This window comes from Lissotriton vulgaris, chromosome 7 (assembly GCF_964263255.1).
Source record: "Lissotriton vulgaris chromosome 7, aLisVul1.2, whole genome shotgun sequence".
NCBI classification, from domain to species: domain Eukaryota; kingdom Metazoa; phylum Chordata; class Amphibia; order Caudata; family Salamandridae; genus Lissotriton; species Lissotriton vulgaris.
Genome location: NC_141695.1, coordinates 937006914 through 937151092, shown reverse-complemented (window position 1 = coordinate 937151092; position 144179 = coordinate 937006914). Strand labels below are relative to the sequence as shown.

At 45.1% G+C, this 144179-nt stretch overlaps 2 protein-coding genes and 8 pseudogenes across 6 annotated transcripts; all 10 read left to right on the top strand.

Annotated features, from left to right (window-relative positions):
* Positions 1-25335: 25335 nt before the first annotated feature.
* LOC147702732 (protocadherin gamma-A6 pseudogene) lies at positions 25336-30873 on the top strand (annotated as a pseudogene). The gene has a single exon (XR_015297369.1). The product of XR_015297369.1 is annotated as a protocadherin gamma-A6 pseudogene (transcript).
* A 3690-nt stretch (positions 30874-34563) lies between these two features.
* On the top strand, positions 34564-45490 carry LOC147702731 (protocadherin gamma-A11 pseudogene; annotated as a pseudogene). Its single transcript, XR_015297368.1, has 2 exons — positions 34564-37248; positions 45410-45490. The product of XR_015297368.1 is annotated as a protocadherin gamma-A11 pseudogene (transcript).
* A 518-nt stretch (positions 45491-46008) lies between these two features.
* Positions 46009-48345, top strand: LOC147702730 (protocadherin gamma-A12 pseudogene; annotated as a pseudogene).
* A 20605-nt stretch (positions 48346-68950) lies between these two features.
* Positions 68951-75113, top strand: LOC147702729 (protocadherin gamma-A11 pseudogene; annotated as a pseudogene).
* Positions 75114-78837: 3724 nt separating this feature from the next.
* LOC147702728 (protocadherin gamma-A11 pseudogene) lies at positions 78838-81390 on the top strand (annotated as a pseudogene).
* A 9401-nt stretch (positions 81391-90791) lies between these two features.
* LOC147702727 (protocadherin gamma-A11 pseudogene) lies at positions 90792-93068 on the top strand (annotated as a pseudogene).
* Positions 93069-104332: 11264 nt separating this feature from the next.
* Positions 104333-111486, top strand: LOC147702726 (protocadherin gamma-A1 pseudogene; annotated as a pseudogene). The gene has a single exon (XR_015297367.1). The product of XR_015297367.1 is annotated as a protocadherin gamma-A1 pseudogene (transcript).
* A 2991-nt stretch (positions 111487-114477) lies between these two features.
* LOC147702725 (protocadherin gamma-A12-like) lies at positions 114478-119427 on the top strand. The gene is made up of 2 exons (XM_086929440.1): positions 114478-116559; positions 119413-119427. Exons 1-2 carry the CDS (start codon positions 114478-114480, stop codon positions 119425-119427), a joined length of 2097 nt encoding a protein of 698 aa, XP_086785566.1.
* An 8320-nt stretch (positions 119428-127747) lies between these two features.
* On the top strand, positions 127748-130335 carry LOC147702724 (protocadherin gamma-B5 pseudogene; annotated as a pseudogene). Its single transcript, XR_015297366.1, has one exon. The product of XR_015297366.1 is annotated as a protocadherin gamma-B5 pseudogene (transcript).
* A 9013-nt stretch (positions 130336-139348) lies between these two features.
* On the top strand, positions 139349-141658 carry LOC147702723 (protocadherin gamma-A11-like). The gene has a single exon (XM_086929439.1). The coding sequence runs from the start codon at positions 139349-139351 to the stop codon at positions 141656-141658; it is 2310 nt and encodes a 769-aa protein (XP_086785565.1).
* Positions 141659-144179: the final 2521 nt, after the last annotated feature.

The following is a 144179-nucleotide window of genomic DNA, read 5'->3' as shown; positions in this document are numbered from 1 at the left end:
TTGACTTAGCACTGATTGTCACGATCTGAAACTCCTCTCATGAGCAGGAAGGATCTGGCCCCACTCTGTAACACCGGCTTCTTTTTAGGTCTACACCCAGACAGTTTTTCAGGAACTCAGGTGTGCCTGGAGAATCCTACACAGGGGCATATCTACTATAGTACGAGAGTTTTGTTACTTGCCAGATCTGAGCCCACAGTCAAGCGGCCGCCTGCATTACCTTTTAACTTGGTTTTGCTCCGTTTGTAATTTTCCACATACTATTTAAACAAACTTCTTTGTTTTCTTACCTGCAGCTCTTTACTTTTTAACCACGTTTGCACATTCTGTCCCTTTTTTCTCTTTTTTAAGTAGATAATATACTTTCTTCTGTTTCTTTCTTCTTTCTCTTTTATTTGCCATTCTAAGTGTCTGCTTTTAGGTAGAAGGAGAACCCTGCAAACAATAAAACCAATAAATAGAACTAGCTTTTTATTATGTATTATAAAATCACATATCTTAACCATTCAATTTCTTATATAAATACCTATGGCCTACCTTAAGAAATAATTATATATATTAGAACAGTAATTTAAGGCCTAACAAAGGCATTTAAATACCTAGTTGACATAGCAGTAAAACTGCACACATAAATTCTGCACTAGCAGCCCCAAGATACGTTTAAAGGCCTAGATGTCTGCATCAATGACTTGTTCATGTCAGTTCCTAATTACATAAATAAATGAGTATCTCAGTGCCTATGTGAGTGTGATCGGATATATAATTAGGTATGTTGGTATATGTCTACCTCTTTTAGTTTTTCTATGTGAGTTTGGGTTTTACAACTGCGTGTGCAACTTACTGCATTACTGCTGAATGCAAAAGAGCTGAATATATGTGTGACTGCATGTTTAGGTTCCTCAGTCACTGTTTGACTGGGTGTTTTAGTTGCTCTATACTTTTACTTGCACTAGGTTTGTGAGTTATAGTATGGGTAGGAGACTGAAACTATAATTTGAGATATGGGAGTGCAAGTAAGCACATCACTCAAGAAAACCTGATCAACATGTCTTATTTTATAAGCTGATAGGCTGTTGGTTGGCTAGAGGGTAGGCGGCTATCTCAGGAGTGACTTACATGTAGCGGAAGAGGAGTTTGAGGCTTAGCAACCTGTTTTAAATGTTGTCTCGGCAGGGAAACTGCACACACAAGCACTGTACTAACAACCCCAAGACATATTTAAAGGCCTAGTTCTCTGTAAGGATGACTTGCTAGTGGCAGTCTTTCAGGACATACCTAAATAAGTGTCTCAGTGCCTATGCGAGTGTGATTGGATATAGAAGTAGGCATGTTGGTATATGTCTGCCTCTTAGTTACTCTATGGATCTCTAAATGTGTATGTAAGGAGCTGCACAGATTGCTTACTGGACTTGTGAGTGAGCTTTGGGGTATTAAACTGGTTTCAACTCCCTGCATTACTGCTGAATACAAAAGATCTGAATGTGTGTGTGAGAGTGAATGTTTAAGTGTTTTTGTCACTGTGTGACTGGGTGCATTAGTGGGTCTATTCCTTTGCACCTGGCTTTGTGAGTTGTGGTATGGGTAGTAGAGTGGAGATATGGGTCTGCAAGTGTGAACATACCTCAATTCGGCTTTTATGGACATGCCTTGCCTTTTAATCTGATATGTGCTTGTCTTATAGCCTACCCACACTCAGGAGTGACTAATAAGTAGTAGAAGGGGAGTTTAAGCCTTAGCAACATGTTCTGAATGTAAACTTGGCCTAGCAGGAAACTGCGCACACAGGTTCTGCACTATCAGTCCTGAGATATGTTTAAAAACCCAGTTGTGGGGGCGTGGCCAAGATGGCGGAGTGAGCGGACGTGCTTTGTCGAGCTCCCGCCGCCGGCCGCTATTTTTCAGCATTCCTACAGCAATTGTCCCGGCCCGGGCACTTCCCTGGCGGTCCTGAGGTCAGCGTCGCCATGGGGGTGTGCAGGACAGTAGCGCTGCCGGTTCCCGGCGTGGAGCCCCGACTGACCCGGCCGGAGTTTTGGCGGCTCCGGCGGCCTGAGGAGAGCGGTGCAGGGAATCGAGGCCGCAGTGGGCGGAGCCCGAACGCCGACTCGAGTGCTCCTGAACTCGGCGGTTGCAGCGACGGCAAGCCCGGCCCGCGCTGCTGAGCGCGAGGCCCCCGTGGTCCCTGGTCGGGGGTTTCTGCGGGCTTGCTGCACCACCTTGCCGCCCAACGGAGCACCCTAACGGCTGCGGACAGTAGCGGTGCCAACCGGAGGGGCATGCGGAGGAGCCCTGAGAGCGGAGGTGAGGAGCGGGTGTGAACGGGCCCCCCCCCCCCCCCCCCCCCGGGCCCAGCGGACCTACCCTTCAGCGTGGGATCATCGGGGGGCTGAGGAATCCGAACGGACCCCCCGCCACGAGCAGGAGCACCTGTGGCGTGGTGAGGCTGTCGACGGGAGCGGCTGGAGGTCGCAACACACCTGGATTGGGCCTGGCCTCGTGGCCCTCCTTTGCCACCGGCCGCCGCTGGCAGCACTGCCCCCATCAGCTAACAGGACAGCGAGACGGTGGGGCCGGTGGGGGCTGTAGTGGCCTATCGGCCTGAGGGACAGCTAGGTGATCCACGGGGGCCCTCGCACATGGTGTGGGCCTAGGGAGGCCTTCTGCTCTGTCCGCATCAGCGGCGCTGCCTCCGGTGCAACCAACGCAGACAGCTACGAACCCAGCAAACTCGGCCCGCACAGGGGTGAGCAAGGCCCCTTGCGACGTCTGGACGTGGCCTCTGCAGGCCTGCCGCACTCCCTCACCCCCTGGACAGCGCAGCCCTGAGAGCCGCGGGCGCCCTCTTGGACAGCAGCCCACCCTGCCTGGGCCTGGCCTTGCGTCCCCTCCCTCCCTCGCCGCCGGCTCCGGCGACCCTGCCCCCATCACACAGCCCCCGCTGAGCACTGCTGCGGCTTCGGGGTGGAGGACCCGACGGGGGGCAGCGACGACACATCGGTCTACGGGGAGGCGGCCAGCTTGGAGATATAAAGTGACGCAGCCCCGAGGTCCCGGCCCTGTGGGACCTCCCGCTCCAACGGCCTCGCTGGTGGTCGCCTGGGTCCCCTAGGGGCGATTTACCGCATTGGGCCTGGAACCCGCCCGAGCGCGGCACCCACGCGCCACACAGGAAGCACTGGTCGGCCCGAGCCCGGAGGGACGGCACACCCGCGAGACCTAGAGGCCTGTCCGCGGCTAGCAGAGGAGGCGATCGACGGACGCGGCTGGGGGTCCTGGGGGGGGCATGTCTGGTGGGAGGCCCAAGAAGGACCGCACCATAAAGGATCTTTTCACCCCCACTGCCATGGGGAAGCGGAATGGCCCCGCGGTGTCCAGCCCCCGGGGAGACGCAGAGAAGAAAACGGTGGCCACATCGCCCTCCGGAGGGTCGGACCCCGAGGGCCCGGTCACACGGTCTTTCCTGGAGTCCCTGTTCACCGGTCTGAGGGAGGACATCCACGCCTTAAAGAAGGAGCTCCAGGACGAGATCAAGGAGGTCCGCCGCGACACCGATGGCATAGGGGAGAGAGTGGCAGACCTGGAGACGAAAAGCGACGCACGAGACACCTAAATAGAGGCCCTACGGCAGGAACTAGCCCGCATACATGACCAACAGGTGGATCTCCAGACACACACCGAGGACCTGGAGAACCGCTCCCGGCGGCATAACATCAGGATCAGGGGTGTGAAACTGTCACCAGACACGGAGGACCTTTTTCAGTTTACGCAGGGTCTCTTCAACCACGTTCTGGGCCGGCCGGCGGACACCCCCTTGCGACTGGACAGGGCCCACCGGACGGGTCCGCCTAGAGCCGACGCAGCCCACCCAGCAGACATCCTGGTGTGTGTGCAGGACTTCAGGACAAAGGAGGAGATCCTGAGCAAGGCGCGCCAGTTGGCGCGGATCACCTATGGTGACCACTCCCCGACTTTGTACCAGGACCTAGCCGCGATTACCCTGGAGAAACGGCGCATCTTTCGACCAGTGACGGCGGAACTGAGAAAACGCAACATCTCCTACAGCTGGGGTCACCCCTTCTGTCTGGTGTTTCGGCTTGGCAATGCACTTCATCAGCCGCGTTCCCTCAGGGACGCCTGCCACTTACTGGGCCTAGACGAGCCGGTGGTCGACGACGGATCACCGGGTGAGGGGGCCTCCAACGAGGCAGCCCCGGGACGCTGGCAACAACAACGGCGCCGACGCAGGCCGAGGCGGCCCGCAGCTACTGAGATAGAGGAGGGTCAGCGGGCTGCTGTGGAGACCGTGGCACAGGGCCTGGTGCAGGCGAACAATGGCTGACCGCTGGGGGAACGACACACTAGTTCCACAGAACATGGTTGGGCCGGGCTAGTCTAGACCGGCGGCGGGGGCAAGAGCAGAGTGCTTTTTGGCCTTCCCCGATGGAGACACTGACTCTTCGCCTACAGTGGAGGGCTAGGGGTGGGCCGACCCGCTCGCATTGTCGCCACTGCTCCCATTCTACGGACTTACTTTACCACGGGTCCAGTGGCCTCTTGACTGGACCTGGGACTATGTTGGACCAAGTTTCTTTCACAGTTGGGGAGGAGGGTTGGGGGGTGAAGCAGGAAGGGGGTATTGGGCAGGAGGGGGTTGCAACAGGGGAGAGGGGGATCCGGGAGGGGGGAGTTGCTCCAGTTGGGGTGGGGATGGGGGGGGCAGTTGGGGTTGGGATTGGGGGGGAGTTGGGGAAAGAGGGGGAGGGTCGGGGGGCTCTCCTTGTCCAGGGGATTCCACCACCACGGACGGAGTCGGTAGGACTCCCAGCGCAGTGTCTTCCACGGTCCATCAGCCCGCGACCACCGCCTCCGGGTGGGGATTGGCATCTTCCCTATTACCTCAGACATGACACGACACCTAACAGTGCTCTCGCTTAATGTGCGGGGTCTCAACAGTCCGAACAAGCGCAAGGCGATACTGTCCTTCCTCGAGCGTTCCAGGGCGGACATCTGCCTCCTCCAAGAAACACACCTTGTCCGCAGCGACCAGCACAGACTCAAATCGCGCGCCTTTCCCTGGCAGTTCTTCTCCTCATCCCTGAAGAAAGCAGCCGGGGTAGCAATTCTAGTAGCTAAATCATTCGAGGGGAGGGTCCTCCAGAAAGAAGCTGAAATTAAAGGGCGGCTTCTACTTTATAGCTTCCAGATTGCAGGCCATACTTTGCTTGTGGGTTCAGTCTATGGCCCGAATGAGGGGCAGGAAAGATTCTTACATACGGCGCTAGAGGCCGCAAGATCTGTCGGCAGCATTCGACACCGTGTCACACAACATCCTTATTGACCGGTTGTCGAACGTAGGAGTTAAGAACAGAGCCCTTGATTGGATAAGGAGTTTTCTAACTGAGCGCACCCAGACTGTCACCATGGGTGCTCACCGCTCAGCAGAGGTGGAGATTTCAAAAGGGGTGCCACAGGGCTCCTGCTTGAGCCCAACACTCTTCAACATCTATATGGCTTCCCTGGCAAGAGTGATGCGAAGATTTGGTTTCATCCCCGTATCCTACGCGGATGACACGCAGCTCCTCTTCCCTTTTGAAACTCTCACCACGGAAATAAAAAACTCCTTTTCTGCTGGTATGAAGGCCGTTGCACAGTGGATGTCCACTAACTATCTGCAGTGCAACGTTAGCAAAACAGAACTTATGCTATTTGGCGAAGCCAAGCTTCTATGGGCTCCGGATTGGTGGCCTTCTGACCTTGGTGTGGTCCCAGAACCCAAACAGGTCGTGAAAAACCTGGGGATCCGCCTCGATCAGGATTTGTCTTTAAAGCAACACACTAACACTGTTGCAGGTTCATGTTTTCATGTCATCAGCATGCTACGAAAAATCTTCCCTCTGTTGCCTGACACGTTTAGGAAGACCTTAGTGCAAACCCTTGTTCTAAGTCGTATCGACTACTGTAATGGCCTGCTCCTATCTGCCAACGAGGGAGTGTTGGCCAGACTTCAGGTAGTCCAGAACACTGCGGCGCGCCTAGTTCTGAATGCTCCACCAAGAACAGCATCCAAACCTCTTTTACAACAACTTCATTGGCTGTCCATACGACAACGAGTAAAATTTAAAATTTGTTGTATAATACATAAAAACATAAATGGACAAGGCCCTACCTACCTGCAACAGAAATTCATTCCCTACATCCCGTCTAGGCCACTTAGATCCAGCACAAGCCATCAATTGGTGGTTCCTCGTGTCAAGAAGACCAGACACGGAGGCAGAGCACTGTCCGTAGCAGGACCCAATCTATGGAATCGACTCCCCTTAAATCTCAGACTCTGCACCTCTCACATACAGTTTAGAAAACTCCTCAAAACTGTGTTATTTAAAAATGAGATCTAATCCGTATTAGTGTTCCTCTCTGTATTTGTTGACTGGCCCAAAAGCGCAGAGATACTCCTGATGGAGTCGATTCCAGCGCTATATAAGCTTGTAAATAAATAAATAAATAAACGTCCACCACACACACACACTTATTACTAGGTGGAGACCTCAACATTGTATTTCATAACACGGCAGACTGCTCAGGCCAGAGATCCGGGCAAGTAGGGGCACTCACGGCTGCAGGAAATGCACACATAGCAGACTTGGGCCTCATAGATTTATGGCGACACACCCACCCCCAGACAACGGCCTATACGTATTACTCGGCGCGCACAAGACGTATGCGAGGCTAGATTATTTTCTGTGCTCCTCTCAACTGGCGCTGCAGGTCAAGGAGGTGGAGATAATGCCAGCCGCGCTATCGGATCACTCCCCAGTGGTAGCGACATTTCGTGTAGGGGCCATGCCAGCTCCACAACGACACTGGAGGCTGCGGGATGGCCTCTTGCAGCTGCCCGACACCCAAACGCAGCTCAAAACCGCGATTGACCACTTTTTGGAACACAACGCCAACGGCGACACCACGAAGGCCACTCAGTGGGCAGCCCTCAAAGCGGTCCTACGCGGGGAACTTATCTCTATAGCTGCCACCAACAACAGAGAAAGGGCTCTAAAGCGTGCCGAGCTTACCCAACGGGTGGCGGAACTGGAACAAATGCACCAACGCACAGGGGCGGCACGGGCATGGCGCCAATTATGCGCCGAGCGGAAAATGTTGGCAGCTTTGGATCAGGACGTGGCGGAATACGCCGCTATGCGCCTAAAGCACGTCTATTACACCGGAGGCGACCGCTGCGGGAAGCTTCTGGCGAGCAGACTACGGGCGCAAACCCAACGACAGCAGGTGCGCTTTCTCCTGTCAGCTAGTGGCGGCCAGATTACGGAGGACGCGGCGATAGCAGCGGCCTTCGGCAACTTCTATGCGGCGCTATACGACGCGGACCACCTGGACCCGGCTGCCGGACCGACCTATTTGCAGGGTGCGGAGCTCCCCGCCCTCACCCAAGCCCAGGCAGACTTTCTGGAGCGGCCCATAGGCCTGGAGGAAGTCATCTCTGCTATTGCCCGCCTCAAAGTGGGGAAATCCCCGGGACCCGACGGCTATACTGCGGCCTTCTACAAGACCTTTTGTCAGCAGCTTGCCCCCCTCTTGCGCGACCTGTTTAACACCTTCGACACGCCTGGTGCCATACACCCGGACCTTCTGGAGGCGTCTATCTCTGTAATTCCCAAACCGGGCCGTGACCCGGCGACGTGCTGCTCATACAGGCCCATCTCGCTGCTGAATGTAGACTTGAAACTCTACACTGGCATACTAGCAGGCCGCATTGCACCATACATGCAGCAGCTGATAGACCCTGACCAAGCGGGCTTTATCCCCCAACGGCAGACCAGCGACAACACCAGGCGAGTGTTGCACCTCATTGAAGCCGGGTCGCGCACTAAACCGGGCTGCATGCTCCTCACCATCGATGCGGAGAAAGCATTCGACAGAGTGCATTGGCCCTACCTCGACCAGGTTCTTCGCCACTTCGGGTTTGGGGAGAAACTCCGCCATCGCATCTTCAATTGCTACCGCCGGCCCAACGCCACTGTAAGGGTGAACGGACATAATTCCCCGAGATTCGATATTGGCAGAGGCACGCGCCAGGGCTGCCCACTATCGCCGCTCCTCTTCCCACTGTACATGGAACCGATGGCTCAGAGGGTGCGGCAACATGCGCTCATATCCGGCATTAAATTTGGTGCCGACACGCACAAAATCAGCCTATACGCTGACGACGTTTTGCTGTCCCTCACTGATCCGATGCAATCCCTACGTGCTCTCTTTGTGGAGCTTCACACCTTTGCCCTGGCCTCGGGTTTTAAAATCAATGAAGCGAAATCCGAAGCCCTGAACATCTCCCTGCGCCCGGACGTGGTGGCCGAGATTAAGTCCGAATTCAAAATACAGTGTCGGACGCAGCCGTCCCTTACCTGGGCGTCCGCCTGGCCCCTACTGTCCGGGGCACTGCGCGAGTCAACTATGAGGCGCTCACAATCAAACTCCGGGAGCAGCTCCGGCGATGGAAGCCGCTTACATTGTCGTGGCTAGGCAGAATTGCCGCAGTCAAAATGACACTGCTACCGCAGATCTTATATCTGTTCCAGACGCTCCCCTTGAATCCCCCGGCTGGCTGGCTTCAGCAGACCCAATCGGAGCTGTCGCGATTCATTTGGAACGGCCGTCGACCGAGGTTTAAGCATACCCTCGCCACTCTGCCCCCGGCGAACGGGGGGGTCGGTGTGCCCGACCTCACCCTGTACTTCCAGGCGGCGCAACTGCGCACCTTCGTGGAGTGGTTTCAACTGGAGTCCGGCAAGCACTGGCTCTTCCAGGACCAGGCGGTGGCAGGTCGTACCCTTCAAGGCGTGCCTTTCCTGCCACGCCGACACCGGCCCCCTAACCTGTACGCCTCTGAAATCACAAGCACCGCCCTGAGAGTGTGGGATAGAGTGGCCGTGGCCAAGGGACTGACCACCTTTCCCTCGCCTATGACCCCCATTTTCGAAAATCCTGACTTCACGCCAGGCTTGGACGTCGGAGCGTTTACGACATGGCGGACGGCGCCCTGTAGGGCGGCGGGCCACATGTTCGACCTCAAGGGGATCCTCCCGTTCCAGCAGGTCAAGGCGGACTACGGTGTGGCCGAATCGGAACGCCTACAGTACCTGCAGGTGCGGCATTGGGTGCTCCACCCCTCGATCCAGCCTGGGGCCCAACGACACCTCACGCCTTATGAAAGGTGGTTGCTGACACGCACCTCGGATAAAAAATTGATTTCGGACCTCTATCAACAACTGCTCCTCACTCAGGCACACACATACAACGCGGGACAGGCCAGATGGGAAAGGGATCTGGGGCGGCAGCTTACAAGGAAAGAATGGGAGGGGGTGTACCACAGGGCCAGACATTCAGCACACCACACCGGGCTCACGAGACACTAACTAAAGTAGCCACATACTGGTACCACACCCCTGAGAGGTTACACCACTGGGATGCCCGAGTAAGCGATAGATGCTGGAGGGGGTGCGGGGAACTAGGGACACTGGAACACTTGCTATGGAGCTGCGAGGCGCTTCGCCCCTATTGGAACCCTATCCTGGACCTCATAGACGCACATCTAGATACACAGCTGCTGCGCTTCCCAGCATACATTATTCTAGGCCTCCCGAACTCCCTCATGTATCCTCTGAAGTCCTGGAGGGGGCGGCTTATCGCAATTGCGCTGGGGGCAGCGGTCCAAAACATTGTGGCCCATTGGAGAGCAATCCAGGCTCCGCAACAACTGGGGTGGCTCCACCGGCTCTGGGCGATCCTGGGAATGGAGAAATTGTCACTGGCAGCGGCAGGGAGGGGGGCGGAATTTGCGGAGCTCTGGCGACCATTCCTCGCCCTACTTACGGGGGAATTTCGTGAGGTGAGCTGCCCACGCTACCTGCGTCTGCTGCGCCTTTCGGAAACACCTCTCCCAGAACCCAAGACACGCTCCCACAAGCGTACAGGCCCGACGAGCGCAGTACCACCTGACCGTTAATGGAAGACAGTAGCCAACTGATTATTCCCGGAATTGGACAAGGAGAGGGGAGGGTAAGGGTGGGAAGGGTAGGGGGGTTGTTTATAGTTCTTTGTTTTCTCTCAGGTTGCACTAGTACTACATAGCTTGCACCACTGTTGCACCTCTTATGACGCGGCCGGCACGGTTGGGTTGTAGGCGGCTTGCTGTGTTAACGAACAATATGCCCCGCTGGCCATGTCATGGGTATCAGTGTGGTCTTTGACTTTGGCTTCCCCGGAGTGGTGCCGGCCCCTATAATTTCTCGGAGGTGCATATTGTTTGCCTGTGCTCAATAAAAGATTTAATACATAAAAACCCAGTTGTCTGGATGGATGGATGACTTGTTAGTATTAGTTCTTCTCTACATTCCTAAAGGGTGTCTCAGTGCCTATGCGAGTGTGATTGGTAATGTAAGTAGATGTATGTCTGCCTCTCTTAGTTTCTCTATGGATCTCTAAATGTGTATGTAAAGTGCTGCATGGATTGCTTACTTGCTGTGTGAATGGGTTGTGGGGCATTTAGCTGTGTGTACAAGAATACAAAAGAGCTGAATGTGTGTGTGTGACTGAATGTTTACATGCTTCTGTCACTGTGTGAGTGGGTGCATTTGTGGGTCTATTCTTTTACTCCTGGCTTTGCGAGTTGTAGTATGGGTAGGAGAGTTTATCTATAACAGGAGCTATGGGTTTTCAAGGGTGCACGTAACTCAATCAGACTTGAAACAACATGTCTTCTCTTTTAAGGTGATAAGATGTGCCTACAGCCTATCCCAGAAGCGACTTATATGTATTAGTGGAGGAGTTTAAGGCTCAGCAACATGTTTTGAATGTCAACTCAACATAGTAGGGAAACGGATATGTAACTAATATTAAAACTTTTTTAATTTCACTACCATTTATAACCCACGCTCTCTCATTTTCTCTCTCTCTATATATATATATATATATATATATATATATATATATATATATATATATATATATATATGAACAAACCAATCTTCGAACAAACCACACTCCAGTGGACATGAAGACACGGACCCAATGGTTGCAGGCAAGGAGATTTTATTACAAACCTCTCCGGTTACGCGTTTCGAGCAGCTTGTGCTCTTGGTCACACACCGCGCACCTGGTCAGCAGCAAATTTATACAGTTTTTTTCTCTATTAGTGATGCTCCACCCAATCACGTGAGTTGCAAAGGTGTAAACATAGAAAAAACACGTATCTCATTGTACATATACGTGAACACCTCTAAACTATATTTCAGAGTTGATAATAATATGTTTGAAAAATTATATCTGCATGAATGCATTTACAATGTCATATAAAACCATAGCCATGTATACAACATACTAAATATGTACATGTCACTTCTATATACAGATGTATCCATGTAGTTTTTGACTTCATCTCTAGAAAAATATAAATATATTTTATCTATATACATTATACCTTAATCTTAAGTTATACAAAAATATATATGTAAAAAAATATACATATTCCTACTCCTATACATATATATACATATTTATATCACACAAAAATACACACTAATTATCTATTTACAATATCTATGTCTTATCCAACTTGCATGGCATGATATTGGACAAAAGGACACATATCTGTATCTAATTCCCTAAATTGTATAGTTACATGTGCTAATGGTTTATCAACGCTGAAATTAAATAACCCACTGGTGAAAATTTCATATTGTGATCTATATTAAAAATATAACAAAAGTGCACCCTAGTGAAAATAAAAACACAATATTGGTGGACAAAAAATCATTGGTCCCCAAATTATTCAAAGTGGATAAAGAGATACTATAGATTTGAAGGCAAAATATAACAAGGTCCAGGTGATACATGAATCCATTATGGACTCTCATGTGGTGCCAGCCCGGCGCCATCTGGTATCAGTTGTTATGTTCAGAAAGACCTTGAGAAGAAAAATACAAAAAGAACCCATTGAGAAATTTCGGATAGGTAAGATTACAACAAATGATGTAAGTCTTCAGTGGTGTTCAGTCCATTAGGATATTTACTGTCTAGTTCTATAATGTATTCGGTTTCTTTTCTACGCAGCAGCTTTTCTCTGTCGCCTCCTCGGCCGAGGGGCGCGACCACATCAATAACATAATATGATAGATTGGACAAATCATTGTTATGAGTGGACTTAAAATGGCGTGCTACTGGATACATTTTGTCACTGTTGACAATAGCTCGCAAGTGTTGCAGAATCCTGGCGTGCACCTGTAGTTTGGTACTGCCAACATATCGTAGGCCACAGGTGCACGTCAGGACATAAATTGCAAACTCGCTGTGACAATTGAAAGTACCTCGGATGGCCTTTTTCTTGGAGCTGAAGGGTGTAAAATAGTGAGAGGTATTGACCCCAAATTTACATGCCCTACAGGAGGAACATTTAAAGAAACCTTTTTGTTTTAGCCAATCGCTACCATTTCCTAGTTCCGGGCTATTCCTGACTAGACTGTTATGCATACTGGGAGCTTTTCTGTACGTAATGGTAGGTGTATTGGGGATAATATCACCCAGGACACTATCCGTACGCAAAATGGACCAGTGTTTCTTCATAATGGACCTTATTTGTTTCTCTTATATATATATATATAATCAGTATCCCTATTAACATACCTGTGACAATGGTTTGCTAATCCACTAATTTTAACACACTATCCCTTCAAATGTCTTCTCACTGAAAAGAAGTACCACTTTCTGTAAAAAAGAACCATTAATGTAATGTCTCTCTTTTTCCATTGATACTGATGTAGTAAGCAAATCAAAATGTTTTGTTCATTTTTTTTCTTATTCCAGGTTTCTTGCTCAGTTTTTTTAACCCTTTGTTAGTTTTCTGATAAGAAGTCACATTTTGTAGAGCCTATGGGTGGATTCGCAACTCTGTTGCGATGCCCATTGCAGTCCTGCATGTAACTTTGCAGTGGGGTTATGAATCTATACGGGAGGCCGTTAAAATATTTACAGTCATACTGCTATCATTTCTCAACTACATTTCAGATCAAATGCCAGTACTGAGTTTGGAAATTTGTATTTCACAATCTATACCATCTCTAAACAACTCTGGTTTGTAATTTCAAAGTACAATGTCCTTGGAGCCCTTCCCCCACACTCCTTTACCTATGTTGCCATTGTAACCTTCTTTAAACACACTACTGTACCACTATGTCAAAAGTTCTCACCACTTTCTAGCAGGAGCAGACCAGCATCAAGTTCAACTGAAGCAGGTGTGGCTGACTGTTTGAAACTGTAACCATGTCCATATTGGCGCAAAATGTCTTAAATGTATCCATAGACCATCACAGATCTACTTACTTAATCTATTAAATCGTCCCCCATTTTTAGCTAAGTCCTTTTCTTAAACCAGGTCCACTTCTACATTTTAACAACCTTTCATTCCACCAACTGGCACATTCAGCTGCAGCCTTCTTCTGTGTGCTTCACAGCTATGTCTTTTGTGCCAGAGAGTGTACTAGAAATCGTGGTATTGAGAGAGATTGGGGTTTCCCTAGTGTGTACATTGTGTGAATTGACCAGAGAGGGTTACATTGACAGTAATTGCTGCCTTTGGTTGAGCGCAGAGCAGATTGCCAACATCCAGACCTCTTAATTGTGCAATGTAGTGGCAATGGCCTGGGCACTTTTACTGAGGTAGGATTGGAAATCACAATGAAAGATGCTTTTGGCCAATTATGGCACTTTTCCCTCGTACTGCCTTGGTGTACGCCAGCATTTTTCACAGACAGAAATGGAAACGGTCAGGTGAATTTTGTCCACATATAGACGAAGCCAGGAAGAATGTTAATAAAACTCTTTTTGTATTCCTTAGAGAGACCACATGGGCTCCATCTACAACAACAACTTGCTCTTTGACATGGAGAATATATATATATATATATATATATATATATATATATATATATATATATATATATATATATATATATATATATACATAAAGTCGAACTTTTTGACACTTCCTCTCCGTCAAAAAACACACGAACACCTTTTTCTTTTGAAGAAACGCTTTAATGTAAGTTTCTGGCAATAAACTCTACGCGTTTCAGGAGCTCACCTCCCTTGTGACAGTATTGTGTTTACGATAGGGTTTTAAACAGACATGTGACATTACAGTGCATGAACATAAAAAGCAGACTACCGCTGCAAAATTAAATAAAAATGTGAAGATACTGATGGTAGTGCCGAGTAAAGACCTGACAGTGCTTTTAAGTTTATATATTTATCTTTGGGGCTTCTTGACCTAAATAATAACATTTGCATATACATATTCTATGCTTCATTCTCCCCTAGGATGAAATGTTTAGCATAAATCATATTTTGTATATTTGCTCCTTTACTTGACCTTGTGGCAGATTTTCATTAAGTGCCATAGAGATATTTTGCCCTAGTGGGCTTATATCCATACCCTCTTCAGATGTATGATTCCTTCATTATTTAACAATTGCTTTTCTATACTCTTGTAACCAAACTCATAATTGCAATAATATTCCTATATTTTTTATAGTGTACAATTCTGCCACCTCTTTGATTGGTTTCAGTTTTTTTGAACCATAGAGAATCATTTTGCCCCAGTGGGCATACATTTTGTTCTTCTGGGCAACAAATTATCATTTCCACGCGGTCAGTTTCAAGTCCCCATTTTCACTCCTTTCGTCCTCTTAATACTCGGCTGACATGTATTCCAATTCATTCCTTTTCCATTCTTCATTAGTATCTATGAAAATACATAGACAAAAATTATATTAACCACATATATTCCAGCTTCACCCTGTGAATTTAAAAAAACAATCATGGTTATTATGCTGGTCTGAGACAAACAAACTCATTTTTCTGTCCTATAGACTGGAGTGGGTCAGACACTGGGATTGCATATTCAAAGTGACATAACATAATATTACTTAATGCTACGTTAGGTCATATCGCCATTACTCATAACTACAGAAATGTCATCTCTGTGTTCGTTACAAATCGACTTCTCACATCTCCAATGTTTCATGTTATTAAACATAACGTTCACAGTTAACAGTTCTGGACTCAAATTCCTATATCTGTATTCATCAGTTCTTAGCCTAGATGAGTTTCCAATTCCTCATCGCAATTATGTCCAATCGGTACTGTTGTTTGATATTTAATAATCAGCCTGGATTCTAGTCTCCGTAGTTTTTGGATCTTATTTCCCCCTCTATCATCATGTTTAACCATGTCTAACACACAGAATCTCAGTAAGTTTGTATTCTGGTTATGTTCTGTTTGAAAATGCCTTGCAATAGGGTAAGCCTTATCACAGTTCTTAATGGCCCTTAGATGCTCCAAAATCCTGATTTTGGCTTTGTGTATCGTGCTGCCGATATAGGCCTTGTCACAAGGACAGAACAAAGCATAAACTGCAAACTCCATGTTGCATGATGTATGATCTTGTATCACAAAGGGTTCTGTGTGTGGTGAGAGTTTAACTTCCTTACAATTTCTGCTATGCTTGCACGCTTTGCAGTTTCTGCAAGGAAAAAATCCTTGTATCCCCATTGGTTTTTCTTTTACTGGAATTATAGCACTACATAGTTCATCCTTTAAGGACTTCGATTTTTTGAAAGTTATCTGTGGATATGATTCTACATATCCTGCAATCTCAGGATCTGTTTGCAATACAGGCCAAAATTTCTTTAAACCTCGTTTAATCATAAACGCTTGGCTGCTGTATGTCGTGATGAAGCGCGTTTTTAGATTCTCATTATCTTCCAATGTTTTGTCCTTTTCCCTTAGCAGACTTTCCCTGCTTCTTTCATCCACGATCCTTTTGGCCCTGTTGATTATTTTTTCAGTGTATCCTCTCGCTCTAAATCTTTCAATCATTATATTTTCTTCTTCCTTAAAGCTTGCAAGTGTGCTGCAGTTCCTTTTCGCTCTTAATAGTTCTCCTATTGGAATGCTCTGTATTAATGAGCTCTAATGGCAACTGCGTGCATGTAGCCGACTATTTCCTGCCGTTGTATTTCTGTATAAGGTGCTTTCTAGTCTGTTGTTTTCCACCTTTAGTCTTAAATCAAGGAAATCTAGACTTTTCTCTGCCCATTGGCTGGTGAATTTTAAATTGAAATCATTGGAGTTAAGCTCCTCCACAAAGTTTTTTGCTTCTATCTCTGAGCCTGACCAAACCAAAAAAATGTCATCGATGTATCTGACCCATTTGATGACACTCTTCTTATACACCGATGACCTGTATACCACTTCCTCTTCCCAGTACCCCATGAAGAGACCAGCAAAGCTCGGCGCAAAACAAGTCCCCATGGAAGTACCGAGGATCTGTCTATAGATTTTAGAATCGAAGAGGAAGTAGTTTTGGGTCAGACACAGTTCATTTATCTTTAGAAGCATTTGTGTGTGGCAGAGATAAGAAATGTTTGCACGCCGAAAGCCCTGGGCACTTTTACTGAGGTAGGATTGGAAATCACAATGAAAGATGCTTTTGGCCAATTATTGGCACTTTTCCCTCGTACTGCCTTGGTGTACGCCATCATTTTTCACAGACAGAAATGGAAACGGTCAGATGAATTTTGTCCACATATAGACGAAGCCAGGAAGAATGTTAATAAAACTCTTTTTGTATTCCTTAGAGAGACCACATAGGCTCCATCTACAACAACAACTTGCTCTTTGACATGGAGAATATATATATATATATATATATATATATATATATATATATTCCAGTTGAAGGCATCCGCCGAAACGCGTTGACTGTCCTCTTATTTTGCACTAATGGTGTTGAAAATAAAATAAAAATACCTCAAAGACATTGGACCCATTTTAATACCATGCCCACTGGGGCGAGGAAAACTGTGTCATTATCATTGACTCTCATTGCTACGCCCACTGGGGCGAGGAGGACATTTAGGTGTTTGAGGTCCTGAATCGCCCACTGGGGCGCGATGTCTGTTTTGCATTCCAATAATGAAATTACTATTGCTGGATATTCTTTTATTCCAAAGACGTTTGCATGCTTGAATCGCCCACTGGGGCGCTATGCTTGCTTTGCATTGAAATGTAATTGATACTGCTGGATATTCTTTGATTTTAAGATTTCTAGTTGTGGTTCTTTACAACCCTTTTGTGTGTCATAATGTTATTTTGCTGGCTTCTATAACATGCTAAGATGGCTGACACACTTACTGCTATTTTGGTTGAATCTGCACAACAGTCCTTTTTCTATGTGTTTCACTTGTTTGTGGATTTAAATGGATGTGTTTGTGGCGAGACGGTAAGCGTGATCAAGGCTTAACCGCCGAAACGCGTTGTTGTTGCCAATAAATCTTTACTATATTTGCACAGAGAAAGTGTCCGGGCTATCAATTCGTACTGAACTGATTTTTGAAAGCTGTAATTGGGATTGCTGGTGCCCAGCTCGGACCGCCCGCTGACAGCACTCGTGAAAAGAATATATATATATATATATATATATATATATATATATATATATATATATATATATATATATATATATATATATATATATATATATATATATATATATATATATATATATATATATATATATTCATTCCAGTTGAAGGCATCTCAAATTTGAAGAAAACGTCTGGATTCTGTCTGTGGAGAATCTGGGCTGCTGACAGGAGCCTGGCTGGGTTCTTTTTTTGAGAAAATATATATATATATATCCACATCCACAAAAAGGTTGCCCCACGAAAGGAAAGCGCCTCCAGCAGCTAAATGAAAACAGTCATTTATTGAGCATAACTTGCACGCTGGCAGCAGCAGAATGACCACATCAACAAATAGTCCTGGCCAGGCGCGTTTCGGGAACTGCGTTCCCTTCTTCAATGGCTTATGATGCATGAAAAACAAAGACAGCATTCTTTCGCACACTTTTCAATTCTGAGACCCCACCCATATGGGCATAACCAATGGTCCTGTGAATAGTTTTGTATGTGTCTAAGTGTGTGTTAGTGGGTGCATACATTTCTCAGTGGGTCTGTGAGTACATGCATTAGTTTCTGAGTTGGAGTTTGACTGGATGCATGAGTGTCTCAGTGGATCTTAGAGTGGGTGATTGAGGATCTGATGGGATAAGTGAGTGAGTGCCTGAGTGGGTCTATGAGTGGGTGCATGAGTCTCTGAGGGGATCCGTGACTGGATGCATAAGCTTCTCAGTGGATGAGTGCATGGGTGGGTGACTCTGAGTGGGTCTCTGAGTGTCTTGATCTTTTGAGTTGGTGCATAGGTTTATGAGTGGGTGACTCAATGGGTGTGTCACTGATTGGGTCTATGAGTGGGTGCCTGGGTCTATGAGTGGGTGCCTGGGTCTCAGAGTGGGTGCATAAGTTTCTGAGTGGGCGAGTGATTGATGGGTTGTAAAAGTGGGTGCATGGGCCTGGGAGTGGATGTGTGAGTAGATGTGAGTATCTCAGTGGATCTGTGAGTGGGTACATAAGTGCATGCATATGGGCCTGAATGGGTCTGTAAGTGGGTGATTAAGCATCTGAGTGGGTGCATGAGTGTCTGAGTGAGTCTGTGAGAGCATGCAAGTGAGTGTGTGATTGTAAATATATACATGTATATTTTGTGTTTGTTTTTGGGGCAAGGTTTGTGAATCTGCCTGAATTTTACACAGGGGCTGTGCTGAGCGTCGTGACTGGTCAGGTCTGTGACTCCAACAACGTGAGGGGAAAACCAGTTTGTGTCATTTTGAATCTCATAAGGGGTCTCACAGACACCCCTACAATGCACCCATGGGCTCAGAGTATCTCTACCCTGACCCCTTTTATACTATTGTGCTGCAAATGTCATCCTCCGGACACAGTCCTTATTTAGAAAGTGACAGACTCAACTTTCCAAACAGGTTGCGGCCAGCCAATCACAGCTCTGCTCTTGGCGCATGGGTTCGCGAAGCTCCGCATAGGCTTTGCGAAGAATCCGCTTCCCTAGATATACACATTTAGATTTTTTTTAACTCTAAAACTACTGAATTGATTTGCACCAAATAACAGAGAGCATACTTTCTGGACTAAAGCTACCTTTCTCTCAAATCTGGTGTAAATCCATCTAGCAGTTCTGGCTGTAGGCGAGTCTAAAACCCCTATCTGAACTAACATGGGAAATGCACTTTTTTCTCCCTTCTTCTTCTCGGTTACTGCTTCATGAATTACCCCAAACTTTCTGTTCACAAGACGATTCATTGGGCAGCTTTTTGGGGAAATTTCGTTAAGATTCATCAAATGGCACCAAAGATAATGACAAGTAAAAAAAACGTTTTTTCCTAGGAAAACTACATCCTAACTATAACTACCTACTGCTGACCGCCAGTAGTGTATGTATGTGTGTGTGTATATATATATATATATATATATATATATATATATATATATATATATTCTAGGTTCAGCACTCGCGGGCGGGTGCTTGTTCCATGTAGGAACAGCGTGATGTGTAATCTCACAGCTTCAAAAGAATTCAGGAACTTGCGAGGGGTACAGGACAAAACTTTAATGCCCCTGAGACACGTTTGAGCACTGACTGCCTTTTGTCGCCGGCATTGCATTATGGGTTTACCTTACTTTAAATTAGTCGTTTTTGACTGCCATCTGTAAACATCTATCAACCTGCGTACGCAGTGCTTTCAATGCTCATTAACATTAATCATGTAATAGAATATTTGTAGATATGATGTACATTTATAACAGGATGACAGCTCTTTCCATGATCACGATTAAGAAAATTATATATATTTTTTATGTAAGTTGTTATCGATTCCAAGATGGCGCCAAAGTGACATTAGACCCATACATGCTGTTATTAGCAACTAGCGAGCCCATTGAGGGCGATGTGGCCTATTTAACAGAATTTTGTAAGAAAGCTGATGCCGCTGAGAAATATATTAATTGCATAACTGAATGTATACAGACATAACATGAAATTAACAATATGTTGCCATCTTCATTAATGTTAATGATCGTTGAAAGCACTGTGTATGCAGGTTGATAGATGTTTAAAGATGGCGCCCAAAAAACGACTAATTTCAAGCAATGTAAACCCATAGTCCATCAACTATGTCAATTAACGCTGCCGCTGTGATTACGAGATAAAAGTAAGCATAATGCAATACCGGCTGACATTGATTAAGGCAGTCAGTGCCGAAACGTGTCTGAGCGTCCTGCAGGGGCAATTAAGTTTTGTCCTGTACCCCTCACGTGTGCTGGGATTCTTTTGAAGCTGTGATATATATATATATATATATATATATATATATTATATATATTATACCATTTGTAACACTTATGAGAGTTGTGCATGCAGCGGTGGCAAAGGGGAACTATGGTTACCATGAGGTGTGTTTCAGGAAAATAAGACTTTAAGGCTGGTAATATATCTCCGTGCCTATCTGCAGGGGTAGGCCATTAGCCATTTCTTGAATATCATATAAGTCATTTTTTCGGATGGAGTCCAAATCATGTCAGGTGGGGAGTAATTACTGAGTTTAGATACATGTACTGCCAACAACACATGACAGTCAGCCTGGTCTGCACCTTCAATGCTTCCATGTTGGCGGTGGTTCTAGTCATGGATTTTACTTGTATTTAGAATAACCATGGGCAAAGCACTTCGCTACGCTCGAGTAGTTTGCGCAACTTCGTGCTACGCTAACTGCACGTAGCACAGTGCAAACATGCGTAGCGTAGCATAGTGCAGCAGTCATTTTTTTGCTTGCTCGCGGTCCTCAATGTCAAGTTGGTGACCGCAAGCAAGCAAAATGACATCCTCACAAGACTTTTTCCTTGTTCGCGATCAGCAACATCAAGTTGCCGATCGCGAGCAAGGAAAATAAACCTCCCGGTGAGATTCCCAATGCGGGGAGGTCAGGTTTCTCATTGCGAGTGGTCGCGACCCCTCGCGATATGAAACTACCAATCCGCTTTGAGAAAGCTGCTGCTCGAGTACAAATCTACTCGAGCAGCAGAAAAGAACAGCTTGCACTGTGCAAGATGCTGTTTTCAATGATTGCACAGTGCCAGATGCTACTTCGCAGTTCGCGTAGCTCGCGAACTGCACTTCGCGTAGCTACGCGTAGCGCTACTTCGCGAACTACACCCACCCGTAATTTAGATGCTGTTGGGCAGTCAGTATTCAAGCTCAATAACCGATGTAGTGTGAAACACCCCCCCATAAGTGGCTTCTAACCTGGTGCCTGCCATTTGCATTCACTACAAGACATGTACTTAGTATTCCGCGTGCAGAGACAAGATGCACACAATATTTGACTGAAAAAAATAAGTAACTCGGTGGCTGATCATGGATTGAAACAGGAGACTATTTATCTCAGTAATTTCAGCCTTGAAAAGATTGAAGAGTGAACTCAACATAGAAGAGGGCGCCACGGAAGGCATTTCATTGAAACGCAGACATAGGCACGGCACCAGTCGGGGATAGACCCAGGTACGTGGCGTCCACCCACTATTTTCAAAGGGGGGACGCTGTCCCCCCTGGCAATAAGTTGGGCCCCATAGAAAAATGTTTAACCTCTCCCAGTATAAGACACCAGGACGCATTCAGCAGCGCCTGCATGTTGTTTTTTTCCATTTCCAGCAGCAACTGCAGGCAGCGAGGGGGCTTTTTTTCACCTACAGCTGGGCCGAAGTTAGTGGTTCATCAGGCCTCCTTTTAAAAAATATATATATATATTTTTACTGCAGGCAGCCTGGAGCCTCACACTTAAATGCAAATGCCACAGGGGAAACAAAGGAACACAGCTTGCTATCTCTTTACAGGTATTTAAGAGAGGCATATGTCACATCCACCTTTCAAAGGGACACAGTGACGTAGGCAGTATTAGAGTTGAAGTAGGCTTCAGTGCGTAGCAAGTAACAGAGACCCCATCCAACACATAGGACACTGGCAACTGGCAACTGACAAGTTCCACATTGTTCCTTAACAAACTGGGGTTCCGCATTCTATGCATAGTCATAGGGAAGAATACTTAGCAACATTCTTCTAAGAAGCAAGACAGTAAGACACTACATCATGTTTTTGCCTTTGTTCTGTCCCTGTATATAAGGTCAGACACCTTAAGACTGTCAGATGGAGTGGTCTCTCCCAGAATTTACACAAATAATTTAAATAGCACTATTTTATTTATTTTATAGCGCTATGTCGTGACGTCATGTGCTAGGTTATGGCACGCCTCATGATTTCACTTGCATAGTGTCTAACTTTGTCAGTCTCCCCACTTCTTTTTATAGGAATTGTGCCTCATGATGTCACTTGCATAGTGTCTAACTTAGTCAGTCCCCCCACTTATTTTTATAGGAATTGTGCCCTGGACATGGTCAAGTCCAAGGTGGCAGCTGCTTTTGTTTTAAGATGTTGTTTATTTTAGGGACACACGCTTGAACCAACATTCCCCTCTAGCTACCATTATGGGGGTACATTACATAAAAACCGTATTAGACCAATCACATCTCTCGGAAGTGCACCATTTCATAAATAAAAGCACTCCTAGGTATGGCCCTTGTGCACATTTTCATTAATAAAGTTTTCTTCAAATAAGGTGAACGTAATTTGCAGCTAGAAAAAAGTGTGAAATGGGCTCGAAGATCATTTGAGATTCTGACATCGGAATGTGATTTCAAAATGTTAAAGGTGCATGTTATAAAGTAAAGTGCTTATCGCTGATACCATCTAATTAAGTGTGACCTTTGACGTCTATATCCTCCTATCCGTTCTGTCTGTTGAAAGTCAAGGTGTAGTGCCTTAAAGCATTGTCTGTGCAGAACAGTGTGCTGCTGTGGACGTCCTGTGCTAACCTGTAGTGTGCAGGTGGTAGGGCCGGTTCTAAGATTTGCCAGGCCCTGGGCCAAAAGGTAATGTGCGAGGCCCCTCTAATTTACATAAGTGACCCCTTGCATGGAGACAATTCAGAGACACTGCGAGAGGCCCATAGTCCAGCATTTTAGCACCCCACAGTTTTAACTAACAGGCCACAAGCAATCCTCACACCTACAACCCGATAGGTGTGAGAATGGCTTGTGAGCTAATAGTTAAAACTGTGAGGGCGCTAAAATGCTGGACAATGGGCATCCCGCAGGGTCTCTGAATGGTTTCCTAGCAATTGGGACAAGAGAAAGCGTCTCCATCCCATAGGCCTCCAGACACCATCCCTGAGAGGCCCGGGTAGGGGGTCCCTCCCATTGATCCTGATTGCAAGGAGACACTTTTCTTTTAGTGTTCCAACAGGGAAACAACAGGTCATGCATCAGTGCGGGCCCCATGCTGGTGGGCTGAGTGCGAGGCCCTGGGCAGCTGCCCACGCTGCCCATGCCTAGCGCCGGCCCTGGCAGGCGGCACCAGGACCAGTTCACTTCCCTTATACTGGTCGACTTTATAGTGACATTAATGCCACCGTTTCCTCTATATATGAAGTAGTGCTTATTAATTGTACAGGACTCACTCCTGTGCCTTGGGCGTCTCGCTTGCTTAAAGCAGGGGCCGTACCATAGTGGGCTTGGCCGGCGCAGCATCCAGGGCCTGTTTTACGCACCAGCAGTGAGTAGAGTGAAGCAATGTAACCCGCATTTGTCAGAGTGAGTTTCTTATTTTGAAATAGTACAGCTATTAAAAAGTGAGCAAGGCTTGCCTCGTTCTGCTTTGGATGGCTCTGTCCTAAAATAACGCACTAATTAAGAGTTTCAGGGTAAATTAATTCACTTTATGCACTGAATGGGCATAAAAGGCGCGCAGCCTTGTGCTTTATTCGCCAGATTTTAGGGACCTGTTGTGGAGGCGGACAACGCTGTTATCCATCTATCAGGGGTAGCTTATAATTCAATGGTGAAGTTAAACCATCACTCTTGTCTCTGCCTAGCTCCTCCGGTGAATAATACGCACACGACCCCCCCACCCCTACACATCACCTCCGGAGTGTGGTTCCAAGGGGTCACTTGGTCTCATATTCTCAATGAACTCCATGTGACATTAAAAATTAGGCCGCTGCTCTGATTGGAGGCTGCATCAGCCGTCGCTGGTTAGTTTGAAGACTTTGCAAGAGTGAGCAAATCAGTGGTTACTATCTGCAATAATGTTACCTAGATCGTAATGTTCTACCTTGCTCATCGCTGGCATGGAAATTAATGTGTTTGATTGTATCTTACACCATGTCAGCTGCTGAACTCCCCAGGATTGTACGCCAGCCATATCCCACTGGGGGGCACTTTGTGCTAGATGCAGTCAGGGGCAGTTAGTCGCCTCTGCAGTGGGCTTTTTCCCATGCGCCCCCACCTGCATGGAGAGTATCCTTCGCCATCCCGCTGCCTACCCTCGGGCTCAGCTGCCACAAGTCCTGCTGGGATGAAGATTAATCTTCCCTGTTAGTTGATGTCAAACCAGCAGTGGAAGAAGTAGAGCGAATACGAATACGTAGGGCTCCGTTGAAAACTCTTCATCCCTGCTCCAAACTTGGTTGATTTTCACCGGTGATCTTGAGCAGAAGTAGACCGATTCTTGATGTTGGCAAACGCAATGCATAGCCCGGTCCACAGTACTTAATTCATGATTCAATTAATGGCTGTCGCTAGGAAACACACTTCATCTGTGGATACGCTGTGCACTATCGTGCACCGCTCTGACTGCCCATAATGGAAGGGGGTTAAAATGGTATATTCAGCAGAAATGTCTTGTAGTGCGGGCCACGAAATCATAAAATCTACTGCTAGAAACATGAAAAGCAGTCGTCTGGTCGTACCTTCGGCTCTTAATAATATATTTTCGTTACAAAGCTATAAGTGTGATTTCAATTTAAGAACTGCTTAGGTAGGTTAACATTCAGATACGTGCCCAGGTGCTCAGGTCACGAAGTTCTGAATACACCTGGAACTTTAATCTCCTATGTTATGTGATGGGGCTCTACCTACTGTCTCTGCATCTCGAATGTAGAAGACGTCAACCAAATAAAGGGAAAGTAGAAACACACTTGTAGGGAAGGAACACATAAGCAGCAACACTGCTCTGTTACGAGAAATGCTGCAGTTACCGATCAGGACACTCAGCGCCGCTGTGCACCCACCACAGAAAACACAGGAATTTAACCACGTGGTGAAATTACAGTTTTTCCCGACGGAAGGGATCTTCGCTGGCCGCCTCGAGCATTGCAGACTCTCTCCTGCAGTGAAGTCTACAACTGGACGTTCATTCCAGACCGTACTTTGCTGCATTTAGTTCGAGGGACGTACTGTGCCTACAATGGCCCGAAAACTGAGGCGCTGTTACTCCGGGGCTCAGTCTTCGAGGCGCTGTTACTCCGGGGCTCAGGCATCGAGGCGCTGTTACTCCGGGGCTCAGGCACCGATGCGCTGTTACTCCTGTGCTCAGGCATCGAGGCGCTGTTACCCCGGGGCCCAGGCATCGAGGCGCTGTTCCTCCGGGGCTCCTCTGCTGCTTCTTGTTGCTCTGCTGTCAGTCTGTGGAGCCGCTTCCGGGCAGCTGCGTTATTCCATTCCCGAGGAGATGAGGAAAGGCGCTTTTGTTGGGAATGTGGCTTTCGATCTCGGGATGAATATAAAGGATTTTTTTGAAGAAGGAGCGCGCATCGATTACAGAGGTAGGAAGCAGTATTTTGCCCTTAATGCAAACAATGGACGTTTATATGTCAATGAAAGAATTGACAGAGAAACCATTTGTGGTAGCCTACCCCAGTGTCTGTTAAATGTAGAGATTATTTCCAAGAACATTATGAAGGTTTATGCAGTCGAAGTGGATATTGAAGATATTAATGACAATTCCCCCACGTTTACTGGTGAGCATGTGGTATTACAGGTGCTTGAAATCATTGCACCTGGAATGCGTTTTATGCTGCCCGAGGCACATGACGCAGACGTTGGTATTTATTCTCTTCAGAACTATCAGCTCAGTGACAATAAATATTTTATTCTGGATGTAAATAATAGAAGCGATGGCACAAAGTATGCAGAACTCGTTCTTGAGAAATCACTGGACCGTGAGGAACAGGAAGTTCACAGCTTGATCCTCACAGCCACGGACGGAGGGAATCCGGTCAGATCAGGCACCATGCGGATACAGGTCAATGTGCAGGATGTGAATGACAATGCTCCAGTTTTCAATCAGACTGTCTATAGGATCAGTGTGCAGGAAAACACAGCCAAGGGGACTGTTGTCGGCAGCGTCAGGGCAGTTGATATTGACATGGGATCAAACTCAGAAGTAACATATTCCTTCAACCAAATGAAGGACAGCATTGTTCAAAAATTCAGACTGAATTCTCATACTGGGGAAATATCTTTGATAGAAAATCTGGATTTTGAAGAGTCTGAATTCTATGAATTTGAAATCAGAGGAAGTGATGGGAGTCTATCATCACGATGCAAAGTTTTGATCGAAGTCATTAACATTAATGATAATAGTCCAGATATTTTGATATCATCTGTGCTCAACCAAGTACCAGAAAACAGTCTGATGGGTACAGTCATTGCTCTTCTTCAGATATTCGATAGGGATTCAGGCGAACATGGCAAGGTCACTGGCTTTCTACAGTCTCAGCTTCCATTTAAGTTGCATAAATCAGTCGGAAGTTACTACAGTTTGGTAACTGATGGTGGTTTGGACAGGGAAGAGGTTCCAAATTACAATATAACCATCACAGCCACAGACAGTGGAACTCCCCCATTGTCAAAAACCAAAACAATAAACCTGCTTGTTACAGATGAAAATGATAACGCACCGGTATTTGAGCATGTGTCATACAGAGCCTACATAAAGGAAAATATTGCCCAAGGTACTTCTATTTTTGGAGCCAAAGCAACAGATTTAGATCGGGACAAGAATGCCAAGATCAGTTACTCTATCCTCAATGGCCACATTGGAAATGCTCCACTCTCTTCTTACATTTCTATTAACTCTGATTCTGGTGTCATTTATGCACTTCAATCCTTCGACTTTGAAGTGGTCAGAGAATTTGAGATCCAATTAAAGGCTGAAGATGGCGGTTCTCCAGCTCTGATGAGTAATGTCTCTGTGACATTCTGTATACTGGATGAGAATGACAACACTCCTGAAATATTATATCCATCAACCCCCACAGATGGCTCCTCTGGTTTGGAGGTGGCGCCTCGCTCTTCTGAACCAGGTTATCTGATCACTAAGATAGTCGCTGTTGATTCTGATTCTGGTCAGAATTCCTGGCTCTCCTACCAGCTGCTCAGGTCCACAGACCAGGGACTGTTTACCGTAGGTGTCCACAGTGGAGAGATCAGGACAGCTCGCCCCATTATGGAAAAAGATGCAATAAAACAATTCCTGGTGGTGTTAGTGAAGGACAACGGGCAGACCCCTCTCTCTTCTTCAGTTACAGTCACCATATTGCTGGCAGACAGTATGCCAGAAATGCTTCAAGATATGAGCAATCCTTTATCGCCCATAGAAATAGAGTCAAACCTTACACTTTATTTGGTTATCGCTGTTGCTGTTGTTTCCTTTTTGTTCCTTTTCCTGATCATTCTTCTTTTGGCCATCAGGCTTCACCACTGGAGGAAATCCCAGCTCTGCAAGTCATTAGAGGTTAACTTCAATTCAATTCCTGCCTGTCAGTTTGTTGGCATTGATGGAGTCAGAGCTTTCCTTCAGACCTATTCTCATGATGCCTATTTAACAGCAGACTCTGGTACAAGTCAACTTAAGTTCCCACTTTCAAACGATTCAAATATATTTTCAGAAAATAAGAAATTTCAGGCACAAGAACCGCTTCTCATTGATGAGTTCTTAAGTATTGGCAAAGAGGACCAGCCGTTCATTCAAGTAAGTTTACTTATTTTGCATTATAAGCTATTGCACTATTAAAATTAATAATGTACTGGATAATTTATGGTGTTCCTTTTGGGTAGCAGATGACCATAGCCCAATATAAATTAGATTTCAAAGTTTATTAAACTAAATATGACCAATTAGAAATGAAAATAGTAAACACATATACTTTCTATATGCATTAACCATTAGCTGAACAAATTAAATTATTATCTGGCAGTGCTGTCACACCGCAATTCTGTGTCAATGCTTCATCAGTAGTTACAGTGCAGTATGATAAATCCCCTATTACTGTTGTCCGAATGGTTACTTGTTTTTATTAAAGTTGCTGTTTTTTTCCGTCCCTTGTGGAATGAGGAATTTACTCAAAGATTTACTTTTTCTGCATTTCTACTCCGGTTTCTTTATTTTGGAAGCTGTTTATCCAAATATCCACTGTAACAGTGCCAATATGGGGACTTGCATGCTACCTTTGATTAAATGCTTCTGATTAGTAGGTGATAACCAATTAAACCAAAAATAGTTGTTTTTATGCTACGTGTGTTGATGCAAAGTGGGGTGACTTTACTTTCATTAATGTGCCCAGTTTAGTACATTTATTTGTTTTTATGTATTTCGTTTAAAAGAAGATTTAATAGTTGTTTGAGGTGGATCAGAAAGTTTTATGTACTGTGTCTGAAATCCGGCGTTGCTCCACTTGATGCCTCTTATTGTCAAACATGGTGCCTTTTTCAGTTTACAAAGTTCACCACAGCATGGATTCAAATTTAAAGGGTTTATAGTAAAGATGGGGGGAGCTTCTGAAAGCTTGAGCCAGCCTGAGACTGGCTCTGGCTCCACTCAAGGGCCTGTTGGAACCTCGAGCCCTTAAGGAGCCAATATTTCAGGTGGCTTGTGCCAGCCACCCTCCCTCTACCCGGTACGTAGCATTTCGAGGCTCAGTATTCTGTTATTCTGGGCTAATAGCTTCATCCCTCTGTGTCTGTAAACAATGAATTTGTGTTTGTGTAAAGTAACTGATGTTCATGAAAATGCTCTATTTTGTTTGCATTCAATGTGTGCTATTTAAAAGCTGCAGAGAAATGCACAAAGAGGTGAAAATAAAGCCTTAACTTAAGGAAAGGCAAAGATACTCATTTACTGGCTGATTTTAAAAAAAAAAACCTGGGCAAATCTCTGCTTCCCTTCTTAGATTGAGTGATTTTAGGCAGATATGTTATTTCGCCAACACTCTTTTCTCTTCCTTATTGCTCGTGAAAACACTTTACAGTTTGTGTCTTCCAAATACCAGTTTTACAAAAACCTAATGTGTTTGATTTAATAGACTATAACGTTCTGTGTAATAATCTAGGCCATGTACAGATTTTACAAGGCAACTGCCTTGCCTCCTAGTTCTCTAATGGGTCATGCTTAAAAACTATCACTTTTAATAAGTACTTCTCAGTGAATTGTTATAATGCCAAAGCTACCATGTGTTATAGAAATACACCTTTTTGAATTTTGAAGAGACTTTATCATATATTACGTGGTTTGTTGTATGGTTTACTTAACATAGATTGTCTGGACTTGGCTAAAGTACGGGCTCTATGTGCTGAGCCAGACCCTTGGCTCATCTCTCCCTGCTACTTTGTTGGCTCACCCACTTCTAGTTTATGGTTGTGGTTATGACTAGAATGGGAGCCTATGCACGGCCTGCCACATCCAGAGGCATACAGGAAGTACTGGTACCTGTGCTATTTTCCATTCTCCGTGAGGTGTGTCTCGACAGATACAATATTCAGTAGCTGAAAAATTGAAAAGGGAATATGATATTGGAAACAGAGCAAAGGATTTATGGTTATACAGCCGGCTTTTTTCTGGCAAGAAACTTTGCATTTCCTCTGCTGCTGAGAGGGATTATTTGTCTTTAAATCCTGAAACTGAGAGATGTCACGTGATTGTTAAAATAAACAGAGAGAAAAAAGTGGGGAAATCAACCAGCTGTTAACCTCAATTTCGAAGTTGTTATGTAAAATCCACTGAATATTTTTTTACATAGAAGTTTTTATTCAGGAACTTTATGAAAAACCTTGATTTTCATAAGGACGTCAATTGATGTAGAAATAGTTGATGCCTCCTTGCTAGGAACTCACAATGCTTTATGCAATGCTGGGGATCATCATGTTGCCCTGCAGGGCTATTAGCTGAGCCCAACTTCATCTTATCTTAGAAGATAAAGTGAACAGTGATGGCTACAATTGTGCAGTTTTCGGTGCTGTGGACGGTCTTAGACCTTCAAAATGAATGTCAGCACTACTTGACTCAAACTTCCTCTAATGGCGGGTGATCAAAGGAGGTCCAATACATTGGACGGTAATATTAATATTCTCAATACCAATGACAATTTATCAATATTCAGTCAGAGGTTTACAAAACCAGCATTAGTGAATGACCAGCAAATAACTCAGTGGTGCTTCTGGTGAAAGGCACAGATAAAGATGAAGGGTCAAATTTAAAAGAACCTTTTTCAACCACATATCTGTCAATTACCATAATAAATGTGCTTTTAATAATTAAGAGTACCCCAAATTGTGAGAAGATTCATTCATACAAATTCGTAGTGGAGAGGAAGATGAAGGAGGGCATGTTGCATAATCTCGTCTGCCTGTAGAAGTTACTGATGAGAACAATAATGCTCCAGAAGTAACTTTCTGATCTGTTTTCAGTCCAATCCGAAAGAACTCCTCCGTGTACATTAATAGCTTTAGATGGGCGATCGCTCCTTCTCTAAGTCAGCTGGGGTTCTCTGGAATGACCTCTCACTTGACTTACGCCTGACAGATGATTATCTGCTTTTTAGAAAGAAGCTAAAAACGTTCCTTTTCCCCAGTTACTAAACCAATTAGTCATTAGAATAACCCACGCCCTTCTCTTAACGCAGTGTATGCGGTCCTAGCGCCATGATGTCCTCTGAGATAAATGTCACGCTTTAAAAATACAAATACAAAAATTCCATTTTAATGATAAAGATTCATAAGAAAATGATGAAGTTGTATGGCATGTTCAAGAAAGTCTAACATATATTACTTTCATCACCTGGAAAGCTCTGCAGAAATGTGACTCAAACACTCTTGGACAGGGAAGCTCTCGGAATAGAATGTCGCAGGCCGAGCCACAGACAGAGGATCTCCTCCTCTAGTGTCATAGATACAACATAAAAGATAACCCTCCCTTTTTATTAGTCTTCTTTCCAGATGTTTGCTCCATAGAACAGCGCCACTTATGCTTCCATTTACTGTCTAAAGGCACCTGATCTAGATGTGGAGCTGAACCCCAGTGTCACTTGTTTTGCACGAGATAATCACTTGGAGGACTCCCCTCTGACTTCCTGTATCTCCATTAACTCCCCTTCTGTGGTGATGTATGTCCAAAGGTCCCATGACTATGAACAGCTTGGGAGTTTCACTTCCAGGTGGTGGCCGTGAACTCTGGGTCTCCTCCTCGCATCAGAAGTGTCACTGTGAGGGAGTATGTAAGGGGTCTGAGGATGATCCTCCTCAGATGCTCTACACTGCTCCGACCTGGCGGCTCTGTGTTGTTCGAGATGGTTCCTCCAAAATGATTGAGTCTGCTCTTCTCTCATTGATCCAAGATTCACAACAACCTACCAATAACGGGACTCTGCCTCAGTCCTGTCCTTATCAGGTCCCTGAAACCCTGGATCCTTAGACGAATGAGTTCGCTTCTCTCAAGTCAGGCCCTCGGTACCCACGAAAAGTCTGCTTCCTGCAAATGCTTCTAGGATGGGACAGGATTCGTTCAGAGGAACAATTGAAAACTGAAGCTTGGTTCAGGGGAGAGATGGTCCAAGCTGTAGTTCATATTATTCACCACTTTGCTATGTAGGAAGGTGGGATGTACCTAATGGTTTATAAGAAATCGCTTACAGTGGGCTTTATCGATGGAAGTTCTCGCACAGTTCTTCAAGACTCACGATTTGAAGTGTCAACCAGAAATATGTAGTTTGTGTGTGTGTGTGTACATAATGTATTCCTGAATACGTTTTAACGGGTTGCAATCTAGTTATGAAAGGCAAGTTCAGTCCCTTCTCTTATGTTTATTTGAAACTTGATCCATATCATTAAACCAGTGTTGAGCTGTCTCTCGTGCATATTTTGTAAAAAAACAAAACACAAAAGTCCGTTAAACATACAAACATTCTAGCAGGTTGTCTTTGAGTGTTTTCTTTTTTAATAAAGCTCTTCTTTTCAATATTTTAATGATGCCTCAGGTCAGTTTCCTGTCTGGAATCGGGTAGCTTGTGCTCCCTGAGACTGGTATTTGTAACTACCGTGTCAAATCTTTGTTGGGAAGGAGCACTAATGCTGGAGCAGAAAACCCATTGCACACTTTCCAATGCACGAAGTTCTTCTACTTGAATTTCCAATCAGAATTCTGCGTCAGACTCTCAAACGCTGTGCAAAATGCACAGTGACCTCGCCAAACAATCACATCTTGGAGATATTTGGCCTACGCTGAAATCTAAGACACATAATGTCTGCTTCGCAGCCATCAGTCACAGCGCTCACTGCTTCATGAAGTGTGTGAGACTAGCCCCATGTTCTCACCCAGAAGGAAAAACCTGTATTGTCTTTATAGAATAGTATGTCAATCCTGCCAGCGATAATCTGAGGGTGTTCAGTGCTTCGACGTGCACGTTGTACTCTGTCCACTACAGTGAGAAGGACGTCTGTGTTTTAATAATAAAGAGCTTTTTAAACTGACAGTCATTTTTTTTGTTATTTAGTTAGTGGAAATGCTGAGCTATTGCACCATGGGTGGTGTCACCAAGCCCTGGTTATTTTACATATTATATAAATGCTTTTTAATGCGTGACACTTATGACAGTTGAATGTGCAGAGGGTGCGTGCAACGGTGGTAGAGGTTTGTGTATTGTAACGTGTTTCGGTTGCTCCACAATGTGTGTATATCAGGCACGTGATACCTAAGGACTGGCAATAGATCTTGGCGCCTATCTGCAGGGGTGGGCCTATGTCCATGCCTTCAATATTAAAACATGTCTGTCTGTTCGGATAGAGTACGAATCCTGTTGGGTTGAGGAGGAATCGGAGTGTAGATACATGTACTGTCAACACGTCAGTCACCCTGGTGTGCGCGTTCAACCTCCATCATTGATGTTGTTCTAGTCGTGTGTTTTACTTGCACTGGATGCTGTTGGGCAGTCAGTATTCACTCTCAGTGACTGTTGTAGTGTGAAACAACCCCCTTAGCTGCTTACTAACATGGTGCCCGCCGTTGACCTCGCTGCGGGATGTGTGCCTAGTATTCCACGTGCAGAGAGACTGTATGTGAACAATGGCGCCTCCCCTGAATTATAGGCACGCGCTCCTCTCGCGGCACTTCAGCATTGCTGCGCCAATGCTTCCGCTGTTCCCTGATTCTCAATGGACTCCGTATGACTTTCTAAACGATCCCGCCGCTCTGATTGGAGGCTGATCAGCTAGAAGCCCTTGCAAGAGTGAGCAAACCAGTAGCTACTGTCGGCAGTAAACTTACCCAGAAGGTAACGTTCTACCCTAAGCACCGCCGGTATGGAAATGAATGTTTCCTCTTCTCTAACACTGCAAAAGCTGCTGAATCCCTCAGTGATGCACGCCAGCCATATCCCACTGGGGGACTCCGGGTGAAGGATGCAGTCATTCTCAGGGAGAGAGCATCCTTCCGCCACCCTGCTGCCATGAGGAGTAACCCCCTGTGTGGCCAGGCCTTGGTGTGCCCTGGTCGCTCTGGTCACCTGTGCCCCTGGTGAGAAGAGAACAGGTGTGTAGTTGTTACAATAGCTTTAAAGTCGCACGTTTTTCTGGGCCTAGATGTTGGGCCACTTAGTTCGGTCTCGTCTCCCCTCCACTCTCTGGAGGCAGAGCTGACAATCTGAAAAGCCGATGCTAGAAATCAGTGCAAAGATGGAGGCGACAGACAGTAATCTACCCTGTCCGCTGATGGCAAACCGGTGTCAGAAGAAGAGCGCAGGTGTATGGGGTTCACTTGAAAGCTCAGTGTCTCTGTTCTCAACTTGGTCAGTTTCCACCGGTGATCCTCAGCAGGAGCAGATAGTTTCTTTCCGTAGGCAAATGCAATGCATAGCCCTATCCACAAACTCATGATGTAATGAATTGGCCGTCGCTGGGAAACACTATTCGAGAATACGCCGTGCACTCTCCTGCAACAATCGGAGTGTGCATAATGGAAAAAGGTATTACTCCCTCCACAGAAGTCCTAAATAGATTGGGAACTTGAATCCCCTGTGTAATGAGCTGCTGGCTCCGTGTCTCCCGTTCCTGTTTCTCGGGTGTGGGGGCTTCAGCCAATGGAAGTGAATGTCGAAACACCTCTGTGGCAACAGTTAAGCAGCAGCCCTGATCTGTATGAAAAATGCTGCAGTTACTGATTGTGACACTGAGCGCCGCTGTTCACCCACCACAGAAAACACAGATCATTCAACCACGTGGGTAGAACACAGCATTGCCAGACAGAAAATAAAATCGCTGCTCGTCTCAGTGCACTGCAGACTCTCCGTGGGTGAAGTCTGTCCTTGGGCGCTCTTTTCAGACGTTAATTTGCTGCAGGTAATTAGAGAGACTTCCTGTGCCTGGAATGGAGCAAACACAGAGGCACTGTTACTTCGGGGCTACCAGACTCTGTTCCTACAGGTCGCAGACACCGAGACGCTGCTACCCCGGGGCTCGGACACAGAGGCGCTGTTACTCCGGGGATCAGTCATCGAGGCGCTGTTACTCCGGGGTTCCGGCATCGAGGCGCTGTGACTCCGGGGCTCAGGCATCGAGGCGCTGTTACTCCGGGGCTCAGGCATCGAGGCGCTGTTACTCCGGGGCGCAGTCATCGAGGCGCTGTTACCCCGGGGCCCAGGCATCGAGGCGCTGTTCCTCCGGGGCTCCTCTGCTGCTTCTTGTTGCTCTGCTGTCAGTCTGTGGAGCCGCTTCCGGGCAGCTGCGTTATTCCATTCCCGAGGAGATGAGGAAAGGCGCTTTTGTTGGGAATGTGGCTTTGGATCTGGGGATGGATACAAAGGAGTTATCTGAGGGAGGAGCCCGGATCGAATCCCGAGGTAGGAAGCAGTATTTTGCTCTTAATTTAAAAAAAGGACATTTAAATATTAACGAAAGGATTGACAGAGAAATCTTATGTAGACAAGTTTCTCAGTGTCGATTAAATGTAGAAATTATTTCCAAAAACATTATGAAAGCGTATGAGATCGAAGTGGAAATTCAAGATATTAATGACAACACCCCCACTTTTCCTGATGATCAGATAATATTGCAAGTTCTTGAAATTACTGCCCCCGGCACCCGATTTGTGCTGCCCGAGGCGCACGATGCAGATGTGGGCGTGTACTCTCTGCAGAACTATCAACTCAGTGAAAATAAACACTTCACGCTGGATGTAAAAAGCAGTACAGATAGCACAAAGTATGCAGAGCTGGTCCTGGAGAAACCACTGGACCGGGAGGAGCAGGAAGTTCACAGCTTGATCCTCACAGCCACGGACGGAGGGGATCCGGTCAGATCAGGCACCATGCGGATACAGATCAATGTGCAGGACTTCAATGACAATGCACCCGTTTTCAATCAGACTGTTTATAAGATCAGTGTGCTGGAAAACGTGCCCAAGGGGACTGTTGTGGGCAGCGTGAAAGCTGTTGATATTGACCAGGGAACCAACGCAGAAATAACATATTCCTTTAGCAAAATCGAAGAAAATATTGTACAGAAATTCGGGCTGGATTCTAACACAGGAGAAATATCTTTGATTGAAAATTTGGATTTCGAGGAGTCAGAAGTTTATGAGTTTGAAGTTAGAGGGAGTGATGGGATTCTATCTTCACGCTGCAAAGTTTTGCTACAAGTCATTAACGTGAATGATAATAGCCCGGAGATATTAACGTCATCTGTGCTGAATCAGGTACCAGAAAACAGCCCGCTGGGTACAGTCATTGCTGTTTTAGAGGTATACGATAGGGATTCAGGAGAGCATGGAAAAGTCACTTGCTTTCTGCCACCCCATCTGCCCTTTCAGTTGAATAAATCAATTGGAAGTTATTATAGTTTGGTAACTAGTGGTGTTTTAGACAGGGAGCGTGTTCCACAATATAACATAACAATTACAGCCACAGACAGTGGAATGCCACCACTTTCTAAAACCAAAACCATAAACCTTGAGATTACAGATGAAAACGACAACCCACCAGTATTTAATCAGTTGTCATATAGCTCCTTCATAATGGAAAATACTCCTAAAGGCACTTCCATTTTTAGAGCGAAGGCAACAGATGTTGATTGGGAGAAGAATGGTAAGATCAGTTACTCCATTGTTGATGGACACATTGGAGGTACACCATTATCTTCTTACATATCTATTAATTCCGAATCTGGAGTCATCTATGCTCTTCTTTCTTTTGACTTTGAGCTGTTCACCGAATTTCAAATCCAAGTGAAGGCTCAAGATGGCGGTTCTCCTACTCTTATGAGTAATTCCACTGTGATATTTTATATACTGGATCAGAATGACAATACCCCAGAAATATTATACCCATCAGCCCCCACAGATGGCTCCTCTGGGGTGGAAATGGCACCGCGCTCATCCGAACCTGGTTATTTGATAACTAAGGTGGTCGCTGTAGATGCTGATTCGGGACAGAATTCCTGGCTCTCCTACCAGCTGCTGAGGTCCACAGACCAGGGACTGTTTACTGTAGGTCCTCACACTGGTGAAATCAGGACAGCTCGTCCCATTATGGAAAAAGATACCATAAAACAATTCCTGGTGGTCCTAGTGAAGGACAATGGGCAGACTCCTCTTTCTTCTTCTGTTACAGTGACTATAGTGTTGGCAGACGGTATCCCGGAAATGCTTCATGATATAAGTAATCCTTCAACTCCTGCAGACTTTGAGTCAAACCTCACACTGTATCTGGTGACCGCTGTTGCTGTTGTTTCCTTCTTGTTCCTTTTCCTCATAATTATTCTTTTGGCCATCAGGATTCACCACTGGAGGGAATCTCAGCTCTGTGTGCCATCCGGTGTTAACTTCAACTCACTTCCTGCCTCTCAGTTTGTAGGCATTGATGGTGTCAGAGCTTTTCTGCAGACCTATTCTGGTGACGTGTGTTTAACAGCAGAATCTGGGAAAAGTCAGTTCAAGTTCCAAAGTTCAAACAGGACAAATACTCTTTCTGAAAACCAAAATTCTGAACCTGGAGGACCTCCACTCCTGACTGAAGATTTTTTGAGTATCGGCAAAGAAGACCAGCTATTTGTTCAGGTAAGTTCACTTTATCTGCATTTTATTTGAATGCACGTTATATTGGCTTTTCTGCAATGTCAGCTGTGAATACTAGTCACTAAAAGTACGCTTCATTCACTGTTTGTCGACTGTAATATGCTACAGTGGCAGAGAACAAAAACTGGTAAATCATGAAATGTTCAACTTAAAATATGCATTATTTAGAAATGGCCTTTAATTATAGAACTCTTCCACTAAATCCAAGGAAGCAGAAGAGATAAAGGGTTTGGAACCACCCATTCACATTTTCCAGTGTCAGGAAGAAGGTCACCTTCCTGATACCTGCTATGCTATAGTATCTAGTCCCTGCTTTTTTCTGCGTGTTGCCTCAATATTCTTATTCACCAGTTTAGTTCAAAATGGACCTCTGCCAATGGCCTCCTCTTTAGTGGTACCTGTGGTTTGTGGGTAAAGTGAGGTTACTTTTCTCAAACCAGGTCAAGAACTTTCGGCAAATGATTCCTGTATTGGGAATGGGCGTATTGGAGAAAATACTAGAAATTATTCTAAATAGGATGTGAAAACCAAGAAAACTATAAAGAACTATTCTTAATCAATACTGCAAGTACTACACGTTTTGATTCAAAGTTAGAATGTTTTATTTTACTCTGCGCAATTGCACTAGTCTTGTTTTCTTTATATTCCTTTAGTTTAAATGATGGTTTGATGATTGTTTAAGGTGGATCAGAAAGCCTTCTGCAGTGTGTCTATAATCTCGTGAGGTGCTACTTGATGCCTCTGTTGTCCAACACATGAGAATATCATGAAATCTCATTGCAAGCACCTTTTTCAATTTACAAAAAAACAACACTTCACAGATCCACTAGAAACCGTTTTATGGGCGTGTTTTTACTGGAATATTGAAAATCTCTACTTTTCTGACAATAACTAAACACACATGCAGCCCTGATTATGTCTCTGTGGGAGCCCCTCTAGGCCTACCTCATGGTGAGGCAGATGGCACAAACTGGTCTTCACCCCATTTCTTCAGTTCTGTGAGGCGGGGTCTGGCCAGGTAAAATATTTAGTAGCTAATGAAATGTAAAGAGGATCTGTTGTTGAAACTAAGCATTTTTTCTTCTTCTGACAATTATTTTTCTTTAACTCCTGAGACTGTGAGCTGTCACATGGACGGTAGGACATACGGAGAGGAAACTTGGAGTATCAACCAGCTGTTTCCTCATCTTGGAAGTTGTTGTGGAAACTGCACTGAATGTTCTCCACATAGATTTTTTTTTCAGGAAATTTATGACACATCCCTGATTTTCACAAAGACGTCGGTGGATTTAGAAACAATTGATGCCTTCTTGCCTGGAACTCGCAGTCATCTGTGTAGTGCTGGCCTCATCGTAATTCCCTGAAGGACTTTAACCTGTTTTCAAACCTACATTTTGTATTGGAATAAAAAATGAGCAGTGATGATAGCAAATGGCAGATGTGGTACTGAGTCCTAGTCCTTGAAAAAGAAAGTCAACTTTATATGACTCTCAGTACCTCTGATAGGGTTTATCCATGAGGTCTAATCCATCGAACATTACTATTTTCAATCCCTATAATATGCTAGTGATTATTCAGAGGTCTTCAGAGCCAGCATTAGTAAAGGATCAGCAAATAACTCGGTGGTGCTTTAGGTGAAAGGCACAGAAAAAAAATGAAGGGTCAAATTAAAAATAACCTACTGTTCCAACCGTTTATCTATTGGGTACTTATAGAAGTTACAGATGAGAATGAGAATGTTCCCGGTGTAAATTTGATACCTTTAATCGGTTTTATTCTTCACGAACCACGAGAATAAATGACGAAGTTGGATATCATATTTGAGAAAATCTAACTTTCCTATTACTTAAATCATCTCTGAAAAAACGTAACAAGCTTGTGGGTCAAAGCATTCTGGACAGAGAAACTCAGAATACAATATCACAGTAACAGCCACAAAGGACGTCCTGCTCTAGAGCCAAGCAGGACTATGGATTACATCTGTCTGACATTAGACATAAGCCTCACATATTTATTAGCATTATTTCCAGATGTTTGCTCCAGAGAACAGCGCCTCTTATGGTTCCATGTATTGATCTAGGCCTGGAGATAAACACCAGGCTCACTTGTTTTGCACGAGGCAATCCCTTGGATGACACACCTCAGACTGAATGTATTTCCATTGTCTCACATTCTTGGGTGAGATATCTCCAAAGGTGCCATGACTATGGACAGCTCTGGGAGTTTCACTTCCAGGTGGAGGATCTGCTCCTCCTTTCAGCAGTAACGTCACTGTGAGGGAGTTTGTTGTGCATTAGAATGATAACTCTCCTCAGATCCTCTTCCCTGCTCAGACTTGGGGGTTCCTCCAAAATTCTAGAGTCTGCTCTTTGTCATCACATTGATCCAAAATTCACAGCAGCCTGCCAGTCACGGGACTCTGCCTCTGCCCTCTGCCCTCATGAGGTCCCTGTAGCCCTGCAAATGCTTCTGGGATCTGAAACGATTTGGTCGGAGGAACAAAAATAAACTGGAGCTTGACTCAGTGGAGGGATGGTCCTAGTTGTAGTTCATATTATTCACCACTTTGCTATGTAGGAAGGTGGGATGTACCTAATGGTTTAAAAGAAATCACTTACAGTGGGCTTTTTCGATGGAAGTTCTCGCACGGTACTTCAAGACTCACGATTTGAAGCGTCAACCATAAATATATAGTTTGTGTGTGTGTTGGAGATGGGGTGTTCAACATGTTAATTTGAAACTTGATCCATATCTTTAAACTAGTGTTGAGCTGAGTCTAATGTGCATATTTTGTAATAAATAAAACCTCCTTTAAACGTCCTTTAAACATGCAAACATTCTAGTAGGTTGTCTATGAGTATTATCTTGTAGGCACTTCTATTAAAGATCTTAATGGTGCCTCAGTTCAGTTTCATGTCTGCAATCGTGTGGTTTGTGCTCTTTGAGACTGGTATTGCTAACCACCAGGTCAAATCATTGTTGGGAAGCAGCACCAGTTTTACAACAGAGAACTCCAGCTCCTTCCAAGAGCGTCGACAACTGTAGCAGCTTTTGTAAGCACAGGCCGGGTTCTCCGATGTCCCGATCGGTAATCAGGGATAAAATACGGCCATTGATTGCAAATCCGCAGTAAAGTAATAAAGGAGGTTGTGACTGATCCTCTGTGAATCCTGATTCCACTGTAAACGTTTACCATGCACGAGGTGCTTCTACTTGAATTTACAATCAGAATTCTACGCTATACTTTCAAAAACTGTGCAAACGGCACAGTGACCTCGGCAAACAAGCGCATCTTGGAGATCGGTGGCCTATGCGGAAATCTAAAACACAGAATGTCTGCTCCCCGGCTATTAGTCCCAGCGCTCCCTGCTGCGCAGTGTGTGACTCTAGCCCATGTTCTCATCCAGAAGGAAAACCCTGATTGATTGTCTCATAGAATAGTATGTTATTCCTCCCGGCGATAATGTGAGGATATTCAGTGCGTCGATGCTTTTGTTTATATTTAGTTAGTATATGTGCTGAACTACTGCATCATGGATGGTGTCACCAAGCCCTGGTTAGATTATATATATTACACATAATTTGTATAATGTGTGACATGAATGACCGTTAATCTGCAGAGGGTGCGCGCAGCTTGGCAGGGGCAAATGCGGTTTGGAGAGATGGAGTTTGAACGTTCGTCGGTTGCTTCACAATGTGTGGGCCAGGGAGGTGATTCCGAAGGACTGATAATAGAGCTCGCTGCCTGTCTGCACGGGTGGGCCTTTACCCATCTCCTGAATATTTTAAAAAGTCTGTTTTTTCGAATGGAGTCCAAACCCTATAGGGTTGAGCAGTAACCACAGCGTGAAGATACATGTACTGTCAGCAAAACATGGCAGTCGGTATGGTGTGCGCGTTCGATCCGTGCATTACGGCGGTTGTTGTAGTCATGTATTTTACTTGTACTAGACAGTGCTTTGCATGGGCCGGTACTGTCCGGTATGGAGTACCTACCCTTTTTAGGTCTCGCCTGTCGATGCGCATGCGCATCGAGCAAGCGAGACTATAGGGGCTCATCTACTCTTTATCTAACTTGCAAGGAATCGTGGCGATTCCTTGCAGTGCACGCGAAATTTAAGCTCAATGCGCATGCGCATTGAGCTTAAATGCGCGTGCACATGCCCCCAGCCGCCTACTCTCTCTCACAGCCTCCCCCAGCTCCGCCCCCTCACTACTTGATTGCACGGCCGCTAGGCCGTGCCCCCCTACTCTCCTCCCCCCTCCTCCTCTCCTCCCCTGCCTGCCTGCCGCATTTCTCCTCCCCCTCTCGCCCCTCCGTCACACACCCTCTCCCCCCCCTCCCCGCCAACACCGCCTCGCGAGCTCGTCATTCCAAACCCGCCCTCCCCCGCCTGACCCCAGCGCATTTCTCCTCCCCCTCATTGCTCCTTCTCAACGTTAATAGCTGCTCTGCTCAACCTCGTTAACTGATAAAAATGTTTGGAGAAAGTGCCTGGTGGCCATGGCTTGTCCTTCGCTGGCTTTGTGACTGCAGTGTGGCTAAGCGCTTCAGAGCTTCCCTTCTCCCACGTCCTCTCAGAAATGCCTACTCTCCTCCCCCCTCCTCCTCTCCTCCCCTGCCTGCCTGCCGCATTTCGCATCCCCCTCCCCTCTCTCCCCTCCGTCTCGTTTCACACACACCCTCTCCCCCGCTCCGCCCCCTCCCCGCCAACACCGCCTCGCGAGCTCGTCATTCCAAACCCGCCCTCCCCCGCCTGACCCCAGCGCATTTCTCCTCCCCCTCATTGCTCCTTCTCAACGTTAATAGCTGCTCTGCTCAACCTCGTTAACTGATAAAAATGTTTGGAGAAAGTGCCTGGTGGCCATGGCTTGTCCTTCGCTGGCTTTGTGACTGCAGTGTGGCTAAGCGCTTCAGAGCTTCCCTTCTCCCACGTCCTCTCAGAAATGCGTGTTTATAGAGAGCAGTGTGTTTGATTATGGCCAATAAACACCTACTGGCAGCTTAGATTTGCCTCGTTTTTTTTATGTCCCTTAAATTTTGCAGAAGAATTGCATGTCGGTCTCTGAGTACACAGAGCCAAGCCCCGGCTGATCTGATAAGAGGCACGGTTTACTGTTTTCTCAGTGGGTGAATGCATCACTTGTTTTTATGGGGACTTGAAGGGAAGCTTGGTTGACTTAGGAATTTCGTTTGAGCCAATGGTTTAGTTTTGCAACAACTCCTCCGCTGTACCAACAGCTTTGCTTTCGATTTCGCTACGGCATTTGTCAAATTGCAGTAGTAGTGCTCCGTGACTCCTCATAAAACACTTAGCGTTTTTTTTTTACTTTCCGTTTCCACTATCGCATTTCTTAATCTGCATTTTTAGTTGTTTTTGCTCCGCTAAAGCAACTGCTTTGCTTTGGCCATGTTTTACATTCAATTTTCGCTATCGCATTTATCTGCCCACATTATTAGTGTTTTTTGTTCCAAAGTAGCAACTGCTTTGCTTTTGGTGTGTTTTTTATTCGTTTTTCCTTACCCCATTTCTCAACCCGCCTTATTAGTGTCCTATTGCTAATGTCTCAAATGTTTCTGCTGGCAAAAATAGTGTTCCAATTGCACTTTTTTGGGGTAATCTATTCTTTTACTGCTAATCGCATAATGTTTATAAATGTAAAATATTTTTCGCGTAGAGCTATCATGTGATTTCCTCTGCACACAAAGTTTTTTTTAAAACTAAGTTTGTGTCTGTCCTAACATCCGTTTCCTTGTAGCCACAGATTAAAAATTAACAACACTTATTTTCATTCTGTGCTTCTCTTTTACAATACAAACTCATCATTGCACCCTTGCTGCTTGTTAAACTTCTTTGGCTGCGTCCGATTCTTGCTCCAGGCAAGAATCGGACGCAGCCAAAGAATCGGGCGGTCCTATAAATCAGTCACTAGATCCAAGCACACACCTTCAATATTCTGGCACATTGAAGGCACAGGGACTGACCACGGGCAAGATTAACCCATAAAGCAAAACAGTGATAGGCGTCCTGGCCAGAGTGAACCAATTTAAAAAAAAAAAAAAAACGAGAAGCTGGTATTGAGCAGACCACACATAAGTAGATGGTGCAAACTAGTTGGCTTTTGTCTGGCAGCTAGCTGCACGTTTAACTAATTCACCTACCACCATTTGCAGGACAGACAAAATATATTAGTATTTATATGGGAAGTAAATCATCAGCACCAGGCATACCCAGCCTCCGGCCAGAGCCCAGGCCCACCCCCCAGCCTCCGGCAGGCCCAGCACCCAGCCACGCCAGCCCCCGCACCCAGCCTCGTCCCAGTGATTTAGTCCTTACTCCCAAAGGATGAAACCATTCTTATTATTTTATAAGGTGGGTTGTGCCGGCCCTTCTATAATTAGCTGTTTCTTGCCCACTATTCATGCCCAGCCCACAAAACCGGGGAACTAGCTGTAGAAACCTGATGAGAGCTGTTAGAACTCCTGGTAGCTGACTCACCCTCACCCTCACTCGCCCTCAACCCCTCACTCACCCTCACTCACCCTCACCCCCTCAAACTCACCCTCAACCCCTCACCCACCCTCACCCTCACTCACCCTGACCATCACTCACCCTCAACCCCTCACTCACCCTCAACCCCTCACTCACCCTCAACCCCTCACTCACCCTCAACCCCTCACTCACCCTCACTCTCACTCATCCTCACTCACCCTCACCCTCACTCACCCTCAACCCCTCACCCTCACTCACCCAAAACCCCTCACCCTCACTCACCCAAAACACCTCACCCTCACTCACCCTCACTCACCCTCAACCCCTCACTCACCCTCAACCCCTCACTCACCCTCAACCCCTCACTCACCCTCACTCTCACTCATCCTCACTCACCCTCACCCTCACTCACCCTCAACCCCTCACCCTCAACCCCTCACCCTCAACCCCTCACCCTCAACCCCTCACTCTCACTCACCCTCACTCACCCTCACTCATCCTCACTCATCCTCACTCATCCTCACTCATCCTCACTCATCCTCACTCATCCTCACTCACCCTCACTCACCCTCACCCTCACTCACCCTCACCCTCACTCACCCTCACTCACCCTCAACCCCTCACCCTCACACAGTGCAATAGGTCTCGGAGCATTTGAGTTAGAGCTTTTAGAAATGTTTACGGCTTTTTTTTTTAATTCTTTAGCATTGGCTACAGGAAACAAAAAAGCTAAAGATTTACAAAAAAACCCATAAACAATTCTAAAAGCACTAACTCTAATGCTGCGAGACCTATTGCATTTCTAATGCTTGTTTATTTTCAGGAGGGGAGTACCGGCACTTCTCAAGAGAAATGCAATACCTTTGATTGGAGAGTACCGGCACTTCTCAGAAACAAACACGTACTCTGTTAGTCAGAGTACCTGCACTTTTATTTTTCAGTCAATGGCTGATGTAGTGTGAAACAGCGCCCTTAATTGGTTACTTTCACGGTGCAGAGAGACCGGATGTGAACAACGGCGCTTCCAGTGAAGTATACACATGCGCTCCTTTCACTGCACTTCAGCATTGCTGCGCCAATGCATCCGCTGTTCCCTGATTCTCAGTGGGCTCCGAATGACTTTAAAAACGAGGCCGCTGCTCTGATTGGAGGCTGCTTCAGCTGGCGTTTGTCATAGCTTTAAGACTTTTCAAGAGCGAGCAAATCACGGTCTACTATCGGCAGTACAGTTACACAGAACGTAAAGTTCTACGCTACCGACCGTCGGACTGAAAATGAATGTGTTTCTCCCCTGTCTCTAATGGCAAACCGGTGGCGGAAGAAGTAAGCGAGGGTTTGTGGGGCTCAGTTGAAAGCTCAGCGTCCTTCCTTCCACCTAGGTCCGTTTTCAGCGGTGATCCTCAGCAGAAGCACATAGTTTATTGATCTAGGCAAATACAATGCATAGCCCTATCCACTAACTCGCGATGTAATGAATAGCCTACGCTAAGAAATACACTTCATTATTGGATGCGCTGTGCACTCTCGCGCAACCCTGACTGTCCATAATGGAAAGAGGTGTTACTTAATCCACGGAAGTCCTAAATAGATTGGGAACTTCAATCTCCTGTGTAATGAGATGGTTCCGTGTCTCCCGTTTCTGCTTCTAGGGTGTGGGGGCTTCAGTAAATGAAAGTAAAAATAGAAACCAGTTTGTGGAAACAGTTGAGCAGCAGCCCTGCTCTGTGTGAGAAATGCTGCAGTTGCGGATTATGGCACTGAGCGCCGCTGTGCACCCACCACAGAAAACACACTAAGAGATCATTCAACCACGTGGGTAGAACAAAGCATTGCCAGACAGAAAAAAAATCGCTGGTCGTCTCAGTGCGCTGCAGACTCTCCGTGGGTGAAGTCTGTCACTGGGCGCTCTTTTCAGACTTTAATTTGCTGCAGGTAATTAGAGGGACTTCCTGTGCCTGGAATGGAGCAAACACAGAGGCACTGTTACTTCGGGGCTACCAGTCTCTGTTACTCCGGGGCTCAAACATCGAGGGACTGTTACTCCGGGGCTCAGAGATCAAGGCGATGTTACTCCGTCGCTCAGGCACCGAGGCGCTGTTACTCCGGGGCTCAGAGATCGAGGCGCTGTTACTCCGGGGCTCAGGCTTCGAGGCGCTGTCACTCCGGGGCTCCTCTGCTGCTTCTTGTTGCTCTGCTGACAGTCTGTGGAGCCGCTTCCGGGCAGCTGCGTTATTCCATTCCCGAGGAGATGAGGAAAGGCGCTTTTGTTGGAAATGTGGCTCTGGATCTGGGGATGGATGCAACGGAGCTATCAGAGGGAGGAGCCCATATCGAAGCCAGAGGTAGGAAGCAGTACTTTGTTCTTAATTTGAAAAAAGGACATTTAAATATCAACGAAAGGATTGACAGAGAAAGCTTGTGTAGACATGTCGCTCGGTGTCTATTAAATATAGAAATTATTTCGAAGAACATTATGAAAGTGTATGAAATAGAAGTTGAGATTCAGGATGTTAATGACAATTCCCCCACGTTTACTGATGATCAAATATTACAAGTCCTTGAAAACACTGTCCCCGGCACCCGATTTGTGCTTCCCGAGGCGCACGATGCAGATGTGGGCGTGTACTCTCTGCAGAACTATCGACTCAGTGAAAATAAACACTTCACGCTGGACATAAAAAGCAGTCCTGATGGCACGAAGTATGCAGAGCTGGTCCTGGAGAAACCACTGGACCGGGAGGAACAGGAACTTCACAGCTTGATCCTCACAGCCACGGACGGAGGGGATCCGGTCAGATCAGGCACCATGAGGATACAGATCAATGTGCAGGATGTTAACGACAATGCGCCAGTTTTTAATCAGACTGCTTACAAGATCAGTGTGCTGGAAAATGTACCCAAAGGGACTGTTGTGGGCAGCGTGAAAGCTTTTGATATTGACCAGGGAACCAACGCAGAAATAACATATTTCTTTAGCAAAATAGAGGAAAATATTGTACAAAAATTCGGGCTGGATTCTAAAACTGGAGAAATATCTTTGATTGAAAATTTGGATTTTGAGGAGTCAGAAGTTTATGAGTTTGAAGTCCGAGGGAGTGATGGGATTCTATCTTCGCGCTGCAAAGTTTTGCTACAAGTCATTAACGTGAACGATAATAGCCCAGAGATATTAATGTCATCTGTGCTTAAGCAGGTACCAGAAAACAGCCCGCTGGGTACAGTCATTGCGGTTTTAGAGGTATACGATAGGGATTCAGGAGAGCATGGAAAAGTCACTTGCTTTCTGCCACCCCATCTGCCCTTTCAATTGAATAAATCAATTGGAAGTTATTTTAGTTTGGTAACTAGTGGTGTTTTAGACAGGGAGCGTGTTCCAGAATACAACATAACAATTACAGCCACAGACAACGGAACGCCACCACTTTCTAAAACCAAAACCATAAACCTTCAGATAACAGATGAAAACGACAACCCACCAGTATTTAATCAGTTGTCATATACCGCCTTTATAATGGAAAACACACCTAAAGGCACTTCTATTTTTAGAGCTAAGGCAACAGATGTAGATTGGGAGAAGAATGGTAAGATCAGTTACTCCATTATTGATGGACACATTGGAGGAACACCCTTATCTTCTTACATATCTATTAATTCTGAATCTGGAGTCATCTATGCTCTTCTTTCTTTTGACTTTGAGCAGTTCACAGAATTTCAAATCCAAGTGAAAGCTCAAGATGGTGGTTCTCCTACTCTTATGAGTAATTCCACTGTGACATTTTTTATACTTGATCAGAATGACAACACTCCTGAAATATTGTACCCATCGACCCCCATAGATGGGTCCTCTGGTGTGGAAATGGCGCCTCGCTCCTCTGAACCGGGTTATCTGATAACAAAGGTGGTCGCAGTTGATGCTGATTCAGGACAGAATTCCTGGCTCTCCTACCAGTTGCTGAGGTCCACAGATCAGGGACTGTTTACTGTAGGTCCTCACACTGGAGAAATCAGGACAGCTCGTCCCATTATGGAAAAAGATGCAGTAAAACAGTTCCTGGTGGTCCTAGTGAAGGACAATGGGCAGGCTCCTCTTTCTTCTTCAGTTACAGTCACTATAGTTTTGGCAGACAGTATGCCAGAAATGCTTCATGATTTAAGTAACCCTTCAGCTCCCTCAGACATGGAGTCAAACCTCACACTGTATTTGGTGATCGCTGTTGCTGTTGTTTCGTTCTTGTTCCTTTTCCTCATCATTCTTCTTTTGGCCATCAGGATTCACCGTTGGAGGGAATCTCAGCTCTGTGAGTCATCCGGGATTAACTTCAACTCACTTCCTGCCTCTCAGTTTGTGGGCATAGATGGTGTCAGAGCTTTTCTGCAGACCTATTCTCGTGACGTGTGTTTACCAACAGAATCTGGGAAAAGTCAGTTCAAGTTTCAAAGTTCAAGCAGGACAAATACTCTTTCTGAAAACCAAAATTCTGAAACTGGAGGGCCTCCACTCCGGATTGAAGATTTTTTAAGTATAGGCAAAGAGGACCAGCTATTTCTTCAGGTGAGCTCACGTTATCTGCATTTTATAACATAGGCTTTTTTGCAACATCAGCTGTTTAATTGTCACCAAAAGTACACATAATTCACTGTTTGTCGACTGCAATATGTTACAGTGGCAGAGGACAAAAACTAGTAAAATTATAGCATGTTCAACGTAAAATATGCAATATTTAGAAATTGCTAGAATTGTTCAGCCTTTGACTTCAGAGCTCTTCCACTAACTCCAAGGAAGAAGAAAGAGACAAATTGTTTGGAGCCACCCATTCAAATTTTCCATTGTTAGGAAGAAGGGCGACTCCCTGATATCTGCTATGTTTGAGTAGCTAATTCCTGTTTTTTTCTACGTTTTGCCTCAATATTCTCATCCATCAGTTTAGTTAAAAATTGAACTCTGCCACTGGCCTCCTCTTTAGAGGTCCCTGTGGTCGTGGTTTATGGGTATAGTGAGGTTACTTTTCTCAAACCAAATCAAGAACTTTAGGCAAATGATTCCTGTATTGGGAATTGGTGTATTGTAGAAACTACTAGAAATGCTTCTAAATAGGATGTGAAAACCAAGAAAACTAAAAAGAACTATTTTTAATCACTACTGCAAGTATTAAGCGTTTTGATGCCAAGTTAGGATGTTTTATTTTACTCTGTGCCCAATTGCGCTAGTCTTGTTTTGTTTATATTCCTTTCGTTTAAATGATGATTTGATGGTTTTTTTTCAGGTGATCAGAAAGCCTTATACAGCGCATCTGAAATTCTTGTGAGGCGCCACTTGATGCCTCTGTTGTCAAACATATGAGAGAATATCATGAAATCTCATTAGAAGCACAGTTTTCAATTTACAAAAAATCAATACTGCACAGATCCACTTGAAAGGGTTTTATTGTCGTGTATTTACTGGAATATTGAAAATCTCATATTTTCTGACAATAAATACACACATGCAGCCCTGATTGTGTCTAAGTGGGACCCCTACATGCCTGCCGCATCGAGAAGCTTATGGCAAATACTGGTCTTCGTCCAATTTCTTTAGTTCTGTGAGGCGGTGTCTGGCCAGATAAATTATTTATTAGTTGAAGAATTGTAAATGGGATCTGTTGTTGGAAACCTAGCAATGGATAAAGTAGACATTTTCTGACAGCAAAACTAAGCATTGTCTCTGCTGTAAGAATGATTGTTTTTTCCTGAAACTGGGAGCTGTCCAGTGAGTGGCAGGATGTAAGGAGAGGAAGCATGCAGAGATTCAACTAGCTGTTTCCTCTTCTTCGATGTTGTTGTGGAAAGTTCACTGAATATTTTCCACATAGAAGTTTTTATTAAAGAAATGAATGACATCCCTGATTTTCACAAAGACGTCAATGGATTTAGAAACGGTGGATGCCTCCTTGCTCGGAACTCACAGTGCGCCAGGTGCTGCTGCGGTCGTCATAATGCCCTGCAGGGCTATAAGCTGTGTTCAAACCGACACTTTGTCTTAGGATAAAAAGTGAGCAGTGATGAGTACAAATGTGCAGATGTTGTGCTGGAAACAGTTCTAGTCCTTGAAAAAGAAAGTCACATCTGTTTGATTCTCACTCCCTCTGATGGGGGTGATCCAAGGAGGTCTAATGCATCGACCATTACTATTTTCTATCCCAATAATAATTTCCCAGTGATTAGTCAGAGTCCTACAGAGCCATCACTAATGAAGGATCAGCAAATATCTCTGTGTTGCTTCAGGTCAAAGGCACAGAAAAAGATGACGGGTCAAATTAAAAATAACATGCTGTTTCGACCACATATTTGTTGGGTACTTCTAGAAGTTACAGATCAGAAGGATAATGTTCCCGAAGTAACTTTCAGAAATATCTTCAGTCGCCTTCCAGAGGACTCTTCCCTGAGTATATTGTTAACTTTAATCAGATTTATTGGTAACGAATCACGAGAATAAAGGATGAAGTTGGATATCTTATTCAAGAAAATCGAACTTTCATATTAATTTCATCATCTGAAAAACGTGACTTCCTGTATTTCCAGTAACTCCCATTCTAGGGTGATCTATGTCCAAAGCTCCCATGACTATGAGAATCTCAGAGAGTTGCAACTTCCAGGTGAAGGATCTGCTCTTCCTCTCAGCAGTAAAGCCACTGTGAGGGAGTTTGTTATGCATCAGAAAGATAATCCTCCTCAGATCCTTTACCCTGCTCACAACTGATGTTTTTGTGTTGTGCGAGATTTTACCCTGAAACTGTTTAAGTCTGCGCTTTCTTCCCATATTGGTCCAAGATTCACGTCAGCCTTCCTATAGTGGGACTCTGCCTCATCCCTGCACTTATGAGGATCCTGGAGCTCTGGATTCTGTAAACAATGATTTTGTTTTTCTCAAGTCAGGCACAGGGGTACCCACAAAAATTCTGCTTCCTGCAAATATTTCTGGGAATTGAAATGGTTCAATTGGAGGAACAATTGAAAACGTAAGATTGAATCAAGAGAGAGATTCTCCTAGTTATGATTAAAATTCTTCTTCAGTGTGCTTAGCGATGTAGGAACATGCGTGATATGTAATGGTCCATACAAGTTCACTCACACGCTGTGGACTTTGTGACAGTTAATCAATGAAAGTTTGTTGCAGGGATTCTGCTTAGGCACGGAACTATGCTTGGGACCATAGACCCTTAGTAGGCAGGGACTAGGTCATCCTACCACCTTAGTACCCATGTGCCCAGGACTGTCTAGCTATAGTGTCTCACTTGCCCTCCTACTCACTCAAAGAGGAACAAGTGATTCGACAACCTAGAACACAACACTCCAGATTCACTCCAAAATCGCGGTTTCAGGACACACATTTTCACTCTCACACTCGTGCTAATACACAATAATTTCTGACAGAGACACGAGGAAAGTTTAAAATGCTTATTTTAAGCTTTTGTGCTCTAGGTTGCAGTATATGTGCCACAATACGTAAGAAAATGCCTAACAAAAATATGGTCTGCATAGTAAGTAGTCCATAAATCAAAAAAGAAGCTGTCATTATATAGGGCAGGGTAGCCTAACCCACCTCCCATTCTACGGAAGCACAGTAATTATAAATTAGATGATCTCCAAGTGTTGGCAGTAGACCACAAATCTTAGAATGCACAGATGAAAGTTCTGCATCTCAAATGCAGTCACGATCTCTTCCCTCGAAAGATGCCTCTTCAAGTATATTGTTGCCTATCTGTGCATACCTATATAGCAAAGTACATGCATACCTACATAGCAAAGTATGTGTCCCCAAACAACAGCTGCATTTGCGTGTTTTGTGTAAGTGCTAGGGCCTCACCAGAACAGAATAACAAGGGACACTGTTGTTTCAACTTGTCTATGGTGTTCAGACTAAATCCCAGGAAAGAATAGAATGCGAAAACAACAGCAGGTTCTGTGTCAAAGTACAGTGTGGCACAAAGCAAAATATTTTTGTATAGTAATGTGTGCAAAGCAGAGAACTGCCTGCAACATGCTCATGCTAGCATAGGGAAAATGACAGTGGGCCTGCATAGGACATATGACAAGTTTCTGTGTAATTCATCACTTGTTATAATGACTCAAAGAGTCGAGCATAAAGAAGTTGTGTGTGTGCGGGGGTAATGTACAGAACTGTATTCCTAGCTTTGCTGTTGTCTGTTTTAGTTTAGTTGTGAAAGGCAAGTTCGGTCCCTTCACTTTTCATGTTAATTTGAAACCTGATGCAAATCATTAAACCAGTGTTGAACACGCTAAGATTAATTGGCATAGTCTGTAAAAACAAATTAATTCAATCATTCTTTTAAGTTGTCTATGAGTCTTTACTTGAAAGCACGTCTATTAAAGATCTTAATGTTACTGCTGTTCAGGTTCACGTCTGACATTGTGTGGTTTGTACTCTCTGAGACTGATATTGGTAACTATCTGGTCAAATCATAGTTGGGAAGGAACAATATTATTAGAGCAGAAATCTTCAGCTCCTCTACAAAAGTGTCTGTAGCTGCATTTGTAAACACAGGCCGGATTCTCCAGATGTCCCTATCCATAAATTTGGATAAAATAATTTAAATCATTTCATATCACCATTAAAATTCTAGGCAAAGTTTTGACTATTGTTCGGAGAATCCCAATTCCACTGCTAACTATAGAATGCACATGGCTCCTCTACTTGAATTCCAATCAGAATTCTGCATTAGACTCTCAAAAACTGTTCATAATTAGGGATGGGTGGATGTTGCAGAGCTTCCCTCTGTGGGGTTACGTAAAAGCTCTGCTATATTCTGAGGAGTTCTGGAAGGAGTGGAGTTCGGTACGTCTCACTGCTCATGCTAATTTTTAGCATCGGGAAGAGCTTGTCCTGTGCTGTAAAATCAGCGGAAACTGGTCCACCACTTGTGCCAGAGAGTGCTGCTTTTTTCTACCACAACAGTAGATTTCCTACTTGAGTGGAAGCTTTCTCGGTGCAGTGGCAGCTTTTTCAATGCGAGAGATAGTGACCTGCCGTGACCACGCGTGTAAAAAAATCTTGAAGGTAGGCAGATTTTCATGCAAGAAAAAACTCTGCCACTTAATGGTTGATGAAGTATTTATGAAACTCCATACTTCAAGCGGAGTGGGCAAAACTATGCCAGAGGAGCAGAGTTTACCACCCACCCCTATTCAAAATGAACAGTGACCCTAGCAGACAATTACATCATGGAGATCAGTGGCCTAAGCTGAAATCTGAAAGACATAACTTCTGCTTCCCAGGCGTCAATCATAGAGGTCACTGCTGAAGGAATTGTGTAACACTAGCCACGTGTTCTCATCCAAATGGATGAAACACTGATAAATTATCTCAATAAAAGATTGGCAATCCTGCAAGCGATAATATGATGATATTTGGTGGTTGTATGTGTATGTTGTATGATATCCACTGTGGTTAGAGGAACTGCCTTTCTTTTTTGTATAAATAGCTGTTCATACCTTTAGCCATTTTTTCTGTATTTAATTAGTATACATGTTGTGTAGTTTCACCATGGACGGTGTCACCAATCCCTGGTTAGTTCACATACATATATATTTTTTATGTGTGACATTGACTTTGTGTGCAGAGGCTACATGCAGTAGTGGCACAGCGAGTGTGTGTTTGTGACGTTCTTAAATTGTGTGGTTCAAGGAAGTGATACTTCTCATTGTGTGGGTCAGGAAAGTGAAAGTTCACATTGTGTGGGTTAGAAAAGTGATAGTTCGCAATGTGTGCGTCAGGAAGATGATACATAAGAACTGATAATAGATCTCGGTTTCAATCGGCAGGGTTGGGTGGAGGACCTTTAGCCTTGTACTGAATATAAAATGAAAGTCTGTGTTTTGGGATGGAGTTTGAGCCATGTCGTATTACGAGTTCGTCGGGGTCCGGTTCCGAGGAACTTTGAAGGTTCAAAGCGGGTTGTGAGCGCGGAGGGCGATGTGCCAGGTGCGCTCCAATCCTCCTCCCAAGACCCATGGTGCTAGTAGCGCCCCCTTTTTAAAGTGCTGAGATACCCCTGATTTTGTTTTTTTTTCTTTAGAATGAGCCACCCGCTCTTCTAATTTTAAGCACTTATCGCTTTTTAACTGTATTCTGCCCTACCTGAAGCTCATGCTTGAATTTTCTATCGACCCCTGTGTCGTGTCCATTATTTCATCCCCAGCAACCGAGTAGGCGCTGTTGGGACACCGCCATTTTTGTGCAGGGCAAGCATAGCAGGGCTTAGCCCCTCCCCGCCCTCTCGTCACATCAACTACAAAAGTCGTTTTGCTTCACACTGCCCAACTGATTGCTAGTGTGGGTGTGTGTGCGATTTGCTGTCCTGTAGGGGAAAAGCCGGGACTAGTGTGTGTGAAAGTGCATTTAGGAGCGCTTTCGGGAAATATTTTAAAAGTGCATTTATTTTTCTTTTGACGCTTTTTAACTGTATTCTGCCCTACCTGAAGCTCATGCTTGAATTTTCTATCGACCCCTGTGTCGTGTCCATTATTTCATCCCCAGCAACCGAGTAGGCGCTGTTGGGACACCGCCATTTTTGTGCAGGGCAAGCATAGCAGGGCTTAGCCCCTCCCCGCCCTCTCGTCACATCAACTACAAAAGTCGTTTTGCTTCACACTGCCCAACTGATTGCTAGTGTGGGTGTGTGTGCGATTTGCTGTCCTGTAGGGGAAAAGCCGGGACTAGTGTGTGTGAAAGTGCATTTAGGAGCGCTTTCGGGAAATATTTTAAAAGTGCATTTATTTTTCTTTTGACGCTTTTTAACTGTATTCTGCCCTACCTGAAGCTCATGCTTGAATTTTCTATCGACCCCTGTGTCGTGTCCATTATTTCATCCCCAGCAACCGAGTAGGCGCTGTTGGGACACCGCCATTTTTGTGCAGGGCAAGCATAGCAGGGCTTAGCCCCTCCCCGCCCTCTCGTCACATCAACTACAAAATGGTGCCCTCCCCAGGTAGCGCAGCGTACGGGCGCAGCGGCGGCGCCGAAGGTGCACCTAAGGTAAGCCTGTCTGCGCCCGTCCGCGACCCGGAGGCGCCTGGTCCTGCAGAGAACCATGCCCACCCGGGAGACTTTACGGAAGGGGTAATTACTTACGATCGAGCCACCTTACACAGGCTCAGGGATACTACGAGAAATATATGTGTGTACCCTGCCTGCGATCCTGATACTGTTAGTCATGTTTGTAAGGATTGTGGGTGGTCATCTACCACTACCTCTCTTTCTCAGGACACCTCTGGCCCCAATAATATCGCGGATAGTTTTCTTGCGAAGGCCTATGTTCGCCCATGTATGCTTCTAAATACCCGATCACTGGGCAAGCATGCCCTTGACCTTTTTAATTTACTCTCTGCGCAAAATCCTTCATGTCTTTTTCTCACGGAGACCTGGCTGGGTGACTCCTCTAGCCCTGATATAGCTACTGCCCTTCCCTCTAACTATTATATTGTAAGGAAAGATCGGGAGTCAGGTAGAGGAGGAGGAGTGGCTATAGTGGTGGACAAGCGCTTCGCCTGCTCTGTGTTGGAAACTGACCCTATTAGTGGGACCGAATCACTTGGCTTCTGTTTATCTTTTTCACCACATCACTCTTGTGCCGGTATTCTCATCTACCGCCCACCCGGCAATCTTGGCTCTTTTTGTGACGAACTTCATCAGGTTTTGTCCACACTGGCAGTGAAATATAAGCATCTTTTCCTTCTCGGTGATTTTAATATCCATATGGATGAACCTGAGTCAGCCGATGCCATAAAATTAAGTGATGTCACCGGCACATTTGACCTGCTTCCCTACTTTTCTGTGGCTACTCATAACAGAGGTCATCTGTTAGATCAAGTCTTCTCCTCCAGGCCCATTCAGTCCTACCCTCCTCTTCCCGTGATCTGGTCTGACCATTGTCTGTTAAACTTTGATATCTTGGGTCCCGTTAAATCCATCACGACAGAGAATAGCCTTCAATCTATGGCTTTCCGCCCTTTCCATCGTGTCACTACTGACATGTTGGAACAGTCTTTGGTAGTCCACCCTTGCCAACAGTCTGGCAATCTTGAGCTGGATCTTATTAGTTTTCAGTCTTGGCTCGTGCAACGTTTTGAGGAACTAGCTCCCATTCCTGCTAGAACCAAAACAGTCCAACGGACTTCAGCTCCTTGGTTCACGGCCGAACTTCGTGAAATCAGGAAGGACTGTAAGAAAGCCGAGCGATTATGGCGTAAAAACTACGAAATTCCTCTGAAAAGAAGTTTTAAAAATCTTACAAAAAATTACCACAAAGCCATCATAAAGGAGAAGAAGTCTTTCTTTGCCAAAAGAATTGACTCTGCCAACAACATCAGTAAGGAAATCTTTACTATTGTTAGGGAATTCACTTCACCTCTTGCCCTTTGCCCTAAATTCTCTCCTTCTGAGTCTTGGGTTAACCAGCTGGCTAGCTTCTTCTTCAATAAAATTCTTACTATTCAGGCGTCTTTTCCTCCGATCGCTCCTGTCTTAGACCTTGGCTCTCCTATCTCTGTGACGACTGCCCCACAAGTAGACAATATCCTCGCTGTTTTTCCGCCATTATCCCCCCAGACCTCGCTCATTCTTTTACAAAAATTGAAATCTGGCTCTCCCTCTGACCCATGCCCAGCAAAAATTCTGTCCAAAATGGCCCACGTCCTCAATCCTCTGATCAATCCTCTTCTTAATGCTTCCTTTACATCAGGTGTGGTTCCTGGGGCCTGGAAAATGGCTCATGTCATCCCTCTTTTAAAGAAAGCTAATCTGAATCCCTTGGTGCACTCCAATTATAGGCCAATATCTTTGCTCCCTGCATTAGCCAAGCTTGCAGAAAAACATGTACATTCCATCTTGTCTAATTTTTTAGAAGAGCATAATATTCTGCACCAGACACAGTCAGGCTTTCGGTCTAACCTTAGCACAGAAACAGCTTTGCTAGAGGTTACCGAATCTATAAAGGAAGTGACGGATCAAGGCGGGAAGGCAATGCTGGTATTACTCGATCTCTCAGCGGCCTTTGACACCGTCCCTCACAACCGGCTCCTATTAAGACTCCAGGAGATCGGGATTAGAGGGACGGTGTTCAATTGGTTTAAGTCCTTCCTGTCTGAGCGCCAACAACTGGTCTGGTCGCCACCTCATGCAGCAGTGGTTCCTTCACTTGAAGTGGGAGTGCCACAGGGATCAGTATTGAGCCCCACCCTCTTTAATATTTATCTTTCCCCTCTGGCTGCACTGGTGGAGTCTTATGGCGCCCGTATTGTATCGTATGCTGACGATACGCAGCTACTGTTCACCTGTGATAAACATTCTGATTTTGCAGGTGATTCCATCAAAAGCTGCCTGGAGGCGGTCTTCGCCTGGTTTCAGGAGAATCAGCTTAAATGCAATTCAGACAAGTCTGAAATCATTTTTTTGGGCTGTTCTCCTGCCTCTCAATGGAAATCCTGGTGGCCGGCAGACATGCACCCTCCTTCGTCACCTACTGAGGTTGCTAAGAACCTGGGCGTGAAAATTGACAAGGGTCTCACTTTTAAACCTCAGATCCTCACCTTAGTTGGCCAATGTTTTGGGCTACTACGCACGCTTAGGAAATTCCTTCCTCTACTGTCGCATTGCCACAGGAGAATCACTGTGCAAGCAATGATCGGATCTAGGCTTGACTACGCCAACGTACTATACTTAGGACTTCCAGAGTACCTCTTGGCTCGCCTTCAGACTGTACAGAATTCTGCCGCGAGGGCCATTTTTGGTCTGAGTCGTAGAGCTCATACCTCATCCCTGCTCAATTCACTCCATTGGCTCCCGGTTAGGAAACGGATCATCTTCAAGACCTTGACCATGACTTTTAAATCTTTGCATGGCATCGGTGCAGTCTACTTAAGGAAACATGTCCAGTTTTATCAGCCTTCTAGATCACTACGCTCGGCCACACAATCTCTGGCTGTTGTTCCAGCAATAAAGCGTGCTCGCATTGGAGGTCGGTCATACAGGGCGTGCGCTCCGCAGCTCTGGAACAAACTCCCACTTTCTCTGAGGAAGGCAGACAATCTCCTAACTTTCAGAAAGGATCTCAAGACGTGGCTTTTCGGTCTCTAGGACGTCATGTTGTGTTCAGACCTCACTACTGATCGGTAAAAGCGCCGGGACACTCTGATCGAGTAGCCGTGCGCTATACAAACCTACGTTTAACATAACATAACATAACTTTTTTCACCTTTTCTTTTTTCACTTTCACGCCCCCAGGTTAGGGTGGACTATTAGAGTGTCCATACCGCCGGGGTATAGTCCTGAAGAATGCCTTGGGGAATTTATACCACTAGTATGGCAGAAACATGTTGACTGATTAATTAACTCTGTGGTATTTAGCTGAATTTAACCAAATCCTAACAACCTTGGCACGTAAATTCAGACACATATACCACTTACTCGTGTCTTAGGGATCACTCATTAAACCCTTTTTTTTATACCCTCTTAGGCACTTTTAATTATATTTTACTCACATCACGCCCTCCTTACACTACCAGCTCCGCAGTCTTTCTGGCGTCGCAGCACACCAAAGAGGCACTCGGCCTCTTTGGTGGGGCCCGATGATGAAGCATGACACTGACCAGGTCGGTGTGTGAGGGCCTTCCTACTCAAATTGAGTGAGTGTGTTATCCTTCCATAATTTGCTCCAAATTTGTGGCAGTCCTGTGACTGACCAGACCTCTCTTTTTTTGTTGAAGTACATTTAACCGGGGACTGAGAGAGTGTCCTTGATTCTCCCTACCTCTCCCTTTGTTGAAATATGTAAAGAATTGGCTGTCGCTGGGAAACACTATTAGTTGGTGCTCTGCCTGTGAACTCTCGTGCAACACTGACTGTTCATAATGGAAAGAGGTATTACTCATTCCACGGAAGTCCTAAATAGCTAGGGAACTTTCGTCTCCTGTGTGATAAGCCGGGTCTGTGTCTCTCGTTCCTGTTTCTTGGGTGTGGGGGCTTCAGCCAATGGAAGTGAAAATAGAAACACCTCGTGGAAACGGTTAAGCAGCAGCCCTGATCTGTATGAGAAATGCTGCAGTTACTGATTGTGACACTGAGTGCCGCTGCTCACCCACCACAGAAAACACAGATCATTCAACCACGTGGTTAGAACACAGCATTGTCAAAGAAAGGAAACAAGCATTTACAATGCAATGGTTTCGCCTTTGGAAAAGTTAGAGCTATTGGCATTGTAAATGACAAAATTTGTATTTATGTGTTGGTTTTGAAAACAGATAAATAAATGGCATTGTCATTTACATTGCCATTAGCTTAATCTCTTGCAAATGTGAGACCTATTGTACCCTACGGACGAGCTCAGCAGACAGCAATTACTACCAGCCACACACACCCAGAGCCAGCCACACACACCCAGAGCCAGACACACACACCCAGAGCCAGACACACACACCCAGAGCCAGCCATACACACACACCCAGAGCCAGCCAAACACACACCCAGAGCCACACACACAAACCCAGAGCCACACACACACCCAGAGCCACACACACACACACCCAGAGCCACACACACACACACACACCCAGAGCCACACACACACACACACACACACCCAGAGCCACACACACACACACACACACACCCAGAGCCACACACACACCCAGAGCCACACACACACACACACACACACACACACACCCAGAGCCACACACACCCAGAGCCACACACACACACCCAGAGCCACACATACCCAGAGCCACACACACACACACCCAGAGCCACACACACACACAGCCAGAGCCACACACACACACACACACCCCAGAGCCACACACACACACACACACACACCCAGAGCCACACACACACCCACACCCAGAGCCACACACACCCACCCAGAGCCACACACACACTCGGGAGAGCAAGCACAGCGAGGGGGCAGGGAACTAAAAGTAAAATACTAAAAATAAAATATTCCTTGTCGCAATTAAAGTTACCATCACCCAGTCACTGGTTAATGACTGTTAAAATATCATCATCACCTGTGTACCAAAGGGAGGAGTAAAGAACCTCAGGATGCCCTTCAGTGTAAAAGTCTTCATTGGCTTAGGGTGCAGGTGGGCCTTACTTGTGTTTGAGCCTGCAGGCTCTAAAGCAACTATGCCCAGATGTGGGAGTCCCTCCTTAGGGGACTCGGTACCAACCATGCCCAGGTGGAGCCCTTGTGGGCTTTAAATCAGAAATGCCCCTGGGAGCCTCTCAGGCTCTCACTCAATTATGCCCCTTGAGCCTCTCTCCTTGCTCCGGTCCCGCTCCGATTGGGTCACTCTGCTGCCGGCATGCGGGACTCTCTGGCTGCCTGTCTGCTTCCTTTGCCGGCCTCTCGCTGGGGCCCTCCTCTCGGTGGGGGAGCATCAGGGAGAGACGCTGGCTACACTCCGGTGGTCCTGCTTTGGCAGCGTGGGGGTAGCCTCGTGTGGTCGCATGCTGTGTATTTAGAGGGCTTCTGTCATGTTTTCCCTCTGTTTATAATCTTAATAATGACCCATGAGTCTTTGGTGTCACACACTTCCACTGTTTTCGAAGCAACACAACTCTTTGTGAATCAGAAACGTTTTGGGTCTTTGCCTCGGCATGTGTGCATATAAAACATGTAAAAACAGCTGGGGTTTTGTTGTGGGAACGTCTGAAGAAGGGAGTGTGCTTTTGAGGGGATGGTGGCAATGTCGAGGGGATCGCTGCGCAAGGGGTGTCTGGTGGTAGGCTAGCAGTTATGTTGGGATGTTTGTGCTGGGGTGTGAAGTCATTCCAGCTCCTCACAGGGCTGTGCTGGGGGTGCTCTAAGGTCACATCCGCGTGATGGTGGCTGTGAAGTAAGGACAGACTGTGATGGTGGGACGTTCTGAGCGTGCCATGACGCTGGAGAACGCTGTGCAAGGTGTGCGGAAGGCTGTGCCAGGAGGGTCTTGGGTCAAATACTGGAAGACGGGGCTGCCTGAAAGAAACTTTGGGTGGGTCTGCCTGTACAGGGGGTGGAGTCACGCAGGCAGGAAACGTACAGTGTGTGAATTGGCTGTGCAGGGACTTTCATCCTTTGCGTGCGTGGAATGTCGTGGGGCTGTGCGGGGAGGGAGAGGTCTTAGCCTGCATGGAGTTGCCTGGAGGATCGTGCTGTGCGTGCAATGACGGGTTACGTGCACAAGGGCGTGGGGATCCCCATTCAGCGGCTGTGCAAGGAACGGACAGGGTCGAGAGTTAGGGCTAGCGCCAAGTGCAGCCTAGGCAGTACGGATGGACTTCCTTGTAGATGGATGACTGGTTACATTTATTTTAAACAAAACAAATGCAGAAAACGAAAGGTGATAAGCATACAGCAAACATGGGGGAAGTGGCGGCACACGCTGTTTATGGAATGTCATGGGGTCGTCACTCGTGCAGTGTGTGTGGGAGGGCTAAGCATGTAGGTTATAGGGGAGTTTGGACTGTGCACTGCAGTATGTAAATGTAAATGTATAGGCATTTATATAGCGCACTACTTACCCGGAGGGTCCCAAGGCGCTTCGACCGCTGCGAAACCCTTCCTGGCTTCCCTGAGAGATGGTCCCTTAATGGGTATCTCCAGGGTGAGACCAGGCATCCCCGGCGGTCTGGTGGGGCCGTTAGTGAGGATGAGGCAAGCTAATGCCCAGAGTTGCCGAGTGTGATCGCTGATCAGAGTGGGCACCGAGGTGAGAGAATTATCGAGTCCGCTGACCCTGGTCCAGAAACCTGCCGCGCCGGGAATCGAACCCTGGTCCCGGGCCGTCCTCTGCTCTCGGGTCTGCCGCCTCTAACCAGTGAGCCACACTACCTCACTATTCGGGTTAAAGTTCTATTGATGGAGGATGGATGGAGTGGTCCTGGACCCATTGTGGGTGAGGCAGTGGAAGGACGTTGGACGTGCATGCAGAGCAATGGTGGCAGACAGCAGTGTGTTGTGGGGGGATGCGTCAGGAGATGTCGGATGTGGATGTGCTGGAGGTGTCCATAACTTATGCAGGGGTGGGTGTAAGACTGCAGGGGGAGTGGGGCCATCAGCGGAGCGCGTCGTCCTCTCCAAGTGACAGTTTTTTTTGACGACACGTTTAGAATCCTGAAATTCTGTTTCCATTGTATTCGGGGTGTACCTCAACATCTCTAAGTGTCCAAAATATCTTCTCTCGAATAGGCTGTTCACTGAATGTGGATGCGTCTGTGTGGGTGGAGTGTGAAGGCGGCTTGTGTAGAGGGTGTCAGTGTATGCTTAGGGAGTTAAAGTGTGGTTGTGTGTGCGCAGGGGGCGTGGGGCTGCTTTTATGAGTTGTGTAAGGGTGTCAAGTAAATGTGTATGCAGGCTGTTCATGTGCACCCTGTGGGTGTGTATGTTTACAGGTGGCAGTCTTCACAACTTTGGATACGTCTTGTGGGGCGGAAGGGGTGCGTGCCCTACTCTGTAGCCTCATCAGAGGCACGTGATGGCCATTCTGAGCTACTTGCCAGTGGCCGCCGAAGCACTGTCAGCGGCTGGCTGCGGGGCGCAGGTTGTGACTGGTGGTCATGTTGATGCTTTCGGTGGAGTGAGGTGGGTTGTGGCTCTGAGTGCCAGTTGTGGGGGTGCCGGCAGAGGAGGCTGGGCCTGCGCAGCTTGTCTGGTGTCTCAGAGTGCAAGCTTCCGCTATGCCGGCTGTGATGGTGGTTAGCAGTGCTACTTGTGTGACTGCGGATCGTGGGGATTTCGTCTGACTGTGCAGACTCGGGCTACTGGGTTATGGCTATGTGGTATGAGGAACTGAACACACTGGGTTTGCATACGGTGGATGTGTTTGGATGTGTATATTGCTGCAGTTTTAACTATGCAGGTTGTGCCTAGCGGTTCATGTGGTAGCAACACACTTCGATTGTCCTCCGCTAGCATCCTAATTAAAATGTAAATGTAAATGTATGTAAATGTATTTGAGCTTAGATAGCGCACAGCTACCCGCAGTGGGTTTCCCGGCGCTTGCTTAGGGAACCCGTCCTGGTATTCCCCTGTGAGATAACCCCGGCAGGGTATCCACAAGGTGAAAGCCAGGCATCCCGCTGCGAGGGGCCGTTGTGGAGATTAAGGAGCTATTGCCCAGAGTCGCAGAGTGTGAACCCGTGAGTCGAGAAGGCACCGGAGCGAGAATTATCGAGTCCGTGGAATTTTTGAGCCCAAGACCCGCCGAGGCGGGGAATTGAACCCTGGTCCAGGGCCGATCTCAGCTTCCGGGTCTGCCGCCTCTAAACCCTGAGCCACACTTCTAACACTGTTCTCATTTTCGGGGGGAGGGGTCAAATATTGTGAAGGGGATCATTGGCCAAAGACCAGCGAGCATCCCGCAGTTTCACGTCAGGGGCTCAGGTGATGCTGGCCGTCTTAGGGGGGCCTTGTAGCTACAGTGGCCCAGCTGTCCCACCTACAGGCTTGCAGGCTGGACCATAAGGTTGAAGCTTTGTTGTGAGCGCGGGGCTCCCTGTATGCGACCACTTAGCTGTTAGTGCCCCCGTTCCAACTGTGAAGCTGCGTTAAAACCAGTGTCTTTCATTCTGTGCTGCTGGTAGTCCGTCTGGAGCTGTGCCGTGTTCCGGTGAAGCAGTGTGATGCTTCTGGAAGAGCGACCTCGGGAAGTTTGTGTTTGAGCGTGAGCATGTTTTCTCGCTTTGTGCTTTGCAATGTGATATATATAGAGCACAATCTGTGGGTGGATCGGTGTATGCTCTGCGACTGATTGTGTAAGCCCGATCCGAAAGCCGCCAGATCCCGCAAATAACCTCTCTGCCTGCATCCACCGCTGACAGTAGCGGTCTCCGCTCCAATCCCCTATGCACCTTTGTCCCCGGTCCTGCGTGTATGAAGGGGTTGAAGGAGGCCAGGATACAAAGCAGGGTCTGAAATCACTCTCCACCGGGCGCCATCTTCAACGAAATGCCCAAAACAAACCTTTAAAAAATGTTTTTTAAAAACACCGCCCACCGACGCAATGACGTTGTCAAAGGGGCAGGATGAGAAAAAATCGCCGGAACTCCCACCAATCGCCTCGGTAAATGACAGACGCCTCTCTCTTCCAATGGCTAGCCTCCATTTATGGAGCTAGCCAATGGAAGAGAGAGGCGGAACGAAGGCCACACTGTTCTAACATTAGATTTCGCCTGCGCCGAGGCACAACCTAAAAAGCTGCTCGTCTCAGTGCACTGCAGACTCTCCGTGGGTGAAGTCTGTCACTGGGCGCTCTTTCCAGACATTAATTTGCTGCAGGTAATTAGAGGGACTTCTGTGCCTGGAATGGCGTAAACACAGAGGCACTGTTTTGTCGGGGCTAACAGACTCTGTGACTCATGGTCTCAAACACCGAGGCGCTGTTACTCTGAGGCTCAGAGATCGAGGTGCTGTTACTCTGGGCCTCAGACGTCGAGGCGCTGTTACTCCGAGGCTCAGACATCGAAGTTTTGACTCATCATAAAGTAGCGCAGAGGGTAAATCTGCCTGCTGCAAAGCACGTGTACCATGCATATCGGAGAAGTGCTTTAATGTAAATAGTTCAGTGGGTTACTGCTTTTGTCAGAGAGAACCTTTTGTTACTTGCAGTTTATCAATGTAAATCCTAATGTAGAACATTGTGCTATTAACTGTAATCAAAGAACTGCATGGAAACTGAAATTTATAGGTTAGAGTGTAATGATTTTTCCCCAGTCTTTCATTATCCTAATGTTGCTAAAATGATTAATTTGTGTACAATTAAATTCTTATTAGTAAAGACAATCCTCAACTATGGTGGTACGTTTTAAATTCTGAGTTTGTGCTTCTCTAGATTAAGCACTCTTAAACTCTACTGCCTACCAGTATGGATGGCATGTGACTCCGATACCTTGTGGTCCTCTCTCTGATGTAACATTTCCTATACACTGATGTACACATGTGCTATTCATTGTCTCTGTGTAATGTGTGTGTGATGTAAAGTGTTCTGATACTCTACATTGAATTGGGTAGCGCTAAAAGCATGTGAGAGAAAGAGTGGTTATGGAGACTTGTGGGTCACTGTTAAAGGGTGGTAGTGAGGGAAGTCATGGAGAAGGAGACCATTGGAGGTGGCAACAAACATTGTCACACTGGTCGTCACCAGCGCTAAAGCCAGCCCTGCCGCAGCTTCTTTACGTCAACTATAGGTTACAGGGAGAGTCTTCCCCAAGAGTTGCATATATATTGCTGAGCCTCCAGGCCTCCACATCCTATACTAACAGTAATTGGTGTAACAAAGGCCTGCCCACTCAGGGAGGCTTAGGGGCTGCAGGGTTAACCAGGGTAAAGACCCAGGAGTACAGAAAGTGCACACAGAAGCAGAAAAGACAAAATGGTTAAGGGGCAGAACAATAAAAGCGTCACTGACTGCAGATTGAGGCATGAAGCGCTGCAAAGCCCACCAAGAAAGGAGAGAATGGGCAGTTAAGGTTTGAAGCCTAAATGACAGTGATTGCCCTGCAGCTTTTGAATATGCCAATCACAGCCGCATTATTAAATGATAATAATTAGGAGTGGTCCCTTGGGTGCATTACCCACCCACCCACATCTGGGAGAAAGGTATCAATGTAAATGTTGCAATGACATAAGCAGGAACCTATAACCTTCCCCGGCCATAAATGGCACCAGATGGATGGGGTCGCAGCCGTGGGATGCCCAACACCAGGGCCTGTCACACAAGAAGCAGATAAGTTATCCAAAGACGGGCACAGCCCTCTCAACCCAAGGTCAGCTGGTGGTCGGCTACCAAGAAGCAGGATAAGCCTAACATCTGGCACCGAGGGTACCCCAAAAACAGAATTACTCAGAAACTTAGACCCTATCTAATCATGTACGATGGATTATATCACTAACTTCATATTGCGGGCGGGACAACAACAGATGGCAGGCCTGCCTGTATTTTATTCATAGGATTCTCAGTTGTGCGGTTTGAGATTGGCTGGCCTGAGTGCCTTGGTGACAATCTGATATGAGGGAGAGTGTTGTGAATGCTCACAGGGGGAGGGTGAGGGTCAACTCTGTCACCAGTAGAATAAGAGTGTCGGCAATCAGAGAGGTGCCAGTTTAAAGGCTGAAGAATGAGTATCAGGGATCACACGTGCAGGGCGGGAATCTCGGGAGTTTCTTTCTCAGCTGGAAAGTGAGAGTCAGAAATTCTCAAAATTGAAGGGTTGATCCAGGGCGCATGCCATGAATCACACGTCGAGAGTGCACGCCAAGATTTTCACATGGAGCCTGCATGTCAGAAATCACATGTAAAGAGTGGGCATCAGACATCTTTCAGAACTGCACTGGGTGCCGACAGGAGTTTATTAACTTATCAAGATTTCATCCACTCAACAAGGAGTTCGGAATTGTGAGCAAATATGAAGGGAAGCATCTTAATGTTTCCTAATTCGTACTAATATTTCCGCAGGATTCGCACATCCATGTCACTCCATCCCTAGCTCAATTTTGGCTCCCTTTTCAAAGTTTGCAGTTTCTTCACGATTAAGCTAAAGTGCTGTTTAAGTTTAACAGCATATAATGAAATAATTATGTCGGAAAGTTGGAGGCCCTGAACTGGGACAATGTGTACAATGTTCTTGCCTCAAAATCAGCTGATAAACCAACATTATTCCGGTGACAATAATGGTGCCCAGAAACAAAATATTATTATGTTAGAAGTCTCAAGGTCAATGTTTCGATCATTCCCAGTACTGTTGGAGGCTACATTTAAACCCCACCATGTGATTTTGGTACTATCGTTTTACCGTCTACCTGTTTTAAGATGAGGTTTATTTTAGGGCCACACCCTTCCACCGACATCCATCTCTCGCTACCATTATGGGGGTACATTACATTTAAATAGTTCTAGACACATCCCATCTCTCGGGAGAGCAGCAATTCACGAAAGCACTCCAAAATATGCCCTTCTGCACGTTTCTCATTAATAACTTTTTCACCAACTACTGCAAACATAATTCGAAGATAGAAAAAGTGTCTTATGGGCTTCAGGATCATTCGCGATTCTGACGTAGGATTGTAATTTAACATGTTACGGTGCAGGTTATAGAGTAATGGGCTTAGTGCTGTACCCTCTTCAATGTGGCTTTTGACCTCTTCTGGGCCTCTGTACCCATGTATGAGTTCCATCGGTTGAAGGTCCAGTTCTAGCGCCTTAAAGCATTGTCTGCTCGGTCAGTGCGCTGCTGTGGACGTCCAGTTCTAACATGTGGAGGACGGGCGGCAGCAAGACCAGTTCACTGGTGGACTTATTAGAGCAATGTCAGTGCCACAGTTTCCACTATAGATGATGTAGTACTTATTGTGCTGGACTCGCCCCTGTACCTTGGACGTCTCGCTCGCATAAATCGGGGCCGTGTTATAGAGGGCTTGGCCAGCGCAGCGTCCAGGGGCTGTTTTATGCACCCCCAGTCAGTAAAGGGAAGTAATGTAACCCATATTTGTCTGAATGGTTTTCTTATTTTCAAATAGTACAGCTATGAAACTGTGAGGAAGGCGTGTCTCTTTCTGCTTTGGTTGGCTCTGTCATTAAATAACGCACTAATTAAAAGTCATTTCAGATTAAATGAATTCACTTTAGCAGTGATTGGGCATAAAAGGCGCGCAGCCTTGCGCTTTAGTCCCCAGATTCTAGGGACCTGTGGTGGAGGCGGACAGGGCCGGTCTCCATCTTTCAGGAGTTGCTGCTGATTAAACCGTGAAGTTAAATCATCATCCACGGCTTGGCTCAGCTCGGCTCCTCCGGTAAATTCTACGCATGCGCTCCCCTCACCGCACCCCAGCAGTGCGGTGCCAAGGGGTCACCTGGTCCCTTATTCTCAATGAACTCCATGTGACTTTAAAAAAGGATGCAGCTGCTCTGATTTGTGGCGCCTTCGGTCGTTGCTGGTTAGTTTGAAGACTTTGCAAGAGTGAGCAAATCAGTGGCTACTACAGCCGTAAAGTTACCCAGAACGTTATGTTATTTCCTGCTCATCGCCGGCATGGAAATGAATGTGTTTGATCGCATCTTGCACCGCGTCCGCTGCTGAACTCCCCAGGATTGTACGCCAGCCATATCCCACTGGGGGACACTTTGTGCAAGTTGCCTCTGCTCTGGGCTTGTTCCCATGCGCAGCCACCCGCAGGGAGAGCATCCTTCCGCTTTCCTCAGCTGCCACAGGTAGCGCTGGGATCATGAGGAATAACCCCTTCTGTCCCTTGGTCCTCATGAAGCCTTGGTGTGCGCTGCTCACTCCGGTCACCTGTGCCCCTGGTGACAAGAGACCAGGTATGCCTTTGTTACCTCAACCTTCAACTCGCACATTTTTCTGTCCTACGTTGTTTTTTCTGAACACTTCCGCTCCGTCTCTCTTCGAGTGGGCGACTCCCTGCAGACAGGGCTGCAAATATGAAAAGATGATGATAGAAATGAGTACAAAGATGGAGGCCGCAGACGGTGATCTATCGTGTCCGCTGATGGCAAACCGGTGGCAGAAGAGGTATTGCGAGGAAGTATGGGGGTTCAGTTGAAAGCTTAGCGTCCCATCTAGATCAGTTTCCACCGGTGATCCTCAGCAGGGGCAGATCGTTTCTTTGCGTAGGCAAATGCAATGCATAGTCCTATCCACTAACTCATGATGTAAAAAATTGGCCGTCGCTGGGAAACACTATTAGTGGGTGCGCTGCCTGTGCACTCTCGTGCAACACTGACTGTTCATAATGGAAAGAGGTATTACTCACTCCACGGAAGTCCTAAATAGATTGGGAACTTCAGTCTCCTGTGTGATGAGCCGGGTCTGTGTCTCTCGTTCCTGTTTCTCGGGTGTGGGGGCTTCAGCCAACGGAAGTGAAAATAGAAACACCTCTGTGGAAACAGTTAAGCAGCAGCCCTGATCTGTATGAGAAATGCTGCAGTTACTGATTGTGACACTGAGCGCCGCTGTTCACCTACTACAGAAAACACAGATCATTCAACCACGTGGTTAGAACACAGCATTGCCACAAAGAAAAGAAAATCGCTGCTCGTCTCAGTGCACTGCAGACTCTCCGTGGGTGAAGTCTGTCACTGGGCGCTCTTTCCAGACATTTATTTGCTGCAGGTAATTAGAGGGACTTCCTGTGCCTGGAATGGCGCAAACACAGAGGCACTGTTTCGTCGGGGAAACCATTCTCTGTTACTGCGGGGCTCCTCTGCTGCTTCTTGTTGCTCTGCTGACGGTCTGTGGAGCCGCTTCCGGGCAGCTGCGTTATTCCATTCCCGAGGAGATGAGGAAAGGCGCTTTTGTTGGGAATGTGGCTCTGGATCTGGGGATGGATTCAAAGGAGTTATCAGAAGGAGGAGCCCGGATCGAAACCAGAGGTAGGAAGCAGTATTTTGCCCTTAATTTGAAAAAAGGACATTTAATTATCAATGAAATGATTGACAGAGAAATCTTATGTAGACACGTAGCTCAGTGTCTATTAAATGTAGAAATTATTTCAAAAAACATTATGAAAGTGTATGAGGTCGAAGTGGAGATTCAGGATATTAATGACAATTCCCCTGCATTTACTGATGATCAAATAACATTACAAGTCCTTGAAAACACTAACCCCGGCACCAGATTTGTCCTGCCCGAGGCCCATGATGCAGATGTGGGCCTGTACTCTCTGCAGAACTATCAACTTAGTGAAAATAAACACTTCACGCTGAACATAAAAAGCAGTACAGATGGCACGAAGTATGCAGAGCTGGTCCTGGAGAAACCACTGGACCGGGAGGAGCAGGAAGTTCACAGCTTGATCCTCACAGCCACGGACGGAGGGGATCCGGTCAGATCAGGCACCATGCGGATACAGATCAATGTGCAGGATGTGAATGACAATGCGCCCGTTTTCAATCAGACTGTTTATAAGATCAGTGTGCTGGAAAATGTGCCCAAGGGAACTGTTGTGGGCAGCGTGAAAGCTGTTGATATTGACCAGGGAACCAACGCAGAAATAACATATTCCTTTAGCAAAATAGAGCAAAATATTGTACGGAAATTCGGGCTGGATTCTAAAACGGGAGAAATATCTTTGATTGAAAATTTGGATTTTGAGGAGTCCGAATTTTATGAGTTTGAAGTCCGAGGGAGTGATGGGATTCTATCTTCGCGCTGCAAAGTTGTGCTACAAGTCATTAACGTAAATGATAATAGCCCGGAGATATTAATGTCATCTGTGCTGAATCAGGTACCAGAAAGCAGCCCGCTGGGTACAGTCATTGCTCTTCTGGAGGTATACGATAGGGATTCAGGAGAGCATGGAAAAGTCACTTGCTTTCTGCCGCACCATCTACCCTTTCAGTTAAATAAATCAATTGGAAGTTATTATAGTTTGGTAACTAGTGGTGTTTTAGACAGGGAGCGTGTTCCTCAATATAACATAACAGTTACAGCCACAGACAGCGGAACGCCTCCACTTTCTAAAACCAAAACCATAAACCTCGAGATTGCAGATGAAAACGACAACCCACCAGTATTTAGTCAATTGTCATATAGCGCCTTCATAATGGAAAATACTCCTAAAGGTACTTCAATTTTTAGAGCGAAGGCAACAGATGTTGATTGGGAAAAGAATGGTAAGATCAGTTACTCCATCATTGATGGACACATTGGAGGTACACCATTATCTTCCTACATATCTATTAATTCCGAATCTGGAGTCATCTATGCCCTTCATTCTTTTGACTTTGAGCAGTTCACAGAATTTCATATCCAAGTCAGAGCTCAAGATGGCGGTTCTCCTACTCTTATGAATAATTCCACTGTGACATTTTACATAGTGGATCAAAATGACAACACTCCTGAAATATTATACCCATCGACCCCCATAGATGGGTCTTCTGGGGTGGAAATGGCGCCACGCTCTTCTGAACCGGGTTATCTGATAACTAAGGTGGTCGCTGTTGACGCTGATTCAGGGCAGAATTCTTGGCTTTCCTACCAGCTGCTGAGGTCCACAGACCAGGGACTGTTTACTGTCGGTCCTCACACTGGAGAAATCAGGACAGCCCGTCCAATTATGGAAAAAGATGCCATAAAACAATTTCTGGTGGTCCTAGTGAAGGACAATGGGCAGCCCCCTCTCTCTTCTTCAGTTACAGTCACTATATTGTTGGCAGACAGTATGCCGGAAATGCTTCATGATATAAGTAACCCTTCAGCTCCAGCAGACATGGAGTCAAACCTCACCCTGTATCTGGTGATCGCTGTTGCTGTTGTTTCCTTCTTGTTCCTTTTCCTCATAATTTTTCTTTTGGCCATCAGAGTTCATCACTGGTGGGAATCTCAGCTCTGTGAGTCATCCGGGGTTAATTTCAACTCACTTCCTGCCTCTCAGTTTGTGGGAATTGATGGTGTCAGAGCTTTTCTGCAGACCTATTCTCGTGACGTGTGTTTAACAGCAGAATCTGGGAAAAGTCAATTCAAGTTCGAAAGTTCAAGCAGGACAAATACTCTTTCAGAAAACCAAAATTCTGAAACTGGAGGACCGCCACTCCTAACTGAAGATTTTTTAAGTAGCAGCAAAGAGGACCAGCTATTTGTTCAGGTAAGTTCACTTTATCTGCATTTTATTTAAATGCACGTTACAATAGCTTTTCTGCAATGCCAGCTGTGAATAATTGTCCCCAAAAGTTCACTTCATTCACTATATGTCACAATATGCTACAGTGGCAGAGAAAAAAACTGGTAAATCATGAAGTGTTCAACTTAAAGTATGTATTATTTAGAAATAGCTAGAATTGATCGGCCTTTGACTCTAGAGCTCCTCCACTAATTCCAAGCAAGCAGAGAGATAAATGGCATTGAACCACCCATTCAAATTTCTCAGTGTTAGGAAGAAAGGCACCTCCCTGATATCTGCTATGTTTGAGTGTCTAGCCCCTGCTTTTTAGGACGAGCCGGGCAGCGCATGCGCTGCTCTGCAAAGCCTTCTGTATTGAGGTATCACATAGAAGCTCCGCCCATTTCCCGCCTATCTTTTCAATTCGCTCCTGTTGCTGTCCTTGCAAAATCGTTGCTTTTCATTTTTTAATAGGTTTAATAGTCTTGTCTGCATTTGCAATAGTGACTGGACTTTTTACTTGTGTTGTTACACAGTCTGCTTTATAAGTCGGTGAGCACTATTTTATTTAATCCAAAAATTCTTTATTTCAGCCATATAGACCATAAAAGATGCAATAAAATATAATACATACATTTAAAATACAGTATTAAATACATTATAGAAGAGTCTCTTCTCGGCCAGCGAGGAATAGAGGGTGCAGCACAGTACCATGATTCAGAGGACTATTTTCTTTCTGGTTATCCATACTGCCATTAGGAATTTGGATACGGCAAACACAATGTGGCCCAGAGTACTGGTTTTCATAACTCTGTATGCCTGTATGTACTTCCTGAACCCCAGGTTTCTACAAAGTGGCGCTATCCAATATTTCCTGGGTCTGTGATAGGCAGGGCATACAAACATGATATGGAGGTCATCTTCCTCATGGGTGTTGCAGCATGGACACAGTTTGTCACCCCCTTTAGTCCATTTACAAGTAAAAGTTTTGTAGGGAGTGTGCCAAGCCTCCATTGCACAAACAATTTCCTCGCCAGTACAGGAAAAATAAAATCCATAAAAGGTTCAAAGGCATAAGAATTTTTGGATTCCATGAATCGCGTAGTAAGGGTGCCGCTATTGTGAACATTTACCATAAGTGAAAGGCTCTTGTCCTTATAAATTTGGGTCAAGGCTTTGCGTGAAATCCCTTGGCAGCCTCAAGCAGGATCGTCCCATAGCTCTGACAGGTTCATACTGATCAGTTCATTCTTTATGAAAGCGAGCCAGGGGATTTTGCTATTGCGGTTCAAGCTCATGACATGGATGAGGTCCTGTCTGTAATGGTGTAGTTCGTCAGTGGACCATAGCCGGTGCCAGAACTTCACTGGCTTTGACACAAGCTCTTCAGCAATAGAGGGAAGACCCATATCTAATCTTAATGGCAGAAGTGGCGTGCCTTGCGGGAGAGCTAATAGGCGCCTTAAAAAGCTGTTTTCCACTCCTGCCAAGTCTTTGCCTGCTTTATACCCCCATAGCTCACTTTTACATGGCCGCTGCCTTAGATTGGGTCCTATATGTTTCAAGGGCCGGGCTTAAGGGCTTGAATGTGGAAGTATTTGCCACCTTCAAGATTGCACCCGATAGCTGGGACAGTTTAACCCTTGATCTAGCTATCTGGCGGTCCCATGATAGATTTTCCTGAAGTGTTACCCCCAGATATATGAAAGTAGAAACCCTCTCAAGGCTAACGGTACCCAGGGTGGGGTTGGGTCTGGCTTTGTTAGGAGGATTGAAAATCATAAACTTGGTCTTCTCTGTGTTCACCTCCAACCCGTGTTGGCGACAGAAGAGACCAAATCCGTTCAGGATCCTCTGGATCCCCATGGGGGATTTGGAAAGCAGGAGGGTGTCATCAGCAAACATGATTGCCGGGACCCTCCTGCCTGCCAAAAGTGGGGCGTCATTGTCCTTAACGTTATCTAGGTGTAGTATAACGCTATTAATGAAAAGACAAAACAGGGTCGGTGCCAGGACACAGCCCTGCCTGACCCCTCGACGGACTGGAAACCTGGACGAAAGCTTACCATCCCTCCCACACCTCACCTGCGCATAGTTGTTCTCATGCAGCCTGGTTATGATGCTGAGTAGCTGGGGGGGTACTCCTAACTTTTCCAAGACCTCCCACAATTTCCTGGGCGGGACTAGGTCGAAGGCTGACCTTAGATCCACGAAGACCATGTACAGCCTTCCCCCCTCTAACCTCACCGTCTTCCAATAAAGGAGGACGAGGCGGAAAATCTGATCCATGGTCGACGTGTTCTTCCTAAAGCCAGCCTGCAGGGGGCTCATAATATCGTTGTCCTCCACCCAATCCAGCAGATGGTTGAGAATGAGGCGCGCAAAGAGCTTTTGGGGTACATCTATCACGCTAATCGGCCTGTAATTGGCCGGGAGCAGAGGAGACCCTTTCTTATAGATCGGTACAATCTCTGCCCCCAGCCAAGAGCCGGGGACCGCCATACCTCCTAAGATGGCGTTAAAAAGAATAAGGAGGTACGGACCCCAGATGTCTGGCTGATGCCTAAAGAGATCCCCCGGTAGTTTATCCAGCCCCGGCGCCTTTCCCAGCGCTAAGCGTTCCAAAGCAGACACCACCTCCCCTAGAGAGAATTCCAAGGCCGTTTCCGACGTACTTGTGGGTACTGCCACCACTCCGTCTGGCCATGAAGTAGTGTCTTGGTAGAGTGCCCCGAAGTGGGCCTCCCAAATCGAGGGGGCGATGTTAGGTTCGACTGCTGTTTTAAGTTCCCCCGTCCCATTGTTTACCAGGGCCCAGAATTTCCTGGAGTCTCTAGCTTTTAGTGCTTCAGACAGGTCATGCCAGTGATTCCAATCCCACTCTGCCCTTGCATTGGCCATTGCTGCTTTGTACTCCCTCCTGAGGTCTCGAACCTTACCCTTATTTTATTTAATGACCGACCCTATTCCATCGACATCACAGCAAGTGTCTTGCTTTTATATTAATATTAATGTAGTTATTTAAATTACAGTGCAGTCCGCTTTAACTATAGTGGCCACACTTATTTAGTTTTTTAATATACAACATGGTTTCACTTGAGCCGCCTTGCTTATTTAATATTTAATTTACAACGGTAGACACTTTAACTTTAGCGCTGTGGTACAGAACCTTTTGAAATGTATTATAATTTTTTTCACTTTGGGTGAAAGCGGCATACACGCTTTCATTTTACTTTAATGTTGGCTGTGCCCTTTCTTTAGACATTACTTACTGTATCCTGAATACACAAGCAGAATCTAAATAAAGGGATGTGGCGACCATTAAAGTGGTCTCGCATTTTGCGACAGTTTGAGCTCTTGGTATTGAAAATAACAATGCTTTTTATATATGTGTTGCTTTTAAAAACACATCAATAAAAGAAATTGTTATTTACAATTCCAATAGCTTAAACCCTTGCAAATGCGAGACATTGCATTGAAATTGCTTGTTTTCTACATATTGCCTCAACATTCTCATCCTGCAGTTCAGTTCAGAATGGACTTCTGCCTCTGGCTTCCTCTTTAGTGGTACCTGTGGACGTGGTTTGTGGGTAAAGTGACGTTAGTTTTCTCAAACCAGGTCAAGAACTTTCAGCAAATGATACTGGTTTTGGGAATAGACGTATTGGAGACACTACTAGAAATGATTCTGAAGAGGTTGTGAAAGCCAAGAAAACTAAAAAGAACTAGTCTTAATCAGTACTGCAAGTATTACACGTTTTGATACAAAGTTAGGAAGTTTTATTTATTGCACTAGCATTGTTTTTTTTATATTCCTTTAGTTGAGATGATGGTTTGATGATTGTTTGAGGTGGATCAGAAAGCCTTATGCAGTGCGTCTGAAATCCTGTGCGATGGAGGCAAAATGAAATCTCATTGCAAGCACCTTTTTCAATTTACAAAAAAATGAACACTGCACAGATCCACTTAAAAGATTTTTATGGTCGTGTTTTTCCTGGAATATTGGAAATCTCAAATTTTCTGACAATAAATAAATACATATGCGGCCCTGTTTTTGTCTACATGGAAGCCCCTCCAGGCCTGCCTCATGGCGAGGCAGATGGCAAATACTGGTCCGTCCTATTTCTTTAGTTCTGTGAGGCGGTGTCTGGCCAGGTAAAATATATAGTAGCTGATGAATTGTAAAGGGGATCTGTTGTTGGAAACATAGCAAAGGATTTTTGCTATAAAAAGCAGGCGGTTCTCTGACAGGAAACTAAGCATTGTCTCTGCTGCTGAGAATGATTGATGTTCTTTTACTCTTGAAATTGGGAGCGGTCACATGGGTGGTTGGACATATGGAGGGGGAACGTGGAGAATCAACCATCTGTTTTCTCAACTTCGAAGTTGTGCTAAGTTCACAAAATATTTTCCGAATAGAACTTTTTATTAAGGAAGTTAATGACTGGTCCATGAGGTTCCAGATGCAATTCCTATTAGGAGTTGTCCCCCTGCGCACAGCGTGTGGTGTACCAAACAGTGGTTTAATAAAGTTTATCTTTGCTTGCTGGGGTCATTATAATGCCCTGCAGGGCTATAAGCTGCGTTCAAACCGACATTGTCTTAGGGGAAAAGTGAGCAGTGTTGGGTAAAAATGTGCAGATTTGGTGCTGGAAACGGTCTGAGACTTTGAAAAGTAAAGGCAGCACGGCTTGACTCGGACTCCCTCTGATGAGGGTGATCCAAGGAGGTTTAATACATTGGACGGTATTATTAGTATTCTCAATCCCAATGACAATGTCCCAGCAATTAGTCAGAGGTCTGTAGAGCCTGCATTAGTGAATGACCTGCAAATAACTCAGTGGTGCTTCACGTGAAAGGCACAGAGAAAGATGAAGGGTCAAATTAAAGAGAACCTACTGTTTCAACCATATATCTCTTAAATGCTTATAGAAGTTACAGATGAGAACGGTAATATTCCCTAGGTAACTTTGGTACCTTTAATCAGTTCTATTCCTAACAAATCACGTAAATACATTACGAAGTTGGATATCATATTCAAGAAAATCTAACTTTATATTACTTTCATCATCTGAAAAACGTAACAAAGTTGTGCGTCAATGCATTCTGGACGGGTAATCTAAGAATACAACATCACAGTATCAGCCGCAGACAAAGGACCTCCTACTCTAGAGCCAAGCAGGACTATGGATTGCATCTGTCTGACATAAAACATAACCCTCACATATTTATTAGCATTCTTTCCAGATGTTTGCTCCAGAGAACAACAGCGCTGGTGGTTTCACTTACTTTTTAAAGGCACCTGACCTAGACGGGGAGCTAAACCCCAGTGTAATTGTTTTGCACGAAGTAATCACTCGAGGGACTCCCCTCTGACCTGTATCTCCATTAAGTCCCCTTTTGGGGTGTTCTATGTCCAAAGGCCCCATGATTATGAACAGCTCAGGGAGTTTCCCTTCCAGGTGGTGGCCTTGAACTCTGGGTCGCCTCCTTTCAGCAGTAACGTCACTGTGAGGGAGTTTGTTGTGCATTAGAATGATAACTCTCCTCAGATCCTCTTCCCTGCTCAGATCTGGGGGTTCCTTCAAACTGTTAGAGTCTGGTCTTTCTTCTCACTTTGATCCAAGGTTCACCGCAGCCTGCCAGTCACGGGACTCTGCCTCTGCCCTCATGAGGTCGCTGTAACCCTGGATTCTGGGAAGAATGAGTTCGCTTCTCTCAAGTCAGGCCCTCGGTACCCACGAACATTCTGCTTCCTGCAAATGCTTCTGGGATCTGAAATGATTCGGTCGGAGGAACAATGAAAACTGGAGCTTGGTTCAGGGGAGAGATGGTCTTAGTTAGAGTTAAAATTATACTTCACTATGCTCAGAGATAGAGGAACTTGGGTGATGAGTGAACTCATTCACAGGGTGTGGACTGTGTGACAGTTCATCCATGAACGTTGTTGCGTAATTCACAACTTGTTATAATGATTTAAAGGGTCGACAATGAAGAAGTGTGTGAGGAGGGGATATGGACAGATTCGTATTCCTGCCTTCGTTTTGCTCGGTTGTAGTTTAGTTGTGAAAGGCTAGTTCGGTCCCTTCACTTCTCCTATTAATTTGAAACGACGCAAATCATTAAACCCGTGTTGAACATCCGAGAGTTATTGCATATTCCGTGAGGACTATTTGTCCAAAGATTGTAGTAGGTTGTCCCTGAGTATTTACTGGAAAACATTTCTACTAAAGATCTTAATGTTACCGCAGTTCAGTTGCATGTCGGAGTCGTGTGCTCCCTTGGTGTGCGCTGCCCCCTCTGGTCACCCGTGCCCCCTCTGGTCACCCGTGCCCCCTCTGGTCACCCGTGCCCCTGGTGAGAAGACACCAGGTGTGTCTTTGTTACCATTCGCTTTGACCTCGCTCGTGTTTCTGGCGCAGGTTCTTGGCCCGCACAGCTTGTTCCGTCTCTCATCGACACCGGAGACAGGGCTGCAAATATGCAAAGCGGAGCCTTGGCGTCCATCAAGGAGGCGACAGGAGACCCCGTCCGCTGGTGGCAAACCGGTAGAGGAAGAAGTGGGGCAAAGATAGGATGTTCAGCCGTAAGCTCAGTGTCCCGGCTCCTACGCAGGTTGATTTCCACCGGTGATCCTCGGCAGAAGCAGATCGTTTCTTCACATAGACAACTGCAAACGAAGAGCACCATCCACAGAACCTAACTCAGGAAGTAAATCATGGCTGCAACGGCTGTCATCAGGAAACACACTTCATTATTGGATGCGCTGTGCTGTCGTGTGCAACACTTTTGAGTGCCCCATAACGGAAGGGGTTTAAATGGTGTCGGCTGCAGCAGTTTCGCGTAGTGTGCGTTGTGACACCTTAAAATCTACTGCTAGAAACTTGAAAAACAATCGCATGACCTCCACACCCTAGGTGCTTGTTTTTTTTGTGTTTTTTTTTTATCACAGGCTAGAAATTTGATTTCAATGTAGGAGCTGGTTACTTAGTTTAAATGGAGATATATATAAGCATATACACGAAATTACTCACCGCACTGGAGTCCTGGATAGACTGGGAACTTTAATCTCGTATGTAAGGAGAGAAGGGTTCGTGTCTTATATTTCTGCATCTCCGGTGTGGGGGCTTTAGCCGATAAAAGTGAAAGTAGACAACACCTGTGGGTAACATAAGAAGCAGCCCTGCTCTGCGGGAACCTGCACTTACCGATTAGGACACTGAGCGCCGCTGTTCATCCACCACAGAAGAAGACACACGAAGAGAGGAACCCAACCACGTGGTTAAAACACAGCATTCCCCGTCAGAAGGGAAACTCGCGGGTCGTCTCAGTGATCTGCAGACTCTCCGTGGTTGAAGTCTATCTCCGGGCGTCCTTTCCAGACCTTACAGTGCTGCAGATATTTAGAGGGACTTACTGCGCCTGCAATGGCCGCTACACCGAGAGGGTGTCACCTTGAAGCGCAGTTACCGAGGCGCTGTTACTCCGGGGCAGAGACACCTAGGCGCTGTTACTCCGGGGCTCTGCCATCGAGGCGCTGTTACTCCGAGGCTCAGTCACCGAGGCGCTGTTACTCCGGAGCTCCTTTGCTGCTTCTTGTTGCTCTGCTGACAGTCTGTGGAGCCGCTTCCGGGCAGCTGCGTTATTCCATTCCCGAGGAGATGAGGAAAGGCTCTTTTGTTGGGAATGTGGCTCTGGATCTGGGAATGGATACAAAGGAGTTATTAGAAGGCGGAGCCCGCATTGTGTCCAGAGGTAGGAAGCAGCATTTTAGTCTTAATTTAAACAAGGGACATTTAAATGTCAATGAAAGGATTGACAGAGAAAGCTTGTGTAGACAAGTAGCTCGGTGTGTATTAAATGTAGAGATTATTCCAAAGAATATTATGAAAGCGTATGAGGTCGAAGTGGAGATTCAAGATATTAATGACAATTCCCCCGCATTTACTGATGATCAAATAACATTACAAGTCCTTGAAAACACGAACCCCGGCACCCGATTTGTGCTGCCCGAGGCGCACGATGTAGATGTGGGCGTGTACTCTCTGCAGAACTATCGACTCAGAGAAAATAAACACTTCACATTGGATGTAAAAAGTAGGAGCGATGGCACAAAGTATGCAGAGCTGGTCCTGGAGAAACCCCTGGACTGGGAGGAGCAGGAAGTTCACAGCTTGATCCTCACAGCCACGGACGGAGGGGATCCGGTCAGATCAGGATCGATGCGCATACAGATCAATGTGCAGGACTTCAATGACAATGCACCAGTTTTCAACGAAACTGTCTATAAGTTCAGTGTTTTGGAAAATGTGCTCAAGGGAACTGTTGTGGGCAGCGTCACAGCTGTTGATATTGACCAGGGAACAAACGCAGAAGTAACATATTTCTTTAACAAAATGGAGGAAAGCATTGTAGAAAAACTCAAACTGGATTCTAAAACTGGAGAAATATCTCTGATTGAAAATCTGGATTTTGAAGAGTCCGAATTGTATGAGTTTGAAGTCCGAGGGAGTGATGGGATTCTCTCATCACGCTGCAAAGTTGTGCTACAAGTCATTAACGTGAACGATAATAGCCCGGAGATAATAATGTCATCTGTGCTGAATCAGGTTCCAGAAAACTGCCCGCTGGGTACAGTCATTGCTGTTTTAGAAGTATACGATAGGGATTCAGGAGAGCATGGAAAAGTTACTTGTTTTCTGCCACCTCATTTGCCCTTTCAGTTGAATAAATCATTTGGAAGTTATTATAGTTTGGTAACTAGTGGTGTTTTGGACAGGGAACGTGTTCCACAATATAATATAACAATTACAGCAACAGACAGTGGAACTCCACCACTGTCTAAAACCCAAACCATAAACCTACAGATTACAGATGAAAACGACAACCCACCAGTATTTCATCAATTGTCTTATAGCGCCTTTGTAATGGAAAATATACCTGAAGGCACTTCCATTTTTAAAGCCAAAGCAACAGATTTGGATTGGGACAAGAATGCCAAGATCAGTTACACTATCCCTGCGGGAGACATTGATGGTACGCCTGTTTCTTCTTACATATCTATTAATTCTGACTCTGGTGTAATATACGCTATTCATTCCTTTGACTATGAGCAGTTCAAAGAATTAAAAATTCAAGTGAAGGCTCAAGATTGCGGTTCTCCAGCTCTTATGAGTAATGTCACTGTGACATTCTTTATACTGGATCAGAATGATAATACTCCTGAAATATTATACCCATCACCCCCCACTGATGGCTCCTCTGGTGTGGAAATGGCTCCTCGCTCCTGTGATCCAGGTTATCTGATCACGAAGGTTATAGCGGTTGATGAGGATTCAGGGCAGAATTCCTGGCTCTCCTACCAGCTGCTGAAGTCCACAGACCAGGGACTGTTTACTGTAGGTCTTCACACTGGAGAAATTCGGACAGCTCGCCCTATTATGGAAAAAGATTCTGTAAAACAATTCCTGGTGGTGTTAGTGAAGGACAATGCCCAATCCCCTCTCTCTTCTTCAGTTACAGTCACCATAGTTTTGGCAGACAGTGTGCCAGAAATGCTTCATGATATAAGTAACCCTTCAACATCCACAGAGTTGGAGTCGAACCTCACACTGTATCTGGTGATTGCTGTTGCTGTTGTTTCCTTCTTGTTCCTTTTCCTGATCATTCTTCTTTTGGCCATCAGGCTTCACCACTGGAGAGAATCTCGGTTCAATGACTCATCCGAGGTCAACTTCAATTCACTTCCTGGCTCCCATTTTGTGGGTATTGATGGAGTCAGAGCTTTTCTACAGGCCTATCCTCGTGATGTCTGTTTAACAACAGAATCAGGGAAAATCCAGTTCCAAAGTATAAGCAACTCAAATACTCTTTCTGGAAACCATAATTCTGAAACTCAAGGACCACCCCTCTTGACCGAAGATTTTTTAGGTATAGGCAAAGAGGACCAGCTGTTAATCCAGGTACGTTTTCTTACGTAGCATTTTATTTATTGCACGGCACGCTGGATTTCTGTAATGTCAGCTGATAATAAGCTGGCAAGTGTATATTTTTTTATGATACAGCTGGTTGACTGAAATATGCCACAGTAGAAGAGAATAAAAATAGATGTTTTGCATTGGACTGTGATTCTGGAGCTCTTTAGATTAAAGGAAGAGACTTTGAAACGCCCATTCAAATATTCTAGTATATGCGAGAAGGGAAGCCCCATGATATCTGTTATGTTTGAATCTCTAAGCCCTGGTCCTTTACTATATATTGCCCCAATGTTCCCATCAAATACCAAAATAGGACTCTGCCACTGTCCTCGTCCTAGGAGGTTACCGTAGTTATGATTTGTTGGTAAAGTGAGGTTACTTTTCTCAAACCAAGGCAAGAACTTTCATTAAATGTTTCTGGCATTGTGGTTGGGTGTGCTGGAGAAACTAATGGAAATGGCAACTTGATTACTCTGAGGCCCATCCACATTTTTTACACTTCTTTCTTCCTTTTTCTACAGCATCTTGAACGACGTGAGGTCTTGTCAATGCATCTGAAAATAGATACAGTAGTTGTATTATGTCAAAGTGTTATCAATGACTGCTACTGTACCAGTCTTCGTTCATAGTTTTTTAACAATTGAAACGTTAGAACAAAAAGAAGCAGTTGCTAAGAGGTGCATGCTTCTGTGTATTCGTTTTTTACAGAATAGAAAGTGAGGAATTCTAAGCTCCCCTGGTCCCTTAGTTTAATTGTAGACCTGATGCATATCATTAAATCAATGCTAAATTTGTTGGTTCGCACTGATAGACTCTATAAAAATGCAACTTTAAAAGGTCACAGATTGAAAAGGATATTACTGTGTTACTGATGAAGAGCTAGATGTCATTGGCTTTATTTCCAGTTTCAGTGACCGATTTTGTGTGGAATGTACTTTCCGATCCAGGTCTGTAACTGGAATGTAAGAATCTAAGAAAACATCCAGTGGTAAACACGTTTGTAAACCCAAGACTGGCATCTTCACTTTTCCTTAGCAGTTGCGAAAAAATGTTTGATTGACGACAAATTGACAGCAACTGATTTGTGATTTACCATCAGGGAACCCCACTTCCTAATCCTGCAGGTGTTCTAGTGGTTGACTGACTTTGGATGTCTATGTTTCATGGTAATCTTAATGTTACAAAGTGCCTTCTATCTTGACTTTATAATCAACAGAGCCAAGCAGCCCCTCAAAAACTCCCTAAAATGTTCTGTGACGTCGTCTGATTATCATATTTCACAGATAGGGAACTCTATGCAAAAAAACAAACCTACTTCCACCGTTTTTACTTAATGAACTCCCTGCTATGTTTAACGTGTGACTGAAAACAACCGGTTCGCAAGAATTAGGAATTTATAGTACTAATTTTCAGTCCCTTTCCAAAAGTATTTTGGCACCAAAGCATGATAGCTGCCTCCTGCAAGTAGAAAAAGTAAATGTGTAAATAGGCTCTTACTCGTTGTAATCAGTCACTGTGTACGGTCTCTGAGTTATTTATGTACTGAAAAGCCTCCTGGGCTCTAAGTCTACGGCTGTCATTAAAATAAGCAAATGAAAAAAAAGAACTGCCCACTTATCTGTGTATGCATGTGTTTCGTTAATAGCCATTCAAGCATTTAGTTATCTTATGCATGGTGCTTTATGCAGCATGACTGATGACGCCGTGCAGTAGAATGCTCTGCAGTTTGTGGTTCACAAACACCCCACCTTCCTGCAGAACAGTTGTGTGTACAAAGGACACATTCCTCGGAATATGTGGTATTTATGTTCAGTTAACCTCCCACAATGTGACCAGGATGTGTGGTGCCTAATGCTTAACAAGGGAAAATAGTGGCCTTTCTGAATCGCAGGGCTTTTTTTTCTTAAAAATACAACGCCAGATGTGTGTGTCATGATCACATCTGGTGTCCCACCACAGTCCTGCTAAGTGTTCCTGGTCCATGCGTGATGGTTTGCTCCTGACCAGTTTTTTCTTTGAATCCTGGGGCTTGTTTGTTTGTATATTCCATTAGAAAACAGGGCTACAAGTCCCAGAACTCAAAGGGAAAAATGGATTGGAGCAGCACTTCACTCGTGCATTGATTTGTGAAACTTGTTGCCTAAGCCATCAACATTTCAGCTTTCCCAGGACATAAAGTGATGAGCACCATTTAGTCGGATAGCAAAAAAATGTCTGTTTTCTGTCATTATTGCTAAGAGGCCCCCTTGTAGGTGAACTTGGAGCTCTACAAACAGCATGTTAAGCTGCATAGACCTTTTTTCAGATGGGCTTCACCTAATGAAGGAGGGGTCGGGGGAAGGATTACAGGCGTGTGAGACAGCTGCTGGAGGCGAACATCAAGCAAGCAACTTTAGGCGCCTTGTTCACTCATGTTGTCAAGTTGGCAGTTCTAGTTTGCATGGTTTACTGAGTGTGTCCAGTTTGCTAGCTCTTTTCTGTGTTGATTTTCATCTGATGCACATGAATTTGACTTTATTTCATTAGCTGCTGTGTAGCCTACATGCATTGTAAATAACAGATGCACTGCGGCCCCAGCATCTTAGCCTGGGTACCAGTCTGCCATCTCTCTTCTGTATTCAGATTCTTCGCGCAGAGAAACGGGCTGTTCACAAGACTAAAGGGAGAGATTGCGAGTGGGGGGGCTTTGTGGCAGATTTGAAGTGATTTCGAGAGAGAAGCAGCAATACATTTCTAAATAATTTCAGTGTCACTGAAGATAGTTGTGCAGTCTATTAGTCATGTCCACGTGTACCTTTGATAAATGCAGAGCATGGAAAAGCTTCTGTGATGAATCCTAGGGTCACTAGCGCTGTTGTTGTGGCTTATGTTTGGTGTCTTATCCCCGCACCCTTTCATCGCTGTCCTCCCAACTCTACCAAATATATAGATAAATCAGACAGTGTCATTAGCAGGGCCAGGCGTCTCTCTGCGGTACACTGCTTCACAGGAGACTTTCAAAGTATGTTTCCCTGACTCAGGCCCTTTCTTGTTCATTTTCGATGCTGGAGGAGATCACACTATCTGAAGAAGAATTCTAACTCTGACACGCTAGCTTACTTGCACACAATTGTGGGTTTTTCCTTTTATGGGGCCTTGTGATGTGTATGTATGGTGTAATTAATAATTTGATGCACCAGTTCACAAACATCTGTGTTTTCATTTCTTGAAACATATTTGTGTAGGCAAGCGAATTAGAGACAGCAGAGCGTCTTACGCTCTATTCACGATTTTTGTGACTATAGCAGCAATATTTACATGCATGCTTTCAGGCGTAGGACGCATGCAGGCCTCTTCTAGTGCCAGGCAGAAGTATCGATTTCATCTGTCCGACATAGAAAGATAACACTCTCCCTTTTTTATTAGTCTTCTTTCCAGATGTTTGCTCCAGAGAACTGCAGCGCTGGTGCTTCCATTTACTGTCTAAAGGCACCTGATCTAGATGTGGAACTAAACCCCAGTGTCACTTGTTTTGCATGAAGTAATCACTTGAAGGACTCCCCTCTTACTTCCTGTAACTCCCATTCTGGGGTGATCGATTTATAAAGCTCCCATGACGATGAACAGCTCAGACGTTCAACTTCCAGGTGGAGGCTGAGGACTCTGGGTCTCCTCCTCTCAGCAGTAATGCCACTGTGAGGGAGTTTGTAATGTGTCTGATGATGATCCTCCTCAGATCCTCTACACTGCTCCGACCTGGCGGCTCTGTGTTGTTCGAGATGGTTCACCAAAATGATTGAGTCTGCTCTTCTCTAATTGATCCAAGATTCACAACATCCTGCCAGTAATGGGACTCTGCCTCTGCTCTTATGAGGTCCCTGTAGCCCTGGATTCTGCAAACAATGGGTTTGCTTTTCTCTAGTCATACACTGGGTACCCACGAACATTCTGCTTTGTTAGAAATGCTTCTGAGATTTGAAATTATTCGATTGGAGGAACAATTGAAGTCTGAAGCTTGATTCAGGGGAGAGATGGTCCTAGTTAGAGTTAAAATCATTCTTCACTTTGCTCAGAGCTACAGGAACTTGTGTGATATATAATGCTCCTTACGAATTTCCTTACAGGGTGTGGACTGTGTGACAGTTTATCACTGAAAGTTTTTGCATAATTCAAAAATTGTTAAAACGATTTAAAGGGTCGCCTATAACTAAGTTGTGTGAAGGAATGACATAGATGGAATTGTATTCCCGGCTTCGTTTTTGTCTGTAGTTATTTAATTGTGAAAGACAAGTTCGGTCCCTTCACTTCCAATGTTAATTTGAAACTTGATACATATCATTAAACCAATGTTGAACACGATAAGAGTAATTGCAAAGTCTGTAAAAACAGTCATTCAGCCAAACATTCTAGTAGTCTGTCTATGAGTATTTACTTGAAAAAACTTATATTAAGCGCCTCAGTTCGGGTTAATGGCTGACATCATGTGGCTTGTGCTCCCTGAGACTGGTATTGGTAACCACCACGTCAAATCATGGTTGGAAAGCAGCACCAATATTTAAACAGAAATATCCAGCTCCTCCCTAAGCGCATCAACAACTGTAGAAGCATTTGTAAGCGCAGGCCGGGTTCTCCGGATGTCCATATCTATAAACTGGGATAAACTTTCATTGTTTGCAAATCAGCAGTAAAATCCTAGACAAAGTTTTGACTATTGTTCGGAGAATCCCAATTCCACTGCTAACTTTAGAATGCACAAGGTTCCTCTCCTTGAATTTCCAATTAGAATTCTGTATTATACTCTCAAAACTGTTCAAAATTAGGTATGGGGGGAACTCACCAAGTGAAATACCTAAAAACTGCAAAATTCTGCAGAGTTCTGGGAGCAGCGAAGCTCAGTAGGTTGTGCTGATTTTTAGCACCGGGAGCTTGTCCCGCGCTGTCAAATCCGTGGGAATGGCATCATCAATCGACCTGTGTCTTTCTACCACCCTATTAGATTTTCTCCTCAAGCGGCAGCTTTTCTCATTGAGCGGGGCTGCTTTCTCAATGCCAGTGGTAGTGACCTGCAGTGATGATCGCATTAAGAAATCTCACTGGGAGGCGGTCTAGTGATCGACTTTCTCTCTCACCAACTTGACTTTTGCAAACCACACATGAGAAAAAACTCCACCACTTGATGGTTGGCTGAGTTTTTCCGAAACGCCACGCTCCAAGTGGAGTGTGCAACACTAGCCATACTTTCTCATCCAGAAAGATAAAGCAACGATGGATTGTCTCAATAAAAGATTGGCAATCCTGCAAGCAATATGAAGATGATATTTGATGATTGTATGTGTACTTTATCCACTTCGGTTAGAGGAACTGCCTTTGTTTTTTATATAAAGAGCTAGTGAAATTGGTAGCATTTTAAAATGTATTTAGTTAGTATATGTGTGGTGCTGTTGCACATGGACAGTGTCACCAAGTCTGGTTAGTTCAGAAATATATAATTTTTTATCATGTTTGACACAGAATTGTGTGTTCTGAGGGTGCATGCAGCAATAGCAGAGTCAGTGTATGTTTGTGTAACGTTCTTCAGTTGTGTAGTTCAAGATAGTGATACTTCTCAGTGTGGGAGCCAGGAAAGTGATGGTTCGCAATGTGCGGTTCTGTAATGTGATAACTAAGGACTGATACTTGATCTTGTGTCAGTTGGCAGTGGTGGGGGACCTTTAGCCTTGTCCTGAATATAAAATGAAAGGCTGTTTTTACGGATGGAGTCCAAATTATGTTAGATCGCCGAGTTTAGAACAGATACTACCAACAACACATGGCAGTCCGCCTGGTTTGCGCCTTCAATCCTTACATCAGGGTGGTTGGTGTAGTTAACATTGTTTTTTTCTGTCCATTATTGAGAGGTGCACATGGATTTTTCTTGTATTTAATTCCACGAGGCAGTCATTATTCACGCTCAATAGCTGATGTAGTGTGACACAACACTCTTAACTGGCTACTACTCTGGGCCTGAATTTGTATTTGCGGCAGGACGTGTACTTTGTACTCCCCGTGTAGACAAACCAGATGCGCACACTATTTAAGTGGAAGACTGTGGTTAACTTGGTGGCAGACTTATGGTGGTTAGAATAAGTGACTTTACTTAGCTCAGTAGTTTCAGAGTTGAAAAGATTGACGAGTGAACGCAACATAGACGTGGGAGTCACAGATATGCATTGCATTGAAACATAGACAAATCCGAGGTGGCAGCTGCTTTTATTAGATGTGGTTTGTTACCTTAATCCACTTCATTGCATCGACATTCATCGCTAGCAACCATTTTGGAGGTAAATCAAATAAACTTTTTTATTAGACCAATCACAAATCTCTTGAGAAGGCAGCACCTAATAAGATCACTCCAAAGAATGCCTCTCGCACAGTCCTGGTTATTACAGCTTTCAACCACTAATGTGAACATAATTTGAAGCTAGAAACAAAGTCTGTCTTGGGTGACCAGAATTTTAAAGCAAAAAAACGGGACATTTCACAAAAACCGAAGGACTATGATTGTACGTCAAGCGAGCGCACAGAATGACAGCGCTCCTCAGCAGAGAATTAAGAACATACAGAAGATGCTATTTTTAAACCCAGTAGCTTGCCTGTGAATTAAATTGCTTTCATGGAACAACTGCTAACTATCCCCGCTATGTAAAACATAAAAAAAACCCTCCCCCCGTTTTTAGTCGACCCTCTACAAAAACCGGGACATGATCTAAATTTCTCGAAATCTGCCAGGACAGCTGGGGAAAAATGGGGACCGTCTTGGCAAATCCGGGACGCCTGGTCAGCCTAGTCATGTGTGATCCAGGATCATAAGCGACTGTGACATAATCGCGCACTGCTACATACATAGGTGTGGTTTATAGAGTAATGTGCTTAGGCTACTGCCACCTTCTTCAGTGTGACCTTTGACCTCTGCTGGGCTTCTATATCTCATATCCGTTCTATAGGTTGAAGTTCGAGTTATGTAACCAGCTTTACATCTCTGTCCCTTCCTCCACAGGTAGCATCGTCTGCTGAGGCCAGTGGCTGCTGTGCACCTCCGGTGCTAACACACGGAGTGGGGGCGGCAACAGGACCGGTTCACTCCCCCTGATCACTGGGGGACTTTAGAGTGACATGAGTGCCACCGTTTCCACTCACCAATAAATGTACAGGACTCGCTCCGGTGCCTGGGATGTCCCGCTGGCATAAAGCGCAGGAACCGTATCATATTGTTCTTTGCTTATGCTTGTTTTACGCACCTGCCGAGAGTAAAATGGATTGATTTAACCCGATATTTCTCTCGGTTTTCAGACTGTTCAGCTTTGAAACTGAGCAATGCTTGCCTCTTTCTGTCTCAAGCCGTTCTGCCTCAAAAGAATGCACTAACTCCGATAACTTTCAGGTTAAATGGATTCATTGTATGCCCTGAATGGGCATAAAAGGAGCGCGGCCTTGTGCTTTAGTCCCCAGTTTTTAGGGACCTGTGGTGGAGGCGGACAGGGCCGGTCTCCATCTTTCAGGGGTTGCTGCTGACTCAACGGTGAAGCCCGGCTCGGCTCCTTCGGTGAATTATACCCAGGGGCTCCCCTCCCCGCACCCAGCAGTGCTGAGCTAAGGGGTCACCTCGTCCCTGATTCTCAATGAACTCCATGTGACATCAAAAACGAGGCCGCTGCTCTGATTGGAGGCCGCTTCAGCCGTGGCTGGTTAGTCTGAAGACTTTGCAAGTGTAAGCAAATCAGTGGGTGCTCTCGACAATAAAGTTCCCCAGAATGTTATGTTCTACCCGGGCTCAGCACAGGAATGAAAATGAATGTGTTTGATCGGATCTCACACCGCGTCAGCTGCTGATCTCCCCAGGATTGTACGCCAGCCATATCCCACTGGGGGACGCTTTGTGACCTATGCAATCAGGGGCATTCAGTCGTCTCTACTCTTGCACTCATGCGCCGCCACCCGCAGGGATCCTGCTGCCTTTCCTCGGGCTCAGCTGCCACAGGTCGCGCTGGGATGAGGAATCCTTTCTATGAGTTCCTTCTCCTGTGTCGCCAAGCCTTGGTGTGCGCTGCTCGCCACGGTCACCTGTGCCCCTGGTGAGAAGACACCAGGTGTGTCTTTGTTACCTCAGCTTTGACCTCGCTCGTGTTTCTGGCGCAGGTTCTTGGCCCGCACAGCTCGTTCCGTCTCTCATCGACACCGGAGACAGGGCAGCAAATCAGAAAAGCGGAGCCTTGGCGTCCATCAATGATGGAGGTGACAGGAGGCCCCGTCCGCTGGTGGCAAACCGGTAGAGGAAGAAGTGGGGCAAGGATAGGATGTTCAGCCGTAAGCTCAGTGTCCCGGCTCCTACGCAGGTGGATTTTCACCGGTGATCCTCAGCAGAAGCAGGTCGTTTCTTCACATAGACAACTACAAACGAAGAGCACCATCCACAGAACCTAACTCAGGAAGTAAATCATGGCTGCCACGGCTGACGCAGGAAACACACTTCATTATTGGATGCGCTGTGCAGTCATGTGCGACACTTTGACTGCCTCATAACGGAAGCAGGTTAAACGTTGCAGGCAGCAGCAGTTTCGTGTAGTGTGTGTTGTGACACCTTACAATCTACTGCTAGAAACACGAAAAACAATCGCATGACCTGTATACTTTGCGCTTGTTAACATATTTGTATTCAAAGGCTGGAAATGTGATATCAATGTAAGAACGGGTTATCTAGTTCAAATTAGGATGTGTAACAAATGACTCACTCCACGGAGGTCCTGGATAGACTGGGAACTTTAATCTCATAAATAGAGAGAGAAGGGTCGGTTTCTTCTGTTTCTGCATCTCGGGTGTGGGGGCTTCAGCCAATGAAACTGAAAGCAGAAACACCTCTGTGGGTACATAAGCAGCAGCCCTGCTCTGTGGGAACCTGCACTTAACGATTAAGACACTGAGCGCCGCTGTTCATCCACCACAGAAGAGGACCCACGAAGAGACGAACCCAACCACGTGGTTAAAACACAGCATTCCCCGTCAGAAGGGAAACTCGCGGGTCGTCTCAGTGCGCTGCAGACTCTCCGTGGGTGAAGTCTATCTCCGGGCGTCCTTTCCAGACCTTACAGTGCTGCAGCTATTTAGAGGGACTTACTGCGCCCGCAATGGCCGCTACACCGAGAGGGTGTCACCTTGGAGCGCAAGTACCGAGAGGCTGTTACTCCGAGTCGCAGACATCGAGGCGCTGTTACTCCGGGGCAGAGACACCCAGGCGCTGTTACTCCGGGGCTCAGTCTTCGAGGCGCTGTTACTCCGGGGCTCAGTCTTCGAGGCGCTGTTACTCCGGGGCTCCTCTGCTGCTTCTTGTTGCTTTGCTGTCAGTCTGTGGAGCCGCTTCCGGGCAGCTGCGTTATTCCATTCCCGAGGAGATGAGGAAAGGCTCTTTTGTTGGGAATGTGGCTCTCGACCTGGGAGTGGATACAAAGGAGTTATCAGAAGGAGGAGCCCGAGTAGAAGTTAGAGGTAGGAAGCAGTATTTTGCTCTTAATTTAAGAAATGGACATTTAAATGTCAATGAAAGGATTGACAGAGAAAGCTTGTGTAGACAAGTAGCTCGGTGTCTATTAAATGTAGAAATTATTTCAAAGAACATTATGAAAGTGTATGAGGTCGATGTGGAGATTCAAGATATTAATGACAATTCCCCCACATTTACTGATGATAAAATTACATTACAAGTCCCGGAAATTACTGCCCCCGGCACCCGATTTGTGCTGCCCGAGGCGCACGATGCAGATGTGGGCGTGTACTCTCTGCAGCACTATCGACTCAGTGAAAATAAACACTTCACGCTGGACATAAAAAGCAGTCCTGATGGCACAAAGTATGCAGAGCTGGTCCTGGAGAAACCCCTGGACCGTGAGGAACAGGAAGCTCACAGCTTGATCCTAACAGCTACAGACGGAGGGGATCCGGTCAGATCAGGCACCATGCGGATACAGATCAATGTGCAGGACTTTAATGATAATGCACCCGTTTTCAATCAGACTATTTATAAAATCCGTGTGCCCGAAAACACAGCCAAGGGGACTGTTGTGGGCAGCGTCAGAGCTGTTGATATTGACCAGGGAACAAACTCAGAAATAACATATTCCTTTATCAAAATGGAGGAAAGCATTGTAGAAAAACTCAAACTGGATTCTAAAACTGGAGAAATATCTCTGATTGAAAATCTGGATTTTGAAGAGTCCGAATTGTATGAGTTTGAAGTCCGAGGGAGTGATGGCATTCTGTCATCACGCTGCAAAGTTGTGCTACAAGTCATTAACATGAATGATAATAGCCCGGAGATATTAATGTCATCTGTGCTGAATCAGGCACCAGAAAACAGCCCGCTGGGTACAGTCATTGCTCATCTGGAGGTATACGATAGGGATTCAGGAGAGCATGGAAAAGTCACTTGCTTTCTGCCACCTCATCTGCCCTTTCAGTTGAATAAATCAATTGGAAAATATTATAGTTTGGTAACTAGTGGTGCTTTGGACAGGGAACGTGTTCCACAATATAACATAACAATTACAGCAACAGACAGTGGCACTCCACCTCTGTCTAAAACCAAAACCATAAACCTTCAGATTACGGATGAAAACGACAACCCACCAGTATTTCATCAAGTATCATATAGCTCCTCCGTAATGGAAAATATACCTGAGGGCACTTCCATTTTTAGAGCCAAAGCAACAGATTTGGATTGGGACAAGAATGCAAAGATCAGTTACTCCATCATTGATGGACACATTGAAGATACACCGATTTCTTCTTACTTATCTATTAATTCTGACTCTGGTGTCATATACGCTATTCATTCCTTCGACTTTGAGCAGTTCAGAGAATTTCAAATCCGAGTAAAAGCTCAAGATGGCGGTTCTCCTACACTTATGAGTAATGTCACTGTTACATTCTTTATACTGGATCAAAATGATAACACTCCTGAAATATTATACCCATCGCCGCCCACAGATGGCTCCTCTGGGCTTGAAATGGCTCCTCGCTCCTGTGATCCAGGTTATCTAATCACTAAGGTGATCGCGGTTGATGCTGATTCGGGGCAGAATTCCTGGCTCTCCTACCAGCTGCTGAAGTCCACAGACCAGGGACTGTTTACTGTAGGTCCTCACACTGGAGAAATTCGGACTGCTCGCCCTATTATGGAAAAAGATTCTGTAAAACAATTCCTGGTGGTGTTAGTGAAGGACAATGCACAATCTCCTCTCTCTTCTTCAGTTACAGTCACCATAGTTTTGGCAGACAGTGTGCCAGAAATGCTTCATGATATAAGTAACCCTTCAACATCCACAGAGTTGGAGTCGAACCTTACACTGTATCTGGTGATTGCTGTTGCTGTTGTTTCCTTCTTGTTCCTTTTCCTGATCATTCTTCTTTTGGCCATCAGGCTTCACCACTGGAGAGAATCTCAGTTCAATGACTCATCCGAAGTCAACTTCAATTCACTTCCTGGCTCTCATTTTGTGGGTATTGATGGAGTCAGAGCTTTTCTACAGGCTTATCCTCGTGATGTCTGTTTAACAACAGGATCAGGGAAAATCCAGTTCCAAAGTTCAAGCAACTCAAATACTCTCTCTGGAAACCAGAATTCTGAAACTCCAGGACCACCCCTCTTGACTGAAGATTTTTTTTATGTATAGGCAAAGAGGACCAGCAGTTACTTCAGGTACGTTTTCTTGCTTAGCAAGTTTTTTAATTGCACCGTACACTGGCTTTTCTGCAATGTCAGCTATGAATAATTTTTGTTATGATACAGCTTGTTGACTGAAATATGCCACAGTATCAGATAATAACAATAGATACATTGCAAAAATGTTTACATGCTTTTTTCAGTATTTAGAAATGGCTATAATTGATTACACTGTGATTTCTGGAGCTCTTTAGATCAAAAGCTGAAGAAACGGACACTTGAACTTGTAAAATCCATTCAAATATTCCAGTGTGAGTGAGAAGTGCAGCCCCTGATATCTGTAATGTTTGAATCTTTAGGCCCTGGTCCTTTTCTATATATTGCCCTAATATTCTCATCCATCTACCAAAATAGGACTCTGCCACTGTCGTCCTCCTAGGAGGTCTCCATAGTTGTGATTTGTGGGTGAAGTAAAGTTACTTTTCTCAAACCAAGGCAAAAACTTTTGACAAATGTACTTGGCATTGCGAATAGGTGTGTTGGAGAAACTACTGGAAATGGCAACTTGGTTCCTATGGGGCCCATCCATATTGTTTATACTTCCTTTTACTACAGCATGTTCAACGACGTGTGGATTTGGCACTGTCTGAAAATAGATACAGTTGCTCTATAATTTCAAAGTTTTATCAATGACTGATAATTTACAAGTCTTTGTTCATAGCTTTTTTTCATAGCCATGTTTTTACAGTATGCATGTGAAGAATTCTAAGCTCACCTGGTCCTTTACTATAATTGTGGACCTGATGGAGATGATTAATCAATGTTAAATTTGCTGGTTCGCACTGTTGGTCTCTATCAAAATTCAAATTCAAAAGGGCAGAGATTGAATACAATTCTGTTGTTTGTGTTACCGTTAAAGAGCTAGGCCTCAGTGTATTTATTTCCATTTTCATGGACTGATCCTGTGCAGAATGTACTTTCCGATCCTAGTCTGTAACTTAAATGTGTAAGATAATTTTAATGAGTAGAGGGATCTGTAGTTTTAGTGTAAAAGACATCCAGTGGTTAAAGCGTTTGTAAACCCAAGACTGGCCTCTTCGCTTTTCATTTGCAGTTGTGTGCAAGTGTTCTAGTGGTTTACTATGAAACATAGACGTCCAAACGCAGTAATCTTAATGTTACAAAGCGTATTCTATCTTGACTTTATAGTCCACATAGTCCAGCAGCCCCTCAAAAACTCCCCAAAATGCTCTTACAATCCTATTTCCCAGATAGGGAACTCTATGCATAAAAACAATCCTGCTTCCTCTGTTTTCGCTCAAAGAACTCCCTGCTATGTTTACTGTGAAACACCCAGCTCGCCCATATTAGGAAAATAAAATACTCATATTCTCTGGCATTTTCACTGTCTCATTCCAAAAGTACTTTGGCGCAAACGCAGGGTAGTGGTCTCCTGCAAGTGAGAAAAGTGAGTGTCTAAATAGACTTTTACTCTTTTTTTTTTTCTTTTTTTTTGTCCTCTTTCGCCACTCCTCACCCCTTTCTCTCACGATAGCCCCCTAGGGCGATTTCATCTCATATGATAGAAATTATGCTCTCTTGGGAGGAAGTGCACTCCCTTGACCGTCCTTCCTTAAAGCATGTTTCCACCAAGATTTTGGAGAGGCATTAATCATAGCACTTTCTTCGACCATTACCTTCACCAATTTCCCCCTTACCCATCACCCAGAACAATTTAAGAACGAAATCCAAAATCTGTATCTCTTCTTATGCTGACCAACCATATCCAGCTTTGCTACAGCTCTCATAACCCTTATCCAGGTCAAATCCGACGGAGGATCAGCAGAAACCCACATCTTGCAGATTTCCCTCTGGGCCAGCAGTATAGCATAGAACACCAACTTTGCTTTATCGTCCAAGCCCTTACCTTGTAGGTCTGCTCTTCCCGTGATGACAAGTTCAGGGCTTACCTCAATATATTGGGCCAGTGCAGCTGACAGGCATTTACTCACATTACCCCAGAAATCCTTTATCGCCGGACATGTGCATATCATTCTCATTTGGGCTGCTGCATTTGGGGCATCTCACAATTCCACCATCTTTAAATTTCGCCAGTTTCTTTGGAGACCAATACGCCCTGTGGAGAGTGAACAAGTGGTTCCTTCTTAAATTCGCAGGTTTTACCACCTTGTAAAGAATCAACATAGGTACTTGCCATTAGTCTTCTGTAGCAATCCTCGGCAAGCACTCTCCCCACAGGCTTTCCGGCAATGTAAACGGTCCGTCCTCCTTTCCACTATTGCCCAATACCACGCCGCCACTTCTTTTTTAATCAGAGCCTCCAACGCCAGCTTCTCTTCAAAATCATTATATAGCCCAATTAAATGTTCTTTCCCATCAGCCCAGCTTTGTATCTGAAGATATTTAAACTTCGAAAACTTTCGCCCCCACTCCTTTTCGCAGTAGCTCCACGGCAATAAGCTACCATCAATAAACAGATCCCCCCATCTCTGAGGTCCCTCTACTTTTAGCCAGCCATCCTCAGCCCAACTCGGGGCAACTGGTGAATCCCAAATCGGTGTTCTTGCACTAAAATATGGTATTCTTATGGCCCTCCTGATTCTATACCAAAGCGTCTACAAATCCTTCAGCACTTTTAATCTTACATTTTTTAAAGTACTTTGGGTCGGAAAATTTATACATAAATCCATTCTGCTTAGTCCTCTCAACTCTCAGCATTGCCGACAATAGTTCGCCAATAACAGAACTCCCTGGCATGCCCAGGAGCATTCTGCAGTTCTTAAGCAGGAAAGCCCAAGAATATATCTGGAAGTATGGGGCAGCCAAACCTCCTTTCAAAAAAATTTCTCCTGATTTTTTTCCAAGATGAGCGCGATCCCTTAGATGCCCAAATGAATGACCCAATCTCACTCTGCAGTCTCGAAAAACCTTCCTTCTCAAACATAAGAGGGAGCGACTCAAATAAAAAAGTAATCTTAGGTAGCGCCATCATCTTCACCAGATTGACACGACCGTACATTGTTAACGGGAGATGGGCCCAGCCCCTCATGGCCAAATCAATTTCCTTCCTGAATTTGGCAAAGTTGACTTTGGTGAGATCCTTTATGTCCTGAGTAATTTGGATCCCTAAGTATCTTATCTCTTTTTTGCAAATTATATCCTCTGTTGCCAAGTTCCAGGACATAATTTCTGTTTTATCAGCATTTAGCCGATAACCCGAAACTTCACCAAATTTCTTCTTAATAGAATCTATGGAAGCCAAAGTTTGGTGCAAATTTGATGTTAGAATGACTATATCATCTGCATACAGCCCGATCTTTCAAGCCCATCCCTGAAACTCAAAAGGGGTAATCATGTCTGCCTCTCTAATTCTTCAAACTAACGGTTCGATATAAAGATCAAACAAGAGAGGGGATAGGGGGCATCCCTGCCTCCTAGCCCTCATTACCTTTATTGGCTTAGTTAATACCCCATTAACTAATACTCTCGAAGTAGGTGACTGATACAGTCGCGCCAATGCCGCACCAAAATTTACCCCCACCCTAAGTGTGTTACTAAAGCCTTAAAAAACACCCAATTAACACGATCAAACGCCTTGGCGGCATCTAGAGCGACTACGGCCAAGGGAAGATTATGTGTGACAGCCACATCAATACTACCTATCAGGGAAAACGTTAGCTCCTTTAAATACCTGCCTTTAATGAACCCCTTCTGGTCTTCATGGATGAGATAGGGAACAACTCTACCAAGCCTATCCGCCATAATCTTAGCAGACAGCTTGTAATCACTGTTTAAGAGCGATATAGGCCTATACGAGTCCATGTATTTTGGTAGTTTCCCAGGTTCAAGAATAACTATAATGTTAGCCTCATTCCATGATGTGGGGAGAGCCGCCTTTCCTATAAAGACCTCATTAAAAACCTTAGTTAATAACTGTGCCAGACTCCCACCCAAGACCTTATAAACCTCAACAGGGAGCCCGTCCGGACCTGGTGCCTTCCCTTTTTTAGCCTGCTCAATAACCTCCTCTACTTCTCCCTGCCTGATTTCCTGATTCAGAAACTCCTGAAGCTCTTCTGTCAATGGATCTAGGACTTTTATCCACTTATCTATCTTCTGCTTATCCGGAACTAGATCTTCTCTATAGACCTCATCAAAATATCTATAGAAGGCATCAACAATATCTTTCGTGTCTGTAACTGAGCGACCTGACTCCCCTTCTTTCACTTCTTTAATCGTATTTCTTATCCGGTCCCTCCTGGCTTTCCAGGCTAATAATGTACTTGTGCCTTCTCCATATTCAAAATGCGCCAATTGAGAGGCCTCCCATTTTTCCTTAACCCTATTAGTGACCACCATGGCTATCTCCTTTCAATTCTGCCAGTTCTTGAACAATTTTTTCCTTTACCAAAGTGTTTCCCATAGTCACCATTACTGCCTCCTTCTGGCGGATTTCCTTTTCTAAAAACTCTATTCTGTTGTAATACGCTCTTCTTCTTTTTGCAGCCATAGCTCCCAACCTACCCCGAAGAAATGCCTTGGCCGCCTCCCAAACACTGTCTATCTTTGCTGAACCTACATTCTGCTCAACAAATCCATCCACTTCCTGCCTGAGACTCTCCATTGCCTCATGATCATACAACACTGTACGGTCTAACCTCCAGACTGAACCCGAATCACCAGTCCCTATCCTAAGCTCCAAAGTAACCGCTGAGTTATCCGATAAATGCACCCCCAAATGCAAAATCTGTTTCACTCTGTCCATTAGTCTCATGTCTATTAGGATATAATCGATCCGAGATCTGTGGCTATATTTTTTATTATAGTAGGTATAACCCAATACCTGCCCGGACCTCTGTCTCCATACATCACATAGACCAAACAGGTCTATCAAGCCCTTTACTCTAGATGACATTTTACTATTTACCTGGGCCCTACTATTGGCTGATCTATCTAACTTATTATCAAGCACCGTGTTAAAATCGCCGGCAAGGATAATATAACCTGTGACACCCATCATTTCCTTAACTAGCTCATCTAGGGGCCCAACATCGTCTTGGTTTGGACCATAATAACCTATAATGTTATACACGAGGCCGTTTATCCTCAAATTTACAATCAGCCATCTACCTTTAACGTCCGCCACCTTACCCTCAATGACACAATCTAACCCTTGCCTAACCAACAGTTCAATACCTTTAGTTACCGCCACTTGGGGTGTATAGAAGACATGCTTTAACCAGCGCAGTGATCCAATGAACTTCTTACTCTCTTCCTCTGTTAAATGGGTCTCCTGTAAAATCATAATATGCACAGGGAGATCTCTCAAATATTTCATAATCTTATCCCTTCGAGGTTTAACCCGTAGGCCATTCACATTCCATGACATCTAAGTCACCACCGTTGCACTACCCTCCACCATCCCACGCCAATTCCCTTCTCTTCCACAGCCTGGTGAGAAGATAGCTCATGAGAACATTTTGTATATTTTTCCCCCATATCCCTTCCAACCCAGCCCCCTTCCCTACCACCCTACCCTTTCCCCCCCCCCCCCCCCTCCCTGGAAAACCCAACCAGCTTCCTTAGGCCCAACCTAGGCCCTTCGAGTGCCTGTTTTGGGTGGTCGCGTTTTTTCACTACATATTGTTTTCCAACTACAAAAAGACCTCTACATGGCTAGTGCTTTTTTCTCACCTACCTTATATCATTTTAATCTTTTCACTTTTACCCCCTTTACGACCTTCCGCTTTGACACTGTTCCACAAAGCCATCTACATCTTCCACTAATCTGAAAGTATACATTTTGTTCTTCCACATGACTTTTAAGAAAGCTTGGAATTTCAATTGTACAGTGGCTCCTAAACTCCTTAGTGGTTCAATTATTTTGCCCAACTCCCACTGTCTATTTGCAGTTACCACAGAAAGGTCTGACCTAAGCTCTACTCTTGCTTCCCCCACCATCAATGCACCCTTCTTCAACGTCGCGGCAGGATTTTTTCTTTTAAACTATAAGTTAGGAAATTTATCTGAATCCTTCTAGGCTTTGAGCGATTTGGGTTCAGTTTGAAAGGGTCTCGGTGTATCCTCTGAATACCCAGAGAAATCTCCTCTTCTGTTTCCTCTATCTGCAGTTCTGTTTTTAATAAATGAACAATATACCCTTTTATATTGTCTCCTTCTTTCGCCTCTGGAAGTTTCAAAATGTTTTAATTGTTCCTACGCTGCATATTTTCTAATTTCTCTAGGCGATCCTCGTTCACCATTTCCCTGTTTCTAACCTCCGCTAGTTCTTTGCTGTGTTCCTCAGCCTTACCTCGAATCTCCTTGATTTCTAACTCCAATGCTTCCGTGCGGGTATTCAACTCATCAAACTTAGCCTCCAACAGTCCACATGCCTCCCTGATCCCTTCTCGATTAACCTTTGACTCCTCAAAACCTCTGTGTACATCCAAATCGAGCTTCTTTAGTAGGGCAATAACCGCACTGTCTGAATTCTCAGCTCCCAAGAGGCTCTCATTGCCCCCTCCATCACCCCCAAGTTCTTCAGCACAGCTTAGTACCACTAACAAGGTGGGGGGGTCTCCTTCTCCTGTGCTCCCAGATTCTTCACTGGGTCCCAAACCGTCAGGCTCAGCCCTTGCTACCTCTTGATTATTTTCCTCCATCTCTAACACTTTGTACCTATTTGGACTCAAGTGGTCTGCCCAGTCTACCCAACTGTTTTCCAACCCAGTGACCTTAACACCACCTACAGCCTGTGGTATTTTCCCACTTTCCAGCTCTTTTTTCGAGTCCTCAAAATTTCCTAATGGAGCGCTGTCCGGAACGAGATCTTTTGAAAGTACAAGAGTCCTGGGCAGCGGCTTGAAGTAAGCGGTTAACCCAGTATGCCTGCCCTGTTGCTTTGTCTTGTGAGTTTTTTTTATTGTGTTCCTGTTCCTCAAACTTGCTCCTATATTCCCCCTGCAACCTTTTTGTGAGCTGCCTGATTCCACCCCTACTGCCCTTCCTGTACTTCTCAAGGCATACCCTACATTTATTCCATGAGGCTCCCTCTTAACATATGCAGTATCTTTCTTGTCACTTGTACAGATTTTTGAATGGGCTCCCTCCTCCCTACCTTCTCCGCCCTTACATTCCACACTCCCTGATGAGGTATTGGGGACTGGTAGTAATTGTTGTTTGGGGGCTTGCCCTACCTCCGGCTTTTTTCCTTTCGTACTCCCGGCACCTCTCCCGACTGCCCCTCCTGGCCGTGGCTCGTCTTCCTCTACCTAACTCTGCAACCGCTCTACTCCAACACTCCCTTCCCGCTGCCGACTCCTCCGGCGGCTCCACAGGAGGCTCCACCTCCACCGCCCTCTGTCCGAGTGTTTGCTCTGCGTCCTCCGCCGCCATGCACCACCAGAGCAGCCGCTAACTTTCCGAACTCCTACAGTCGAAAAGGAATGCCGCGTAAGTAAGAATAGCACTCTGTATTAGCTTTCCATGATAATTTTCAACCTAGCACTGCCGTGTATAAGGTCCACCCTACACAAAACACGCCACCCTCCTCCCAGGCACTCGCGACCGACTTCCTAGCTGGCCTCCATGTTTCCCCCAATGCTTGTCTTTTTTTACAATCCTATTTCCCAGATAGGGAACTCTATGCATAAAAACAATCCTGCTTCCTCTGTTTTCGCTTAAAGAGCTCCCTGCTATGTTTACTGTGAAACACCCAGCTCGCCCATATTAGGAAAATAAAATACTCATATTCTATGGCATTTTCACCGTCTCATTCCAAAAGTACTTTGGCGCAAACACAGGGTAGTGGTCTCCTGCCAGTGAGAAAAGTGAGTGTCTAAATAGACTTTTACTTGTTGTAACCAGTCACTGGGTACTGTCTCAGAGTTATTTTTGTTATCAAATGTCTCCTGGGTTCCAATTCTACGGCTGTCATTAAACTGAGCAAGTGAAAAATAAAGTGAAGCTTTTGAGATATTCAGGTATGTATTTTTTTCATAAATAGCCATTCAAGCATTTAGTTATCTTATGCACGGTGCTTTATGCATCATGACTGATGGTGCCATGCTGTAGAATGCTCTGCAGTTTGTAGTTCACAAATGCCCCACCTTCCTGCAGAACAGTTGTATGTACAAAGGACACATTCCTCAGAATATGTGGTAATTCTGTTCAGTTACTTCCCACTATGTGACCAGGGTGTATGGTGCCTTCAGGGCATATTAAAGGAAATGGTGGCCTCTCTGAATCAATAGGCCTTTTTTCCCCTCAATAATACAACGCCAGATGTAGTGTGTCGTGATCGAATGTTTAAATCCTGGTTTCCGCCATAGCCCTGCCAAGTGTCCCCGGCCCATGCGTGATGTTCTGGTCCAATTCCCGTTTTTTCTTTGAATTCTGGGGCATGTGGGATTGTTTATTTTATTACGAAACGGGACTACAAGTCCCATAATTCAAAGGAAAGGAAAGGGCTGGAGCTGCACTTCACTCATCCATTGATTTGTGAAACGTGTCGCCTAGGCCATCAGTATTTTAGCTTTCCCAGGCCGCTGAAGTGATGAGCAGCATTGAGTTGGATAGCAACAAATATCTGTTTTCTGTGATTAGTACTAAGAGCCCTCCTAGGTGAACTTGCAGCACAACAAACAGCCTGTTAAGCTGCACAGACCTTTATTTCAGGCGGGCTTCACCTAACGATGGAGGGGGTCGGGGGAAGGATTACTGGCCCGTGAGACAGCTGCTGGAAGCGAACATAAAGCAAGTTAGTTTAGGCGCCGTGTTCACTCGTGTCATTAAGTTGGCAGTCTAGTTGACATGGTTTCTTGAGAGCGTCCAGTCAGCTAACTCTTATTATGTGTTGATTTTCATTTTATGCACATGACTTTGACTTGCTTTCATTAGCTGCTGTGTAGCCTACATGCATTATAAATCACAGATGCACTGTGGCCCCAGCATCCTAGCCTGGGTACCAGTCTGCCATCTCCCTTCTGTATTCAGATTCCATGCGTAAAGAAACTGGGTGTTCACAAGATTGAAGGGGGGGGGGGGTGCTGTGTGGCTGGTTTGAAGTGATGTCCTGGGTGGAGCATATCTGACTATCTGTTGTGCAGTCTATGTCGCTTTGGTTTGATATCTTAACCCCTCACCCTTTCATCGACGTCCACCCAACTCTACCAAGTATATAGATACATTGGACAGTGTCATTATCAATGCCAGATGTCTCTCGGCGGGACACTGCTTCACATGAGTACTTCAAGGTATGTTTCCCTGACTCGGGCACTTTCTTGTTCATGTGTGACGCTACAAAAAGGAGGTCAGGCTATCGGAAGAAGAAGGTTAACTCTGACGAGCTGCTTTCTCACACATTGTTTCCTTCTATGGGGCCGTGTGGTGTGTACGCATAGTAAATCATCAATAGACCTGTACCAGTTCACGAACATGCGTTTTATTTCTTACAACGTTTTATGTAGGCCATCGATTTGGAGACGGCAGAGCGACTTGTGTCATATTCACGAGTTGAATGACAAGCAATATTTACATGATTGTTTTCAGGCGCAGGGCGCACGCAGGCCGCCGGGAGCTATTAACGGGTTTTATTTATAGCAAATGTAGTTCCAGATAAATGAGAGACCCCCGCCAAAGCAGGAGGTGCTCTCTGGGCCCGCCAAAGCAGGAGGTGCTCTCTGATCTGCTCCATCAATTCTGAATAATCCCAAGCACACGCGTGTACCCTGTGACCTCACCCCTAATGAATTTGCCGGAAGCAGTGGTTACAAGCACACACAGGACAACAGGACGCCATACACGTCCCTCCTACAGACATCTTCCCGCAGAGCGCACGCCGCAGTCTGTAGCACAAACAGGCTCATGGTAATTCAACAATGGTGCTCACATGGTGGGATTATGGGTCAATGTACCACGTCACAACCTCAGAGAACGTTTTCTCCTCTGATTCCAGCCGGAAGTCCACGATCCTCAACCCTACATTATCGGCTGGCACCTGACTCACTCTCCTTAAACAGAGCACCTGCATAGGGGTATTTACGTCTGCACTATCTGCGACCACAGAGGATAGGCAGCGTGCCAGAAATCGTTCACTTAGTTATAACAGAATATAGGTGATTATTAAAGTTGGTGAAATAACATTGTCTTTATTAGGATACTGGCAAATCGCAGTTTAAACACAAAAAATTGTTTATAAAATTGATTAGACTATGTAAAAGCTGCATATTATAAGCAATGATACGTAACGTTCACCATTGATTCAAAATACGGACAGCTGGACCAGTGACGCGCAAGTGCGACTGTGTTCCCATTTATGTGCCTCAACCCTGCTCCAAAGAGCCCACGTTTCGTAAAATCTGAGGTAGTGGTTCAAATTTCACCAGAGGTTATTGGAGCAGCCTTGGCTGCCCATAATGAACTACCCGCAGGGGGCGCTCATTACCCTCACTCCAGGTCATGAATGTTGTGTGAAATGCGTTATATAAAAACCTTCTGCAAATTGTACCGGGCATCACATGTAATGACGTCACGAGTACTGACTGTGAACGAAAGTGACCCGAGACACCGCTGGTTCATGTGTGAACTTTGCTGCTGTGAGCAGACACGTCATTGGCTGACACGCCGTGCACTCCTAGGCAGCATTGGCGCTTCGAGGGGGACTATAAGGCGCTGTTTGGTTCTGCCTGAGTACAGCAACAGGATGTACAGTGTTTCCTCTAAAATTGTAAAATGTTGCCTTGAGCACGGCGAGTTGTACCCTGGGCACTTGTTACATTCATCTTAAGAAGCATGGCATTTCAGTCAAAAGTACCAGATAGTCATGTGTTTACTTTAAACGGATGTCTATAAAATGTAGCCCACGAACTCCTCCCTTCACTCTAGCCTCCAACCTCTTAGCTAGTGGTCTAGTCGGCGAGCACCTGTGTAATAATTCTTAGAACGGGTATTACCGCTAATGAGAGCGAAAGTAAAAGCATCTCTCTGACGCGTCCAGTAGCAGGCCGGTGCTTAGGGATAGCTGGCAGTTACTGATTAGGACACAGAGTGCCGCTGTTCACCAACTAGAAGAGGAAAACCGAGATCTCCTTCATACCACGTGGTATGCGCACAGCATTCACTTATAGTAGAATGTGGCTGAAAAACTGAGTTCACTGCAGACTTCGTTTGGTGAAGTGCGGACTGGGCGTTCATTCCAGACGGCACGGAGACATTACGTTGTCACTGGTCCAAGGAGCGTCTCTTTCTCAGATGGGTCAGTTTGCAAGGGACTGTTACTCGGAGGCTGGGGCACCGAGAGAAGGTTACTCCGGTGCCCAGACACGGAGAGTATGTTACTCCGAGGCTCGTACACGGAGAAGCTGTTACTCCGAGGCTCAGTCATCGAGGCGCTGTTACTCCGGGGGTGAGGCATCGAGGCGCTATTACTCCGGGGCTAAGGCACCGAGGCGCTGTTTCTCCGGGGGTCAGTCACCGAGGCGCTGTTACTCCGGGGCTCAGGCATCGAGGCGCTGTTACTCCGGAGCTCCTCTGCTGCTTGTCGTTGCTCTGCTGACAGTCTGTGGGGCCGCTTCCGGGCAGCTGCGTTATTCCATTCCCGAGGAGATGAAAAAAGGCTCTTTTGTTGGGAATGTGGCTCTGGATCTGGGAATGGATACAAAGGAGTTATCAGAAGGCGGAGCCCGCATCGTGTCCACAGGTAGGAAGCAATATTTTCTTCTCAATGTAAACAACGGACATCTATACATTAATGAAAGGGTAGACAGAGACAATATCTGCGGGAACATTTTTCAATGTCACTTAAACGTAGAGATTATTTCGAAGAGCATTATGAAAGTGTATGCAGTTGAAGTGGAGATTCAAGATATTAATGACAATTCCCCCTCGTTTACTGATGATAAAATTACATTACAAGTCCTTGAAATGACTGCCCCCGGCACCCGATTTGTGCTGCCCGAGGCGCACGATGCAGATGTGGGCGTGTACTCTCTGCAGAACTATCAGCTCAGTGAAAATAAACACTTCACGCTGGACATAAAGAGCAGTCCTGATGGCACGAAGTATGCAGAGTTGGTCCTGGAGATACCACTGGACCGGGAGGAACAGGAAGTTCACAGCTTGATCCTCACAGCCACGGACGGAGGGGATCCGGTCAGATCAGGCACCATGCGGATACAGATCAATGTGCAGGATGTGAATGACAATGCTCCAGTTTTTAGTCAGACCGTCTATAAATTCACTGCGTCTGAAAATGTGCCAAAGGGGTCTGTTGTGGGCGCCGTCACAGCTGTTGATATTGACCGGGGATCAAATTCAGAAGTAACATATTCCTTCAGCAAAATGAAGGAAAACGTCGTTCAAAAACTCAAACTAGATTCTAAAACTGGAGAAATATCTGTGATTGAAAATCTGGATTTTGAAGAGTCAGAAGTTTATGAGTTTGAAGTCCGGGGGAGTGATGGCATTTTATCTTCACGCTGCAAAGTTTTGCTACAAGTAATTAACGTGAATGATAATAGCCCAGAGATATTAATGTCATCTGTGCTGAATCAGGTACCAGAAAACAGCCCGCTGGGTACAGTCATTGCTCTTCTGGAGGTGTACGATAGGGATTCAGGTGAACATGGGAAGGTCACATGCCTTCTGCCACCTCATCTCCCCTTTCAGTTGCATAGATCGCTTGGAAGATATTACAGTTTGGTAACTGATGGCGTTTTGGATAGAGAAGAGGTTTCACAATACAACATAACAATCACTGCCATAGACAGCGGGACTCCAACTTTATCCAAAACCAAGACCATAAACCTTCAGATTACAGATGAAAATGACAATCCACCAATATTTCAGCAAATGTCATATAGCACCTACATATTTGAAAACCTACCTCAAGGCACTTCAATTTTTACAGCCAAGGCAACTGATTTGGATTGGGATAAGAATGCCAAGATCAGTTACTCCATCATTGATGGGTACATTAGAGAGACTCCATTGTCGGCTTATCTATCCATTAATTCTGAATCTGGTATCATCTATGCACTTCAGTCATTCGACTTTGAAAACTTTCAAGAATTTCAAATCCATGTGAATGCTCAGGATGGAGGATCTCCAGCTCTGATGAGTAATGTTACTATAACTTTTTTAATACAGGATCAGAATGACAACACTCCTGAAATATTATACCCATCAACTTTGACAGACGGCTCCTCTGGAGTTGAACTAGCTCCTCGTTCCTCTGTGCCAGGCTTCCTTATCACTAAAGTGATCGCTGTTGATGCAGATTCTGGGCAAAATGCCTGGCTCTCCTATCAGCTGCTGAGGTCCACAGACCAGGGACTGTTTTCTGTAGGTCTTCACAATGGAGAAATTAGGACAGCCCGCCACATTATGGAAAAAGATGTTGTTAAACAATTCTTGGTGGTCTTAGTCAAGGACAATGGGCATACTGCTCTTTCTTCTTCTGTTACAGTCACCATAGTTTTGGCAGACAGTGTGCCAGAAATACTTTATGATATAAGTAACACTTCAGCTTCCACAGACATGGAGTCAAACCTCACACTGTATCTGGTGATTGCTGTTGCATTTGTCTCCTTCTTGTTCTTTTTCTTGATCATTCTTGTTTTGGCCTTGAGGCTTCACCATTGGAGAAAATCTCGGCTCTGTGATTCATCTAGCATAAACTTCGGTCCACTTTCTGCCCCTCAGTTTGTCGACATCAATGGTGTCAGAACTTTTCTCCAAACCTCTTCCCATGATGCATGTTTAACAACAGAGTCCAGCAAAAGCCAGTTTCAGTTCCAAAGTTCAAGTGACACCAATACCATTTGTTCAAACCAGAATTTTGTGGCCCACGGTCCACCTCTCCTCATTGAAGATTTTTTAAGTATAGATAAGGAGGACCAGCGATTTATTCAGGTAAGTTTACACATTCTAAATTTCATTGTTTACTCTCAAATGCAAGGCACACATATTCTTCTCAAATGTCTGCCATAATAAAAGAAAAGGAATTGTATATTTTCTACTACACTAGTAGAACCGAAGCAGAAAAGCAGATAGAGGAAATTGCAAGCTGCATAAAAAAGACAAGTTCTGAGCTTGTTATTTACAAAAAGCCATATTATGGTTAGATTATCTGTGTAATCTAGACACATAGTCTTTCCACTGTTTTGCCGGCACTAGATAAAAAAAAGGATTCTTCTCCCAAACCTAATTTGTTAATAGTTGGCTTACAGAAAAGGTGGGAGCTAGGTGAGGAGAGCAATATAAGGAATGTCTTTTCTTGTTGAAGAAGAAAGTCTCATCAGTTAGAACTCCGTGGCTGATGAAGAGTGCTTTAAATAATCTATTTTGGCCCCAGACAACCAGTATCCACAAAGAATATCTAAGGAGATGCACAAGCAAGCCAGGAGTACAACAAAAATTCAGACAGCTTTACATTTAATGAGTTGCATTTTATGCATTAATAACCTAGCAAAAATGTAGAGTGTGTAACTGTAGTCAATACAGGAAAAATAACAATTAAGCAACAATGTTTTGCCTGCCTAGATGAAGCTGGAGATATTATCTTTGTGGCGCATCCTAAAATGGAAAAAAACAGTTTGATGAAACCCATCTAACCCATTCAGAAAATGAAAAATTGACATAACAAATGTCATGATTTCTAACAAATTTACCTGGAGAAGGGGGTGTTCTAAAGTAATAGGGCTAACACCAGAAATACCACAAAGATAAGCTTCTACCAAGAATATGATCCTCGATCTTGTCCCAGTTATGAATAAGGCATTTGGAGTTGATAGAAGTGAAACCTATCATGTTGATTGCCTTGGTCATTATTAAAAAAAATATGAGCATACTGTTGCCAGTATATGGCTTAAAAGAAAAGCTGAAGGCCGAAATTAGGGCTTGAAAAAAGTAAACTCACTTTTCCCATAATCCAGGGCCTCCATAACTTCATATGAATAGGAGGAGTTGGAGAGTAGAGCTGAGAGCTGTACTTGAGGGATGCCATGCTTGAGAGATTCGGCTGATCATCGCTTGATAGACAGCTAAAGTACTGTTTGACAGAAAGGAGGCGAAGGGCAGAACAAGGCCATTGATGCCCAGATGTTTAAGACCATTAAGAATAAATGAAGGTGAGAACGTTTTGAATACAACACTACGTTCAAGAAGCACACAGGCCCACCCTCCCTCATGGAACATGAATGTAGCATTTTTCTAAGGGTATGTGCAATAGCCAGGAAAGCAAAGAAGGTGCTAAGAGGGGAGCAAAACCAGAATTTCTCGGATCTGATTAAATTCAGCAAATTGAGAGAGATGTTGATTAAGAAGATGTATGTCTGTATTAATGCATCTGAATTAACACAGTATGTGTGTGTTATGGGAAATCTACTGTTCACCGTTGCCTTTTTAATGATTGCAACGTCACCAAAAAACAACTGTTAGGTTTGTGTGTCCAATAAGTTGAGCTTACATACATTTGGATATGTTGCAGTTTACTTGTGAAGACTTATGAGACTTTCTCGTCACCAAAGTGCTTTTAACATGTTACACATAATTAAAGCAGTCACGTGGTGTGTCTCCTTAACATGTACTGTCTAAAAACACCTTTTGAAATGTCATGTATTTTGTGGGATGTGATTGTTTTACCTAAATGAGCTACTTTTGAATATCGAAGTGATAACAAATGTCTTTCCTGTTGCTGCGTGGGTCTCTAATCCTGGTATTCGTAACATGGGCAATGACATGCAGTTCTAATTAGTACACAATTCTGCTGTTCCACCCAAAGAAGCAAATCTAGTAGTGAAAGTACTTATACCAGCTCCTAACCTAGAGCTAAATTACCTCAAATTGACAGGAACAGATTTGAGTCATATTCAGGGAACACTCCACATACGGCCATGTCGAGAGCGCCCAAGGGTGGCAAGCTCCCCAGCCAGATAGGCAGGAGTGATGCTCATGAGGGCTTTTCAGATCATGCAGCTGGTCTTGGCTTTGGGGAGGGTTGACACTGAGCTAGAAGAGTTCCTTCAGGATAGAGGTGCTATGATCATATGTCTTCAGGCCCTAGAGGAGACACGCTGCCACATGTAGAATGCCCTTAGGAGGGGACCAATGTGAAGTTTGAAAGACATGGAACAGGGGGCCGCCCCCATCCAGATGCAAGAGTACAAGTCTTCAACAGCAGTTCTGAAGTCACTTTTGGGAGAAATGGTTTCACGTTCTTAGTAGATGTAGGCTGGTGCAGAATCTTTGTTTTCTTCCCTCATAGAGCTCTCTGCTACTATAAATATGTAATATCAACAGCCAATTGCCAGCTTTTTGTCTGGAATAAATATTCAAAACTAGCATATGAAAATAGCTCTAAGACTTTGAGTACAAGTAGCCCAGTTGAGGTAATGATCACACCAGGTGAAATCCAAAACCCTCGGATCACTGCTTTCTAGGATCAGTATTTACCACTAATTCTGCATTAGCATCCCCACTGAAAATGGGAAGATGTGTGGAATTTGTGCTTTCCCGTTGAATTCCACAGAGCTCAGACTCTAACAGGCATTTTCTTGTGGTCATTTTTTTAAGCAAATTGTGGGGAATGTGGTAATTGCTGTATAACTTACAATTATTGTGCCTGTACATCCATGTTTGTGTGCAGGGCCTGGAAATAACCAGACCGTGTGTAATAAGGGCTTAACTAAGCACTTTGCCACCAAAATGAGACGCGCTGCTGTCTGTCTTACTATGTTTAAATGTATGCATCCATTTGATTTTGCAGTCAACCATTCATGTATTTGCTTAGTTCGTGTGAGAACTATATGTGGTATGAGTCATATTATCATGATAAGGAAGGTGCTGCAGCTTTCAGAATAGAACTATAACATTTGCTTGTGTTGCATTTGGAATTGCTGTACATAGCAAGGGCCATGTATCAGTGACCCACTTGAAATATGACTTTATGGTATTTTATGCTGTTGCTCAATTGCTTCACATTGCGTGGCCAGGATATGAGGTTCCAAAGGGATGGTAATGGAGTGTGCGGCATACATGAAAGTAAAATACGTTATCATTTTCCTGAATATTACAAAGCAAGGTATGTGCGCTGTGGAGTCTTAATATGGCCACTGAAGCGCCCACTGCAATAATCTAGGCCTAATCTCTGGTTTGCTGGTTTGAATTACTCAGCCCAGAACAACTGAAGCGAAAACAGCCTAGAGCAAGTCGATGTGTGCTGCATGTTCACTTGTAGCACTAAGGTGGCGATTCTAGCTCGCATTGTTTGCTGTGTGCCACCCATAATTATCCAAGAATATCTACCTTTCATTCATCTCTGGGTAGCCAATGGAAACTTTAAATAGCCCTTGTATTGCGGCCTGAATCCTAGTCTAGCATCCTCTTTCTATAAGCTGTGTGGCGTGAAGTTGAGTTTTCGCAAGCATGGCATTGTGCTTTTCATGGCATACAGCTGTTAAGGAGCGGGTCCTCTGTGTCTGTTTTAAAGGGGTTCATGAGCGGAGTGGCATTACATTTTTGATTCATTTCAGGCTGGCAATAGATCAGCTGTTGTGTTTTCTGTTGTACAGTCTTCTAATGTATTTAGACGTACCATTTTAATTGACGGTTATTCCAAGTTGAAGTATTCCACTTGTATATTTAAAATTAAAATCTGTTTTATAAAACAACTCTATTATTAACCTTTGCTGTCAAGAGGATGGAATTTATTTGAAAATAAGTCCGTGGACAACACAAAATTGAAATCTAATTTGATGGGATGTCTTAACTACAGTCAATGCATTGAAACAGAGACATGCTCGTGACTAACGTTTTAGAGCACACCAATTCAGCAGTTGCAGTTTTTTTCTGCATCAATATGAATTTACCACATTTGCAAAATAAAAAATCACCTGCTGCATATTTTTCAGGTTTGAAAAAAATATATATTGTTTCTAACTCATATGAATCAAAAGGTATCAAGGTGTTTGCACACAGTGGATTGCAAAGGATATCTGGTCATCTTTCAGTTGCTTATTTCTGTATTTGGTTCATAAACTGGTGCTAATCAGGTGAACTGTTTGCCCAGTCAGTATTTACATCTGAAAAATAAATTGCCAACATAATGAAATAATACTAACCAAAAACGTACCACCCGCATAGTTTACTTTTTCTTGCTGCCTAATTTAGCCATTTCTGCTGCATAATTTGGGGCTCCCTTGATGCATGATTCTATTGGTCCCGCTAATGTTAACGTGAATTTGCAAACAAAAATAAAAAATAAAGCAAGCACAAGCCCTACATAAAAAAATTCTTGCAACATCCTAACAGGACTATAATATGCACAGAATATTTCTCGCTACAGAACATTTGCTCCTCGAACCAGTCTCTAATTACTACCTCACTGATCAAAGTGAGGTGAGCTCTTACTTAAAAAAAAAAACCTGTCAAGGGACACGTGACAAATAATATTTCGCTAGGACGGTGTAATTTCATTACATTTTGATGAAATATCACATCTTTTCATGTGAAGCAAATAGGCAGTTTTGCTCACCTGTACTTTCTACCTGCACAGCCATTATTTCCAGTTAATTTTATCCCCTCCGTAGTGTGGAGCTTGTGGTTTTTCTGTGCTTTTTGTGATGGGCGTTGCCTTGAAAATTACTAAACCATGCCCTATTTCACTAATAACTTTGGGCCCCCATGGTAAAAAGCAGCACTTTCTTCCTCGGTCATTGTACTTGCACTCTTCGGAGCTTTCAAAGTAAAATTTGCCTCATAGTTTTATGTTTGTCAGACTATTTTATTAGTATGGTTCCAGTGTATTTAATTTTACAGAAACGTATTGGCCTTTTAAGAAGTTAGCCGATGTTTTCCCATGCTTTTGCTGTGCCTCATTTGTTATTTGTATCCGTCTAAGAAGATCTATTCTGCACACCTTAATCAGTTTCCAGGTGCTTTCTAAACAATTGTGTGTCCCTCGACCCAAATTGAAGCCTAAATATTATCAGGTCACGTGATTAAGGATTGTTAGAGTGGCCGCAATGCCACACTTTCAACTCCTATACCATGTATTATTGGCGCTGTGATTTCCGGTGAAGGTGCGCCGTCTAGATTCACACAAAGCTGAGAATTTGCAGTCTCGCGGGAGGGGCTGGGAGGCCCGATCCCCCTCCAGCTGGAATAACTGTGGAGTCAGTTGTGAATCTACAGCAGCACTGCTAGTTCAGCCTGCCTGTCCCTGATGGGTCATTCTCGTGGGCCGCCCTTTCATCTCACTCCACTTTATCAATGTTGTGTCAGGAATATTCTCTGTCCCGCCCCCTCTTTAAACTGCACTGGCCGTTACTTTCAATCAACTTCACATACCCCGAATGAGGGCGCCTCAGCTGTCGCTGCTTAACCTGGAACTTTGCCGGTGCTACCAAAGCACTGACAGTTCATGCTGTTGAAGTGACTGATCACGCAATGCCCCGCTCTGCTCACAGGTGGAACGGGACCATCTAGCTTTCATCTTTCTTTCCTTGGAGCCTAAGTATGCTCCCGGCGGTTAGGGCTTTTTGAGAGGGGTGCAGGCCGGCGTCTCTCCTTTGAGCCTGTGCCTTTGTCGTGCGCGCCACTCCGAGAGAGAGAGAGACGCCCCCTTTCCCTGGTCTCTTGCCTCGCTTCTACTGGTCAAGCTGGGGATAAGCGAGCTCGAGCTGTCCCTTTGTCCCTAGCAGTAGGTAGAGGTCAGCCGCGGCCTTGCTTAAGATCGGCCCCCCTGATGCCAAAGCTGCGTGTCGCGCTTCTTATGTCCTCTGAGACGGGAGCGCGTGACTTGTGTCCGGAGTTCAGACAAATTCTTTGGAGTTTTATGGAGATGGACCCGCAGCGCCTTCTAAGGGATCTCTGCTTCCTTTACACAGATAGATTAGTAATCCTACGTCCCTGGCTGATTTAAATCCTGGGTGAAAAAAGCAGAGAGGCCATCGGATTCGGTTGAGAGCGCAGGGTCTCTTCTCTCATCCAGGTTAGTTTTCCCCTCAGTTCTTGCCCTGAGAACATGCATTGCCTGGCACTGCCAATTAAATTACAAGGCAAATTAATATCTTCCAATCTCCACAGACCCTGCACACGCCAGTTATATCTGTCTCGCGTAAAGTGCCACATTTACTGGCCGTCTGTGCGCTCTTGGGCGAGAATGATGGTTTCACTCTGGAAGGAGCCGTAAATGTGTGTTTAGTCACTCGCAAGTAAGTGCTATGTGCTCTCAAAGTGAAATGTGTTCCTCACACAGCTGCATTAGGGTGTCCGTACCATTGTAGCAGTGGGGAAATAGAAACCTGTTTAAGATTCCATATGTACGTTTATTATAGGACGGGAAACGTGAAAACCAAAGCGAGGCTTGTACCAGAGTGAATAAATGCATCTGATTTGAGAGACTAAAGTGTCTGAAAGGTGCCTGATGAGCATTTACTTTACACTAAGAGCGATCTACTCCTCGGAGTGCCAACTCTCCTCGAATCTCGACACTTGACCCTATGTCAGTCAGTGGTAGATGCACCATAGTCTCACTTTTCCATTTATTAGGCATGGAAAATTAACCCTTAAAGCAGCTCTGTAGCCCGTTTCAGACCATTTCAGCATCCGCACTTGCTGGTACTGCAGTTACCAAATTGGACACTGAGCGCCGCTGTTTACTAACTAAGGAAGAAAATACTCGAGGATCAACTGAATCACGTGGTATAAATGCAACAGAAACGGTTCATACACGGACACTAAATAGTCGGGAATCTCTCCGGAAACGTCAGTGCCCTGCCTTGTTCTTCGGCGTAGTCCACAACTAGGCGTTCGTTCCAGACCAGCTGAGAAGCTTTACATTTATACTGGAAACCCGAGAGTCTTCTGAGATAGGAATGGCTAAGACAACAAGACCCTGTTACACCTCGGCTCAGGCACCGAGAGGATGTCACTCCACGGCTGAGACATCGAAGCATTGTTTTTCCCGGGCTCAGACACCGATGCGCTGTTACTCCGGGGCTCAGGCATCGAGGCGCTGTTACTCCGGGCCTCAGGCATCGAGGCGCTGTTACTCCGTGCCTCAGGCATCGAGGCGCTGTGACTCCGGGGCTCCTCTGCTGTTTCTTGTTGCTCTGCTGACAGTCTGTGGAGCCGCTTCCGGGCAGCTGCGCTATTCCATTCCCGAGGAGATGAGGAAAGGCGCTTTTGTTGGGAATGTGGCTCTGGATCTTGGATTAGACGCAAACGAGTTATGAGAAGGCGGAGCCCGCGTTAATTACAGAGGTAGGACGCAGCATTTTGTTCTCAGTTTAAACAAAGGACAGTTATATGTCAGTGAAAGAATAGACAGAGAGAGTATCTGCGGGAACACCGTTCAGTGTCTTTTAAATGTAGAGATTATATCAAAGAGCATTATGAAAGTGTATGCAGTTGAAGTGGAGATTAAGGATATTAATGACAATTCCCCCTCGTTTACTGATGATCAAATAACATTACAAGTCCTTGAAATGACTGCCCCCGGCACCCGATTTGTGCTGCCCGAGGCGCATGATGCAGATGTGGGCGTGTACTCTCTGCAGCACTATCGACTCAGTGAAAATAAACACTTCACACTGGATATCAAAAGCAGTACAGATGGCACGAAGTATGCAGAGCTGGTCCTGGAGAAACCACTGGACCGGGAGGAGCAGGAAGTTCACAACTTGATCCTCACAGCCACGGACGGAGGGGATCCGGTCAGATCAGGCACCATGAGGATACAGATCAATGTGCAGGATGTGAATGACAATGCGCCCATTTTTAGTCAGACTGTTTATAAGATCAGTTTGCCCGAAAACACAGCCATGGGGACTGTTGTGGGCAGCGTCACAGCAGTTGATATTGATATGGGAACAAACTCGGAAGTTACATATTCCTTTAGCAAAATGAAGGAAAATATTGTACAGAAATTCAGACTGGATTCTAAAACCGGGGAAATATCTTTGCTTGAAAATCTAGATTTTGAAAGGAACGAATTTTATGAGTTTGAAGTTAGAGGAAGTGATGGAATTTTATCATCACGCTGCAAAATTTTGATAGAAGTCGTTAACGTGAATGATAATAGACCAGAGATCTCAATGTCATCTGTGCTCACGCAGGTACCAGAAAACAGCCCTTTGGGTACAGTTATCGCTCTGCTGCAGGTACATGATAGAGATTTAGGAGAGCATGGAAAAGTGACCTGTTTTCTGTCGCCTCATCTCCCATTTCAGTTGTTTAAATCAATTGAAAATTATTATAGTTTGGTAACAGATAGTGTTTTAGACAGGGAACAGGTACCACAGTATAACATAACAATTACAGCCACAGACAGTGGCACTCCCCCATTATCTACAACAAAAAGCATAAACCTTCAGATAACAGATGAAAACGACAATCCACCAGAATTTCATCAAATGTCATACAGCGCCTACATAATGGAAAATATTCCTCAAGGCACTTCAATTTTTGCAGCCAAGGCAGTAGATTTGGACTGTGACAAGAACGCCAAGATCAGTTATTCCATCATTGATGGAAGAATTGGAGACTTTCCTCTATCTTCTTATATATCGATTAATTCTGAATCTGGTGTAATTTATGCTCTTCAGCCTTTTGACTTTGAAGTGTTCAGACAATTTAAAATTCAGGTGAAGGCACAAGATGGTGGTTCCCCTTCTCTTATGAGTAATATGACAGTGACATTCTTCATACTGGATCAGAATGACAACTCTCCTGAAATATTATATCCATCAACGTTCACAGATGGGTCCTCGGGGTTGGAGATGGCTCCTCGCTCCTCTGAACCAGGTTATCTCATCACTAAGGTGATCGCTGTTGATTCTGACTCTGGGAAGAATTCTTGGCTCTCCTACCAGTTGATTAAATCCACAGACCAGGGACTGTTTAGTGTAGGTCTTCATACTGGAGAGATCCGGACAACCCGCCCCATTATGGAAAAAGACGCTATAAAACAATTCCTGGTGGTGTTAGTCAAGGATAATGGGCAGACTCCTCTTTCTTCTTCAGTGACAGTCACCATAGTCTTGGCAGAGAGTATGCCGGAAATGCTACATGATATAAGTAACCCTTCAGCACCTGCAAACATGGAGTCAAACCTCACCCTGTATCTGGTGATCGCTGTTGCTGTTGTTTCCTTCTTGTTTCTGTTCCTGATCATTCTTCTTTTGGCCATCAGGATTCATCACTGGAGGGAAACTCAGCTCAGTGAGTCATCTGTGGTAAACTTCAGTTCACTTCCAGCCTCCCAGTTTGTGGGCATCGATGGAGTCAGAGCTTTTCTACAGACATACTCTCATGATGTTTTCTCAACAGCAGAAGCTGGGGAAAAACAGTTTCCTTTCCTAAATTCAAGCAACTCAAATAATCTTTCAACAAACCAGAATCTTGAAAAACAAGATCCACCACTCTTCACTGATGATTTTTTATGTATAGACAAAGAGGACCAGCCGTTTATTCAAGTAAGTACACTTTGTTTCCAATGTATCTGTTTATTTTTGTGTGGACACAGCCTGGTTTGAAGTGTCAACTACCAACTGGAAAATCAAATATATAATTGCATGACATCACGCTGTTTGATAACTAAAATATGCTCACGGGACAGAAAACAAATAGGTAAACCCAAAACTGGATTATAATTTTCAATATTTAGAATCTGCCTTAAGTGTTTGTCTTTAATTTTGAAATGCTTCCCTTATCTTATGGAAAGCAGAAATGGAAATTGAAATTCTGAAGAAGAAAATCAAATATTTGAACGTAAAGAAAGTGGTCACTTTTAGAGATATCCTTGACGGTTCTCGAAACCAATTTGGCTAGTCCACCAACCATATTCCCTTGGCAACATATTCAAACATATTTCACAAACCTAATGTATATGTGTGCGCACGCATGCGGCCATTTGCTTTTGTCTATATGGTATGTTTTATTAGGGGTGGCAGAACTCGCAGAGTTTAACTTCATGGAAATCCACAGAGTTGCATAAAAACTCTGCGAGATTCCACGGAGTTCCACACACTCCTGCTCAGTATGACTCACTATTTTCATTTTGCACCGGCTATTACCATATGCAATGCATGCAAAGAAGAAGTGTTGTTACCTGAACGTATATGTAAGGAAGGAGTGTCCCCCAGTGACCATAGAACAGATGGCAGCTATGGTTTAAGAATTGAAAAACCTTTTTTTTGTTGCTAATTATCAATGGGGATAGATAGTGACTACAAACCAAGTCACTCTCAACAGACTCTGAGGTTATTTTCCAGTAAACATATGAAGCAGGGATTCACACCCAGGTCTCCGGTTCCAATGCAGCACCACAGCGACTAAACCCTATGTCTCAACATCGCTGTCCTGAAGATATGCTGAGAGGCTTTCACCCCTCTGTCCTGCATGGTTTGCTTTTATCTCTGCCCCACTACTTTGAACCAACACTCTTTCAAAGCTGTAACTGTACTGGTGGCAAACCAAAAATTGCACTCAAGCACACACAATTTCAATCACAAGATAAGTCTCCTGTTTGTAGTCTGTTATTAATTCCAGTACACACAAATCAAGGTATTCCACCAAATTTTTTTTACTCCAAATGCAGATTTCCATACAATGCTGTCCAACAATGCCGCAGCCGACACATGTTTCATCTACCTCTACTTTTTCAAGGCTATATGTTTAGTGAAATGTCCAAAGTAGGATTAAAGTCTCTCCCAATTGTAATGATTGCAAAGTGTAGGACAATAGTAAAGTTGTCTGGGACCTGCACACTTAGTTGTCCCACAAAGTAATCCCCAAAGATTTTCAGTATCTGCTTCAGTATTGTTAAGCCATACAGAGGGACTGCACCGCCATGATAAGCGTGCCAGTCTGTACGTTTGATATATGTGCCTACGGCGGTACACAAACCTAGGAACTGGCTTCAAAGTGTGGCCAAAATTACACCAAAGGTGGCTTGGTGACGGTGCTAAGCATGATTGCACCACGAAGTGTTCAAAGTTAGCAAATTAATAGTTTGACTAGGTTGTACGATGGTACATCGCATGCAATTACTTTGCATGCCTTTTACACACATTTTTTAGCGTGCATGTATTTACCTAAAAATGCATTTAAAACCCATGCCAATAACATGCATTGTTTTTCTAAATTTAAAAACAATGTATTTGTGGGGAGACCCCCAACTTACCTTAAATGCGTTGTATTGGCATATGGTTGAAATGCATATTCGCCGTAAAAATATCTGTGCTGAAAAATGTGTTGTGAAGGCTCAACGAGGTAAAAGCCTTATTGTTAAGGCTGTTTCCCGTTGGACTATTGCCAATGACTATAGATAGATGTGTAGACATTGGGCCTAGTTACGAGATCTTTTTCAGCTTAATCACTTTATATGTACTGGTGCCAACCTGTCTAGAGGTTTTGGTGGCTTGATCCACATACCTGCTGTGCTGTGCTTGCGCACTCTTTTCCCTGTAATGGTTGCTCCCTGCTCTGAAGGCTACTTCTTGTCATATCAACTGTGTTGTTGTCGCCTCACATCTGCTGTGTTTGCATGCCATGGAAATGCACCAGATAATCTGGGTAAGTCCCACTTGATGGCATACAATATCCATTTTCAGCATGGTTAATTGTATACATGCTCATTCTTTTTCCTTTATTTCTCTATTCCATCGCATTCATGCAGCTCCTGGCTGGGTCCCATGTGAGTAACTGTTTGCCTTCACCTTTACACCTACCTGGGGTGCCCACGTATCTCTATGACAGACAATACCTTTACTCAGTCATTCAGTCAGTCAAAACAAACTTTATTTAGTTTGTTACAACCATGAAAGTACAATTTACCTCTTGTCTTACTAAAAAGGATAAAATAAAAACCGCAACAGATACATAGCACGGCGGTATCAATAAACATATTACTTCTTGGTATACATATAATTTACTATCATTTTTAAAATCGGAGTATTATAACAATTAAATTAGTAAAATCACTTAATTCATACTATACAACACCTCCTTAAACATGCAGCGCTTACTAATTGTTTCAGACTTATTTAATATCGAGGACTTATATTCTTAGATCTTACTCTGTGCATTTGAGGAACACCTTAACTTTTTTCATATATTTCCCCAAGGCACAGGCTATATCCAAGTTCCCCATTTCCATCAACAATTTAGCGGCTTGCATCCTGTTTGTAATATTATAATTTTTAAAAATCGGGCATAAAAACTCCTTTCGTATATCTAAAAACCACAAACAATCTAATAAAACCCATCATTTGATTTCGAGCTCCCTTATTAGCGTAACATGGGTTTATTCCAATTCTCATTTTTAGGACTTCCCTCCTTAAGCTATGACTTGGTAGCCGGTCTACATAGGGAAAATGTTGGTCAAGCTCCCAGGCTGATGTCATATGGGCTACCGAGTATTTTTGTGAGAGGTACTCCCAGTCATAAGTACGGGACATATCGGTTCCTTGGAGCCTTAGTTCTTTCTTACCTATTATTATATGGTCTTGTAGCGGGCAGACCTTCAATTCGAGCACCCTGTAGGCATTCCTTATTGATGCTCTAGTCTCTTTTGCCCAGGGTAGCTCACTCGTGGTAATTTCCTCTTTGGCCCACTGGGAAATTTTGAGGAACTCATCTGCTCCCAATCGCTGCCAAAATCGTACAAGGGCCATACAGGCGGTTATCGCCCACGAGGTAATTCCCAGCTCAAGTCTTGCCGCCTGTACCATAGAAGATTTAGGCAGTACGAATAGGCTTTTTAATATATTTCCCTCCTCTCTATCCCAGGAGGTCTTACCGCTTAAGTAAATGACTTCGGCTCCATACAAGAATTGTGGGGGCACCATTGCTTGATAGGCTTTCAGGACCGGTCTATCAGACATTTCTCCATAGGTGGTATTGAATCTTTTTAAGCCTTTCACGGACGATAAGGCCCTCATTTTTAATGCTTGTAAATGAGTATACCATTTCAGGGTACCAGAAAACCATATTCCCAGATATCTATAATCAGCTACCCTCTCAAGCAATACTGTGCCCAAGTACCAAGAGAACTTTGTTTTCCTCCTACCAAAGCAGACAATTTTTGTTTTCTCCATGTTAACTACTAATTTTTTGCTAGTACAGTATTCTTTGAATCGATTTAATTTTCTTTCGAGCCCTATCTCCGTCTGATCCATGATTACCAGATCATCAGCATAGAGGAGCCATGAAATCTGGTTTCCTCCCAGTTTTGGGTTTGCCCCTATAATCTCTCTTAATTTTTGGGGTAGGTCTGCTAAAAACAGAGAGAATAGTAACGGGGCAAGTACACACCCCTGCCTTAAGCCGTTCCCAATTGGGATTTTCTTTGTCAGTCCTCCCTCCTTATCCAGAATTATCTGTGCCCAGTTTTAAGTATGCAGTGCTTGTATTAGGGCTAGCAGGTCACCCTGTATTTCATACCCAACCAGTGTTGACCACAGTTGCTCCCTGTCCACCAGCTCAAAAGCTGCACGGAAGTCCACGAAACAGCAGAATAATTTCCCCCCCTGATCAATCGACTTCCGTGCAATGGACCAAAGAGCAAAGCAGTGGTCAACCGTTGAGTGGCCCTCTTTGAACCCCCCCTGTTCTGGTGGTACTATCTGTTTATCATCCACCCAGTCCTTTAATAAACCCAAAATTGCTTTAGAAAAGACCTTTTTGCCTATATCCAGTAGGTTTATTAGGCGGTAGTTTTTTGGGGAGTTTACATCACCTTTTTTATGTATTGGCCTGACAATTGCCCCTTTCCAATTATCTGGGAACTTGCCTGTTTTTAGGATCTCTTGGAACATATTAGAAAGAAACTCAGCCCACCAATCTATGTTAGGTTTTATTATGATAGCTGGTAAATTGTCAGGTCCTGCAGCCTGTGTTAAATTTAATCTCTTTATTATACCTCTAATGGCATCTGGGGAGAAGTGTACTTTAATTTCTTCCCTTATTCCAGGCCAATGATTGGCCATTCTTCCCTCCCTGTCTGGCCATGTACCATAGATTTCTTCCAGGTAGGTCACCCAGCAATGTAGAGTTCCTAAGACTTTCCCCGTACATCCCTGAACTAACTTCCAAAAGCCTCTCACATTCTTTCCTTCAATTGTCTCAAGTAAATTCCCCCAACATTTGTCCTTAAAAGTTCTTTTTTATCTCTAGTAGTGGCCTTGTATTTTATTTTTAGTTTCTTAAGTTCTATTACTGCTTCATCACTATAGTTAGCTCTTAGGCGTCTCTCCTGTTTTCTAATACTGGCCTTTACCTTCCGGCATTCCTCATCGAACCAATGATTGGTACTACTGGGGTATGATTTCGCATTATTTACTGATTTATGTTTACCGTACTTTAATTTTATCCTGAGGCATTCCACCATATCCCTTATTGTATCCTCATACCAGGTTATGCCCTCCTCTGGTGCTAGATTATCTAGGTTTACGGTTAACTGGTGTGTACTCAGTTTTTTTATATATTCATCAGTAATTCTCGTAGTTAGTCGCTTAGGGTATTCCACCTCTACTGGTAGCACTTTTTGTCTTTGTGGGGAACTATTTACCTGGAGTTCTATCTGCAGTGGGTAATGATCACTACCCTCTAACCTAAGAATTCCAAATTGTTTAAATAGATAAAAATCCCAGGCCTGTATGAATGCGTGATCTATTGGGCACATTTGATGCCCTACTTTAAAGGTATGATTCGCGGGCCGGTCTGCTTCCTTTCTTCCATTTACACAGACCAGACCCATGGCCCCCAGCAGTTGCCCAAGCTCATCATCTTGGGTTGAGATCTCACAACTGGGAAAATGTGCCGGCTCTATTTTAAATACTCCTAGCATATCCCTCAGCCAAGGGTCCGTTTTAATGGGGTTTAATCTATGATTGAAGTCCCCCAGTATCATTAGCACATCTCTTGGATAGCAATCACATAGGTATTCCAGGTCTGATTTTAAACATTCCAGATCAGTCTTATATTCGTTTGTTTTACCTTTCTGTATGTACACATTGATAATACATAGATTTTCGACCCCTAACATATTGTTTAGGGTTCGCACCCTACTACCCAAAGCCCAATTACACTTGAGTTCGAGGGATACCATGTCTTTGGCTATCCTTGTTGAGACCAGCGTCATCTGGCCACCAGAAGGTCTACCTGATGAATTCTTTTTTGCAGGTTTTACGTGGTGAGTGAAGCCTTCCGTTACTAGGGTTTTGTCGCACTGCCAAGTTTCCTGGAAGCATACAATGTCATTTTTCTTCAAGATGTTTTTGAAATCTTCCTGTGGCAATATTCTATTGTATTCATTTACATTCCAGGACAAAATGGATAGGCTGTGCAACGACCCTTCGTTCTAATCAATGTTACTCATATAACCGTATTCCTCACCATTCGTATATGCCAGTTTTCTATATCTATTCCCAGCAAGGACATCTTCCACATCCCACCTCAGCTCTTTTGATTTTATCGTAATTTCAAGGGCATCTTTTTTGCCTCTCCCCAGGCTAATCATTTTTATTTGTCTTTCTCCTAGGGCTGCATGGTTTCTAAGGAAAGAGTTCCCTATTTTGTTCAGTAACACCTCCTCCCTTTTTACTATTCTAATTCCCTCCCAAAGCATCTCGGACTCTGCCTTTTCTATTGCATCCTTTATTAATGCTGAGTGGAGTAGGACCTTTGTTATTTCCTCCCCCTTGCTATTCACCATAAACCCAACTTCTTTTAGATCATCAGTACTGACATATCTTAGGAAGGGGCACATTCTAAAAGACGATAGGAGCTGTGAGCGATTTAAGGGTTTTAATTTCCTAGTTCTTTCCCCCCCTTTTCCTGTCCTAATGGCTCTACAAAAACCCAGTTGTCTGTATGCAGTTCTGGCTGCCGATGTTGTACTGTTCCCTCTGGAATCTCTCCCCTTATGTACCTACTTGCTTCTTCCCTGTCTCTGGCTCTCACCCCCTTCACCTGGTTTAGGTTTGTATGCCCCACACCTACAGACGTGTCCAACCCCCAATCTTCTACTGTGCCCTCCTTTGTCTTAGATTGGGTCCTCCTGGTAGCCTTTTCACCTTTTCCCAAACTTTTCCTTATTATCCTCCTACTTTGATCGTCAGGACTATTGCTACTTGCTTCTATTTCAGCGTAGTTTAGTTTTTTAGCTCCTTGTCCGTTATCTTATGAGCTGGAGAGGCCCCCCTCCCATACACCTGTTGCTTTGCGGGATGGCAGTTAACTGCGGCCTTTTCCCCCCTCCTTTGCTTTGTTGTTTTTTGCATTCTATAGCTCCTTCCCCCATACCTTTTTATTATCATGGGGCAGTAGGATATGTATTCTGTGGGTACATCCTCTGAGTGACTACTAGCCCTTCTCCCTACTTCCCCACTTTCCACTATATTCTCCTCTTGGCCTTCTACTGGCCTTACTAATGCCGGCATCATGTTTTTAATCCGTACCAGCTCTCCAATTATATCCTTGTATTGGTCTCCTTGTCTTTTTATAATGTCATTATTTAGGACTGAGACCTCTAAAATGCCCTGCAAAGTCTTCTGAAGCATTAACACAACCTCAAGCATGGATAAGCTGGTGGACCCAGTCACCTCCAAACTACATAAAGGCTCTCCTGATGCATCGGGACCGATCACATTTGAGCTCACTGGTCTTTGGTGTCCATTAAAACTAGCTTCCCTCCCAACCGAATTTCCTTCACCCCAGGGGTTGCTACTGTCTATATTGTCTTCATTCACCACATCTACTCCTATGTCCTGGGTGAATAATGACAGACACATCCTTGGTGAGGAAGACAGACGAGGTTCCAATGGTATCTCAGCGATATTGAAGTCAAACTGGTTCAGAGCTTCTATGCTAGATTCTGCCGAGTCTTCAATGGTTTGCGGGGGTCTCTAGAACACTTGTCTCCTTACTTGCTATCTCTTTTCCTTTAAAATGTTTCCAGATGAAGTCTTTAATGGATTTTGATACCGCCGACCCCCCTTTTGCGCCGGCTAACTTAGAAGATGTAGGCGCTGGCAGTGGAGTTGAACTCGGGGGTGAAATTTCTCTATTAGCCATTACTCCATTAGCCATTACTCTGCTACCGGTTGATGTTGCCATTTCTTTGTTTGCGTCGTCCAAACATTTCGATACGTTGATCACATCCACCATTCCGGATTTATTTCCTATTTTTTTAGAGTTTTTCTGGGCCTTACGTGGTTTGGTTTTCCCTAAGGCATTTGTCTTTTCGATTTCTTCTTTACTTCGTAGCAGAGGGTTCAAGGGAGTTTTGTTACACTGGGAGGTTTCTGCCGCTTAATGGGTGTGCATCTTCTCTCACACCCAGTTAACTTCCCTTAATTGTTTAACTGTGGCAGCAAACAAAACAAAAAAAAAATCAGATTTGGGATTGCCCCTTTTCACTTACTTCTGTTTCTGCAAGCCCGCACTCCTTCCTCACCTCACCTCTCGAATTTCAGGCGCTGCTATAGACTTCTATGGCAGTATTCAGTGGCAGTATTCTCCTCTCCTTGGCATTAGTGGGTTTCTTTCTGCCACCAACCGCCTCTCAAATGTGTGTGCATAAAAGGCTCCTTTCCAAGCAGTTCTTATATTGCTGTCTTGGGTTTTTTCTAGCCCACGCTCTGCCCTTCGTGCGGTAAATATTTCCTTAGGGCTTCGCACGCAATACTTTTGGACAGTGCGCCAGTCCTGAGTCTGTGGGCCGCGGTGGTAGCGGTCGTGGATGCGGCTGGCGGCTGGCGTTCTTGCCGTGAACCGGATGTCGAGCGTAGAATGTTGAGCGTCGGGAGCGTCGGGAAGTTCTGAGGTGGGCGGTCCGGATGGAGTGCTACAGTCGGGCGCAGAAACAGAAGTGGCAGTCTGACACTTGGAATTCCTTTACTCCGGTATAAGCTGTTTCCAGTCCTCCTATACAACGATGCTGCAGCCCAGCAGTCTCAAATTCGTTATTTCCTATTCTCTTGTATCGTACATTTCCCTATATTGTTAGGTCCTGAACCTGGAAGAAAACAGAGCTGTTTCCGTGCATTTACACAGACACTCACAGAAAATGCCCACATTTACACATACACATGCAGCCTACCTTGCTTACAGTCCAACAGGCACCACTACAGACAGACTCGGAGACAAATATACATCTGTGCACCCAAAACCAACAAACCTGCAAGTAGCATGACCTAGAGATCAACAGATAATCATCCGTGAATTGACATAGACCACCAAACATATGTTCACTCGGACCGGCAAACAGACAGACACCAGTGCATTTGGGCCGAGAGATTTACAGAGACATGTGCACACTCTAGTACGTATGCATAGGGGAACACACCCATTCTCTAATCATGAGTTTCATTCATTTTTTGATTTGGGTGGCAACAGTCAAGTTTGTCCGAAAATAATTTGCAAGTGATGTACGAAAATCACCTCTTGGAACTTTTGACCATGCACATTTCTTCAGGGAACCCCAGGGGACAAGGCCCATATTGTAAGAAAAGCCTGCAGGAATATTTGCACAGACCCCAACTCCTGATGTAAATTCTTATTTCTCAGAGTGAAACTCAGATGAATATGGTAATCTTGCATAGTGTACATGTCGCTGTTGTGGTTAATTTGTGTGCATGATTACAGATGTAAATTTCTCCCTCAGACTGTAAGGAGGGCCATGCTATCCTATAAAAAATGGATGCAGACACATATTGATGGTTGGGTGGATGGATGGGTTATGCAGCCATGTTGGCCTCATATTCTGTAGCACCTCTGCAGGGAAAATCAAAGTTGAGGAGTAAAAAGGTGTGGCGTATAAACACCTTTCAGTTTTGGGTTCTTCTTGGGGAAATCACTCCACAGAATAAAGAGAGCTTCATAGTGCATGCCCCTATCATTCATGCCCTCTTTAAAATGCTCACCTCTTGTACTTGTGTGCAGGTGTTCATGCATGTTATATGGATTTCGAAGTTTATTTTACAGTACAGGCTGTGAAACAGTGTAAGGAGTCTTTAGTTTAAAACTGTGGAGGCTTCAGCCCCCAACTTATATCATGCAGGTCAGAGAATGAAACGGAGCAGTCAGGGGCCCTGGCACTGGAGCTTCAGCAAGAGTAAGCTGCTGCAAAGCGCCGTAACCTGCAGTTAGCGCTATATCTGGCAGGGTGCCCTCCCACTGGTGTATGTGGCATGTGGGCAAGCTGCATGGAAGGGAGTGAAGTGATGGGTTCTTAGGGAGAAGGCACACTGGGGGAATGGTGCTCGGGAGCTGTGAAGATGGTGAGGTGTACCCGAGTCCAAGGCGTCAGCCAGGAGCCTGCTCCCTGGGCTCCCCTGATGATAAATGCAGCAGGCGGGGTCCAGCCTCCTCTCCTTCCTGGGCATGCAGTGCCCTGGCCTTAACTTTCTTGACGCGGCTCCAGTGCACTTGTCCTCTGTGCATTGCAGACTCCTCTCCCCTGGGACGGCCCTTACCAGCGCTGCACCAACGCTTCAGCCTGGCCCTGAGGGCAGGAAACCTCTTCCTTCCACTTACTCCCAGCAGAAGACAGGCACGAGAGCGGCAGGGAGAGGTGCAGGTACTCGCAGTGCTGCGCAGGAACTGGCTCTCGTTCTCCCCCTTGCCTCCTGTGGCCAGTGGCTCAGTTGGGTGCCTTATGGTGAGCCTTGTGGCCAGCACACGCTTGGATTCGCGGACAGCCAGCTGCCTCTGACTGGTGGCAGTGTCACGTACACACCCACTGGCTGGGCCACAATCTCAGGCCTGTGATGTGTAGAACAGTTTCACTTTCTATTTTCTGCCGTAGGGAAGGTATTGCCCGCACGAGAGGCTCGTAAATAACTAAGGAGTTAAAAGTGCTGATTATTCCGTGTTACCAGAGTAACGCAGAATGACTAAATTCCTCCAGTTCCGCCCGCGGAGCAAAACAAATTGTACACCCCTAGATTTTATGTTGTTACTTGGAAGCTGTTTGCAGAAGGAACCACTGTTACAATGCAGTATCACCTTAACCCCAACCACACCCGTTCGCCCACCACCCCCATCTGCAGCGCTCGGGGTTTTCACTTTCTTTCAATTAAAGTGGCACCTCTGCTTTACAGAAATAAAAATCATAATTTTTGTGCATTCTGGATGTTTGAATGGGCAGTTAAGGGGTGGCATGGGGGATATTGTCCGCATTAAAGTCCACCAAAGTCTATCTGTGTTTATAAAAGAATCAAGGCGCTGAGTTGGGTACCCAAAGCAAGGTGTCTCATTCTCCAGCCTTATTCTCATGAGAGGCATTGAACAAAGGCGTACAGCACGCTCTATCCCGTTGGATGCACTCTGAGTGTTAGCATTTTACAGCCGTTTATGCGTTTCTAGTAACAGTTTTGTTTTCTTGCATACACGTTCTTTAATAGTGGTTGCAGTGGTTAGTAGAAATCAGTGCCAGCAGTGCCGGAGAAATGCCGCCAGGTAGCGCTGTTGCCCAATCCTGGGCGAGAGCCCGAGCTTCATTGTAGCCTCCTGTAATCGCAGAGCTCGGTCACTTTGGAGAGAAGCAGCGACCGGGAAGGAAGGGATTCACAGCCGGGAGCTCTGAGCAGAAATCGGCTTTACAGCGCGAGTTTGGGATGTAATGGTAGCGCCCTAATTAATTTTCGTTAAGCGACACGGCGTGGATTCACAATTCAACCCTTTATTCTCGTGTCTCACTTGGAATAATCACGAACATTTATAATTTCTGAAAGGAACTCTACCGGAAAGCGGCTCTGACCATGACGGGGCTCGGAGCCCACCCCGGAGCCGCAGCACCGAGAGGCGGACGGCAAGTACTGGCGTCTTTGTTGTTTCTGTGGGTCTGTGAGGTGGTCTGTGCACAGATACAATATTCAATCTCAGAGGAACTGAAGAGGGGCTCCGTTGTTGGGAACATAGCGAAGGATTTGGGGTTAAATATCGGGCGTTTGTCCGGCAGGAATCTGCGTGTTGTCTCTGATGCTGACAAGCAGTATCTGACAGTAAACCCTGTGACCGGAGACCTGCAGGTGAGTGACAGGATCGACAGAGAGGAGATGTGCGGGGAGTCACCCACCTGCTCCCTCACCTTCGAGGCTGTTGTGGAAAATCCAATGAATGTGTTTCACGTAGAAGTTTTTATTAAGGACATTAATGACAACCCCCCGGGTTTTCCCAAAAACTCAGTGGATGTAGAAATAGTTGAAACCTCTTTGCCAGGGACCCGCATTGCACTGGACAATGCCCGTGACCCTGACATTGGCATTAATGCCCTGCAGGGCTATAAGCTGAGCCCAAACCCACATTTTGTCTTAGAAGAAAAAGTGAGCAGCGATGGCTACAGATGTGCAGAATTAGTGCTGGAAACTGTCTTAGACCGTGAAAAAGAAAGTCACCATCGCTTGGTTCTGACTGCCTCTGACGGGGGAGATCCAATCAGATCGAGCACCGTGGACATTAATATTAATGTTCTTGATGTCAATGACAATTTCCCAGTGTTCAGTCACGAGGTCTACAGAGCCAGCATCAGTGAAGGGGCAGCAATTAACTCAGTGGTGCTTCAAGTAAAAGCCACGGACAAGGATGAAGGTTCAAATTCAAAAATTACCTACACATTCAGGAACATACCTGACCAGTTCAGTATTATATTTGCTTTGGACGCAGATACTGGAAAAATTAAAATTCAGGGTGCCCTCGATTTTGAGAAGATGAATTCTTACAAAATGGTAGTAGAAGCAAGGGATGGAGGGGGGCATGTTGCCCAGTGTCGGGTGCATATAGAAGTTACTGATGAGAACGACAATGCCCCCGAGGTAACCTTGACTTCTGTCTCCAGTTCCCTCCCTGAGGACTCCTCCCCGGGCACTGTGGTAGCGCTCATCAGTGTTCATGACCGTGATGCAGGAGACAACGGCAAGGTTGTCTGTCAAATTCAAGACAACATACCTTTCCGCTTAATCTCCTCATCTGGAAAGTATTACAAGCTTGTAACTGAAAGCAACCTGGACAGAGAAGCTGTCCCAGAATACAACATCACAGTTACAGCCACAGACGAAGGATCTCCGCCTCTGGCCACCAGTAGAACTATCCGACTACAGCTATCCGATATCAACGATAACCCGCCCATTTTTGATAAATCTTCCTACCAGGTCTATGTCCCAGAGAACAATGCAGCCGGGGTCTCCATTTATTGTCTAAAGGCGTCTGATGTAGATTTGGATCTAAACGCCCGCGTCACTTACTTTGTACAAGGTACTCACCTGGACATCCCTCTTTCCTCCTACATCTCCATTAACTCCCAGACTGGTGTGATCTACGCCCAGCGCTCCTATGACTATGAGCAGCTGAAGGAGTTTCAGTTCCAGGTGAGAGGTCAGGACTCTGGGTCTCCTGCTCTCAGCAGCAATGTCACAGTGAGGGTATTTATTGTGGATCAGAATGATAACTCCCCTGAAGTCCTCTCCCCTGCACCCAGTCCAGATGGATCTGTAACGTTTGAGATGGTTCCTCATTATTCCGAGAAGGGTCACCTAATCACAAAAGTAGTGGCTGTGGATGCAGATTCTGGACACAACGCGTGGCTCTCTTACAACCTACTCCAGACCTCCGACCCCTCACTCTTTACAATCGGGCTCCACACTGGAGAAATCAGGACATCAAGAGTGTTTCAAGAGAAGGACGCCGTCAAGCAGAAGGTAGTTATCCTGGTGAAGGACAATGGACAGCCGCCCATGTCAGCCACAGTTACGCTAAACGTGGTGTTTGCAGAAAACATACAGGAGGCCCTTCCTGAGCTAAGCAACCAACCACTGGACACTGACAACCAATCTGATTTAAACATCTATTTAGTTTTAGCATTAGCTTTAATTTCACTTTTATTTGTTTTATCTTTGATGCTCGTTGTGATTTTCAAATGCAAAAAACGCAAGGAACTCAGTAAGTTTGAATCTCTAACCCCCGCTCTCTATTCACACATTGATCCAAGAGTCGCATCTAATTACCAGAATGGAACTCTGCCCCTGCCCTACTCTTATGAGGTCGCTGTAGCCATGGATTCTGGGAACAATCACTTCACCTTCCTTAAACCAAGTCAGGAGGTTTCCACGGATGTCCTCTCTTCTGGGAATGACTCTGGGATCGGAAACGAGTCTGTTGGAGAATCTATTGCGAGAGACGGCTTGAACCAGGTGAGAGTCCTTGCCAGTTTTGATTACAAATGGTTTCCCTTTGCCACAGTAGTTTAGGAACATTGCTTCGTTCATACCAAATCAGTAAAACTGGGCAAGGCTGGCATTAGGCATGGGCAGTGTGGGCAGCTGGGCAGGGGCCTGCACCTAGCCTACTAACATGGGGCCACGCACCAGTACGCCTCAGCCAGACCACATCACACTGGTCCTCTTGCTCATCTAATGGAGAGTAAGGTGTATCATTGCAATGTTGACCCCACCCCGTACCTCAGTGCTGTGGTGTTGCGAGGCCTTGAGAAAGCTGGGGGTCCTCTGGTCCCTGTTGAAGGAGGTGCTTTCTGCTGTTTTTTCGCCACTCAGGCCTGCTGCTCTTACCGAGGCACCATTGTCCCACAGTTTAGTGCCACAGCATTGTTTTAGCACTGTCAGCCTACAAGCAGACCACATACCTTCAGCCCTTTATGAGCTGTAAAAGAGGTCCCTATAGGTGGCTGAGAGGAGGAGATGTGCCTCAGGAGTGGTCTGCATGAGGCAACATCAGGAGGAGGAACATCTATAGATTTGCTAACAGCCCAAAATGTCTCACATTGTATGCAAATGTGAGGGGCTTCCCACATTCCCTTTCGGACCAGGGCCCCTAAAAACCCAGAACTGCCCCTGAATGTGGGAACATTGTGAATGTTTTCTGGGTGAATGTTGGTGCATAACCCGCCACAGCACGCTTCTAATGAATTAAAAGTTCACCCACAGAGAAGCTCTGTTCATGTGTGAGACATAGAGCGAGTGCACATGTCTGTATATCTGCATGTGTGTATGTGTGTCCGTGTTTGTGTATTTACAGTATAGTTGCCTGCATGCTTTTTCGTCTGATGCAGTTTAACTGTGAAGAGCATGAAAAGTCTTTTCACTTAATAGTCCAAATGCTTAAACATAACTCAATATTTGAAACAAATCAAAAGTAGCATTAACTAGCTGGTATTAGCTATTCAGCGCCAGTGGTTTGTAACCAGCAGTTAGTGTGCTCCAATAAATAAAAATATTAATTTTTAGTAGTTTGCAGAGTTATGAGTAGTGCTTTACCTCTAGTACTTGCCACAGGACTTTTACATCCTCTGGCCACAACACCAGTTAGTGATAGCATGTACTCACCTAAGCCCCAGTACAACTGTGCCAAGCTCATACAACATCTGCCATTTGCATCACATTCACCCCAAGCGCACTTCATGTGCCCCTGGGTCCCTGCACCATCTGCCGTTAAAAGGACAATGATACTGGCTTCTCGCCCTCTCGCATCTCTTTAACTACACCACCTCGGCAGAGAGCCTTGGGTAAGCGAATAACATTCAAACTCAATTGTAGACAAATTACTACACAAAACCACAAACCCCCTCCAGCATTAGAAACTTTGAAACATACACAATTTACGCATGTGCTTATCCCTCATTGTGTTATTTGCATGACTTCTTGTCAAATACCACTTTTCTGTTTCCAATGGTAAAATGGTTAAGATAGAGGTGCCACCAATGTGTTTATGCCTAACAAAACTTTTCATCAAAATTCTAGTTCAACGGTGAGAACATCCCAGCTAGAATATTTTACCGTATTTGACGTTTTAACGGGAGCATGGTGCTGATATTTCTGAACAATTTAACTTCCTTCGCTCACTCCCCTTCCCTCTCTCCCCTTCCCTCACTCCCTTCCTTCACTCCCTTCATTCACTCCCTTCTCTCTCTCCCCTTCCCTTTCTCCATCCCTCCACTTCCCTGACTCCACTTTCCTGACTCCACTTTCCTGACTCCACTTCCCTCACTCCCCTTCCCTCACTCCCCTTCCCTCACTCCCCTTCCCTCACCCCCTCACTCCCCTTCCCTCACCCCCTCACTCCCTTCCCTCACTCCCCTTCCCTCACTACTCCCCTTCCCTCACTCCCCTTCCCTCACTACTCCCCTTCCCTCACTCCCCTTCCCTCACTCCCCTTCCCTCACTCCCCTTCCCTTACCCCATCACACCCTCCCTCCCTCACTCCCTTTCCCTCCCTCCTTCACTCCCCTTACCTCACTCCCTCCCCTTCCCTCACTCCCTTCCCTTCCCTCACCCCCCTTTACTCACTCCCTTTCCCTCACTCCTTTCCCTCACTCCTTTTCCCTCACTCCCTTTCCCTCACTCCCTTTCCCTCACTCCCTTTCCCTCACTCCCTTTCCCTCACTCCCTTTCCCTCACTCCCTTTCCCTCACTCCCTTTCCCTCACTCCCTTCCCTCATTCCCTTTCCCTCACTCTCTCCCTCCCTCACTCCCCTTCCCTCACTCCGTCCCCCTCTGTCGCCCTCCTCTCTCCGTCTGTCTCCCTTTCGCTGTTTCCATGTCTCGGTCTCCCTTTCGCTCCCTCTCTCTCTGTCCCTCTACCTCCCCCTGTCATCTCACCCTGCCTGTGTGTCACCGGGCTGAGACAGCTTCCCCAGCGCGCACAGACACACAGCCCCACCCGAGCACTTCACAGGTCTTTAAAAAGACCATTTGCATGTGAATGGGACTTTGCTGTATTTCACCTCCTCTTAGCGCCCCTGCAGCTCCACCCTGGCCTTGCTGGATTGAATCGCCCAGCCCCCACAGAACAGCAGAGTGTTTGCAGACACTCTTTGAAAACACGGGTATGATATCTTATGGTCCGTGGGCCGTCATAGTAGGCTTGCTGGGCCGCTGCCGGCCCGCGGGCCGTACTGTGAGTACCCGTGGTCTAAAGGCACCTGATCTGAATGTGGAGCTAATTCCCAGTGTCACTTGTTTTGCACGAAGTAATCACTTGGAGGTCTCCCCTCTGACTTCCTGTAACTCCCATTCTGGGGTGATCTACGTCCAAAGGTCCCATGACTATGAACAGCTCAGAGTTTTAACTTGCAGGTGGAGGCTCAGGACTCTGGATCTCCTCCTCTCAGCAGTAATGTCACTGTGAGGGGGTTTGTAAGGGGTCTGATGGTGATCATCCTCAGATGCTCTACCCTGCTCATACCTGGCATTTCTGTGTTGTTCGAGATGGTTCCCCAAAATGTTCGAGTCTGCTCTATATTCTTGCATTGATCCAAGATTCACAGCAACCTGCCAGTAATGGGTCTCTGCCACGGCCACTGCCCTATGGGGTCCCCGTATCCCTGGATTCTGGAAACAATGAGTTTGCTTTTCTCAAGTCAGACAGGGTACCCACGACCATTCTGCTTCCTGTAAACGCTTCTGGAATGGAATCAGAAATTTTTCGATTGGAGGAACAATTGAAAACTGAAGCTTGATTCAAGGGAGAGATGGTCTTAGTTAGAGTTTTAGATCATTCTTCACTTTGCTCAGAGATATAGGAACTTGTGTGATATATATAATGTCCATACGAATTCACTTACAGGTGTGACAGTTTATCATTGAAAGTTGTTGTGTAATACACAAATTGTTAAAACTATTTAAAGGGTCACCTACAACTAAGTTGTGTGAGGGAATGACCTAGACGGAATTTTATTCCTGGCTTCGTTTTTGTCTGTAGTTATTTAATCGTGAAAGACAAGTTCGGTCCCTTCACTTTTCATGTTAATTTGAAACTTGATGCATATCATTAAACCAGTGTTGAACATGCTTAGAGTAATTGCATAGTCTGTAAAAAGTCATTCATCCAAACATTCTAGTAGATTGTCTATGGGAATTTACTTGAAAACACTTCTATTAAGCGCCTCAGTTCAGGTTAATGGTTGACATCATGCAGCTTGTGCTCCCTGAGACTGATACTGGTAACCACCAGGTCAAATCATTGTTTGAAAGCAGCACCAAGATTTGTTCTCTGGATGTCCATATCTGTAAACTGGGATAAATTAATTTCCTTGTTTGCACAGCAGTAAAATGCTATACAAAGTTTTGACTATTGTTCAGAGAATCCCAATTCCACTGCTAACTTTAGAATGCACACTGTTCCTCCACTTGAATTTCCAATCAGAATTTTGTGTTAGACTCTCAAAAACTGTTCAAAATTAGCTATGGGTGACACTCCCCAAGTGAAATACCTAAAAACTGCAAAATTCTGTAGAGTTCTGGGAGCAGTGAAGCTCAGTAGGTTGTGCTGCTCATGCTGATTTTTAGCACCGGGAGCTTGTCCTGCACGGTCAAATCAGTGGGAATGGCACCTTCAATCGTCCTGTGTCTTTCTGCTGCTCAAGTAGATTTTCTACTCAAGCGGCAGCTTTTCTCATTGCGAGGGCAGCTTTCTCAATGCCAGTGGTAGTGACCTGCTGTGACGATCCGCATGAAGAAATCCCATTGGGAGGCGGTCTAGTGCTCAATTTTCTCTCTCGCCAACTTAACTTTGGCAAGCCACACATGAGAAAAAACTCCACCACTTGATGGTTGGCTGAGTATTTCCGAAACGCCACGCTCCAAGTGGAGGAAGCCAACTCAGTGTTGCCCTGGGACAGGCGCGGCCCACTATTATCACAGGATCCGCCTCCATTTTGCTGTGGTCTTGATTTCTACGCATATCATATAAGCACCCTGCTCAGAGGCATTCGATTTTGACCGGTCGCTATTGACTGGATGATAGAGTGAAATAGACTGCCATACATCATTTGTTGTTAATTTGGACACAGTTAGGAGGCTTTACCTATTTTACAAGCTTGGTTACTTTGTATCAGAAGCGTCAACGCCATTCAACATCAACGTTCCAATTATTACCCTCGATCTCAAGACACAATGGGATCAAGTCATTATACATTACTACATTTAAAAATACGGAGATATTATACTATGGATTACTCTATATAAGAGCGAAAAAGGACATGACAATATTGCCAGCACCCTTGATGTTTGTCAACTTCATTATATACAACATTTAGTATGCCACTGGTAGATAAACCCTGAGGAAGGTTAAACACCGAAACGCATTGGTGACAATCATGTCTTTAACCAGTGTTTCCCATACAATATTGGACTCTGACATCTAGCCTTATTGTTGCATTGATCATCTTCCTGCATTCTCCAATATACTATTGTTCTTGTCGGAAAAAAAATTGATTTTCCTTGTGTGGTCATACCCAACTAGAAAAACAGATATATTAATGAATTTTTTCCATTTGTGATTTTAATGTTGTATGTTTGTATGTCATTTCAGCCGAGATTTTTTATATCAATTACAATTCATGAGAGAAAAGCAAAATAAATAAAAAAGATTTATTTTTTGTATATTATGTGTGTGAAGTATAGTTTTTGCTTGTATACCTATGATATAGTTGTAGCACATATGTACTAGTAGCACCTCTGCCCAGTGCTGAACTCTTTTTCCAATCTAGAGTGTGCAACACTAGCCAGACTTTCTCATCCATAAGGATAAAGCACTGATGAATTGTCTCAATAAAAGATTGTTAATCCTGCAAGCAATATGATGATGATATTTGATGATTGTATGTGTAGTTTATCCACATTGGTTAGAGAAACTGCCTTTGTTTTTTACATAAGGAGCTATTGAAATTGGTAACATTTTTAAATGTATTTAGTTAGTATATGTGTGGTGCTCTTGCGCCATAGACAGTGTCACCAAGTCTGGTTAGTTCAGAAATATATAAACTTTTTATAATGATTGACACAACATTGTGTGTCCAGAGGGTTCATGCAGCAATAGCAGAGTGAGAATACGTTTGTCTAACGTTCTTCAGTTGTGTGGTTCAAGAAAGTGATTCTTAGTGAGTGGTCCAGGAAAGTGATGGTTCGCAATGTGCGGTTCTGTAATGTGATAACTAAGGACTGATACTTGATCTTGTGTCAGTTGGCAGTGGTGGGGGACCTTTAGCCTTGTCCTGAATATAAAATGAAAGTCTGTTTTTACGGATGGAGTCCAAATTATGTTAGATCGCCGAGTTTCGAAACAGTTACTACCAACAACACATGGCAGTCCGCCTGGTTTGCGCCTTCAATCCTTACATCAGGGTGGTTGGTGTAGTTAACATTGTTTTTTTCTGTCCATTATTGAGGGGTGCACATGGATTTTTCTTGTATTTAATTCCATGAGGCAGTCATTATTCACGCTCAATTGCTGATGTAGTGTGACACAACACTCTTAACTGGCTACTACTCTGGGCCTGAATTTGTATTTGCGGCAGGACGTGTACTTTGTACTCCACATGCAGACAGACAAGGTGTGCACAATATTTCAGTAGAAGACTGTGGTGAACTCGGTGGCAGACTTATGGTGGTTGGAATAAGTGACTGTACTTAGCTCAGTAGTTTCAGAGTTGAAAAGATTGACGAGTGAACGCAACATAGACGTGGGAGTCACAGATATGCATTGCATTGAAACATAGACAAGTCCGAGGTGGCAGCTGCTTCCATACGTTGTAGATTTTACCTTAATCCACTTCATTGCATCAACATTCACCGCTAGCTACCATTAAAGATGTACATCAAATAAACCTTTTTATTAGACCAATCACAAATCTCTTGGGAAGGCAGCACCTAATAAGATCACTCCAAAGAATGCCTCTCGCACAGTCCTGGTTATTACAGCTTTCACCCACTAATGTGAACATAATTTGAAGCTAGAAACAAAGTCTGTCTTGTGTGCTCCAGGATCATTTGCGACTGTGACATAATCGCGCGATGCTACATAGGTGCAGTTTATAGAGTAATGTGCTTAGGCTGCTGCCACCTCTGCTGGGCCTCTTATATCTCATATCCGTTCTATAGGTTGAAGTTCGTGGTATGTCGCCAGCTTTCAATATCTGTCCCTTCCTCCACAGGTAGCATCGTCTGCTGAGGCCAGTGGCTGCTGTGCACCTCCGGTGCTAACACGTAGAGTGTGGGCGGCAGCAGGACCGGTTCACTCCCCCCTGATCACTGGGGGACTTTAGAGTGACATGAGGGCCTCCGTTTCCACTCACCAATAAATGTACAGGACCCGCTAACGTGCCTGGGATGTCCCGCTGGCATAAAGCGCAGGAACCGTATCATATTGTTCTTTGCTTATGCTTGTTTTACGCACCTGCCGAGAGTAAAATGGATTGATTTAACCCGATATTTCTCTCGGTTTTCAGACTGTTCAGCTTTGAAACTGAGCAATGCTTGCCTCTTTCTGTCTCAAGCCGTTCTGTCTCAAAATAATGCACTAACTCCGATAACTTTCAGGTTACATGGATTCATTGTATGCCCTGAATTGGCATACAAGGCGCGCGGCCTTGTGCTTTAGTCCCCAGTTTTTAGGGACCTGTGGTGGAGGCGGACAGGGCCGGTCTCCATCTTTCAGGAGTTGCTGCTGATTAAACGGTGAAGCCCGGCTCGGCTCCTTTGGTGAATTATACCCAGGGGCTCCCCTCACCGCCCCTCAGCAGTGCTGAGCCAAGGGGTCACCTGGTCCCTGATTCTCAATGAACTCCATGTGACATCAAAAACGAGGCCGCTGCTCTGATTGGAGGCCGCTTCAGCCGTCGCTGGTTAGTCTGAAGACTTTGCAAGTGTGAGCAAATCAGTGGGTGCTCTCGAAAAATAAAGTTCCCCAGAATGTTATGTTCTACCCGGGCTCGGCACAGGAATGGAAATGTACGTGTTTGATCGTATCTTACACCGCGTCAGCTGCTGAACACCAGAATTGTACGCCAGCCATATCCCACTGGGGGACGCTTTGTGACCTATACTGTCAGGGGCCGTCAGTCTCATTGAGAGCACCCTTCCTCCATCCCGCTGCCTTCCCTCGGTCTCAGCTGCCTCAGGTCGCTCTGGGATGACAAATAATTTCCATGAGTTCCTTCTCTTTTGTGGCCAAGCCTTGGTGTGCGCTCTCGCTCCGATCACCTGTGCCCCCTCTGGTCACCTGTGCCACCTCTGGTCACCTGTGCCCCTGGAGAGAAGACACCAAATGTCTCTTTGTTTCATTCGCTTTGACCTCGCTCGTGTTTCTGGCGCAGGTTCTTGGCCCGCACAGCTCGTTCCGTCTTTGCTCCACTCTCCGGGGACAGAGCTGCAAATTGTAAACCTGGTGGTGGGAAACCGATGGTGAAAGAAGTGGGGCAAGGATATGATGCTCAGTGTCCCAGCTCCACGTTGGTTGATTTTCACCGGTGATCCTCGGCAGAAGCAGATCGTTTCTTCACATAGACAACTACAAACGAATAACTCCATCCACAGTACCTAACTCACGAAGTAAATCATGGCTGCCACGGCTGTCATCAGGAAACACACTTCATTATTGGATGCGCTGGGCTTTCGTGTGCAACACTTTAACTGCCCCATAACGGAAGCAGGTTAAACGTTGCAGGCAGCAGCAGTTTCGCGTAGTGTGCGTTGTGACACCTTAAAATCTACTGCTAGAAACACGAAAAACAATCGCATGACCTGTATACTCTGCGCATGACCTGTATACTCTGCGCTTGTTAAAATATTTGTATTCCAAGGCTGGAAATGTGAAATCAATGTAAGAACGGGTTATCTAGTTTAAATTAGGATGTGTAACAAATTACTCACTCCACGGGGGTCCTGGATAGAATGGGAACTTTAATCCCATAAATAGAGAGAGAAGGGTCGGTTTCTTCTGTTTCTGCATCTCATGTGTGGGGGCTTCAGCCAATGAAACTGAAAGCAGAAACACCTCTGTGGGTAACATAAGTTGCAGCCCTGCTCTGTGGGAACCTGCACTTACCGATTAGGACACTGAGCGCCGCTGTTCATCCACCACAGAAGAGGACCCACGAAGAGACGAACCCAACCACGTGGTTAAAACACAGCATTCCCCGTCAGAAGGGAAATTCGCGGGTCGTCTCAGTGCGCTGCAGACTCTCCGTGGGTGAAGTCTATTTCCGGGCGTCATTTCCAGACCTTACAGTGCTGCAGATATTTAGAGGGACTTACTGCGCCCGCAATGGCCGCAACACCGAGAGGGTGTCACCTTGGAGCGCAAGTACCGAGGGGCTGTTACTCCGAGGCGCAGACACCGTGGCGCTGTTACTCCGGGGCTCAGGCTTCGAGGCGCTGTCACTCCGGGGCTCCTCTGCTGCTTCTTGTTACTCTGCTCACAGTCTGTGGAGCCGCTTCCGGGCAGCTGCGTTATTCCATTCCCGAGGAGATGAGGAAAGGCGCTTTTGTTGGGAATGTGGCGCTGGATCTGGGGATGGATACAAAGGAGTTATCAGAAGGAGGAGCCCGAGTAGAAGTTAGAGGTAGGAAGCAGTATTTTGCTCTTAATTTAAGAAATGGACATTTAAATGTCAATGAAAGGATTGACAGAGAAAGCTTGTGTAGACAAGTAGCTCGGTGTCTATTAAATGTAGAAATTATTTCAAAGAACATTATGAAAGTGTATGAGGTCGAAGTGGAGATTCAAGATATTAATGACAATTCCCCCTCGTTTACTGATGATAAAATAATATTACAAGTCCTTGAAAACACTGCCCCCGGCACCCGATTTGTGCTGCCCGAGGCGCATGATGCAGATGTGGGCGTGTACTCTCTGCAGAACTATCAACTCAGTGAAAATAAACACTTCACACTGGATGTAAAAAGCAGTCCTGATGGCACGAAGTATGCAGAGCTGGTCCTAGAGAAACCTCTGGACCGGGAGGAGCAGGAAGTTCACAGCTTGATCCTCACAGCCACGGACGGAGGGGATCCGGTCAGATCAGGCACCATGCGGATACAGATCAATGTGCAGGATGTGAATGACAATGCACCAGTTTTCAATCAGACTGTTTATAAGATCAGTGTGCTGGAAAACGTACCCAAGGGAACTGTTGTGAGCAGCGTGAAAGCTGTTGATATTGACGAGGGAACAAACGCAGAAGTAACATATTCCTTCAGCAAAATGGAGGAAAGCATTATAGAAAAACTCAAACTGGATTCTAAAACTGGAGAAATATCTCTGATTGAAAATCTGGATTTTGAAGAGTCCGAATTGTATGAGTTTGAAGTCCGAGGGAGTGATGGGATTCTCTCATCACGCTGCAAAGTTGTGCTACAAGTCATTAACGTGAATGATAATAGCCCGGAGATATTAATGTCATCTGTGCTGAATCAGGTACCAGAAAACAGCCCGCTGGGTACAGTCATTGCTCATATGGAGGTGTACGATAGGGATTCAGGAGAGCATGGAAAAGTCACTTGCTTTCTGCCACCTCATCTGCCCTTTCAGTTGAATAAATCAATTGGAAAATATTATAGTTTGGTAACTAGTGGTGCTTTGGACAGGGAACGTGTTCCACAATATAATATAACAATTACAGCAACAGACAGCGGAACTCCACCTCTGTCTAAAACCAAAACCATAAACCTTCAGATTACGGATGAAAACGACAACCCACCAGTATTTAATCAGTTGTCATATAGCTCCTCTGTAATGGAAAATATACCTGAAGGCACTTCCATTTTTAGAGCCAAAGCAACAGATTTGGATTGGGACAAGAATGCAAAGATCAGTTACTCCATCATTGATGGACACATTGAAGGTACACCGTTTTCTTCTTACTTATCTATTAATTCTGACTCTGGTGTCATATACGCTATTCATTCCTTCGACTTTGAGCAGTTCAGAGAATTTAAAATCCGAGTAAAAGCTCAAGATGGCGGTTCTCCGGCTCTTATGAGTAATGTCACTGTTACATTCTTTATACTGGATCAGAATGATAACACTCCTGAAATATTATACCCATCGCCCCCCACAGATGGCACCTCTGGGCTGGAAATGGCTCCTCGCTCCTGTGATCCAGGTTATCTGATCACTAAGGTGATCGCGGTTGATGCTGATTCTGGTCAGAATTCTTGGCTCTCCTACCAGCTGCTTAAGTCCACAGACCCAGGACTGTTTACTGTAGGTCTTCACACTGGAGAAATTCGCACAGCTCGCCCTATTATGGAAAAAGATTCTGTAAAACACTTCTTGGTGGTGTTAGTGAAGGACAATGGGCAATCCCCTCTCTCTTCTACAGTTACAGTGACCATAGTGTTGGCAGACAGTATGCCGGAAATGCTTCATGATATAAGTAACCCTTCAGCTCCCACAAACATGGAGTCAAACCTCACACTGTATCTGGTGATCGCTGTTGCTGTTGTTTCCTTCTTGTTCCTTTTCCTGATCATTCTTCTTTTGGCCATTAGGATTCACCACTGGAGGGCATCTCAGCTCAATGAGTCAGCCGAGGTCAATTTCGGTTCACTTCCTGGCTCCCATTTTGTGGGTATTGATGGAGTTAGAGCTTTTCTACAGTCCTATCCTCATGATGTCTGTTTAACAACAGACTCAGGAAAAGGCCAGTTTCAAAGATCAAGCAACTCCAATACTCTTTCTGTAAACCAGAATTCTGAAACTCAAGGACCACCCCTCTTGACTGAAGATTTTTTAGGTATAGGCAAAGAGGACCAGCTATTTTTTCAGGTGAGTTAAACAGCTCAGCATTTGTTTAATGCACTGAACGCTGGCTTTTTTGCAATGTCCGCTGTGAATAATAAGATGGCAAATGTATATTTTTATTCAATACCGTTTGTTGATGGCAATAGGCCACTATAGCAGATAATAACAATAAATACATTGCAAACATGTATAGGTACACTTTTCAGTATTTAGAAATGGCTAGACTTGATTGGACTGTGATTCTAGAGCTCCTTAGATCCAAGGAAGCAGAAACAGACAATTGAACTTGAAACACCCATTCGAATATTCCAGTGTAAGTGAGAAGTGCAGCCCCTGGTATTTGTAATGTTTAAATCTCTAAGTCCTTGGCTTTTTCTATATATTTCCCCAATATTCTCATCCATCTACCAAAATAGAACTCTGCCACTGTCGTCCTCTTAGGAGGTCACAGTAGGTGTGATTTGTTTGTAAAGTGAGGTTACTTTTCTCAAACCAAGGTAAGAACTTTCAGCAAATGTTTGTGGCATTGTGATTGGGTGTGTTGGAGAAACTACTGAAAATGGCAACTTGATTACTGTCAGGCCAATCCACATGTGTTTACACTTCCTTTTTCTTTTGCTACAACATGTTAAACGACGTGTGGCCTTGTCAAAGCATCTGAAAATAGATACATTAGCTGTAAAATTTCAAAGATTTATCAGTGACAGCTACTGCACAAGTCTTCGTTCACAGCTTTTTAATTACTGGGATGTTAGAATGAAAAGAATCTGTTTGATTGGAGCTGCAGGGTTGGGTGCTTTTGTGTTTTTTACAGTATGCACCTGAAGAACTCTAAGCTCGCCTGATCCCTTAGTTTAATTGTAGACCTGATGGATATGATTAAATCAATGTTAAATGTGCTGGTTCGCACTATCGGTCTCTATATAGATGCAACTTGAAAAGGTCACAGATTGAATATGACATCATTGTTTGTGTTACTGTTATAGAGCTAGGCCTCAGCATATTTATTTCCATTTTCAGTGACTGTTTATGTGCGGAATTTACTTTCCGATCCAGGTCTGTAACTGGAATGTGTAAGATCATTTTAATGAGTAGAGGCATCCGGACTTTTAGCGTAAGAAAGATATCCAGTGGTTAAAGTGTTCGTAAGCCCAAGACTGGCGTCTTTGCTTTTCGTATGCAGTTGTGTGCAAGTGTTCTAGCAGTTGTCTGTGTTTCATGGTAATCTTAATGTTACAACGCCTCTTCTATCTTGACTTTATAATCAACATAGCCCAGCAGCTCCTCAAAAACTCCCCAAAATGCTCTGACAATCATATTTCACAGATATGGAACTCTATACATAAAAAGTCCTCTTCCTCTGTTTTCACTTATAGAAAGAACTCTCTTCTGTGTTTACTGTTTGACTGAAACAACCGACTTGCTCATATTAGGAAAATATAATACTCATTTTCAGTCTCATTCCGAAAGTATTTTGGTACTAAAGCATGGTAGTGGTCTCCTGCATGTGAGAGAAGTAAATGACCAAATAGACTCTTGCTTGTTGTAAGCAGTCACTTTGTACTGCCTCTGGGTTATTTTTGTTCTCAAAAGTCTTCTGGGCTCTAAGTCTACAACTGTCGCTTGACTGATGACGCCATGCTAAAGAATGATCTGCAGTTTGTGGTTCACAAATGCCCCACCTTCTTGCAGTACAGTTGTACGTGCAAATGACACAGTCCTCGGAATACGTGGTAATTCTGTTCAATTACTTCCCACTATGTGACCAGGGTGTGTGGTGCCTAAGGCATGATATGGGGAAATGGTGACCTTTCTGAATCTCTAAATAATGCAACGCCAGATGTAGAGTGTCGTTACCACATGTTTAAATCCTGGTTTCCAACAAAGCCCTGCCAAGTGCCCCATGTCCGTGTGTGATGTTCTGCCTTTCCCGTTTTTTCTTTGAATTCTGTGGCATATGGGCTTGTTTATTCTATTGGAAAACTGGACTACAAGTCCCAGAATTCACAGAAAAGAAATTAACTGTAGCTGCACATCACTCATGCATGGATTTGTGAAATTCGTTGCCTATGCTCTCAGTATTTCAGCATTCCCAGCACGGCAAAGTGATGAGCACCATTGAGTTTGATAACAAAAAATATCTGTTTTATGTCATTAGTGCTAAGAGGCCCCCCTTGTAGGTGAACTTGTCGCTCTACAAACAGCTGGCTAAGCTGCATAGAACTTTATTTCAGACGGGCTTTACCTAACGAAGAAGGGGTCGGGAGAAGGATTACAGGCTCGTGAGACAGCTGCTGGAGGCGAACATCAAGCAAGCCAGTTTGGGCGCCTTGTTCACTCACCTCGTTAAGGTGGCACTTCTAGTTGGCATAGTTTCTTGAGTGCGTCAAATTAGTTAGCTTGTTTGTATCTAATGCACAAGAATTTGACTCGCGCTCATTAGCTGCTGCATTATAAATCACAGATGCACTGCGGCCCCAGCATCCTAGCCTGGGTACCAGTCTGCCATCTGCCATCTCCCTTCTGTATTCAAATTCCATGCGTAGAGAAACTG

Bases quoted from the DNA above. Each gene is read 5' to 3' on its own strand.
- LOC147702725 (XM_086929440.1), top strand. From the start codon at position 114,478: ATGAAAGTGTATGCAGTTGAAGTGGAGATTAAGGATATTAATGACAAT.
- LOC147702723 (XM_086929439.1), top strand. From the start codon at position 139,349: ATGAGGAAAGGCGCTTTTGTTGGGAATGTGGCGCTGGATCTGGGGATG.